This window comes from Anas platyrhynchos, chromosome 1 (genome assembly GCF_047663525.1).
Source record: "Anas platyrhynchos isolate ZD024472 breed Pekin duck chromosome 1, IASCAAS_PekinDuck_T2T, whole genome shotgun sequence".
Lineage (NCBI taxonomy): Eukaryota > Metazoa > Chordata > Aves > Anseriformes > Anatidae > Anas > Anas platyrhynchos.
In genome coordinates this window covers 157,954,970-158,099,148 of record NC_092587.1, presented here as the reverse complement: position 1 = coordinate 158,099,148, position 144,179 = coordinate 157,954,970, and positions in this window count along the sequence as shown.

Genomic DNA, 144,179 nt, shown 5'->3' with positions numbered 1-144,179 from the left:
TTTTATCTTCCTACAGTTACTGGTACAGTTATTTGTTCAAAAGAATGTATCTCTATGGGTGGCATCATTCGATCAAGGTAGATCTTCCATTGGCTGCACCCAGAATCCCAGGAGCAAGCTAATACCAAGTAGTCAAATTCTAAAATATTTGCTAGATTTTTCTAGGTTATTACCTTCCCTCACAGAAATATATTGATATTTACACATGTGTCTTTATTTATCAGGTCATTCTATAATTTCAACCACACAACAAAAGAATCCCAAAAATAACAGGAGAGGGGATATGAAGGCAGAGAAGAAACTGGATGTAGACAGAAGCAAAACATTCTAATTGTGATGTCCACATCAGACTTCATCCTTATCCAGACTTAATTTTTGATGCAGACATAGTGTCTGTGAGTCAAGACCAAGAAAATCCAGTATTTTTCAAGTTTTTATTTTAAAATTTTAAACATTTTTTTTTTCCTGTAAAATTTTCTGCAGTCAAATAATATAGGTTTTAAACCCATGTTAAAACCTGAAAACACAGCTCAGTCCAAAATATTTTTTTCTAAGTCTGCAGAGAAAAATATTTTCAAACTAACCTTCATTTTAATTTGTTTGCTCCTTCTTTTCTCTGCCCCAGTGTTCCTTGTTGTAGAAACAATCCATAATAATACGTATAACTTTACATACCAGTTTATTAGTGATTTGTATATACTGACAAGGCCATTGATAAAGTAAGTTTATTAAATTAATCTGATTTTCTTACTGAGAGACAAGTTCTACAGATCATTTCAATAATACTGAAACCTAAACTATGAAAAAAAAACATCTCTTTATAAGGGTAATAGGTAATTAAGGAATAGGACCAGAATATGAATTGAGTAAATCTTAATTTTTTTTTATTAAAGTTTGTTCAAACATGCATATAACCTTTATTCATTAGTAAAACTGCCATTAGTAAAAGTTACTAGTCCTACAACAAATACATATAAAGCTTCAAAGGAAAACAGATGCTTGTATGGCTTTTTATTGTTTCTCACTTCTGTCACGGAGTGATTTGCAAACTGTGTTCTTCAAAGCATGATACTTACAGGAGTTCATGCATTGTTTCATTGCTTTGAGAACCCTCAGAAGAGTAAGGGGTATCCTTCCTTCACTGAAGATAGACTATGTAACAACAGATTCCTAGAGTATGCGTTGTTTATGCTTAATTGTAACTGCTTATGAATGAAATTTTCAGGTGCTTGTTCAACTCCTTCTGTGGTGAAATAAAGAATAATTTATGTTTTTTGATTTTATTTTCAGGTAAAAGATACTTCAGAAATTTTAATAAGTAGCATGAGATACTAGTTATCATTAATGGCAGGGAATATAGCCAAAAAAAAAAAAACAAAAAAACACACACTAACATATTATATAAAATACTGTCTTTATTCATTTATAAAGTATAATTGTCAGCAAAAAGGAATTAATTACATATTCTAATATAAAATGATAAAATCAACTTGAAAGTGCAAGTGGTAAGTAATAAGTTTCATCAAGGCTGAAACTTGATGCAAATAAACTGACAGACAAATACAAAGGAGGCAGATTTCCTCTGAATGAATAAAAAAAAATGAACTCTTACTGCTGGTACCATAGTGTAGCAGCAATCAGAAGCACACATTAATGTCTCTACTACACATTAGGTCCCTAAAACACAGTAACTGGTTATAGTAAAATGAGGTTAGCTTGAGATAAATCAAATCCTTAGCCATAAAATTCTGAGAATAGTCTTGCTTGTTTTCAGCTGTGGTTATTTCCTTTTAGCTCAAAACTGGTCTTGTTAAGGTCTATTTCTTACTGTCCTGTAAAGAAAGTTGATTCCTAAGCATGTTTTCTGGAACAGTGAGAAGTTTTCACCTTGTAAAGTTTCACTATTAAACTTTCACTGCACGTGTAAAGCTTCATAGCGTTTCTGCAATTCAGAGAACTTTACAAAAATTGAAGGACCTATAATTGTTTTATTTTTCAATAAATTTATTATTATTAATAATCCTATATTGTTTTTATTGTTATTAGTATTATTATTTGCTAAATCAGAATATATGGACAAATAGGATATATCCTACCTCTCTTTTACCTGACATAAGTAGTGTGTCTGTACTTTTTTTTTTTTTTTTTTCTGATAGAATTTCCAATTTAATTAATATTGGGAAAAAATGGATTAATGACAGATTTTTGAAAGGTTTGTGTTAAATACATGAAGGAATTTGGGGAAGACAAAAAACGTGAGAAGTCTTTGGAAAATGGTGCTTCATTTTGGTGCTGAAGAGCAAGAATTTATAGCAAAAATATATTGCCAAATCCCTGAAATATTCAGTAGGCCTTGAACCTCAATATCATACAGTGCATAAATTATTATTCTGTGCATTATTATTTTATGTTTCACGTTTGCCTTTACAGGGAAAAAAATGGAATTATTAGATTTTAAAGGAAAAAATCTAAAATTGGTCAGAATTCTAGTACTATGAATTATGAATGTTATGAAAATACTGAGCTTGTATGGGAATCTTGGATTTTTTTTTTCTTTTTTTTTTTTTTTTTTGAGAATTCAGATTTTAAATAACTTCACTTAACTTAATTTAACTTAAATTAAATTACATTTAAATTTAACTTAACTTTAATCTCCTTTTCTCCCCATACAGAGATACACATACAGATTTTTCCATGGAGTGTATGCAAGTGTACTAGAATTAATATTTTACAGATTAATGTTTGTTCTCCAGCTTATGTGTACAAATATTTCAGGCAGAAATTAAATATTTGGGAACTCTTTCCAAGTGGAAAAATCTAGTTATGTTCTTCCCCCCCCTCCCCCCATTGTCTTAACAGTTGCCAAATGTGAAACATTTTAATTCTAACATCAGTAGAGTATGAATATAATAATAATAATAATAATAATAATAATAATAATAATAATAATAATAATAATAATAATAATAATAATAATAATAAAATAAATGAAAAAAAAAAAACGGAACAAAACAAAACACACGAACAAACAAAGTTCCTACAGCTACAGCTAGTCTTTATTTTTAATGGTATCTACAGGATGGTGAACGTGACCCCTGTGAAAACCACAATGTTATGAGCAGAAGCAAAGTTAACTGGCAGTTATTTACTGGCAGCTTCTCTTCCCATTACCCCCAAACTAATATATCTTAGTTGGAGATATTTACAAGCATCTTGCCACAGATATTTAGAAAAAAATATCCTAAAACAATTAAGACAGGTTTGCATATAAAGCTGCTGCCTTTGACTTTAAGTGTTGCTTGCATAAAATGGCTAAGTCAAAAATCTGTTAGGGTCTATTCCTAATTAATTCAATAAGAGAAATTAGGCTTCAGAAACTTACCAAAGTGTATTGTCTTTTTATGTACAATATAACGAGTATATCATGTGTTTGATTACATTTTCATAAATATTTTTCCCCATATTTAAGTTACCCCAATGAAAATGCTTTGCTCCCTTTACACATATATAAAAGAAGCCAATCTTTTATATTTAGGAAGTGGATTTATTTTTATCATAAATGATACAGCTAGAAAATATTATATAATGGAAAAAATGCTATTTGACATATAACAGACATATATATATATATTTTGACTATTGTTTACCTTTTTCAGATACTGATATTGACTGAAATTTTTAATATTAGATTTAATTTAATCTTTTTTTTCCCCCTATTTGATGATAATTATATTAAAGATTTAATAATAATAATAATATAATAAGATGCAATAACAATAAGAAAACAATAATAATAATAATAATAATAATAATAATAATAATAATAATAATAATAATAATAATAATAAAATGTGGTTTCATAGTTTTTGCAATACACAAGAGTTTTTTGCCTTGCCCTAGAGTGGAATGATAAACATCCTCACAAAAGCAGTGATAAGAGAGTTATTCTGAAAGTTTAAGCTAGATAGAGAGAAGTAAAAGGGGAAAGGACATTTTTAAGTGTGTCATTGTGTAGTGCCAAAATCGTTATAATTTTTCCTACACTGTACAGACAAATAATTTAACTGTTTGGGATTTTCAAAACTAATGATATAAAAACATCTCTTCTCCACATTTTCAATAGTGAACATTTCTGCCCCATTATCCTCCATTAACTATATGCCATTAGCTGCATTATACAATGTTTCTACCATTCAGTCAGGTTGATATGAGAATAAACCAGTGTATTTTGCTGGCAATAGGAGACTTAATAAGGGGAATAATGGATCATTTTACCTTTAACTTTATGGGGATCTTTGCCTGAGGTGAAGGTAAAATCTTGAGACTTTTTCCCGGGTTATATCTCCTCTATGTATCGTACAAAATTGTCAGCCTTTGGTGTGGAAATGAGATTTGAAAACTAAAATATTTCTCTCTTCAAGTGTTTTCCTTTCAGTATCTTTCAAAAGAAAAGTCAGGAAAATTTCAGAAAAAGTGCACTATATATATATAAAAAATATAGTGTACTATATATATATATATATATAAAATATATATATATATTTTTTTTTTTTCTCAGAGATTATAATGTACTTTCAAATTATTACACTTCATTGAACACTATTTGACTGCTTGGGAAGAATACTAAGGCATTAAAATGCCAATCAAAATATAGATAACATCAGCTGAAAATTGTATGGCGCATTCAGACGGTTTCCAGTTCCATTTTTTCTTCATAGTTGTGTTCAAAAAGCACCCAGCAAACAATTTATGTCACATAATAATAAAAAAAAAATAGTGGACGGAAAATAATTTTCGATATACTGAGACCACCTACTCAACACTACTAACTAATCTTTAATTACAACATAGTATAAAACTAGTACTTGGGAACAAGTTTGGGATTTGGGGTAGAAAAATGTAAAAGTAAAAAAAAAGTAATAATAAAAAGAATCAAAAGTAAAGAAATTAGAACTAGAAATTATTGTGGTTTAACCTTAACCGAGCACGACTACACATCCGTTTGCTTACCACCACCACCACCCCTACCCAGTGGGATGGGCAGAGAGAATCAGGAGGAAAACAAAGAAAAAGCTCATGGGTTGTAGTAGAGACAATTTAATAGGACAGAAATGGAAGGGAAGATATTAAGAACAATAATGTTAATAATGTTAATAATGTTAATAATGTTAATAATGATAATGATAATGATAATGATAATGATAACAATAACGATAACGATAATAATAATAATAATAATAATAATAATAATAATAATAATAATGCACAATGTAATTGCTTACTGTCAGCTGACTGATGCTCAGCCCCAGAGCAGCACCCCACTCCAACCAGCCACTCCACATTGAGTTGCTCAGCATGATGTCATATGGCATGCTGTCATAATATATGGCAGTTGGCCACTTTGGCCAGTTTAGGTCAGCTTTCCTGGTTCTGTCCCCTCCCAGCTTCTCGTGCACCCCTAGCCTCCTCACTGGCAGGGTGATAGGACAAGCTGAAAAGTTCTTATTTTAGGGTAAAAACTGCTCTGCAACAACTAAAACACCAGCATGTTATCAACATTATTTTCATCCTAAATATAAAATACAGCACCATACCAGGAGGAAAATTAACTTTATCCAAGACAAAAACAGTACAGGAATATACAATACTGTTCTTTCCAAAGCACCCCAATGACAGGCAAATTCAGTTTGATTTAAGAGAACTGATAGAGAGTTCTGAGGTAATTTCACGTGGCAACATGGGAACATGAATATTAAGAATTAGGAAATCAGGAAATTACCATGGAGGTGGGAAACTTTACAAAAGGAACAGAAATATTCTGAGGAATTCTCAAAAAGTAGTTATCAAATGATTTGTTGTTAGTTTGGAAACGTAAAAATAGTTCAGCAAGAGTATAACAAAACTTTCTGTTACACTGAGAGAGCCTTATTAAGTCAATAGCTTTATTGAATTTAATAGTTTTTTTAAATTATCTGCTTAATAAAATATAGTTGTCATATATGTAGATTTTTCCAGATAAAGTGACTTGGAAAAAACTTTTGGGAAAAGTATAGTCAAGCAGGTTTCGATTCCCTGTCTGTAATATTTTTAATTTGTGTTACATAATGAATACCACTGGGGGACAGACTCATACTTAGAATAGTATAAATATGGGGAAAAATATATTAAATCAATAAGTTTTAGTAAAGAAAAAGATACGCAGAGGGGACAAACTTAATGCCAATATATAAAATAACAGCTGGACAAATATCATTGTGTAGGAGGTTATAGGAGATCAAGTTAGATATTAATTGTTGATGGATCCATGTCATAAAAGAGGAAGGATATGACATTGTAGACACCTACATCTGCAATTCATGGTTTTCATTATAATGTGACCAACTCAAAATTAGTTAAAGATGGATAAAATTAGGAGAGAGAAACCCTGTCACAAGTATTATGACTGTAGTTTATAAACCATGATAGATACATTTTAGAGATATTAGAGAGGGATTGACTGATGTGTATCTCACCTTATCAGCAGTGTTTGATTTTAAAATCAGACGTAGAACTGCCAGGCTTTCTCTGTGCACATTTGCATTCTCCTGAGTGCCAGCTGAGCACTACCATATTAATTTCCGGCTATAATACAACGTAAATAAAAAACATGGATTTTTACAAAGTTTTCAGACACAATACTTTGTTACCCATATGGTACACATCAACTTTTCGGCAAATTAAAACTTCATTTATACACAACTCTGCTCTTGAGTGTTAGGCTTCTTTTTTTTTTTTCTTTTTTTTTTTTTCTTTTATTTATTTTTATTTTTATTTTTTCTTCCCCCAGGTAAGGTTTTCTATGTTAACGTTGGTTCAGTTTCTCTGTGGAGTGACTAACTATGAGGAGCAAAACAGTGGTCTAATGGATATCTGGAAGGTTTCATATTGCAGGAACCAAAACTGGTTTCTTCTGCAAGACTTCTTAGGGCATACATATTTAGATAACTAACTTTCAGCTTGGAAAATAACTAGGACTGATGACTTCTCTGTTAGTACCTCAGGAGGGGCTGAGAGATACCAAAAAATCTTTGAACACATGAGTTTACAGATCGTTTTGACAGAGAACAGAAAACTCCTTTTTAACATTTTCATTTTTCATATTGAAAAAATCCTAGTTTTGACTTAGTTTTATGTCTCCATAATTTATAAAAAAATAAATGATCTTCTTGTTGTCAAAGTATCTGCCTTTGTACTACATATACTTGCAGTGGCTAGTGCTGATGAATGTAGTTTCAAAAATGTCATTTGACCAAGCTACCATTATTTTCTTCCATTCATGGGTGAACATTTCTTTATGAGTTCCATGATTCATAAGTTTCAATCACTGGATAAAATATGTGAAGATATTCAAGGAAAAACATTCGTGTGTGTGTGTGTGTGTGTGTGTGTGTGTGTGGCATCTAGGCCACAGACATCCTGTGAGAAAGTGGTTCATAACTTAGTTTTATAAGCAGTGACATTACTCGTTATTTACTGTGATGTGCCTAACGGTAGAGGGAAGGACTGTCACACTAATATACTCCAGTGATTCTTCTCCATTAGTCTTGCTAGGACAGAGCTGTTATCAGGCAGCATGAAAGATACACAGCTGAACATTATGTAGATTATATTGTTTTCAATGTCAGTTATGAACTGTGATTAGACAATAAAAATAATAAAAATAATAAAAAAAAAAACAACTTACAATGACAAGAATGATGAAAGCTGTGGTTACTGCTTAGAGAAGTTACAGATTATCCATACTGGAAAAATTTGAAAGCAGAACGCATAAATATCTGCTAGTAATTGCTCAAGTGAGATTATTTTCAGGAAGAAGCAGTATCTGTCACTCATCTGCAAAATTATGCAAGCCTTCAAATTGACAATACTTCTCTAGGACTGAAATAGAACAAACTTCAAACTCAATAAAATTAGAACTATTTATGAATACTTTACTTGCTACTGCATTGGAGTCAGGGAATATTCTAAATTGTCTCTTCTATTTTGCATGAAATATTATTCTTTCCTGTGCTAATCATCCTCATACTAGCTTGCAGAGGATCTTCTGCACTATTCTGCCTATTGGACTCATGGCTGGATTTGTCTATGTAGCTTCAGAAGATTTTGGATGTCTTACTCACTTGGCTGATGGAAGAATAACCAGATTCAGTCAGGAGTCCAGATCACCAGAGAAGTATGAAATGGTAAGGCAGGTCAAAAGTCAAGCTGGGAATACAAATTACCAGATCAGGTAACAAGGTACCTTGGTAAGCACAGAAATACTGATCACATAGATCAGTCAGGGACCAAAGATCCCTCAGTTTAGATTTATTTATTGAGAGCAGGGCAAGTGACTTCACAAAGAAGATCTCACAAAGTGACCTCACCTTTGCCACAATTTTTAACACCACTCCTCCTAAAGTTCTAAAGATCTAAAGTTCTAAAGACCTAAAACTGCACTGTATTAGCACTGGCTTTGGGTACTGGCAGTTAAATACCTTTCTGGGGGATCCAGAGGGAAGGTTGCATTTATAGACTCTCACAGCCAAACAACTGGAGAGAGTCCCTTAATGCATCTGTGAGTACACTATGTATGCAATATAATAAAGTACCCTAAATTTGAAGTATTCTCACTATTTGAGGTATACTCACTATTCATTCTTTTGCCATGTACATTTAAAATTATTATTATTATTTTAAATAATAATAATTATTGGAGAAATCTCCTTTCAGATGCATTTTATTCTCTGTTCTAGTAAAACTATGTTCGAAATGTTGCAGTATCTATAAAAAATTTGTATAAACTTTCTGAATATGTTTATTAGTACAGTCCTTGGTTGTTCAGAAAAAAAAAAAAAAAAAAAAAAAAAAAGTAATAATAACCTTGGGCCAGACATGTCAATGGAATTTTCCACAAGCTCTTTTTTTTTTTTGGCTATGGTAACTTTGATGCTTGTTCTGCTCAGTGGTATATCTGCTATATTGTTTAGAATACTTTAAAGTACCTACCTATACATGAGTTAATATTTGTCTAGTAACATTCTTGTGTGAAGTGGAATCTCTGGAAAAAAACTTTTAGCGGGTAGAATGAACAAACTGCTTCTGATTCCTTATTTTAATGACTTTTTACGTCTGGTTTGTAGTTAGTCAACAGAACTATACCACTTTATTTTGTTTTTAAATTTAAAAGTGATAAATTGTCAAAGTGTTTTGTAAATAATTTTATCTAGTGTTCTTGAAATTTATATGATTTAGGACTGCTGTTCTTAACACACAAGATGTTTAGTTCTTTCTCTGTTATGTCCCCTCAAAGTGTAATGGAGAGCACCCATTCCAGAACTTCCTTGACTGCAGAGGGCAACCAGATATAAGTTTAGGTGGAACAGCCCTCCTCAAAAAAACTGTTTTCCAGTTCTAGTCTGACATGATTAGGAAAAGAGCTGCTCAACACGTATCCTGAACAGCCTCAATAAATATCTTTTATTTCCTTTTTCTCCTTACATGTTATTTCCTTTTCCCACTCCCATTAACTTGAGACTATTTCAGTGTCTTTTTTACTGGGAAGTTAAAAATTAAGTACATCTCAAGTACAGAGATTGATGAGATTGGACAGACTGGATCCTATCCACAGAGCTTAAGAAAGAATAATGAAATACAGTAATAAAGTTCTAGAGCTAATGATTAAATGGTTAAATGTATTTTATTTCTATTTTCCCTGGGGGATGAGTGGCTGGAAAGCATCCCTGTGGAGGGGGATCTAGGGGTGCTGGTTGACAGTATGCTCAATATAAGTCATCAGTGCCTCAGTGCCCAGGCAGCCATAAGAACAAATAGCATTTTGAGGTGCATTAAATACAGCACAGCCAGCTGGTCAAAGATGCAGCCTCACTTTGAATACCACTTGCAGCTCTGGGCTCCATGATATAAAAGGGGTGTTAAGGTATTTGAATGCATCCAGAGGGCAGCAAAGCTAGTAAAAGGACTGGAAAGCATGTCTTACAAGGAAAGGCTGAAGATATTTGCATTGTGTAGTCCGGAGAAAATAAGGTTATCAGGAGCCTTCATGCCTTCATTGCTCTTTACAGTTTCCTGAGGAAATGAAATGATCAGGGAGACTTCAGTCTCTTCTCCCTGGTAACCAACAATAGAACATGGAGGAATGGCACAAAGCTGTACTAGGGGAGGTTCAGAATGGGTATTTTGAAAAAAAAAATCTTTACTGAAAAGGTGGTCAAAAATTCTAGCAAGGTGGTTGTTGCCTTACAAATGTCATTGTTCAAGAGGCACTTGGATAATGTCATCACCAAATGCTTTAACTTTAGGTTAGCATTGTAGTGGTCATGACTTGATATCTTTGAAAGTCCTTTTCAACTATTCTAATTCCAATTCCAATTCCAATTCCAATTCCAATTCCAATTCCAATTCTAATTCTAATTCTAATTCTAATTCTAATTCTAATTCTAATTCTATTTATCTGTTGATGTGAAGAGATCCAATTCTTTGCATTTTAGCAATGGTAATTTTGTGCTGATGCGTAACAGCCAGTTAGGCATGAAAAACTGAATACGGTTCTTTCAATAGAAAAAGAGTTGTACAATTAATTATTTAACTAAATTGACATTTATTTTGTAAAATAAGCACAATAACTCATACAGAAGTTGTAGCTAGCAAAAAGATGTGGATCATATATAGGGTAAAACTTTAATAAACACCACTAATAATAAAAGTCCAGTTAACAGACCACTAAAAACTTAAAGATGTCTCACTTATTTCTTAACATTTTGGCATTTGTGTAGTGAGCTTAAAAAAAGAGTGTCCTTTCTAGGAACTAATTCAATTCTTGAGATGTAGCATATAACAGAAATTAAATTATCAATCATGTTTGAAATATTTCTACTACTCTCCCATTGGTAATAAATCCTATATTACAAGCTCAGGCAGCAAAGTTCTGATGATTGAGCAATCCTTAAACAGTTTGTGCTCATCCATATTGTCTACAAGGAAAAGTCTTTCATAGCAGCCAAAAGATCACTGACAACCAATATTTCATTGAAAGAGAAATTAAAGAAATTATATGGTTGTTCTAATTAGATAACTTCAGGGAAGTCATATATTGTTTTCATATTTTTATGGAAAAAAGGATAAAATCTTTCTTCAGTTTCCACAGTGTACGGAATAAATCTCAAGCTGATATAGAGGTTGATTCTTTCTTAACTTGGATTTTAAAGATGATTTCTCAACTAACTCCTGTCCCATCATTGTTTTACAGTTTTTATCAATTTTTTCCTCAGGAACCACCTCCTCCCTCAATGAAATAAAATAATAAAATAAAATAAAATAAAATAAAATAAAATAAAATAAAATAAAATAAAATAAAATAAAATAAAATAAAATAAAATAAAATAAAATATATAACATTAAACACAAAAAAAACAAAACCACCTCTTTTGGCTTCACTTATCTTCACTGACATTTAGTGAATGGTAAATAACAATTCTGGGCATTGAGTTATCATTTTCCAGAATTCCTTACAACTGAAATGTGTTGGAGTACAGAAGTGGTCCAGCTGATTAAATCATAATGGTGGCCTACAACTGTAATCAAAAGTATAATGGTAGGTTAATCATCAAAAATGATCTTTCGTATTTAAGCTTGTATAGCAAAATGAGAGATACCAGGATTGAGATGAATCACAGAATGTACAAACAGTTTAATGGTTAATCCATTCCTTGTCTTTATCTGAAACTGTCTCAGTTTGTTCTATTGCGTGTCCTTAGCTAAGAAAGCAAAAATGATATTGCCTTACTGTTATAAAAATGTGTACACAGATTTGAATGTGTATAAAGAAACTTGGGGCTGAATCACTAGTCTTACTAAAACACTCTTGTTCAGTGCTTGAGAACATTAACAGTGAACCAGTTTATATCTTCCTCAATATGAATATCCTACATAAACCTTGAAACTAAACTTTACATTATTGCAGTTATTTTTCTTTAGTTTTTGTTCTACTGTCTTGGTAAATTTCAGCAGCACTAGAACTGATTAGTGATAACTAAAAACACTGCTTTCCTTATGTGTTCCATTATATATTTTGTCTCCAAAGTTTTTATGTTTATGTCAAAAATATAAAGAACTTTGTTGATTTTGTTCCCATTGTGTTTTCAGCTTTATTATTTATTTTATATATATATATATATATATATATAGTGATTATATTCCTTATCTTCCTCTATTAAGTAGAGAGTTTTTAGAACCTGGTTTTTGTCTGATGGCTGTTTACACTTATTTTTCAAACATTATCTTCATTTTCAGGTAGCCTAAGTTGCTATATTTCAGTTTCAAATATTCATAGAAGTAAAAATCTGACAAGCCAGATATTCCAGCACCTAGACCGGTGGTTGGTGCAAATTGCAGCTGGTGACTGGCAACCAGAGTCGTCTCCTAGGGATCAGTACCATGATAGGCACTATTTAATGTCTTCATTAGGAGACAGGATGAAGTATCCTCTCAGCAAGACTGTAGAACTGTAGACAACACTAAACTGGGAGTACCATTCAGTACACTGGTGGGCTGGGCTGCAAGTCAGAGGCACATCAGCAGTCCCGAAGAAAAGCAATGACAGGAACCACATGAATCTCAGCAAAAGAAAATGTGAAGAATTGCATGGTACAGGAATAAGCCTACACCACTGCAGAGACTGAAGGTGATTTCCAGCTTTACTGGAAAGAACCCAAAGGTAATGGTAGACAGCAAAAGGAACATGAGCCAGCAGTGGGTATATAGCACATTTAGCCTTTATTTTTAAGCATGTCCAGCAATGCAATCTTACCCATTTATCTGGCACTTGTGAGACCAAAACTCAAACCAAGCCCCCAGTCTGGGGCTCCTCCACACAACGCAGTGAATCCAGGGAAGGTCTAGAATGTGGTTTAAGGCTGCCACACCATACAAAGAAGGAAAGTCTGAGAGAGCATAGTTTGTTCAGACTGGAGAGGACACAACTTAAGGAAGACTTGACGCATACAAATATCTCCTTGGATGATGAAGAAAAAATGGAAGAGCCTTCTTAGAGATGCATGGTGAGAGGCAATAAACACAAGGTGGAACACTGACAATTCCCACTAAACTTTAGGAAAAAAAATTACCACAAGGCTGGTCAAACACTGGAAGAAATGGTCTTGTGGAGCTGAAGAATCTCCATCTTTGCAAGGTGTTCAAGACTGTCAAAGTATGGCATCTCCCTTCCCCCTCAGAACATTAGAGCGTGGACAGCAGCAGTTACATCTGTAGCATCCAGATGTTTCACAGGCTTTTTTTTTTTTTAACCCTGGCTGCTGTCAATTAGCAGATTTTCTACATCAACATCAGGTGCCAGGGTGCCAGGAAAGGCATCTTGTACAGATGCCTTAACTCACATTGATACAAAGCCAATACAATTGCCATAGTTATTGATTCCTTCAGGCATCAGAATATCAGTCAATACTGGTGGCAGTTCTGCTAAACTCCTCCTTACTTTTCCAAACATATTTCAGCTTTTAGTAAGACATAGAATTCCTTGCTTTGTTAAACATTTTTTGTTGTTGTTTTTGGTGGGGTAGGGGGGTAGGGGAACAATGAAGTTCTGAGTAACACTCTTATGTTGATGTATCTACTACTAGCACAGTAGCAGTGAATCAGAATCATAGAATCATTAAGGTTGGAAAAAATCTTCGGGATCATCTGGTCCAACCATCACCCCCTACTACCAGTATCACTCACTAAAACGTGTCGCTAATAACCACGTTCAACCTTTCCTTGAACACCCCCAGGGATGGTGACACCAACACTTCCCTGGGAAACCCATTCCAATGTCTGACTACCCTTTCTGAGAAAACGTCTCTTAATTTTTATCCTAAACCCTCCCTGGTGCAACCTGAGGCCATTACTTCTAGTCCTATCACTAGTTATCTGCAAGAAGAGGCTGATCCCCAGCTCCTCACAACTTCCTTTCAGGTAGTTGCAGAGAGCAAGAAGGTCTCCCCTGAGTCTCCCCTTCTCCAGATTAAACAACCCCAGTTCCTTCAGACACTCCTCATAGGACTTGTGTTTCAGGGCCTCCACCATTTTCCTAGCCCTTCTCTGGACTCACTCCAGGGACTCAATGTCCTTCTTGTTCTGAGCAGCCCAAAACTGAACACAGTACTCGAGGTACAGCCTCACCAGAGGACAATACAAGGGAATGATCACCTCCCTGGTCCTGCTGGCTACTCTATTCCTGATACGAGCCCAAGTCTGTAGTGTTGCATGGGGTTGTTGTGGCCGAAGTGCAGGATCCTGAACTTAGCCATGTTGAACCTAATCCCTGTGGGACTGTGACCACAGGGTCGACAAGCCCCATGGTTGGTGGTAACATTGGACTCTTAGTAAAGAGGCCATCAGGAATGTAAAGAGGTTAGAGGGAACAAAGAAGAGTGATTCAGGAGATGCCTTACTGTCATGGGTTGCTTGTTCTCCAGCACTTAAGGCATGGAAGTTAATGGGTGTTTGCAGTTGCCGGGCAAAGTTGTTGACCAATGAATAGTCAACGGAAAAAGACTGCTGTGGGGCAAATGGTATAAGAGGGGAGCCTCTCCTCAGTATGGGGATGCAACAAGGAGAATTAAGTTATGCCCTCAATATGAGAGGTGAAGTTAGGCCCTCAGTAAGAGAGGGATGAAATTATGTCATGAATAAAGCAGTAGCAGTTATTGATCCTAAAACAACCCTGCTGTTCTTGTGGTCATTACGCCACACTTCCCATTGTTCAATGTCCTTACTAACAATCTGGATGATGGAATAGTGGATCCTCAGCAAGGTTTCAGATAATATAAAATTGTGAGGAGCATTTCATACACCAGAAAGTTGAGATACCATTCAGAAGGACTGAAACAGAAAATTCTAATTAAACATAATAAACAAGATTTACTGTGAGAGTGGTAAAATACTGGAACAAGTTTCCCAGAGAAGTTGCACTGTCTGTCCTTGGAAACAATCAAAATCCAACTGAACATGTTCCTGAGCAGCCAATTCTAGCTCACTCTGCTGAGAGCAGGGGTTTGGACTTGACAATCTTCAGAGGGCCATTCTTCTGACCTTTTAGTCTACTGCTAAGTACGCAATGAAGAAGCTGCAGGGTTGATAAAAGAGGGGACACATGCAGATAAAAATTCACATTCTGTCCTTACAACAAGTATCAACACAAACAGTAACTCTTGACTCAAGCTGACATGCATAGTCCTTTAGAAAGAATCTAAGCCTTCCTACAATTGCACCTTAGCCATGCCTTAATTTCTTACTTAATTACCAGTCTATTTCATGTTATTCATGCTTGAGTGTACCTCCATAAGCTATATAAAACAGATTACTAAATCTGCTTCTAGTACAATTCAGGATGGGGTTATGACTGGTGCAATCTGAGATCAAATACATGAAAAATAAAACATATTTAAGGTACTTCCCTTAAAATGTAATCAATTTGCATTAAGATTTAAACAGAAATGTTTCTTATTCTCCAGCTGAATTGCTATAGATTTTTCCTGTGAGCCAGGATTTCTATCAATATTTAACACACTTGAAGCTGTATTTAGTAAAACTGACCCCTTATATGTCTATTATGTATACTGTGATCATTAACTGAGTTCTGAAGTTGTTCAGGAGATGTACAAAAATTTGATGTCTGAAAACCTGTAAGGTTGCATCCAGCAGAGGTTTATGAGGGGAAAATACTGTTTAATTAATTTAGTTTCCTTTTATGAAAACATTACCCATCTAGTTGGTCTAGGGAGGCCAGATGATGTAATCTTTTTGGATTTCAGCAAAGCTTTCTATACTGTTTCTCACAGTAACTGTCTGGACAAAATGTCCAACATACAGGTAGACAAATACATAATGTGATAGGTGAACAACTGCATGATGGGTTGGGATCCTGAGGTTCACCAGTGGGTTTCTGCAGGACTCCATTTTAGGGCCAGTTCTCTTTAATGTTTTTATAAATGATCTGGATGCAGGACTTGAATGCATCCTACGTAAGTCTGCAGAATTAGGAGGTGGCTTATTTGAGGGTAAAGAGGCCTTGCAGGTAGATTTTGACAAATTGAAGGGCTTTGCTTTGACGTAAAGATGAGATGCAAATATCTATCATTTTGTTAAACCAATAACCTGTTTTAAAAACTATCAGCTCTTGGCATCTGCCTGTAACAGTTACATCTTGCTGTTTTTACCATTCTGTGTAGGCAGGTCAGTTATAGCAGATATTTCAGAATGGCAGTATATCCCTCAGAATGCAAGTAATGTGAAACATCACTGAAGACACAGTTGCTCTTTTGAACTATAATACATACCATTTGTGGCATAGTAGCAACATTCTCTGGAATATTTCCTCCTGTCTCTCCAGCTCATTAGAATACTGCCTAACCAGACTCCAAAAATTCCCACCCATAGTTTATGCAATACATTTTCGGTATATTTTCATCCACAGATACTAATTTACAATATAGGATGCAGAGTGTGCGATTGGCAACTCATTGCTTGGAACCGAATTAAGAGAAAGAAATTCAGTAGCTTGCCATTCCACAATACGTGACAGGCACCAGGCAGCGGGTAGTGTCATTAGAGTTCTTTTGCTTTATTATTGTATTGTCACTTGGACAACCAAAACATGAATCTTACTAGATAACCACTCTAAGGATTGGTCACTGTCTGTACGACATAAATATTTATTCCACATAGTATTCAGTTTGTACCTCAGCACCCTGCCTTTTCTTACAGTGTCCTAAACAACTATTTAGTCCTCTGTTTTGTGCTCTGTGCTAAATGTTATCCATGGTCTATCTACTAGGAAGTAACTAGTTCAGAATTCACCAATCAAATACAAAATTGAAAAGTTTGATACTAGTGCACAAAGTTTCAGTAGACAGAATCTGACTAGCTTGGCATTGTTGAGCATGTTTCCAGAACTTGTAGAAATATGGTGGAGGAACATTTTTTCTTTCATTTTTACTTTTCCAGTACATGTGGAAATTTAATTTTCACTATATGTGAAGAGGACTCCTTGATTTGGTTAATTCTCAAATTGTCTCAGATGAATAGATCAAGAAATATATTATTTTTGGTGAAAAGGAAAAAGTAGCAGAGAATATCCTTACTGAGCTAGACATTGGAGAAGAATGGCTTTAGGAAAGTGAGAGCACAGACAGAATAGGAACTATCTGAGAACAAAAGATGGCACCTATTAATTGTGTTCAGAAGAGGGAGAACTGGTTGAATAACTGTATGCCAACCTGAAAATGTCTTTCAGATTCTTCAATTAAAGCACAGGAAGGTATGACCATGCCTATGTGTGGCACCTATTGGCTAGCTGTAGGTGGCTTCTCACTCACTTGTTGTTCTAGATTGAATTCAGAAGTGTATAACATCACAAATTGTAAAAAAGACTTCTGCACCCCACACAGTCTTTCATGTTACACTCTAAGGGGTTGGTTACACTCAAATGTAAAAGACTAAAAATGTGAACATTTTCAGGGACATAACTCATTCACTATATCTTATCATTATATTGTTATCATACAGCTTAGGGAACTGAAAGCTTGTTCATTTGTCCAATTCATTATTGTTTCATAGAACCATATCATAGAATGGCTCGGGTTCGAAGGGACCTTGAAGATCATCTAGTTCAAACCCTCCTTCCATGGTTCGGTGGGGGGTTGGAACAAGATCAGGTTGGCCAAGGCCTAATGTTTGCACCTCTCATCTGTGGTGGTTTTACCCTGCTGGGCAGCTGAACTCCATTCGCCAATAAAGACAATCATTTTATTGTGATGTGGAACATATGCAAAAACTGGAGCATATGTTCTGAATTACATTTTTATTCTATACTTAGCACCAGAAGCATGACAAAATGAAAAAGAAGAGGTGAAAAGGAATGCTGAATGAGGATTTAAAAGAAACTCATGTAAAAACAACTCGTATCTTGTGGACTCTATTTGGTTGAGACAAAAAGTTTTGTGGTTATAGTTTCACAAGAATGTAACATCAAAGGCTATACAGGTTATTTTTAGGTTGTCCATCTTTAAAAGAAAAAAAATGGATATGCAACCAAGGATGCAGAATGATGAATTATGCTTGGGGATGTGAAACAGCTGTTAGCATGGATCACAGCTAATAAGGTGAGGGATTTTGATCTGCAAAACGAAGCAAGTTACCACTGACAAGAAGTGACGACTTTGAAAGAGACCTGTAGATTATAAAGGAATGAGATTATGGTGCTGATTTGTTGTATGCTCTATAAAAAAGAAAGTTATGAAAATGTGCAAGTCAGTCTCTAGGTCCCTTTTAATACTGTACTCTGGGGTCTTATTACATGAACATGCATTGTCCTATATTCTATAAATGTTATGCTGTGGCACTCCAGGTAGTTATCACTGAGGATAAAGAGATGTTTGATTTCCTCTGCTCAATATCTGAGTTGTGTATAAGTGGCAAGGTGTCAGTATGAGTGGGGCTGTGGGGGTGGCATCTGTGAGAAGAGGCCAGGGTTTTCCTCAGCCAGACAGCCAGATCCAGTTGGTTCCAACAGCCCCACTGCAGGACACAGCTGAGCCAAACAGACAAGATGGTGGCACCTTGGGGAATATGTGTTTAAGAAAGGGGAAAAAAAATAATGCACACAGGCAGAGAAAGAGGGGAAAAAATGTGAGGAGCATTAGTGCAATCACCAAGGTCAGGTAAAAAGGAAGCAGAGGAGGTGCTGAAGCAGCAGACAAAATGTCTGTGAACTGACTGAACCTCCCATTCACCATCCCTCTGCACTGCTCGGGGGGAAGATGCAGATAGACACCAACAGCTTTAAAATTTGAATTATTTATTTATTGTCAAAGGTGCACCAAATGCTACCCTGCACCACATCAGCCTTTAAAAGGCCATAAAAAGAGAAGCCTTTGATACTACATCTATGCAGGAGCATGAATACACCACTAAAACAAAATCAGATGAGGATCTTGCAGAGTTCTTCCACTATCTTGTAGAAGGACACCAAAAGACACATGGTTGTGGAATGCAACACTAACATTTTTTAATAGCATTTTTTACCACTACTCCTGCATACCTTAGAGCTTTATGATCTGGTAGATGACCAACAAGACTGTTGCCTTTATCATGATGCGATACTCCCAAGTTGTCAGGATGACTGGAACCTTCTGTACATTTAGTCAAGCTGATGAATGAATTGCCACTGGATGAGCATATTTCTGAGTTTGTTTCATCAAGTCCCAAATCCTATGGCTACCTGCAGTCCAGGGGGAAAGCTTTGTGTGAAAGTTAAATGCATCTCTGTTTACAAAAATAAAAGAGAGAAAAACACATTTGAAGCACTGAGAGCACTGAGGTACCTAATGCTGAAAGTAAGTGATAACAGCCCCCCATCCCGCCCCTCCAGTATTTGATAATGGACAGACAACGCCCACAGTTGGAGTCATGATTAGAGAACACCAATGTCTTACTTTTTTGTTTTGCCTGACAAGGATATGTTGTGTTAAAGTGTAGCTGACTATTGCTGCATCACCTCTATCAAAAATCCTTTTTCCAAATTAGTGGACATTTTCCCTGAGAGTTTTAGTGATAACCTACTTATTTCCCTTTAATAAAATAAACATGGTTGTGATCAATGATTTGAAGAATTTTGTGTATAAGAGTAGTGAAACTGAAAAAGCTTTCACTAAATACGTGCATCAGAAGAATCTTTGTATCCTGTGCACTTTTTCAAGGTTGAAAATAACCACACCTTCCATCAAAAGCAAAATGCATGCAGTTATTTAAGAAGCAGGTTGTGTCCCTAACTGGACAGCTGAAATTTTGGTAAGACTGGGTTCTTTTATGAAGTACTAGAAGATATTACAAAGACTCCACATGAGTACCTTTTTGTTCATGTAAATGCTTCTAGGAATGTAAACATCTTAGAAAAAAAAATCTGATTGAAGAGTCAATTATTTACATACTGGGAAAGAAAGTTATCCACAAATATGAAGAGAGGAGCTGGCCATACATGATTGTGTAAACAGTAATGACAGAATTGTTGCTCTGGTTTGTAAGTCAGTTCACCAGTAGCATCCAGCTGAATGAAAATATTTGCCAATGACACTTGACCAGACTTATGACCATCTATCTCTGTCACACAGATAGGACCCATCAGCTTTACCAGTCTTGCAGCAACAGTACAGCAGAATGTTGTTTCTGTATAATACTCCCAAGTAAGAACACGCCCAAGACTACAGCTTGTGACCTCTATTTATATTGTATTTACATTTATATATATTCATATAATTATCAATATTTATATCTTATTCATATATATTACATATCACATATAATATATATATTATAGATATATATGTGAGTATAATATATTATATAATCTATATATAATATTTAAAATATTATATATATAATAATATTATATTATATTATATTATATATATATGTAATATAATATATATATATAATATATATATATATATAATATATATAATTATATGTAATATATATGTAATATATATATAATATATGTATAGATATATATTATATCTATATATATAGATATAATATATATAAAGTCTATATAGTATAATACATATTATATATTTATTATATTATATGTATTTATATTATATATATTTATATATTTATACTTATATTTACATATATATGTGTATTTATATATTTGTATGTATGTTGTCCCTATATACATATTCCTGTGACATTACCATTTTGTTCTGGTTTTCCATTACAGTAAAAAATGATTTTCATTACTTAATTTTAAATTATTTTATACATATACTTAATAAATATATCTATATAGGTATAGTTTATCAATATATGTATAAATAAAATTATACATAATTGCATATGCATGTATGTAGGCATATTTATACATATATGCACATATATGTAGGCATATTTACATGTCTATATATAACTTACAGATGTACATATGTGTAAGGGTTTCCTGTGACTATAGGAAACAGGTAACATCACATGTAGTATCTCCATCATCACATGTATACTCCATAACATGGAGTATACATGTGCCAAAATAGTAGCTGTGACAAAATGCCCTTTTGGCTTGCAGGTAACCTAGAAGGTGTGGAGGTGTGGCTTCCGGTGCTGTCCATAAATCACTAGGCATTCTGGTATCACATGGTATACGGTATATAGTAATGCTAAAAATTGCAGCCTGTGGGAAGTAAGGGACAAGTCTGATGTGACCAGAAAAGGGATTGGTCTTCTGGGACCAGGCCAAGTGATCTGAAAAAGGGGTGTCATAGAATGTTTAATTTCCTATTCTGCACGGAGGCTGTCCTCTTACTACTGGCATGATACATTCTCTAATTCACATCTCTAGCATGCAGAAATGCCACACTCAATCTTGTCTGTGTTGCTTCTGATTGACAGATAAAACGCTTTTCATTCTGAAGAAAATTAAAAGACAGAATATAATGGTAAATGAAACAGAAACAACAGCAAAACTCTTCAATATCTTCAATAACCATATCACTAAGCTCTACATCTAAACATCTTTTAAAGACCTCCAGGGATGGTGACTCCACCACTTCCCTGGGCAGCCCATTCCAATGCCTAACAACCCTTTTGGTAAAGAAGTTTTTCCTAACATCCAACCTAAAACACCCCTGGGCAACTTTAGCCCATTCCCTCTCGTCCTGTCACCAGGCACATGGGACAATAGACCAAACCCCACCTCACTACAGCCTCCTTTAAGGTATTTATAAAGAACGACAAGGTCGCCCTGAGCCTCCTCTTCTCCAGGCTGAACAAGACCAGCTCCCTCAGCCGCTCCTCATAAGACTTGTTCTCCAGACCTCTCATCAGCTTCGTTGCCCTTCTCTGCACCTCCATGTCCTTTTTGTAGTGAGCGGCTCAAAACTGAACACAGTACTTCAGGTGCGGCCTCACCAGAGCCGAGTACAGGGGGGCAATCACCTCCCTAGCCCTGCTGGCCACACTGCTTCTTATGCAAGCCAGGATGCTGTTGGCCTTTTTGGCCACCTGAGCACACTGCTGGCACATACTCAGCCGACTATCAACATATACTTCCAGGTCCTTCTCTGCCAGGCAGCTTTCCACTCATCTCCCAGCCTGTAGCTCTGCTTGGGGTTGTTGCACCCCAGGTGCAGGACCCGGCACTTGGCCTTGTTGAACTTGATACAGTTGGCCTCAGCCCGTTGGTCCAGCCTTTCCAGATCCTCCAGCAGAGCCTTCCTACCCTCAAGCAGATCGACGCACACACCTAACTTATTGTCATCTGCAAACTTACTGAGGGTGCACTTGATCCCCTCATCCAGATCATTGATGAAAATATTAAAGAGCGCTGGCCCCAGTACCGAGCCCTGGGGGACGCCACTAGTGGCTGGCCTCCAACTGGACTTAACTCCATTCACCACAACTCTTTGGGCCCGGCTATCCAGCTAGTTTTTAACCCAATGAAGCGTACACCTATCCAAGCTATGAGCAGCCAGTCTCTTGAGGAGAATGTTGTGGGGAACGGTGTCAAAAGCCTTACTGATGTCAAGGTAGACCACATCCACTAAGTGCATCACTTTGTCATAGAAGCAGATCAGGTTCGTCAAGCAGAACCTGACTTTCATAAATCTTCATAAAATTTACCCCCACCAGCTGTTGCAGCTTCCATGGGGAGGTAACAGTAAGGTTAACTGGGGGTTGGGGAAACCAGCTCCAACTAGCCAACACCACACTGAGAGAGACCTACCTGTCATGGGTGGAAAAAAAATGTATGCACTTCAGCTGGAAGAGAGAAGCAGCAGAAAAGCAGCAATGTGAATTATTGATTAAAAAGCTTATATAATTTTACAAAGATTCATTGATGGCAAGGTACACCTGATTATAATTGGAAGATACACTTAATGCACACTATGCAAAAGACGCTCTATACTACTCAAAGACATTATATACTACATATAGACTATATAAAACTACATTAGGTGACATTACATCAAGGAAACCCTCTAATTGAGTCACATGGTTCAGAGTGGACCTCCTTGCTTTCTAAGCTTGTACTGAAGAGGTAAAGAGAGTAGGTGTGGTTGAATCCACTCCCAGTACTAGACTTGGTCAACAGTTTATGCCTAAAGGATTATATACATTATATGAATATATGCCGCTTAGCTAAGATTATAAAATGTGATCACAAAACACCATTATGGTGCATTAGCAATCCGTTTAGGCTTATCCTGTGGGGAGGGTTGGTGCCATGCTGGGGAGGCGTGGGTCAGAGATTTATTTCTTCTCAACATGGTCTTTTTGGGGGAATTCTCACTCAGTCTTTAAACTAATTTTTGGACAATGAATAAAAAGAAAAAATGTAATCTGCATTTTGTGTTTCATGTTTTTTTGGGAGAGCTAACATTCAATACCTATCTATGTGTGTGGTATTATATAATTGTATGGACACTTGAATCTGAAGCAAATTGAACAGTATAAAAACCTCTACTGTTCAATTTGCTTCAGATTCAAGCATCCATACAGTTATACAATTTGTTTGTTTGTTTGTTTTGGCATAGGAAATGGATCTGGTATTAATTATTTCATCACCTTCAGCGTTGTCTTGTAATGTAACAAGATTGCTCCAGATTTGTAAAGCACATGTCAAATAATAAATTGTTTCTGCATCTATTAAAATGACGAAATTTTTAATCTATTGGTAATGAGGTCTTGATCTTATTATTCCTTCCCAGCTAGAGCTCCCTTTTCATTCAATAGGAAATTTACCAAAATAAATAAAGGATCAGGCCTTAATTTATAATAATAATGATAATGACAATGATAATGATGATGATAATAATAATCAACTTATTATTAATAACTTATAATAATAAGTTATTATTATTAATGTACACTATGCAAAAATATTATTATTACAAGTTATTAATAATAAGTTGTTATTGTTATTATTATTATTATTATTATTATTATTATTATTATTATTATTATTATTATTATTATTATTATTATTTTACCTGTCAATTAAGTAACTACCAAGAAAAAAAAAAGTCAAGGTTGTGGAGGAAAAAATTTGGAAAAAGCCAAATTTGGAAAAGATTCTTTTTTATTTATTTATTTTATTTTCATTATTTTGCATATTAATTATTCTGCTACTATATATATGTATTTAATCTATTACTACAATATTTATTCACTTTAAGTAATCTTGTCCTTACATGGCAGAATTATAGTAACAAATATGACTTTTCATTATGTTTCCTAGCTGTAAAATAGAATACATTATTCATCTCTGGTCATTGACCTGTGTTGCATGTCATAACAATAATAATAAAATAATAATAATAATAATAATAATAATAATAATAATAATAATAATAATAATAATAATAATAATAATAATAATAATAATAATAATAATAATAATGTTACAGTAATCTTTGAGAAAAATGTAACAGTGGATGATGTTCCCCATTTTTAATAAAACAGCTCTTTGTATTGGTTGGCCTAATGTCCTAACAACTTCACTTTTATTACTGCAAAGTCCTGGGTTTCATCCATCAAAATATATGTGCATTTTTTTTTCCCTTTCCCTAAAATGATTCACTTCAATATCATTATACAGCAAGTGTGAATTTTCCATAGCTGGATGATGCTATAATATGGCAGGTAACAACCCCATGATTTGAATACAAAGCTTTTAAGAAATATTCCAGACACTGAAAAAAATCCTTAATCTGAATATTTCATAGTGGGCTACAGAAGAATAAAAGATTATGGAATGGGTATTATCTAACATTCCTTTTCTCTGCCTGACAGTCCTTTGTGCAATAATGAGAAGGTGAAGGTGTCCAGACAAAGGACAATTAAAGTCGTTTATGCTCTGTGTTTTTCTTAGTTCCACTTCGGAAGGTTACCATTATTTATTTTTTTTCATTCATTCATTCTTTTTTTTTTTCTTCCCACCAAAATAAATAAATAAATAAATATCTGAATGTAGTATAGTTTGTTGCTTTGAAACAATGAGCACTTAATAGTCACCTTGACACTAATACTTAATAGTGTATTTGACAGTGCAAGCCCCGTGTCTTGTAGGTTGGAAGACTAAAGACTAGCTTCCATAGACCACAGACCAGGGAAAAGTCATTCACAGAGCATTTTGTTTATTTCAGCAACCCAGTGTCAGCAGTGCTGAGACTTGCTAATATGGGGAAAGGTAGGCTGTAAATATGATGTTAATGACAAATCAAAGTATGTGTGCATGAGGAACTGCAATTAGTACAGAAATGCAAATAATGAACCTCTGGGGTACTAAGAGAGAGACAAATGCAAAATGAAAGCTGAAGCTGAAATGTTGGTACTGTGAGAAATAAAGTTGTGTCTTTGCAGTGAAAAATTCCATTAATTTTGCATATTCAATACTGATTATGAAAGCACAATAGTGGGGAGTATGACAGTGGAATGTCCCACTGTCCTGAAATAAGAAGGATATCTAAGAAAAACTAGACAAGCAGTGCAAAATCAGTAAAAGCAAAAATGAATCCAAAAAAAACATAGGCTCTCTAGTCATGACAGAAGGAAAAAAAAAAAAAAAAAGGAGAGAAAAAGAGATGGAAAAGGAGAAGTTCACAGTAGGTCAAATATAATTGTACATATATGATATAGTAATAACTGTCAAGTAATTTGTGAACCTGTAGTACTCAGTCAATGAGGAAACGGGAGGAATAAAGTGTTGGGTAATAAGGAATATAAGTGTATGATATACTTTTGCTGTGTATTCCTGCTTGCAGGACACCTGCCATGGCAACGTGAAAATAAATGCTACTTCACTGAGATCCTCTCCTGAGCCTGTGTTATTGACTACAGATTGTTTCTCACAGTACAAAGTATTTGTAACTATAAGAGAACTGTAGTTGCAAGGTTGGATGAAACAGGAGTATTATACTGAAAAGTGAGAAACATTATTGCAATGAGATTCACCTACATATGTCCCAAGCATGTTGCTTACTTTAAGGTAAAAATCATTATACTCATAGTACAAATTTGCAGTTATAACTATGGTGGGAAATAATGAGGTTCAATCCAATTATGACTGCCTAGTCCTTTTTAATATGATGTGGCACAAAAGATTTGTTGGTGTGTTTAGTAAGGCATCCTGTTCGTTAATTGATCTTGTGGTGTTTGTTGGAGGTGAAACAGATGAACATTTTTCCAGAATTGAACATGAGCTTCAAAAAGAATGATAGCTTTTTATCATGTATATGGAAATGAAGTAGAAACACAGTTGTTTTATTATTATTATTATTATTATTATTATTATTATTATTATTATTATTATTATTATTATTATTATTATTATTATTATTATTATTTCTTTTTAACTTTCACATTTCATAGAAATCATTCACCTAAATTTAGAAATCTGTGAGAAAATGTCAATATGAGCTGGCTAGGATTTTATAGACAGTAAATCTTTGTTATAAGGAACTTTGTTACACAGTTCCTGATGTTTTCAGTTTAGTTGAATCATGTCTATAGACTGCTTGTCTCTGTCCATTTCTCTTAAATGAAGAAAGTATGCTTAGCTTACAGAAAGGTGTCTGCTCTATAGGTACTTACTTTCATATGACTTCCCTTTCTCTGTGACATCATAAATGTATGCAAACTCAGAACTTATTCAATAGCAAAAGAAGAGAGAGAAAAAATATGGTGTGTTCTGATTACAATACTGTTTTATCAACAGTAAAGGTCTCATACTATTGATGGAAGTCTTAGAGAAGAAAAATCTTTGTTGAAGCTGTAAAAGACAGTAGAATAATTGATACAATTCTAAGGAGGCCTCACCTTAGCCATTTAAAATACTAAAATAAAATTATGTTGGTAGAAAGAGAGAGCTTCAGAAAGAGCATTAGTTTCCTTAAGTAGCTATATTTGAATAAGTGCATCTGTACATATTGTACAATTGTATGATATCCATGTGTTTATTGGTATATAATTCAGTACAGGTTTAGTTTATTAAAACTGAAATGTCATTTATTGCAGATAAACGTTCGTTTTTATTTATGTCTTCCTGTTAACCTTGAGAAACAAATGTAGGCATCTTTGAAATTCAGCTAGTTTAAAATGAATGCTGATAGAATAGAATGGTTTTGTTTGATGTGAGTATAAAGCCTGAACAAGAGGGTATTACTTTACACTTTCAGCAGTTTGGTTCCTTTGTTTCCTTCTACAATCTCACATAACTTTGTTTTGTTTTTACCCAACCATTGAAGTTTATATGTGAACATTAAAATGCATGCTAAGGAAGCATGCATGAAGAGAAAATCCTGCTTTCACCTATCAGAACTCTTTTATCAGAGTATTCTGAAGGTTTTATATTTTAGAGGTCATTGCTTCTATTTGCTCTTGCATCAAAATAATTTGAGTGTAACAACAGACTGCTAATTGACTTGAATCTGAAAACTATGATTCACTCCAGAGCACAGACCTTTGCCATTCCTTAACTGGGAATATGTTTCTTTCACAGGAAGTCATTGTTGGTGAAGCTAATCAAATAGGCACAACTCCACTAGGGCATCTGATGATACAACAACCAACAATGCCTAAAATTTAACCAGAGAACTCTAAGAATTTAATTCACAACTCTGATGTAAAAAAAACAGGATTCATAACAGTTAATGCACTGTGCTGTTTAACCCATACAATAGGAAATGCCACAATCAGTTTTCTTTCACTGCTCTCTAGATTTGTATCTCCTGTTGCAAATAAATGATACTTTAGGCTCCTAAGTGCTTTATTAGACATGGTATACAACATTAAAAAAATATGCCTCAGGTAAATATGAGTAAGTCATTTATTTCAATTTAGAACCATGTAATAAGAAGGTGAACTTATTAAACAAAGAAAGTTCATTACCTGTAACTCAAAGACAAAGTTTGTACATAAATATCAAACAAAAAACTCTTTCTTAATTGTTATACTTCACCTTTCACTATTTTCCAATACTTGTGTTTATACACAGATTTATAGAATGGTTAAATCAGTAAGTGACCAAGAACTAAATTATATTTTATATATTGTTATCACTCAGATTAAATTGCTAGAAAACTATGTTTCTAGAGAGAAAAAATACAGATTATGTTAGAAATAATTTTATCTAGTTAAGTTATTTTTAAAGACAATATAAATGAGGTCTCATTGAAAGAAAAGTTGGGCTCAGGAAAGAGGAGAACGAGACCAGTAAACAGGCAATTTCAACTGTACAGAATACCAAATTATCATATGGTAAATCTGTATTTATGCATTCATTCAAAAATATATAGATTTAGGACCTTGCAAAATGGCCTGAAAAGCAAAGGAGAAATATTTATTTATTTATTTATGGCTGGAGGAAATTCTGATGTGGCACTAGCTACACAAAGTTGATCTTCTTGCAATGAAAAAGAAAAAAAAAGGTTCTTTGCATTACTTGAACTTCCCTCTTCTGTCTTCTAATGTATATTTCAGAACCCAATGAGTTAAGCTCCTTCACTTTTCAGTAAGGTGACACAGAGTTGCCAAGGAAAGACACAAATGTGAGGAAAAAAAGGAAGTGAATATGAGTAGAAAATTATGTCTTATCTTCTGTGAAAGATTTATGTTTAAGGTATTCAATAAATGAAAGTGGAAATATAATTTGGCTGTAATCTCATCCATGAATTTTTTTTTTTAAATTTTATTTTTAATTTTATTTTTAATGGTATTTTAGTTATTTTTAATTAGAATATAAACTCATTTCATTCAAATTCTATTATTAGTAATTACACCTGCACACTATGCAATTATGTCCATTTTTGCCTATAACCTATATGCTATATAATATATGTTTCTAGGACTTAGTACGTGAAGTGAAAATAATATTTTGTAGGCAATTTTTTTTTTGCAGACAAAAGACTGTTCCTAATCTTAAACTTCTTTTCAGTATGTTGCCCTTACTTCCTCTTCATTAACTACAGAGCCAAGTATTTATGTCAGGCTGTTATGAAGTCATCTGAATCTGTATTTCATGTGCAAATTTTAAAGCACAGCAGATGTTGAAGAGGTAATACTACAGATGTGATAAAGGTATTACCGCAGCATAAATTATAAATTGAAATTTCGCAGGAACTCCTGGTAAAAGATTGCTCCCCTGAAGCTTTTACTGGGTTTCCATGCATCCTTGACTGATGACCTTAATACCAGTTAACTAGTCCATTATCACATGTAATTAAGGTCTCAGCCCTCCTCAGTGCTAAGTTACACAAAGACAAAACTTACTTCTGTTATATATGAAGTCTCAACTCAATCTGAATTTAGTAATATTTATAAAAGGTATAAAAGGCAAGTAAACAGCGCTGGGTCTGTGGGGAGTCTACGTTCCACCAACACGCATACACGAACATCAAACATTCTAAATATACAGAACATTGCTTTACATACTAAACCCATTGTATGCCTATAAAATTAGAAAAGGTAACAAACAATCCTTTAAGCTCCATGACTTAACAGTCTCCATTTTCCATTCCTTTCCTTGATTACAAACAATTCTCCATTTTCCATTTCTTTTGAACAATATGTCTTGCTTTAAGTTGTCAAGCAACTTGGCCTGTGGGTCTTATGTATCCCATTCTTCCCGGATCAAAGAAAGGCATATCCATCTCGTTTTCAACGCCAATAAGGCCTGGGTCAAAAGGCACGTCCAGGTCACCAGGGGGCGCAACAGCAAAGGCCTTCGATGGCAGTAGAGGCGGAGGGTCCGGTGGTATAGCAGAAGGATGGGTGGACGAGCCTGCAGTTCCCTCACTGTCTGGCAAACCACACGTTTCTGACTGTGGTCCCACATGGCTCTTTAAGGCCTCAGAGACTGAGGCCTTAAGGAAAGAAACAAGGACCAGGACAGTCCTTGTTTCTAAGGATGTATGATTCCCCATAATGCACAGTCCTGGTAACCTTACAGCTTATTCTCCTTATTAACAATCGGACAGTTTATGATCCTGAAATATGGGACCAAACTGAGGTCAAGGTGTGGGACTCTGCAACTAAAAATGACAAGGTTGCAGTGGGATTGCTTGCACTTGGTGAGCAATCCCTGAGGCCTTAAAGAGCCATGTGGAGCCACAGTCAGAAATGTGTGGCTTGCCAGATAGCGAGGGAGTTGCGGGCTTGTCCACCCATCCTTATGATATACCACCGCCCCCCCCCCACCCCCACCCCCACTGCCATCGAAAGCCTTTGCTGTCGCGCCCCCTGGTGACCTGGACGTGCCTTTTGACCCAGGCCTTATTGGCCTTGAAAACGAGATGAATATGCCTTTCTTTGATCTGGGAAGAATGGGATACATAAGGCCCACAGGCCAAGTTGCTTGACAACTTAAAGCAAGACATATTGTTCAAAAGAAATGGAAAATGGAGAATTGTTTGTAATCAAGAAAAGGAATGGAAAATGGAGACTGTTAAGTCATGGAGCTTACAGGATTGTTTATAACCTTTTCTGATTGTACATGTGTATAGGCGTACTTGAGTTTGGTAAGTCATGGAACTTAAAGGATTGTTTGTTAGCTTTTCTGATTGTACGTATGTATAGGCATATTCGGGTTTAGTATGTAAAGCAATGTTCTGTATATTTAGAATGTTTGATGTTCATGTGCGCATGTTGGTGGAACGTAGACTCCCCGTACACCCAGCACTGTTTACTTGCCTTTTATACCTTTTATAAATATTTCTTTTATAAAAATTACTAAATTCAGATTGAGTTGACACTTCATTTATAACAGTTTTAAACTTATATTATTTCATATACATATTAGACTCTTTGTGGCACAGTACTTGCTTTGTTTAGCACTGGACTGGAAAAGACATGTAAGTTATAAGGTGAAAATGCAGTTACCCGTAGGAATAGAATAGATTGATTCATATGCTACGCTCGTGATGGAGAAAATAAAAGAAAACCTCTCTAGACTCTAATAAATTGAAGACTGACAGGCAGTTTCCAGACACTGGAATGCTACTGTTTTTTCTGGTTATATTGCTGGAAAAGATACCTTGGACACATTTATCTTATGCCAACCAGCATTCTCCCAGACATCCTTCCAGAACAGTTTAGGATTTATCACAGGAGGGGGACTACTGATAAATGCATTGCTGACATGTGGCTGTCTTGTTTTGGAGAATAAGATAGTTTAATAACGGTCTGTTTGGGTAATTTAATCTCAGAGCTAGGAAGTGACATGAATTTATTATTATAGATGAAAACAAAGTTATTTCTTTGAACAAAATCCGACTAAAGGTTACTATTTTCCTCAGGTTTCCTCTGTTAGGTAGCAGCAGTTCATGTGAGCAATTGCTGTTAGGAAGCAGTTAGCTCATGCTAACTACTGTCTTATGACCTCATTCAGCTCTGCTTTGTCCCCCCTCCTATTTGCCTCAGATGCAGCAAACAGTCCTAAACCCAGAAACTCCTCTCTCTGAAGTGGATTGTGACGAATTCATTGTTGATAGTTGAAGGGAAAACAAGTGGGAACAGATAAGTGACTCAGTGGCACATTAGTGTGCTCCATGCAAGCTCAGAGCCCTATAGAGAGAATGTGGTGCAGTAAAATGCCACTGTTTATGACAATCTGAATCCCTTTATAGCATTTAAAATAGCTGTATAGTTCCCTTCATCCAGTTTCAGTGGAAAGGCGATAGTACAGGAAATCAAAAAGCCAATGTAATTAACAGCAAAAAATCACATTAAATACATACACTTAAAATGCCAGAGTGGGCCTGGCAGAGTGTATTATCTGGATTTCAGTACATGACTGTTCTCCCACTTACAATACTAAATCTCCAAGGTGACAGTGTATGTGCATATGCTTGTGGGTGTATTACATTTTCCTTGCATCCAGTGTGATGAAAAGCAAACAATCTGTAAAGACAAACGCTTCCTTATTTTTCCATACGTGGGATGAGAGCAAACTAGAACATCGTGTTCTCTTGCTCAGATCTATGTAAATGGAAGTTAAATAAATGCTTTTGGAACAACTAAGAAAATAAATGAAGAAACAAAAAAAAAAAGAGAGAGAGAGAGAGAAGAAACAAGAAGCTGAAACCACTTCTTTGGCTCTGTTCTGAATCAGGCTTGGCATTCAGAGATGCTGGAGCAGCTGCTACAGGAAACCAGGCAGGACCAGTTTAACTACTGTATAAAAAGAAAAGAAAGAGAAAGAAGGAAGAAGAAGAGGAAAGGAAAAGGAAAAGGAAAAGGAAAAGGAAAAGGAAAAGGAAAAGGAAAAGGAAAAGGAAAAGGAAAAGGAAAAGGAAAAGGAAAAGGAAAAGGAAAAGGAAAAGGAAAAGGAAAAGGAAAAGGAAAACCACACACACAAAAAAAAAGCCTGCTAGTGAAAACAATGTAACTCCATTGCTATTGGTAATATGCATGGAAATGTGCTTGGCTGTAATTGCAGTATGGGGGACAGAATGCAGATGGCTAAATGGCAGTGACAGAGGCATTTTTTCCCACTGTGCTTTATAGGGCACAACACATTTTTGAGATTCATGCCTTGTACCCATTTTGTCCAGAAGTCTGATGTTCTGAGACTGCCACAGTGGCTTGAATTAGACAGTAATGTTACCATTTGTGATGCATTTATATTAAAAATGCAACAATCACACAATAATACTTAAGGATTAAATTATGTATTATTGCAGGAGGGTAGCCCTATTTCTTAGGGGTTTTTCAGTCATCTAGAGCTTAATAATGATGGTGACAGGGTTGAGTGTTTATGGGTAGGAATAAAGGGGAAGGCCAATGAGGCAGATGTCATTGTAGGAGTCTGCTGTAGACTGCCCAACCAGGATGAAGAGGTAAATGAAATATTCTATAAGCAGCTGGCCTTTGTTCTCATGGGGGACTTCAACTTAGAAGATGTCTGCTGGAAATAACAATACAGCAGAGAGGGAACTGCCTAGAGGGTTCATGGAGTTTGTGGAAGATAACTTCCTGATAAACCAGGGAACTGGACCTTTGCTTGTAAACAGAGAAGGTCTTATGGGTGATGTGAAGGTTGGATGCTGTTCTGGGCATAGTGATCACAAAATAATAGTTTTCAATTATTAGAAAGTAAGAGCAGGTTAACAGAATATGAAATACAATGATTTAATATTTGGGGGCTGGGACACTGCCAGACATGACTGTAACCCCAGTACAGATGAGGAGAAGAATTCATTGAGAGCATCCTTACAGAGAAGGAATTGGGAGTTCTGGTGGATGGAAAGCCTGACAAAAGCCAGAAGTGTGTTCTTGCAGCCTAGAAGGCCAACTGCATACTGAGCTACATCAAAAGAAAAGTGGTCAGCAGGTCAAGGGAGGTGATTGTCCCGCTCTACTCTGCCCTTGTGTGTCCCCACTTGGAGTACTGTGTCCAGGCCTGGGTTCCCCACCACAGGATGGATGTGGACCTGTTAGAGGAGGGCTGTGATCATGGGGCTGGAGCAGCTCTCCTATGAAGAAAGGCTGAGAGAGTTGTGGATGTTCATCCTGAACAAAAGGCTCCAAGGTGACCTTATGGCAGCTTTTCAATACTTAGGGTGGGCTTATAAAAAGATGGAGAGCATCTTTTTGCTAAGGCAGATAATGATAGGAAAAATGAGAATGGTTTGAAGCTAAAAGGGGAGATTTCAATTAGAAATTATGAGAAAATTCTTCACTGTAAGGGTGGTGAAACACTGGAACAGGTTGCCAAGACAAGTTGTAAATATCCTATCCCTGGAGGTGTTCAAGACCAGGTTGGATGGGGCCCTGGGCAACCTGATCAAGTGGATGGTATCCCTGCCTATGACAGGGGAGTTGTAACTAGGTGATCTTTGAGGTCCCTTCTAACCCAAGATGTTCTTTGCCAATCTATGAATACTTATATCCCAATTCTGTTACATCATTGATATAAGCATTCTGCTCAGATGCATAACAGCCTTCATGGGGTGATGGCAGAAAACAATTCTTAAAATTGGATTATTAAATAACAGGAGCAGTTTTGGGGAGAAAATAAACCAATCCAACCAAGCAAACAAACAAACAATAAATTTTATTCATTTTTGTAAGCTTGGTTTGGAATTACAAAATGTGGTTGAGTGTAGTTAATCAGATGCAACCTACTGTTTTTAATTATAATACAGCTGTGCTCAGGTGGCCAAGAAGACCACCCTGGCTTTTGTCAGAAATAGTGTGGCCAGCAGTCTCTGCTCCCAAGCACTAAGTGATATGACAAGAGGAAGTGGTTTTAAATTGTTCCAGGGGAGGTTTAGTCTGGATATTAGGAAAGAAATCTTTACTGAAAGGGTTGTGAAGCATTGGAATAGGCAGCCCAAGGAAGTAGTTGAGTCACCATCCCTGGAGGTCTTCAAAAAACATATAGATTTAGTGGTTGATGACAAGGTTTAATGATTGCTTTGGAAGTACTAGGTTAATAGTTGGACACAGTCTTAGAGGTCTTTTCCAACCTAAATGATTTGATGATTACCTGTACAGGAAATACTGAATGTGACAAATCCAGATGTAGACATTTATAAATCATGGGGATGACGCTCAACCAACTTGTCATGAAGTTAATTGGTAAATAAAACTTACTACATCTCCCTTTTAAGTATATCCGGACTATCAGGATATGTTGCATATACAGTAAAGGTCCATTTTTTAAAACTGTAAAGGACCATTTTTTTAGACTATTCTGCCAAAAATATTGAAATCACACAAATTAGTGATTTAATACAAATTTTAGGAATACTGTGAGGATAAGTCCTAAATAACTTCATGAAATATGTAAAATTATTTCAAAGAAAAAAAAAAAAAAAAGATTAGGTTGTCAAACACTTTTCAATTGAAATAAATTAATGAATTACTTACAACTAATTTATTAAGTGAGATAGGAAGGAAACATCTTCACCACATTCTTACAGTAAACAAAACCAGGCACTATGCAAACTGTAAAACCATGTAGTGTAACTGAACTGCATAATATTCATCAAAATTTAAAAGACTGTAAGAATCTACATTCCTAACACAACAAAAAAGAGTAATACAAGATCCAAAAAATAGTATTTCACATTGTGAAACTTAAACAGAAATCAGGCCTCTAAAATTCCTTGACATCTTCATTCAACTTCTATCTCTCTTCAGAAGATATCTTAGGAGGCCCTTCTGAAGACATTTCAGTATTGTACATTAAAAATCCCTTGGGTTCTTAGGGTAGGATTCACACCACTTGACTTCAGCTGTATGAAAATTAAGCATCTATATCAAGTAAAAGAGTTTCCTTACATAACTGATAAAGGCATACAAGTACTTTCAGAGCATGATTTGTTCCATCCTAAAATGCGTCAGTGTTGGACAGCAAGTACTATATGTGGCTTTCATGTGTCTATGGTAAGCAAAAACACCATTGCACAGCTGGTTATGTAAGGGCTACCTGTGTGTCATCTACTTCATGTGGTTATGTTATTTTTTGCAAAAATGAAAATGTCATGATGTCTTGTAGTGAGACATAATCCAGCAGCACAATTTTCAGAAGAGACTTTCTGTTCAGTTTGCCAATGTTCATATACACAGGCAAAACACATACAAACACTCACATAAAAGTAATTCATTCATAATTACGGAGTTGCAGCAATAAGTGGAAAGATGATCCCAATTGTATAGATAGCAGTGTAAGCTGTCAGTTGTTCCTAAGTAACGGAAAATCTTCCTCATAAGATTTCAACCTTGTTCACCTTTCATGTGGTTCTAAAGTCTTTGTTCACTTAAACTAGTAACTTCCCCCCTTGCCTCCCTCATATTTAAATGTGATCCAAGTTACAGGATCCTTGATATATTACACTTTTTTGCTTCTCATTTCATCCTATTTTCTGTATTCAGCAGCCTATCTGCGTATCAGTTTTTGATATCTTTGAGAAATACCAGCCCTTTGTCTCTTCACCTTATTAGTCAGCCAGTCCTTGGAAAGCCTTCACATAAAACATTAAGCGTTGTTGCATAATGCATTTAGTACTTTTTCTGTTCTTCAGCATTTTATTCTGCCAACGATTTCTCATACCAAGGGAACTTGGAACTCGGGGGAATTAATTCCCATAAGTCTTTTTATTATTATTTATTTTTCTCCTTTATTTATTATTATTATTATTTTATAAAGACACGTCACATTATATGGTAAAGGGAAAGGATCATATACACAAGTGTTATCTGATTATTCTATTACATATCCCATATCCAAATATGTCATAATGAAAAGGCATAGTTGTGGCAATTTGGTGTTTGGATTTTCATAAAGATATAATGTATTGAGCATGGGTTTTCCACTTCTGTTGAAGAAAGGAACAAATGGGAGAATATACAGGTAATCTTTTGATTAAGGTACAGTCCTTAATAAGAAGAAATTCTGTTGTTTTCGTTTCTGTTTTCAGAGGGCAGAGCAGAATGGTGAGACCACACCTGGAGTACTATGTCTAGTTATGCCCCCTCCCTCTTCCCAGTACAGAAGAAACATGGGCATGCTAGACTTGTCCATTTACAGCCACTGTAAAGTGGCTGAAAAGATGACCAAGGGACTGGAGCATCTCTCATCTCTCTGATGAGAAGGGACTGAGAGAGCTGGAATTCTTCAGCTTAGAGAAGAGAGGGCTTAGGGGATATCTTATGAACACAGATAAATGCCTGATAGAAGAGTGCAAAGAAGAGTGAGACTCTTTTCAGTGGTACCCAATGCCAACACAGGAAGCAATGGGCAAAGAATAAAAGAGACTCATTCTGAATATTAAGAAAAACTTCTTTACTGTGTAGGTGATGGAACACTGTCACAGGTTGCCCCACAGGCAACCTGTAGGGTCTCCCCCCTTAGAGATTTTCTAATGCCACTTGGACATAATCCTGGGCAACCTGCTCTAGGTGTCTCTTGAGCATGACCAGATGACCTCCAGATGTCTCTTCCAACATCAACTATTCTGTGATTTTATGTATGGACATATACATACACACACAATGAGTATAAATGTACACAAGTGTACAGTGAGTTCTAGAAGATACATAAATATCCAGTCATGTCTACACACATATGAATAAGGAGAAACACAGATGTCTGCTTATATCACTAAGCAGTTCTTGTTTGCATTTTATGTAGGCATTTGGCCGAGCCAGTGCTTATCTTAGGCATATGAAAAATGTTGAATACCTTTAAAAAACTACATCTAAATTCCACAAAAGTGTTTGAATTTCCAACACATATTGAAATACTCAGGTTTTTAATAAAAATCACAACTGTGTTAGGAATCTAAACATAACTTAAAATCTAAATATCTTTTTGGATTTTGATAGGTGTGATGTAAATCATGTATTTGTTTAAATACACTGCTGAATCTGAACCTTAGTTATATTACATAGTTGATATGATAACTATTTTTTAAAAAAATCTGTGTATGTCATTTTTAATATGGATTAGTCGTTTGTGAACTATGTTGTTTTTACAAATTTATCTTTTTGCTTTTATTACTGTTGTTTACTTTGTTTTTATTGGTGTGCTATGGAGAAATATTTTGAAATTCCTTCAGGATTATATTATTTTATATTTTCATTTTTTATTTTTATATTACATTTTAATATTTTTATATTATGCTTTTATTTTATATTATTTTTATTTTTTATTATTGTGTTTTTATATTATATTCCTTCAGGAAATATTGTGAATTCCTTCAGGATTTTAAGTAAGTGATATGAAAAAGGCTTACTAATATGGATTTAAGAGATCTGGAATTTTAATTCAGAACTACTGTATGGATATTTTCTCTACCTGTTAGAGACATTAAGTTTCACAAATAAAATAGAATTCACAATGCATACATGAATATTCTTTATTCCTGGGTCCATATTATGTTGAAATATCATGCATGAAAACTCTCGCATAAATATTGATTAAATTGTATCTTGTAAACACTCAGTATGACTCAAAAGTTTAGGTTGTGCCCTAAACTTTTACATCATTGTTTTTTATTTTGTTTGTAAAATGAGTTTCAAACCCATATCATATGTATAAGAAATGTGAAGAAAAGAAGGTGAGTTTAGAAGAGTATGATTGTATAGTCACCAGCACCTTCAAAAGAGCAATACTGAAGAAATCTGCAGAATGGATAAATCAGACAACAATCTCACACCTCAGTAATTCTTGTTATGTGCATCTTTAGACAAACTGCACATACTGAGAATGGTTAATATGTCACAAAATATGTGGAGGTTATTATGAGTAAAATTAGACTGGATGTAAGGAATAATGTAGTTGATAATAATTCTTTACCAAATAAATACCAAATAATTATTTTCCTCAGTGGGCTGAATAATACCTTTTGACCATTTCTGATTTGAGCAAAGTATCCATTTTCTTTAAAAATGCAAGACTAAATGGCATATAAGATACTAAGTGTCTGAAGCAGAAGAGTTGTGAGACAACCCAAGAAAGAAGGTTGATGTTCACAAGCATTTAGTGTTCTTTGAGATACCCTAAATTATTTGAGAAATTAAATCTGGGCTGGTGGACATTAAATTCTTTAGGACAAGCCAGTGACTGGATATAGGACATGGCAAATGGCACTAGAAAATGTTTAATTAATTGAATTAAGCCATGGCAATTACCTAGAATACATTTAGGTTGCATATTAGGAAGAACTTCTTTACTGAGAGGGTTGTGAGGCATTGGAATGGGCTGCCCATGGAAGTGGTGGAGTCACCATCCCTGGAGGTCTTTAAAACACGTTTAGATGTAGAGCTTAGTGATATGGTGGTTTAGTGGAGGACTGGTTAGTGTTAGGTCAGAGGTTGGACTATGTGATATTGGAGGTCTCTTCAAACCTAGACAATTCTGTGATTCTGTGATTTCATGACATTTGATGCATATCATGTTAGGCATTTGGCGTTAGGCATTTGGCTCATGCAGATACCTCCATGTGTGCATGTTTGCCTCTGGAAGAATTTGTCACACTGTGAGTCAACAATCAGAAGTCTAAGCAGGTTCTTCACTATCTATATTGCGAATCACCCATTAAAGCACCTGTCATATATGGCAAGGCATTCATGGTATGGATGATTCTGTACCAGATGTGTGCAATGATTGCCACGTGCAACTTCACCCCAAGTAATATGGTTTATCTCAGGCTTTTTGGAAATTTTGTTGTAAATTCAGGATGTTGGTTACTTTTTCTTTAACAGATGGTACTGACCTGTTGTATATGGGATGAGCAAAACCTACAATCCTACAATGTATTTTTTTTTTCCCCCATGGAACTCTTGCCTTGTCAGGCCTCTGTAATTTCTTTCTAGAGATTGACATGTGATAAGATGCAGTCTCTGTGACATGCAGTGCTTTCTGATGTTATAAATTATAAGACCCAGTATCATCTTGTGTTGAAGACTACAAATGAGGGTGCCAAGCTTTGCTAGAATTTAAAGTATATGACAAAATTTCTACTTATTTCCACTCTATAAATGAGTCATATATGTAAAGAAACAAAAGAAGGAATTAAAGGTATTAAGAAATATCAGAAGCAGGTAAAATAACAAAATAAACTTGCCAAGGACAGCAAGATATGATTTTTTGATCTGAGCCATCTAGATGAAGAATGATGTTTTCAATCTGTAGCTCCAACAGATACAGAGAAGAATCAACTTGCAACTCTTCTGGCTTACTTCTGGATTTTCTAAGTCAGTTCTCAGACCTGTCATTATCAACCTTGTAAGAAAATTGCCTTGGAAATAATATCTCTATTAAGAAGTTTTTTATGGTCATTGCTTTTCACAGAGCTTTCTTTGTAAATAATGTTAAACTTGTACTGATTGTTTTTAAGGTTTTCATGTTCTCACTTAGCTTTTTTTTAATTATTATTATTTTTATTTTTTACAATAATTGTATCACTTTAACAAAAGCTAAGTGTACAGCTCTGATCTGAAGGATGCTTTTACTCATTTTCAGCAAACCAACCATATTAAGATAAACACTTCCTTTAAAAGTTTAAATGTTTTGAAAATCCATATACTAACATCATGTGAGATGGTGTCTATGACAAAGTCCAGCTGTCAGTCATGAGCCCATATATATATTGCATTTCTTCCTTAGGTGTCATGGGCCGACTGAGATGTAGATAACTCACCCTTACATTACCAGTCCAGATCCAGCTGAGCCACTCCAATTTTATCATCCTGATCCAATCCACCTGCTGCTTGTTTTGATGTTCTTCAGTGGCACAGAAAAGGTACATGATGCACTTTTACAGCCATATTCTCTACCTGGGCTCAATCTTGCCTCAATGCAGCAGCCCAGATGGGTTTGTCTCTGCGCTGGCAGTTGCTCTGCTTCCATTGTTGTAACCATCCCCACAGAATACTTGCTGCCATTCATGATTCACTATAGAGAGAGAGTACTAACCACTTTTAACTATCTCTTTTTGTTGGTGTTGGTAGTGGTGTTTTTAAAAACAACAGCAACAATTAAGAAGAAGAAGAAGAAAGAAGAAGAAGAAGAAAGAGGAGAAGGAGAAAGAGAAAGAGAAGGATGAGAAGGACAAGGACAAGGACAAGAAGGATAAAGATGAGCAAGAGCAAGAACAAGATCAAGAACAAGATCAAGAACAAGAACAAGAACAAGAACAAGAACAAGAACAAGAACAAGAACAAGAACAAGAACAAGAACAAGAACAAGAACAATTCCCTTCTTTCTGCCACAGGACAATGGTCAGTTCATAGAATCATAGAATATCCTGAGTTGGAAGGGACCCTTAAGGATCATCAAGTCCAACTCTTGACACTGCACAGGTCTACCCAAAAGTTCAGACCATGTGACTAAGTTCTTTGACTTAAGGTTGTAGCTGAAATCTCCATCAAAATATTGTCCACATAAAAGATCTAAGACTCTATCTTGGATCAGATAACTTCTCTAAATAATAATAATAATAATTAAAAGATATACTAGAAAGGAAGTTTGTTGTTGTTGTTGTTGTTGTTTGTTTGTAGAAATAGAGAACATCAGGCTCTTAAATCAAAACTAGAGAAAATGAACTTTTGTATATATGTTTAGTAACTTTAGTAAGACGTAAAACATGTATGTATCTTTAAAGAATAAATAAGCAGGAAACTAATACAAATTTGCAATGTGTTTCAGTGACTTTCATGAGAAAAATGAAACTGGTGTTATATTTGAACTGGTGTTCAAATTTACTTCAAAATTTTCTTAAAAGTGTTAGATTTTCATTTAAAACTAATAGAAAGCCATAATACATTCAAGGAATCACAGTAGGATCTATGGACATAGTTTGGGTTATTGTTGTATGGTGACAAATTGAAGACATCAGCAAAAAAAAAAAAAAACAAACAAACAACATAAAAAAAAAACAATGGGTTAATTCAGTTAAAATAATAGCATAGCATTGATTTAAATTTTCAAGCTGAAATCTACTCACCTGTTTTTAAGGCATGCAGTAATTATTGGTGGCAATAAAATTGGTGTTTTAAGCTGTGTTCTTCTCTGTTCTGTTTCCGATTGACTTATGTTTGAAATGATGATTTTAGTGTGTTGTTTCGTGAGATGATGGAATTTCATTAGTACTTTGCATTTCTTCCTTATATTAAGCAACAAAATATGAGGTGCATTGTAGTTGGCATATTCTTGTATTATCAAGTTAACTTGCTGCTATAGTAGGGTCAAAAATGGTAGACTGCAACAGTTGTAGATCTCCATAAATTGTTTACAGCAGCTGCTCCTGAAAAAATAAAATTGCTTTGCATGCTTTCATATTACTTTTTGTAACATGAAACAAAAAACACTACTTTTCAAATATTTAAAATAAGAGCACTTCTGAAAAAATGAATCATTCTCAGGTAATAAACAAATAAATAAGATCTATTTTCAGATTTTGAGGCTTTATTACTACTATGAGGACAATATCAATATCTGAAGAGAAGGTGCAAAGAAGATGGAACCAGGCTCTTTTCAGTGGTGCTCAGAGCCAGGACAAGAGGCAAAGTGCATAAAGTGGAACACTAGGGGTTATGTGTCAACATCAGGAAAAACTACTGTGTGGGTGACTGAGAACTGGCACAGGCAACAGAGATGTTGTGGAGTCTCCCATTTTGTAGATCTTCAAAAGCTACCTGGATATGGTCCTGGGCAACCTGCTTGAGGTGTTCCTGCTTGAGCAAGGAGAATGGACCAAATGACCTACTGAGGTCCCTTCCAACCTCAAATATTCTGTAGGATTCTGTGATTATCAATGTTTTCATTACAATACCAGTGACTAATAATAATTTGCTCCTAACAGAGCATTTGTCAAGCCTACGAGGTCTTAAAAGATCACAGATTCCAGTGTCTGGCTATGCTACAGAGAAATATGCAACAGGCTTATCTCATTGCGTTAAGCACTTTGGATAAAATTCTAACTGGCATATGGTCCCAGCAGTTCCCAGCTGGTGCATGGTCCATTGCACAGTCTACAGCAGCTCCTGGTGGGCTAGCACTGGGCAGTGAATCAAAAAGCTGTTTCTGGCTTTCTAACAGGCACACAATTCTGTTGAAATTCAGCTCATCAAAAACTGTATGAGTAAGACTGGAGAAGTTCAGCGGCAATAAGGAAGAAAAAATAGTTGTGGGAAAAAAATCCCTTTTGCTGAAGCCTGTGATGAACACTGGAGTATGAAAAAGGTACGAATGTTCCTCTTACTGCACAGAGGAAAACTGACATATGTCACATTCAGTAGTATAATTAATTTGGAGAATGAATTCAGGATTTGATTCTCTTTTTCCAAAATCTCCTGTTTAGATGGATGGTCCAAAGGCAATTGAACTCATAGTTGATTGATTGCTCATAAGAACAAGCCTGGACAGATATATGGTTTTCTCCTGTCCACACCCATTCATATTGATTTCTGTATTCATAATGCACTTAATGAATAGCAATACAGAAGGACTTTCTACTGTTACAGATTTCTACTGTTACATGACATGGAAGACTTAAATACCTCCTTCAAAATTTTGAGAACACATTTTTGTAGACAAAACAGAAGTAAAATTCCAAACTGTGCATTGCAAATTGGCACATTAATGTAGTTCATGTCTCCTTTATTTTGAAAGAAAATCTAACCCTGAATACAGACTTCCACTAGGATTTTTAATTAATCGCTATATGGTTTTGTGTGATGATAATATGCCTTTTACTGTTCTGTTTCATCAGAAAAAATAAAATTAAGGCTTTTTGCCTGAGAGAGAGAGAATTCCCTCTTAACAGATTTTAAAAAAAAATGTAATAGTCAAATGGTTCTTTTTATGTGCCTCAATTTAAAAAAAAAAAAAAAAAAAGTGTCATTGAAATATAAGCATATATTCCTGGCCTACTGAAATTAGTGCTTCTTAATTAGTGCTTGTTTTTCTTATCATAGTTACTACTCTTGGAATAGAAGATGTCTATTTATCAAGATCTATTTATTTATTTATTTTGTATGAAAAACACTAATGCTGAAGCCTAGGAAGAGAGTATTTCCAGGAAACCAAACACAGAAGATAACTTTCTGGCAATCTTTATAGTTTGCAAAATTTATAATGAGACAAACTAATTGTTCATTAATACGACTACTGTGTTCAGCTCTGGGGCCCTTAGTATAAGAAGGACATAGACCTATTAGAGTGAGACTAGAGGACTGCCATGAGGATGATCAAAGGAACACCTCTCCAAAGAGATGTCAGGCTGAAGGAGTTGGAATTATTCAGCCTGGAGGAGAGATAGGTCTGAGGAAACCTTATAGCAGGAAGGAAGGACATGGCTTTCCGGTACCTAAAGGGGGCCTACAAGAAAGCTGATAACTCTTTATCAGGGAGTGTAGTGATAGGACAAGGAGTAATGGCTTTAAAGTAAAAGAGAGTATATTTATAAGGAAGAAATTCTTTACTCAGAGTGTATTGGGACACTGGAACAGATTGTCCAGAAAAGTTGTGACTTTCCTGTCCCTGGAAGTATTCAAGGGCAGGTTGGATGGGGCTTTGAGCAATCTGGTCTAATAGGAGGTGTCCCTGCCCATGGCAGGGGGGTTGGAAGGGCAAGGGGGTCTTTAACATCCTTTCCAAACTAAACCATTCTATGATTCTATGTATCTATTATGTATGTTAACATTACATAAATTATTACTATCTGATAGTATTAACTTAAGAAATTGTCCAGATACATGATAAAATTAAATTTTACTTTACAAAAAGTAATTTTCTGTCAAAAATTGCAATCTGAATATATATGATATTCTACACTAAACATTTTTCAAATTAAGTCAAAATAGCAATTACAAGAAAAATTATCATCAAAATATTGACATAGTTTAAGAGATCTAGCTTCTGATTTGGTAATGTATGTCATTAGTAGGCACTTCAAATTTCATCATAGAAAAAGGTATAAATTTTTTTCTTGATTTTGAAATGTCTGGAGTATCAAAGGTAGTAACTAAAGATACTGTATTTGAAACATGCTCTAACAAAAAATGGGTTTACTGTTGATTTTTTAGTCAATTTTAAGCCACATGGGCAATATCCCTCTAAATATTTTGTATAGATTAGGCACTGAATTTTCTGTTCAGTTGCATACATCTCTAAAGTGTTATAAAGACATGAGGAAATAATTAATTTGGTTTCAGTTACTGCTAAAGAGTCATAATAATACCCAGTTCAAATGCAGCATCTATAGCACAGTCTTAGATCTCTATGAAGTACACAATTGCCTTCCCCTCAACTTGCCAAGCTGTATCCCCATTTTTATTCTTCCATCTACAAGCAAACAAAATTTTTAATCTATTCTGAAATGCAAAACAAATGCTTTAGCAAATGAAAATGTAAAAAGAACAGCTTTGCAAGTGTTCTCCAAAGCATATCCCTTTTAAACCCAGCATGTGTCTGATGAGCCCATCACATGAGCCCATCACATTTTAACCTAAGGAAAAAAATAGAAAAGTTAAAGATTATTTCTGTTTTGGCTTCAGAAACAGCTGAGTAAGACAGAACTGCAACAGGAACACAGACTTACTCATGTCTCTGTGAGTGGGTGTTAATGACAAATATTTCAAGAACTTTGGCTTTCTCACTTTCTCCATGCAAATGTATGCATGATCTGACATTTAAAAAGGCTTCCAAGAGTTGTGGTTTTCTTTGTTTGTTTTTTTTTTGTCTGTTTTTTACTTTGTTTATTTATTTTTATTTTTAATTTGAATTTGAATTTCGTGTTGTTGCTGTTTTTTGTTGTTGTTGTTTGAGGTAAAACAGGATTTAACTTACATACATGTACATCATACTTTACAAACAGTTGTTGTAATGTGTAAATTTGAATTTGAAGACATAGGATGGCTGTACAATCTGGAACTTGCTCTCTACCTCTGCAAGAAAAATACAGTATTCCTCTCTTGTTCTCATTATTTGTTTCAAACTCCTTCTCCTCTAAGAACACACATAATTTTATTCTAAACAGTGTTCACCTTTTGGCTCCTGGTGTAAGAGTGAACCCAGATGCAATATACAGGAGGTCACAGGCTGGGTGTGATGAGTTAGCTGAGCATAAGCAGTGTGTCTGATGTCCACATGGTGGGACAGGAGGGTGCTTGCAACATGGGCTGGAGGGTGCTTGAGGCTGCAAGAAAGTGCAGCATGTGCCACTTGAACCAGGGCTGCACTGTACAATTGCCCTGTACCTTGGCTTGGGAAGTTAGGTTACTATCATGTGATCCCAGGATTATTCACAGTTTTCACACCTGAAAAAACAGAGGTTTATATCATTTATTAAATAAAACATAGAATGCTCTGAAATCATTACAGTTATATTCTTGATTTCAGTGTAGCTATGATTAGGAGGTGAAAGTCCAATATTAGGAGACGAAAGCCCAATGTATCTACCATTGCCTTAACATATGTAGTGCTTTCTTGTTTAAGTGCTCAAAAACTACTGAGCTGGTGCATCTCTCTGCTCAGATACACCATGATAAAGAAAGAAATTAGACCTGTGATAAAAGAAATCCAATTTGCTATCCCAAGTAGTTAGATAAGACAAGATAGGAATGTCTTTCTCCTTAGAGACAAATGAAGCAGCCTTTTATTGCTTCAAAACATTGCTTTAGGTACCTTAAAGGAGGCTGTAGCGACGTGGGGGTTGGCCTGTTCTCCCACGTGCCTGATGACAGGACGAGGGGGAATGGGCTTAAGTTGCGCCAGGGGAGGTTTAGGTTGGATGTTAGGAAGAACTTCTTTACTGAAAGGGTTGTTAGACATTGGAACAGGCTGCCCAGGGAAGTGGTGGAGTCACCATCCCTGGAAGTCTTTAAAAGATGTTTAGATGTAGAGCTTAGGGATATGGTTTAGTGGGGACTGTTAGTGTTAGGTCAGAGGTTGGACTTGATGATCTTGAGGTCTCTTCCAACCTAGAAATTCTGTGATTCTGTGAAAACAATGAAAATAACATGAAAATTTGTGTAATGTAGTAACTAAAACTACTCTTTATATTTAGCTGGTATTCATTCCACATATCAAGAGCATGGGCAGTTAAATGCTTACTCTGACCTAATTTCTGATAAAAATAAAGACGATATATATAACTTTTACCCCTTTTCACTTAAGAAACTTCATAAAATTGTAACAATACTAAACCCTTTTCCTGATTAGTTCAATTGTATTCAATAATAATAAAAATATTAGTCAGCAGGGGTAACTGGAGTAGTATTAAAGTCAACGATTTTTATAACATTGACATTTTACTCCATATTGAAATATTCCAGGTTGCCATACTGCCTATAACATTAATACTGAATAAGGAAGAAACAATGATTACTTGGATAGGAAATTACTGCCACATATCTATTTAGCAAATTAGAAGCTTTTGTAAGCAAGGAATTCAATTTCTTAGTGCATTTCAACAAGCAATTTTAAGAATCTGTTAACACGTCTTGAAAAGCAATTGCTTTGTCTTTTTTATTATTATCATTATTTTATATATATATCATATTTTTTATTATTATCATTATTTTATATATATATATATTTGGCATCATATTCAGAGCCTGCACATAGTGCACAAGTAGCTTCACTGTGGCTGTATGTGACATTGCATTTCTAACAAATCTTTTCTCCCTGGATAAAATGATACTTGTCTATATCTGAAGAGTAGTTTTATAGTTTAGTGTATAATTTTTTACAGCATACTAAAACTTTTGATCATGTATTTTATTTTCTGATAATTTATTTTTGTTTGTCTCTCTTTTCCAAAAGGTCACATAAATCCTTTTCTCTGTGTCTAGTGCTTTCATACAGAGTGAATAGATTTTCAAATCCAGCTGCTGGTTTTGGACAGTTTCAAATTGCTTGTCCAGAGGAACCACCTTACTCTTAGATTATGCCGGTGTCAAGCTGCATTTGCCCTATGACTGTCCATGACCATTTTCAAAATACTTAGATAATTTAATGAAAAAGTGCTCTCTTCTGTACTGTAATGATTTGTTTGCAATTAAAGTCTTGGTTGGTGAAACCCATATGTAGGGTAATGAAGAAATCCACTCACTTAAAACTAGATACAAATACCAGAAATATTACTTATTAATATCACTTATTATTACTACTATTTATTATTATATACATTTAGGATGGTAGCAGATTGTAACTAGTATTTCTGTATCCACACTTTTTAAAAACACAAAACACAGCTACTTGTTTACTGGTGTAATTTTGAAATATGTGTCATTTACAGGGAAAGAGAATTAGTGTAAATTTTCATGCATCTAAGTAAATAAATCCAGGCAGGTATTTTTCAGTTTACATATTGTAATTATGGATTATAAGAAATTTATTGGAATATAGACAGTTGATCTAAGTGCTTTCTAAGAGATGAAAGGAACATTCATTAATCATAACAAATACAAATATATACATTAATCTATTTTTACATTTAGAAAACAAATTTCAAGAGTTATGTTAATTTTGTCAAATTGAGAACAACAACAACAAAAACACTATAATACAAAATGCTGCCTTCTTATATAAATAGTAGTTTATTAGTCTTCAATAGTTAGTCTTCGATTAGTCTTATTTATTAGTCTTCAATAATTCTTCTTCAAATAAAGGCAAAGGTAAGGATATTAGCTCTCTACAAATTGTACGAATTAATATTTACTGAAGGGTAAATATTTTCCTTTTTAAAGATAATATTTTTTTTTTATTCTATTCAATGGCAGAATTATTCTATTCAATACAGAAAAGGGGAAAATGATCAGCTTCCCTCAAAAGGACAACCAATCTAAACCAAATAGTTATAACTAAATCAATCTATTAATTTCAGATCAGTTATCTTATTGTTTTAGTTTTCATTTCTGTTCGTGAATCAGCTACCTTTCAGACATGCGTTGCCTGAATTCTATTTGTAGCATATGGTTGATCATGTGATATGTCCTGTTGCTTGTTTGGGAATCATGCACTTGCTAAGTAAGGACTTAATATGTGAAAATCACTGAATCAATGGATTCTTGCCCTCAAATATCCCCTTTGCATACAAAATAGTGCATACAAAACGCTGTTCTAATGCTTACTATTTATTTTATTTTATGTTTTGTTATTAGATAAAATAACAATCGGTATAAGACATCAATTGTTAGATTAAAAGTTTCTGATGAAGGCACCTTCAGTGTGTTCTACATATTTTCCAGAGTTCTTGATTACAGCTAAACAGATTTTATGTTCTACCAAAAGCAATGTTCTGGTTCTAACCTCCTAGTCTAGGATACAATAAAACAGTTTTAAGGCTATGCTAAATCACCTGCCATACCAGTGTCCCCTCCTTCCTTGAGTTGTGGTATCTTTGTCTGGTTCCTCTACCTCCCTGAACAATACTTGATGAAAGTGTAATAAATAGGATTGCTGACTGTAAATAATCTCAAATTACCTTTAGCAGCCAATGAATTTCCAGGAAGTAAGAAGCACTGGCTATGAATTCTTCCCACTTTCATCAATCATAGTTTTGGGAACTGATGTAGCTGATGATAAATAACATAAGAATGCTGTCATCCTCCTGTGTTTCAGCTTTGGGCTGCTTTTACTTTAATATTGTGATAAAAAATGAACAGAGTTTAAGAAAAGGAAAAGCCCACTGAAAAATAATTCCTCAGTCTATACCTGCAGTATCATCATGGCTCATGGTTTGAGCTCATATTTGAGCTTGAACTTCGTAATGATTCATCTTCTACCTAGAAGTCGAACTTAATCTGAAAAAGCCCAACATAAACTGAGCTGTATGATAGAGATTGACCAAACAAATTCTAGTTAATACTTGTAATATTAAGGAATCAGATCTTTTAGTGCTGTAAACATGAGGTGAAGGTGAAGTGCAGTAACCAAAGAAAGGAAAGATATTTTCATTATGCAAGAATTTATTCTGAAATTCTGCAATTCTGATCTGTAGAATCAAATGTTGAAATTATGTTTCTGCAAATCAGATACTAAACACTCTTTATTCTCAGGTAAGGCTGCGTACAGTGGTTCCTATACTATTACAAAATGTAAAGTATTGCTGAGAATCATCTACATAAATACACATAAATATAATATTTATAACAAATTAGTGTTTTTTTTTTTTTCTAGAACTCCTATAAAATTTCCACCTAACTTGTAATAAGCTAAATAAGAGAAACTATGCAGCTGCAACTATAAAACTATACAGATTATAAAACTATGCAGATAAATTAAAACAAAACAAAACAAACAACAAAACAACAACAACAAAAAAAGAAAAAACAACAACAACAGCAACAACAACAAGAAACACCACTGCTTCCTAGATGTGGTGGCTGGGAAGTGGTATGTACTGATTTTGTTTTGCACAGAAGAGCATAAGAACTGTCCCTGGGGGAGTGCGTCAGAATAATTTTTCATATACCTCAGTATGCTGTCCCCTACAGAGTCAAAAGTAAATGTTAGTTAAGGAACATGCTTTCTACTCTCCATTTCTCTTCTTCCTCACTGTGAATCCACAATTGTTTTAGCAATGATGTTAAAGGCAGAATTCTTTGTTATCACATTATTGACATGTTCATGAATGTGGCTAATATTTTTGAAATTGTTAGTAGGGTCTGATTCTGCAAACTACTGTGTTAGCAAGTTCTCGAAGTTCACTAGCAGATACTCAATAAAGTATTTCAGAAAAGCTGTATTATACCAGTCTCTTACTAGTTTCACTGGGTACTTCCTAGTCCTAGTACCGTGGGATTTCTTTGTATCACATTAGTGTCTTTCAGTCATCCAGACCGTGGATGTGTCAAAAGGACACCCAGGTCTTTTTCCTTTTCATTATTTCTGACTAATAAATTTATATGTAAAGGTAGAAATTCTTTTAACTTTTCCCTAAGGACACAAGTCTATATTTTGGATATTCTTTCCCTTTTGTAGTACTCTCATTCTCACAGTCATCCAGTTCTCCTGGTAATATATCCAGCTTCCTTTTGGTATGTGTAATGATGTGTATCTTCCTTGTATAAACAACTGTCAATTGTAGACATTGTTTATTATTATTATTATTATTATTATTATTATTATTATTATTATTATTATTATTATTATTATTATTATTGGAGTTGGAATTAGATGGTCTTCAAAAGTCTTCAACCAAAATCTTTCTATGATGCTGTGGTTCCTGAAGAGGGGAAATGGAGAGGGAGACACCAGTCTCCTCTCTTATAACCAGTGGTATCTTGGGATACCATCCGTAGCTTGGGAAATGTACTAAGCTACACCATAGGTGGTTCAGACTTGATATTAGGAAATATTTCTTTACTGTAGTGGTAAAACACTGGAACAGGCTTGCTAATGAGGTGGTTGATGTCACATGCCTGTCAAGAAGCATTTGGATAATGTCCTGAACAACACATCATTTACCATGACAAATAATGAACTGTCATGCAGTGAAAAAATGAAAATTTTCCTGATATTTATATTCAAGATAATTCAATATATGTATATAGCTACTTAGTTCAACTAGTTTGTATACCCCTCAAAGTCTAAATATACCATTAAAAGACTTAACATATCCATATAAATGTTTTGAATTGCAACATCTCATTAATTTTTACTTATTTTTTTGCTTTGCTTTTAATAATAAGTCATGATTTCCTGGTTCCCCTCGCTTACTTTCTTGTCCCTGAGCATATTTTTATGTTACATCCTTTTTTTTGTTTTTTTTTTTTTTTTGTTTGTTTGTTTTTTTGTTTTTTGTTTTGTTTTGTTTTGTCTAGTATTATCAGGTTCGTTAAGAATTTCACCTTTATATGATGATTTCTTTTTAAAAATGTGATCTCAAAAATCATTTTTTGTAGAGACTCTTCCCTTTACCAAAATTACCTGTCTCTTGGGAGAGTCAGAAATTAATCAATCAAGTAACTGATCCAAGTAGACATCTCTTTCCTCATTTCATTGAGGATTATTTTTTTCTTATACAATATAGTACTATATGGGGGAAATGACCTGAATTTGTGTCATAATGCATAAGAATAAGAGGAACAAATAAGAGGTTATTCAAGCAATTTTACTGTTAATTTTCTAACACATTTTTTTTTTGGGGGGGGAGGGAGTAGCGGAGGGGGAGAGGTTAAACATTAAATTGCCTCAAAGTGGTGATTCTAAGTAGTCATGTTTTTCCCATATATATTTTGATACCTTTCATTGTAATAACTATGAGATACCTTCACCATGTGTCTGCCATGACTTCAGAAGATGGTTGGTTTGATCAGGTGACAGATTTACTGAGAGCACGATAAACCGAAATCAAAACTCTATGGTAGATTAATGCTGTGGGAAACCTATAAATCTGTATCAAATTATTATGAAAGGACTACAGTAATTTAAATCATATTAACAATTATTAATATCTACCATAAAAAAATGTAATGATATTGCTTTTGGGCTGTTACACAGCTGAACAACTGTTGATATACTATTAAAGTCAGAGTTAATTATAAAATGTGTAAATATATTCCACTGTTTTTTCTTGTTGACACTTTGTTGTTGTTGTTTTTTGTTTGTTTGTTTGTTTTTAATGTGAAGATGAAAGATACATGATAGAAGTCCACAGCTTAGGTGTGCGGAGGAGACTGCAACTGTAACAATGTGTTTCTTTTTCTTTTTCTTTTTTTTTTTTTTTGTAAATAATGCTTTTATTCCTGAATGTTGTGGAACAGAAGACAAAAAATAAAAATAAAAAATGTTTCAGATAAGCCTTTCTTTCTGAGAATATCTGAATGAACTAAGTGCAGTTCAAATATTTATTTGAACTACATTTCCACATTTATCTACATATCCCAGCAATCATTGAGCAAGAAAACCATTAAAAGCATACACTGCTAGCTATTGTTGCTTACAGGCACTTCCAAAGGATTAAGGGGAGACATTTTTTATTTTATTTTTTTTTTCTGTAAATATCATTACTTGAATATTGACCAGTTTAAGACTGGTAACTAAATTAATGGTATACTCGCTACATTTTATTAAATTTAAATTTTTATTATTAATTTATAAATTGCTATTATTTTTAAAATTAAAAAAAAAAAATCCTACATTTAAAACTTGTAAAGAATTAATACCTTCTACAACTTTTCACTATTTTGAAAATAACTGTAATGATGAAAATCGTTATATGTTTGGTAAATACATGTAAGAATATAAATCATAGATTTTTTGTTTCTGTGTCAGAATAAATGCATAGTTTATAACATGGAAAATCCATCATAATTAAATTTTATTAGTATTATAAGGAACATGTTAGCAATTAGTATTTCAGAGACTAGTTTAGTACTTTTGAAAGAAAATTAATAGAATAGCTATGTTTTGTTTTGTTTTGTTTTGTTTTGCTTCTTCTATGTTTTTTTGTTTGTTTGTTTGTTTTTTCTATTTTATACTGCTGTTTAGAAAGAACAGTGGTCTGAAACATTTAAGCTATCTTAGTATTATTTTTAAGAAATTTCATTCTTTGACCTTTTTCTCAGAAGTTTTTGACTTATGATAAGAAATGCTCTAGAGGCTTGTAAAACATTTTTCCCTGAGGAAAATAAACAAAGAACTATCCGTAAGGTTGACTTTAAATCTTAACCTCTTGATACTTTGTTGGATGTTTTTCAAAATTATAAATATATATATATTTATGACAAAGCAGAATTATATTTAATCTATTTGTATATTTTTCTGAATAGCAGGGAAATCAAGAATAGGATTTTCATATAGTGGCTCAGAAATAAAATTCTAATGCTATTTTAGGCACTGTGGGAAATCCCTCCTGGGCCATCTTTCCTGACAGTCTTCTACAGATTATTGAAAGAAACTAAAAGGGTATCAAATTATTCTTGTTCTTCTCAGTGGACTCTCTCAATTGGAGAACTGTAGAATGTTTGTTGTTGGAACATGTCCAATCCAAAGCTGTGCACAAAGCATAGACAGATAGAACAAGGTGCCCAGGACTGTGTTCAAGGAGATTTTGAGTATCTCCAACAATGGAAAGTCCACAACCTGACTCACAATAAAAGTTGTCTTTATGGTCAGATGAAATTTATTGAGTTTCAGTTTGTACCTATTGCCTCTTATTCTGTACACTATGGAGAAGAGTCTGGCCTCACTTTCTTCATTCCTTTCTGTCTTCCCGGATGATCAGTCCCAGATCTCTCAGCTTCTCCTTGTATGTCTGATGTTTCATGACTTTAATTATCTTCACAACCCTTTCTGGGACACTTTTTAATACGTCTTTGTTTTTCTTATACAGGAGAGTCCAGACCTGGAAAACATATTCTAGCTATGACCTCACCAGTGTTGAGTAGGATAATCCTCAACCTGCTGGCAGTACTCCTTTAAATGTAGCTCAGAATGTTTTTGCCCTTCTTTGACACAACAAAGCATTGCTCTCTCATGCTCAATCTAGCAGGAGCCCCAGGTCATTCTCTGCAAAGTTGCCTTCCAACTAATTGCCTAGTTGAACTCTGCAGTTCCCTTTTTTGAGATTAATGAGATTCTTGTCTGTGCATAACTTCTTCTGGTTTATGAGCCACTCTTCCTGCTTTTGTATTATCTGTAAACCTGCTAAGGATGCTCTTTATCATATCATCCAGGTCATTAATGAAGATGTTACACAGCCCTAGTATTATCCCCTGGAGTATCCCAGCAGTGACTAGCTTATGGCTTTGAGATGCTGATTACAATGCTTTGAGCCCAGCCATTCAGCTGGTTTTCAGTCCAATTCACTGTCCATTTATCAAACTCATATTTTGTCAGCTTGTCTATAAGGATGTTGTAAAAGATAGTATCAAAGCCTTACTAAAGTTGAGACAGACAAAATTCTCCTCTTGTCTACCAAGCCAGAAATTTCATTATAATAGGGTATCATTTTGGTCAGGCATTTCTCCTTTATAAATCCATACCGACTTTTCTGCATTACCCTCTTGGCCTGCAGTTTCCTACGTTGACATGCTTGACACTCTTGAAGAGAAAAAAGTATTTTATTTCAGTTCTCAAGAACACCCCTCATTCACAATAAACTTTCAGAGATAATCAAGAGAGAATTAACAGACACATCAGCCAGTTCCCTCAGCACCCACGGATACATCCCAGCAGGTTCTATAGACCTATGTATGTCTGGTTTGTTTAAGTGATCTCAGACCTGATCCTCCTCCACTGGCAATCAGTCTTTGTTGCTCTGTACTTTCACTCTGCTCCCAGAGGCCTGGGATTCCTGAAGGCTAGTCTTACCATTAAAGAGTGAGGTGAAGAAGGAAATGAGCAATTTAGCCTTCCCCATGTCCTTCATGATAGAAGGGAAGAAGAATAGCAAAGTGAAGAGTTTGCATTAAGTTGGCTTCAAATGCAATAGTAGGCATGCTTTTTTTTTATTATTTTTATTTTTTTTGAGTTTTCAAAAACTAAAACGTCTGTATCAGGTGAACTGAGTGTATATTAAAAAGATGTTTTCTTCCAAGAGAATAAAACCATACTTAACTCATAAAGGAGGGTGACGGATATCAGAGACAACTTAAATCCAAAGTGAAGTTTTCAAGGTATGGTCATAACCACAGTATAGAACAGGCTGCTGCACACAAAAATGTGCCACATGAATATAATGGACTTGAAATATTGGGTTTTATGTTATTCACAATAATTAGGAAAATCTAGTGCTGCATGTTTTTACACACTTATACACACTTGCACACATACATGTGCTGAAATGGACATACAGCCCAGATGCTGTTCAAAGCAGATCCAAAAAGTTCATGTTTCTTAGGGCTTTGTCCAGTCAGATTTTGGAAAACTCAAAGGAAAGAGGTTCCATAATATTTCTGGGCAGTCTGTTCTAGTATTAAACATCTTCATAAATAAAAAACAAACATACAAACAAACAATAACAACAAAACTAACTAACTAACAGACAAAACCACTAGTTTTTCTAATCCGAATTTCTCATGTTCCATGTTGTATCAATTGTTTCCTGTTCTCTTACTGTTCACCTCTGAGGAGAGTCTGACTCCTGCTTTCCTTTACCTTTCCATTAGATACTTGAAAATCATTTGGTGCAACGTCAGTTTTATTTATTTATTTATTCAGATGAAAAGTCAAAGCTGATGCCAACAATAACTTTCAGATTGTCTAGACTGGAACAGGAGGAATCCAGTAAGATGTGTAACAATGGATTACCATTGGTACTTTGGGATAAAGAACACACAAAAAAAAAAATTCAAGATGAAGTCTCACAATGTTACCAAGAATAAGCAGCAGTGTAATGGTAGATATTTAAAAAAATATTTAAAAACTGGAAGAATGGTATACAATTTGCATTTAAAGACCTTGTTTCTACATTGAAATTTGAAAACAAGAGTAAGACTCCATGATTTAAAATACAATCATGACCTTTAGCAAAGATGAATTATCTAGGTTGAAAGCCAAACCAGAAGTAAGGAAGTCTATATTCTTTTATTTGCAGTAGTTCTGTGGGAACTTAGCCTCCAGCACTATTGATCTGCCAAGCCTTGCCTATACAGTGGTGTCTAGTCATGACAAAGTTATACCAGCTGTTCTCAGTGTCCATTACTGGAAAACATATAATATAACATAATAATAACATAATAATATAATAATATACATAACATAACATAACATAACATAACATACACAATAATATGTTCTTCAACGCTTTATACAGAGAATTATAATCTTTGTCATGGAATAGACTACTTGAAAACTTTGTTAAGATAAATAAAATCCTGACACCTACTCAGCTATGATTTGATAATTCTGATAAATGTTATGGAAAAACATAACAAACAAAAACAACAGACAATTATTATGCAGAAGGCATAACCAAAAATTCTAGCCTAGATCTACCCTGCTATAATGGCTTAGGTATGTTCAGGAAAGTAACAAAGAAACTTGGATGAATTATTAACAGCTTTAAACCCTTGCCACACATTTGTAGCAGGAGAGTGGAAGATGATAGGAATACATGTAGCAACTTCTCATTGGCTTTAAGAATAGAAAAAGTCAAAGAGATAGGTGTGGGATGACAACAAGGCCATTGACCATCTAATTTATAAAGCAATAGTCCCCTACTGAAAACAAATTGCAAAGACTTCTAACACTGTGGAGAAGGCTGAGTAGAAGATGGAAGCCAGATGGAAGCCAGGTCACCAGACAGAACTCAGATGTTGACTGTTGAAATGAATTTCCTGTTTTCTCTAAGTCTCTGGTACTGGCCATAGCTAGAACAAAGGGTTAAGCACCTTATTTGATGTGAATTCACATTCTTTACAGAAGGTAAAGAATGGCATCTCTATGCCATAAAATAGAAATCTTAGAATTTAAATTGTTCTCCACCCACTGTGCCTGTCACTCTTAGTAAACAAAACCTAAAGTTGACATCCCTGATTCTTGAGGTTCTGTTCTTGATGCTACCTCACCCTTGTCCTCCTCTTCCCCTCATCTTCTTCCCCTCATCTTCTTCCAGCACTGCCATGGCTCTCCTGCAGGCATTTGTGTACCAGATTTTGAAAGACAATAGTTTCCTACAGTTGTTGTCCTGACACTGACAATGAATTACTACAGCATAAATAACACTTATTTATTTAACTGGTTCTGTTTAGATGGCTCTAAAATTAAGATCTGTTCAAGACTGGAGAGAGAGGTTACCCTAGGGTCTCATTTGAAAACACAAAAGAAGTAAAACTGTATTGTATTTGGATTACTTCACATTACAGAGTTTTGGAAATTTTGTAACAGGCATTACTCCCCTCAGCATCCATCACCTTCTGATGCCAAAGATGCATATTAGCATATGACACTCATCATAGACTTTATGACCTATTAGATCTATTTAGACCTACTTTTTTTTAGACCTATTTGTGACCATAGACTATGTGACCTGAAGCCAACAACAAAAACAACATCCACTACCACAACAGATTATTTCAGAACTTTTAAACCAAGAAGAATAAATAAATAAAAAAGAAGGAAAAAAACAATAATCCTTGATTATCAAATGGGTGCATTCTAATAAATGATACTGTGGCCATGAACAATTATGTGGAAGTACTGAAAAAAAAAATAAAAAAATTGTTTTTTAATAGCTAGGGAGATGTAGAGGTAGGAATTATGTTCATGGAATCCAGAAATTACCCAGGCCAAGAATTACATAGTATGGATTCCAACAAAGAGGATGGGAAAGAGGGTTATCTCTGATGAGTGTAAGATAAATGGGGATTGCAGACATAAGCTAGTTCATGTCAACTGCTCTCAGAGTCAAATATAATCTTTGCTCCCCCTTCATTTTACAAAATAAACACTTTCATCATCCTTCTTTCAAGAGACTTATACCATTGTATTGTATCAACACCATTTAACATGGGGAAGAGATGTTTGGCATTCAACGGAAGCTAGTGTTTCTGTACTTGGAGTGAATAACACAGACTGGTAGGGTCCGGTATAAGAATCAATGGTTCTATCTCTATCATGTAGTACTTTTTCTTGCCTTCTGCACCTGCAGAGAGAGTTCACATTTTGCAGTTAAGAAATTAGAGAATGAAAGAAGCATTGGAAACAGAGAAGACGATATTTGTTCTGTAGATGTTTTTTTTTTTTTTTTTTTTTTTTTCTTCTTTCTTTCTTTTTTTCTTTTTTTAATATGCTGTGGAAAACTTAGTCATACCAGCACTTCTTTGGGGAATTTTTCTTCCAGGAATATCCTTCTGGAAAAAAAAAAATTAAAAATGGCATGAAGTGATCAGGCTTTGAAGCAGTTGTAAGACCATATGAATCATCACAGAAGAAAGATATAATTTCTTATGAATGATTCAGACATTAATGAATCACAAGACAAAACTTATGGACATGACATCAAGAAAAATCTATGATAGTTGAATTTTTAAGTACATTGATGTCTTCCAGAATTTGCAGGTAGAAGATTTTCAATCATAACATAAGCACAGAAATTCTTAAATGCTTCTGAGGAATCTTACTCACCTTTCTACTGCATGATCAGTCAGCTTCTTTGGTGATGATTCTTAAAGTGATGCTACAAATGTCCTTCTGTTAGTGCTTCTCTCTTTTGCCACACGTGCAATACGCCCAGAGTCCACAGGTACACATCACTTTTATTCTGCTTGAATTTAGCAGCCTTACAGAAATAGCTGCCCCCTGAAGCATTTCTTACTTCTGAGTGTTGCTGGCATTGTGACAGGTGCATCTCATACAGCCATTCCACTTGAGGGTGATGATATAAAAAATACACTATAGACTAACTTAGAGACTTAAAGATTTACAGAAAGGAAAGAAGTGCTAATGCTTCTCTGAAGTTATGTTTCCAGTCTAAAAACATTGGATGGAAAGCATCACAGGCACCTCCTTTCTACCAATAGGAGATTTTTGAATTAGCTAATATTTTCTTACAACTTCATAACAGCAGCACCTCCAAAGAAACACTTTGATGGTATGGTGGATATAAAAATTCAAACCAAATCCCAAGGCATTACTGCATTTACTAATGTTTCTTTGTTATAGTAGAATGAAAGTAAACACTTTAAACGGTCTGTGATTTTCCTGAGATACTGGTGGCTCTACACATCAATAGCATCTGTACTAGTACTTGAAGAGTGACAGATTGTTTACCAAAAAAAAAAAAAAAAAAAGTTAAGACATTCCTGAAACATCGAGAATTTCCAAAAGCAGGTGTTTGGGGAGATCTTGAAAATAGGGAACAAGAATTCCATATGTGTGAACAGCATGTTGCATATTATTTTCAACACTTTGTCACAGTACTGGAGACTGTTTTGCATGACAGGATGGAAGTTCCAGATAAACCCATATACCTTTGTTAGTGCAAATATCCTTGTTTAGTCATTACCAAATAGAGGCATCTAACAAGTTATATTGTGGCTATGAACAATTATGTGAATGTACTAAATAAGCCACAACTTTTCCAAAATGAGTTAAACTTAGCATAATAGCATAATGAGTTGTATAAGGATTTACAGCAGAACAGCACTAAATATGCATAATATTTTCTTACAGCTTTTCATATTCAATCTGTTGTTAATTCAGACTTTACTTATTCCATGGTATTCAACAGAATTAATTATTGCTTTGTGGAAAAAATATTCACTAAATTACTTATAAGTGAATCATGATTTATTCTGAAAGTTTTACGTGTGTTGATCAAATAGATATTGGTAGCAGCAATGGCAAATATATTGTGAAATGTCTTTTTTTTCTTTTGAAATTGAAAGCCTGCCATTCCAATGCTTAATATTCTATTATTCAGTAACTATTTTACATCTTAAAACTAATAAATACCCCAAATTAATAAAATTATTTACATGCCATATATTTTTAAATCTATTATAAATGCTGTATTGATGTAGTTATGACTGTACAGAGTACAAAAATTATTCATTAAAAAAAAAAACAACAACAGTTAATGAAGAATTGAGACTGTATAATCTGACTAGTATCATTGATATATATATATATCAATTTGTTTTATGCAATTTTGTTTCTCAGGAAACATCTTACATAAAGAGTATCCTCTAGCTAATACATGACAAAGAATTTAGACTGTAAAGAGACTGACACTCCACAAAGCCTTTTGGAAAACAAACAAGTATTTATTGTGAGGAAGAAAGCAGTATACAGAACAATACTGCCAAATTTATTCCACAGTATTTCTAATCACAACACAAATAACAGGTTTTTAAAGTAAATATTAAATTATCTGAACAGAAATACTAAAATGCTTCATGTTCTTATTCACTAGATGAACCAAACAGCTGAAATTCATATGTGTCCAGTGGACTGTATATCCATTTTCTAAGATTGTAATCAGTTCCTTATCTGAAAAGAGCTAAAGGTCACTTTTTCTGTTTCATTTATCATAATATTTTGAATACATAAATGGTTCTATCATCTCTACTGTCATTCCCTGCACCCTGTTTTTCACATCTTGGTGACAAATCAACTCTAGAAACATATGTCATCAGGACAATTTCAGTTAAACAGCACAGGTAGAGTGAGGCATTTAATTTTTTCTTCAAAGAACAACTGTTTAGAGAGAGAAAATGCTATCTGAAGCAACAAGGAAGTATATAGAATACAGTCCTACTTCCTGCTGTCGTTCTGATAACACTTATGTTTGTGGAAATTAGAAGGGTTTACAACAATAAGAATTATGTACAAAACTTTCTTGAAAAGGAGGTTAAACAAACTATTTAGGGTTAAAATTGAGTTTGATAAGATGGTTCATTACTTGTTAGCCTGTAGCAAAGGGACTACACTCTTACTCAAGATGTCATGAAAAATATCCTCTTGCCTCTAAAATGCAAGGCGAAAAAATTGAGAAAAAAAAATATTAAAAGATTATTAATTCACTTTTGCACAACCAGCTGCTTAGTATTGTAAAATCATGTTATCTATCCGCTTATTTCATAAGGGTATGTGGAAACTGCTGAGGGAGAAAACAGGAAATGAAGAAAATATGGTGAAATTGAGTCAATTAAATTCTAACAGGTCCAATAAATGTTTCCTATCTAATAGGGATCTACGGTCATTTGAGATGTTTTATTAGTCCACTTTAGAGATCTATGGCTGGGCAAATTAATCACTGACATGTAGGAACAGGATTCAGTAATGTATGAGTAGAAATTCAGCATCATTTTAAACAGTTTTGAGCACCCTGATTAGCCTTCAGATGTGATCCCTACTGCACAGTGCCTTAGCTATCTTTTCTGCTGTGTCCCATATCTGCCAAACCTGTGTGTGCCTTGGATGTTCTAAGACATCTTACATGACACTAGAATATTAGAATATTTACTCATACATAAACATTTAAGTTTTGGTCAGTCTAGCTTTGAACAGAATTCTACCTCTAAAATTTGGGGGCTACAGTGTATATGGGCAAAAAAAGAAAGAAACATAAACACACCATATCATAAGGGTTTATAACAATTTCTGAATATAAGGGGCAAAGGAAGGATCCTTAAAAACAACAGCTCCACCCCTCCTCTAGAGCTACTCCTAACAAGACAATTTCCAAGGCAGATCTTTATTTGTTCACACTTGTGTGTCAGGGAAAGGGCCAAGATGAATTGTAAAAGGATTTAACCATTAAAACAAAAACAACAACAACAGCAAAACACAATAAAAACCACACTTTCACAACATAATAAACAAACAAACAAAAAATAGCACTGTCCAGTTTTTCAAAGAGAAATCAGTTCAGTTTTTCTAGCTTTGGAAGGTATGCTGTTTCTGGCTGGGATATCATTTTCTACAAAGTAGCCCGTGTTGTGTTTTGGATTTGTGATTAAAACATTATTGATAATACACTGATGTTTTAGATATTGCTGATTAATGCTTACACAGTACCAAGGATTCCTCTGTTTCTCACTCTGCCCCTCCCAGCTAGTAGTCTGGGGGTGGATAAGAGACTGGGAAGGAACACATTTGGGACAACTGACCCAAATTGACCAAAGAGATATTCCATACAGTATAATGGCTCAGCAATAAAACTGAGGGGGAGAGTTTGCCAGGATGGCTGTTGCTTGGGGACTGGATCTACATTGGTCTCTTGATAATAAGCGATTGCTTTTTGTATCGTTTGTTTTTCTGTTTCGTTTTATTGTGTTTTACTCTTCTTTTATTTATTAAACTGTCACGATGATCTTTTGAGGTCCCTTCCAGACTCTTCAATTCTGTGATTCTGTGATTTATCTTAGCCCATGAGTTTTCTCCTTTTTGCCCCATTTTATTGTGTCTATGTGGTGTTTAGCTGCTTACTGGGATTAAAACATAATAGAAGATATTTTTCCTGTATACCTACATACACCAGAAATTCTGGAAGCACTGGGATTTAAAAAAACACTTAATAAAACTGGTGACCATGAAATAATACAGACAAAAAAAAAATGCAGTCAAATTCAAATCTGATTAGCATGTACAGAAAATCTGGAAATGTTATGATACTGGATTGCAGGACATTTTAGATGCAAATACAAATGTTTCAAAATCTGTTTTATTTCCCATAATCACAGAATCATCTAGGTGGGAAGAGACCTCCAAGATCAATGAATGCTACTGATCATTTCTACACACAAGATCATCTTCATTTAAATGACATATATATATATATATATATATATATATATACAGATGCTGTAATATTACAAAGAATAAACAAAATGACACATAAATGGGTTGTTATAAGGCTTATCAATATGATTTTGACAGACAGAAGGATAGCAAGATAGGAAATTTCTCATACTTGTCTAATGAGGATGTTAACAACTCTACAGTACATATTTTTATTATTTAAAATGTAATATTAATATGTGTTTTTTTAAATATAATAAATGAGCTAATAATCCAAATGACCCCTCACTGTGACATATAAACATATAAACATAAAAACATATAAACATATAAACATATAAAGACACTGTAACACATAAACACACATATAAAAACAGTTTTCCGAGTCTGACCTGATCAATGTAATTGAAAGAAATTCTCAAATTAAGTCTAGGTCATAAAATTACCTAGCAATTATTTTTTTTATGACCAAGTAACAGTAATGATGATATCTCACACTATTCTAAGGTCCTTCAATCAGTCTGTTGCTAAGAATACTAAAAATATTTCTCTGCATATATGTTTCCAATAAATTCCTAAATGAATGCTGATTTCTGGTGAATTTGGGGTGTTCTTTTCTTCACTATAATCATATATTCTATCATACATCTTGTATATTCTGCTTTTGTTTTCTTTCCATAATATTCTGCTTTCATTTTCTATCCATAACAAATTAATATGGAATAAATTAAATACGTCAATCAAATAGTCACTGAAACATGCATGGAAGACACCTGCTCTATTTCACATTGCTTTATGAAAATAACATTCCCTAAAGTTAAGAATTCTATATAATAATTCATAAAATTCACACATTCATTCCTGAAATATAAAGCAAGCAAATAACATTCTTATTTGCAATAATTTGTAAAAATAAATAAGTAAATAACGTGTGATAACTGTTAAATAAAGATTAGAACTCCTATCACTGTAGACTCACTTTAATGGAAAGGTGAAAAATGCATCTAAAGAGACTGAGTTTTCCAGAAGTATTTGCAGTGTGAAAGTGCAAACATAGAGAGGATATTTGTCAGTGTGCTTCACTCAGAACAATTTAAATGTTACCAAAAGAAACGTACAATACATTTATATATTTTTGTACAGGCTTCAGAAAGAGTTATAATTTGAAACCAAATGAATGATTTAAACTGGGGAACTACTGTAGTTTCCCAGCTTTCCTCCTTTAGAGAAAAGTAAAGATGCTAGAGGAGTTCAAGACAAAATAAGAAAGCAAGAGACAATTGAGATATGAATCAAGACACATATTCTTTCTTGGAAGTATAAGGAATTAAAAACTTCTCGGTAAAACTGAAACTTAGCGTTCTTTATTCCCATTTTTTTGCTTGAACTGATGAATCACAGAATCACAGAATTGAAGGGGTTGGAAGGGACCTTGAAAGATCATCGGGTCCAACCCTCCTGCCAAAGCAGGTTCATTAGAGCAGGCTGCGCAGGTAGGCATTCAGATGGGCCTTAAATATCTCCAGAGAAGGAGACTCCACAACCTCCTTGGGCAGCCTGTTCCAGCGCTCCATCACCCTCACCATGAAGAAGTTCTTTCGCATGTCAGTGCAGAACTTCCTGTGCTCTATCTTGTGACCATTGCTCCTTGTCCTGTCCCCACAAACCACTGAAAAGAGGTTGGCCAAATCCCTCTGTCTCCCGCACCTCAGGTATTTATACACATTAATGAATCAGTCTTCTTTTCTCCAGGCTGAACAGACACAGGTCTCTCAGCCTTTCTTCATAGGAAAGATGCTCCAGGCCCCGTATCATCTTTGTGGCCCTCCGCTGGACTCTTTCCAGGAGATCCCTGTCTTTCTTGTACCTGGGAGCCCAGAACTGGACACAGTACTCCAGGTGTGGCCTGACCAGGACAGAGTAGAAGGAGAGGGTCACCTCCCTTGACTTGCTGTCCACAATCCTTTTAATGCATGCCAGGATCCCATTAGCCTTCTTGACCACAAGAGTACACTGCTGGCTCATGGTCTACCTGTTGTTCACCAGGATCCTCAGGTCCTTCTCCACAGAGCTCCTCTCCAGCACGTCATCCCCCAGCCTGTACAGATACTTTGGGTTGTTCCTTCCCAGGTGCAGGACTCTACACTTGCTCTTATCAAATCTCATTTGGTTTCTTCCTGCCCATCTCTCTAACCTGTCCAGGTCTCGTTGAATAGCAGCACAGCCTTCTGGCGTGTCAGCCACTCCTCCCAGCCTTGTATCATCGGCGTACTTGCTGAGGGCAGACACTATTCCCTCATCAAGGTCGTCAATGAAGATGTTGAACAAGACTGGACCCAGCACCAACCCCTGGTGAACACCAATAGTCACAGGTCTCCAGCCGGACTCTGAGCCACCGATCACCACCCTCTGAGCTCAGCTAGTCAGCCAGTTCTCAACCCACCTTGCCGTCCATTCCTCTATCCCACACTTTCTCAGCTTTGCTATCAGAATGTCATGGGAGACAGTATCAAAAGCCCTGCTAAAGTCAAGGTAGATGACATCCACTGCTCTCCCCTCATCTACCCAGTTGGTGATGCCATCATAGAAGGCAACAAGGTTGGTCAAGCATGACTTCCTTTTGGTGAATCCATACTGACCACTCCTCATAACATTCTTCTCTTCCAATTGCTTGGAGATGGCATCCAGAACAAGCTGTTCCAACACCTTTCCAGGGACAGAGGTGAGACTGACTGGCCTGTAGTTTCCCGGATCCTCCTTCTTGCCCTTCTTGAAGACTGGAGTGACATTGGCCTGATTAAGAAAATGAAGCCTAATTAAAAAATAAAAATAAAATAAAAATCCTGTGTATGTATACACATACTATGACATTTGTATATACTTTAACGTATAGCATGCATGTGTACGTACACATACCTAAATTATACATATGCAAACTAGGTTTTGTGTATGTGGATACAGACAGTTCATATTTCATATAGTTTTCTGAGCATTTAAGCTTTTACTTAGAAACAATATTTCAAGTGTATTTCATGTGTAAATTCTGTCCAAATAGGTCAGCAGGAAATTATTTAAATATCTACTTGAAATTGTCCTGTGCATAAGTGTGTAATAAAGTATTGTTGGATAGAAACCTGTTTTCAAAATGTGACTTCAGTTCTTACATTGTTAAAACGCATAAGTTGTTTGTACTTGCTCATTTATGTTCATTATTTATGGTACGAGTAATAATGTAGTTAATTGTATAATACAAATAACTCATTTTAATGAAAAGAAATTGGAATTTTCATATTAGTTTTAATGAGTTACTGTAGAATTCTTGCCTACATAATTCCCCAACTGGCTGTATTATTTACATTTTCAGTGAATATTCATGCAGATAGATATAAGAGAAATGTAATGCTTATTTTACACAACTATTTTGAATTCCTTCTCAGTATTAAAATGTGATATACTTCTGCTGTTAGAATAATATTATAAAACCTTTAGGATAGCATTAGGCTAATATAATTTTCAAATTTTACAGTGAAATGAAACGTGTAAGTGACTATTTTCTTCTTTTGACCATAATGAATATAAATGTGGTACTCACATGCCTAAAGATAGACACCTGATTTCATATTAGGTGTTGTACTCAAAGTATCTTCTACATGACCTCTGGCAAATACAAACATTTATATGCAAGTGACAATAAATCATGACAGTATCATAAAGAAGGTTGTCAAACTAAATTCTGCAGCTGTGAAAATTATAACAACATATAGGAAACACTTTTTTTTTTTTTCTTCACATAATTTAGAGTGAAATGTAGCATATCATCCTGTCTTCCTGTTCCTCATTCTCTGTCTTAAGTAACTTTTCCTTCACAAAGTCTTGCCATCTCTATGCAAAAGAATCCATGTCTCAGTATTCCATTGTGCTTATATCTAAAAGCTTGAAATTGTTGACTGACACTCAACAGGTTTATCTTAGCAGTGACACATATACATTAGAATGTAATTTTCATCATATTCCATAATGTCCTGGTTTCAGTTAGGATAGAGTTAATTTTCTTCATAGTAGCTGGTAGAATGCCATGTTTTGGCTTAGGATGAGAAGAGTGCTGATAACATGTTGATGTTTTAATTACACAGATTTCACAGAATTTCTAGGTTGGAATAGACCTCAAGATCATCAAGTCCAACCTCTGACCTAACACTAACAGTCCCCACTAAACCATATCCCTAAGCTCTACATCTAAACGTCTTTTAAAGACTTCCAGGGATGGTGACTCCACCACTTCCCTGGGCAGCCTGTTCCAATGTCTAACAACCCTTTCAGTAAAGAAGTTCTTCCTAACATCCAACCTAAAACTCCCCTGCTGCAACTTAAGCCCATTCCCCCTCGTCCTGTCATCAGGCACGTGGGAGAACAGGCCAACCCCCACCTCACTACAGCCTCCCTTAAGGTACCTGTAGAGAGCAATAAGGTTGCCCCTGAGCCTTCTTTTCTCCAAGCTGAACAAGCCCAGCTCCCTCAGCCGCTCCTCGTAGGACTTGTTCTCCAGGCCCCTCACCAGCTTCGTCGCCCTTCTCTGGACCCGCTCAAGCACCTCGATGTCCTTTTTGTAGTGAGGGCTTACATCAAGCCAAGCATGTTTCAGCTTCTCACTTTGTTGTGCCAATGGGCAGGCTGGAGGTACAGCAAGAGCTGGGAGGGGACAGACCCAGAACAGCTGACCCAAACTAGCCAAAGGGAATTTCCACACCATCTGACGTCATGCTAAATGATATATAGGGGTGGCTAGCCAGAGGGAGGAGGGCTGGACTGCTCAGGGTTAGGCTGGGAATCATTATTGTCATTATTATTATTGTTATTGTTATTACTATTTTCCCGTCTTAATAAACTGTCTTTATCTTGACTCACAGGCCTCACTTTTCCATTTCTCTCCCCCATCCCAGAGAGGGAGGAGGGAGGGTGAGAGAACGGGTGTGTGGTGTTTAGCTGCCAGCCGGGTTAAACCACAACAGATAAGAATACTTCTTATATATTAGCAGTTAAGGTAATTATTTTCAGATTCAGATTTTTAAACTCATAAACCCAAAGCATTTCAGGAATTCAGAAAATTCCTGTTCAGAATATTAGAAAATTCAGAAAATTCCTATTCAGAAATTCCTATACTATATCTGTCTGTCTTCTGTCAATGTTCAAAATTTATAGCTTAAGGTGTTGGTTTTGTTTGTTTGTTTGTATGTTTCTGTGCTGCAAGGAAAGCAGTATAAACAATACCTTAATTTAGTCAAATTTTAAGTAATTTTTATGTATTGTCTTACTACCATCTAATGAAGATTTGAAAAGATGTCAAGAGGATAATTACATGGAATTACACATATTGTTTAGAAAATATTATACCACCATTAAGATAAATCATATTTAAATATTTTCTTGTATGTTTTGCTTCTGTATACTGACTATTTGAATACAGAGATCAGTATGAAGATATTTGATGAAAAAGAGTTCAATTGCATACTTTAGATGAATGTCTCTGGTGATACTTGACATATTTTAGTACATTTTAGATTACTGCAGGGAACAGACATTTATGACATTATGAAGACATATAAACTTCCAGATTGACATCTGGATGTCCAGGAAAATAACAATCTTAAGTAGTTCTAGGTGCCTAGCTTTATGGAATCAAGATCTAAATCTTAAATAGCACAAATCATGGATTATGACTCCAAAATAAAAGATTTAGTTCAAATCTCTTAATTTATGTTTAGCTCCAACATAGATAATATTTGCAAATGTAATCTTCAGTTAGTAGAATTACTAATAGTGGGATGCAGTAGTTTAACTTAGTAAAATAGAAGGCAATGAGAAGCCAGATGTGATAATCTAAGCATATACACTGTCATAAGCCATCTGTGCTTAGAAAATTGAATTGCAAATATTTCTGCATTTTTCAATGCAGATTTCTTATTTAATAGTTTAATCATTCAGAAGCCCACATTTGCCTCTAAATAGGCACCTAAGGTGTTCTAGTGCTATCATTCTGTCTACCCTCCCATCGATGCCCAGTATAAAAACTATATTAGAGATCAAGTTCTCTCTTGTTTCTCAGTCATGAATAACAAAGTGTACCAAATTCTTTGATTAAAAGAAATCATAATTCTATATCTCAATGATTCTTACATTTTATGAAACAAACAAACAAACAAACAAAAAACAGCCTGTCCTAGGTCTTGCATCAGGTCCAACTCCTGAACCTTGCTTCTATAACTTCTTGATTTTTTAATGTAAAAACAAAGCAAAACAAAACAAAAACAAAACAAAACAAAACAAAACAAAACAAACAAACAAAAAAAATTGGAATAAAGACCAGAATTCCCCTCCTCATAGCCAAGTGAATTTTATTGCCTTCCACTTCACGAAATTCATGTTTTTGTCTGATTGATAGCCCAATTTGAATATAGGAGACTATATAAAAACACTCTAATATAAGTAGTTTTATTTTCTTCCCAGAATATTTTTGTACTTATATTAAGCAGTCAATAATGTAGGGACCAGTCTATTGTAGGAACCAGTCTGTTTATGTACAGATGCTAAGCAGTGGATATGTAACAATCTAGAAACTAGTTTGCCATTTCATTAGTGTGGAATCACACTCATACGTGCTTAGTATGCATCTAGTTCTGCAACCATTGCACTCATGGCTGCATGGCAGCTTAGCATAAAGAAAAGGTAAGTTAGAGTTTATCTGCCTAATAGAAAGCTGACAAGAATGATCAATGAAAAAGATTCAAAATTCACTTAGATTCAAATTTCTGCAGGATCAAATTGTGAGTGGTCTTGAGCTTGGATGGGGTTAATTTTTTTCACAGTCAACTGCATGGCATAGCATTTTTTATTTGGGACTAAAACAGTGTTGATAACACACCATTGTTGTGATATTTTTAATTAAAATTAATATTAATTGATATTTGGAACAGTGTTTTCACAGGGTCAAATTTTTCTTCATTTCTCACTGTGCCTCACTGTGTAAATAAGCCAGGGTGTGTGAGAAGCTGGGAGGGCACAATGTTGGGACAGCTCTGACATGGGGCCAAAGGGGTATTTCATAACATATAACACGTTGCTCAGCAAAAACAATCAAACAAACGAAATACAAACATAAATTAAAAAAAAAAAAAAAAAGAAAAAAAAAAGAGAGGGGAGAGGGAGCATTTTTTTTCCAAGGTAGCCACTTCTCAGAGTTGGCTATCTGTAAGTCTACTTGTGGGATGTTGTGGAACGTGGTGAGTTTTGGCTTTACATCATGTTTTTTGTTTGTTTGTTTGTTTGTTTTGTGTTTTTGTTGTTGTTGTTTTTGTTTGTTTGTTTGTTTGTTTGTTTGTTTTCCCTCCTTTTTTCTTCACTTATTGAATTGTCTTTACCTCAACCCATGAGTTGTGTTTTTTTTTTGTTTGTTTGTTTGTTTGTTTGTTTGTTTGTTTTATGTTTGCACTTCCTACTCACTCCCTTGCCCGACTCTGGGTGTGGGAAAGAGTGAGTATCTGTGTGGGTACTTTAGCCACTGACCAAGATCAATTCACAACACAAAACTCCTTTGCTGGTGATTCCACAGACCAAGAGTCTCAGACAAGGCCCAAGAGAATGCACCGAGAAGTGTGCACTGGAGAAATAAAGCAGGGTAATAGGTAACAGCTGGTGACATTTATGTCTGAGTCCACATCCTTATATTTTTATCCGATAGAGTAGTAGACCTAGTGATTCATTACTCAGTCATATGTATCTAGTACAAGAAGTCCAGGACACAAAGCCTAGCCTGAACCATCACATTGTCTCCATCTGTAACCTGTTAAATTATGATTACATGATATTCTAGGAAGAGGAAAGAAAAAAAAAATTTGTTGTATTAAGACACTTCATACAAAAAAAAAAAAGAAAAAAGAAAAAAAAAAGTATCTCATGTATTTATTTTAGTATCCTTAATTATTTTTTTCTGGCTAAAAGGAAAGATAAAAAAACTTGTCATAAATCCCTAGTCACATGCAATGTTCAAATTATCTGATTCCTGTCCCTATTTGTGCTCTTCTTTATCTCTTCCTTGCTAAATAATAATGGACTCAAGAAAGGACTATCTCACAGCCATTTTGCTTTTTGTGTTTTTACTGTATGTACTGTATGTAAATCAGCACTTAATAAATAAACTATAATTCATAAGCTGAAATAAAATATTCTCAGTATTTATTTTATGCATTACTTATTATTATTATTAATAATATAATCATATAATAATAATTATTATTATTACTTTATTGAAAAATAATAGTAAATAAGAGGTTCAGAAGATTTTTCTGCCAAAGCAATTTGTTACAGCTAGTTTATATACAACTGAATTAACACAAGGAATACATTCTGAATACTGTGTTCAGGTCTGAGGCCCCCAGCACAAGAAGGACGTAGAATTATTAGAACACGTTTAGTGGAGGTCCACAAAAATGATCAAGGGACTGGAGCACCTCTCCTACAAAGTCAGGCTGAGGGAATTGGGGATGTTCAGCATGGATAAGGGAAGGCTTTGTGGAGGGGGAAACCTTATAACAACCTTTCAACACCTAAAGGGGGCCTACAGAAAAGATGGGGAAGGACTCTTTATCAGGGAGTGCATTGATAGGACAAGGAGTAATGGCTTGAGGGTAGATTGAGGGTAAAAAATATTTGGAAGAAATTCTTTACTATGAGGGTGGTAAGGCACTGGAACAGGTTGCCCAGGGAAGTTGTGGATGCCCCATCCCTGGATGTGTGTAAGGCCAGGTTGGATGGGGCCCTGGGCAACCTGATCTAGTGGGTGACATCCCTGTCTTTATGAGGGGGGTTGGAATTACATTATCTTTAAAGTCCTTTCCAATGTAAACCATTATATTATTCTATGATTCTACATATAAGAAATGAAATCACCATGATGATTTTACTAATATTAAACTTCAAGTTGTTGTGTGGGTCACTGCATTAACAAAACCATATTATTCTCATAATCTTAAACTCTGAGGTATACGTAATTAGATCTGCAGAGCATTTACAACTGATCAATGCAGTGTTGAGGATGAAAGCTGTCTCAAAAAGAAGATGCATGACTCTTTTCACCTATCTTGTTTGAGTGAAGTGGATTCAGTTCTCTCAAATCCTGGAAAACTACTCCTGACAGCAATTTCTGAGTAATCTGAGCCTTTCTATTGTACTTCTGAAGTGTTCTAAGAACACCTTTTCATCAGCCAACTAAAATGGGTACTTATGCAGTAGGATTAAATTACCTAAACATACCTAATATATGGCAACCACATACCCAATATATGAAATTTCATATAAGGTATCAAAGACATCTGCATAGCATTAGCTGAGAGCCTGAAAGAAACATTCAGCATTCTAAACAGCATATAGAAGGTTACACATGATGAGTTCAGATATTTTAAATGTCACTACAATCTTATATTTATACATCTGAGTCTCAAATTTTATGCCTATTTTAGGATAAGCTGATGTACTGGGTATGGTTGAGATCAACTTATTTTTTTTCATAGTAGCTCATATGGTGTTGTGATTTGAATTTATTTGTCTTATTACCAAGCAATGTCTGAACAGGACCAAGGCATTTCTGTTTTTCCTTCTCTGCCCCTTCCCTTGAGTATCCTGGAAGGGAACATGACCAGAACAGTTGACCCAAACTGACAAACTGGATATTCCAGACCCTATGATGCCATGTTCATCAATAAAATCTCAGTGAAAGGAGGAGGAAGGGAAGATGATTAGGGTTATAGTGTGTTTGTCTTCCCAAGTAGCTGCTACATGTGCCCAGGTCCAGGAAGTGTCTGGACATCTGCCTGTAAATGTGAGGTAATGAATAAATTCCTTATTTTGTTTTGCCGATTAAGGTGTGTTCCTCTAAACCCACAAGTATTCTTGCTTTTACTCTTCCTACTCTTTCTTCTGTCCTGCTGTGGGGACAGTGAGTGAGCAACTGAGTGGGACTTAGCTGTCAGTAAGGGTCAACTTACCACAGCTGAATATCTCCTTAGGTTTCTTCAGCTTTTTTGATAAGACAAGCATCAAGATAAATATTCCCAAGGTTCATGTAGAAACTTTAGTGTTTTAAACTGTGAGCTGAATTCCACCTTTGAGGCCTTAGTTTGTTAAACATAAATATATAACAGTATTTAAGACACCCTCAGATACTCTACCTGACCTCAAACCAGCTACAATGATGTTGCATACATTCTCCTATAGCTCTTTCATCACATCTGTCATGTCCTGGTGGATTTCTCAGGCATTTTAGGACACTCAAAACCAAACAGGTTACCTTTGCTAAGATTGTTGAATTGAACCCATATTTCTAACTGAATCTAAATAGCATCATGACGCAGAACTATTTTCTGTTTTTGTTTTTCTTTTTCTTTTTCTTTTTTTTTCTTGTTTTGTTTGGTTGTTTGTTGTTTTGTTGTTTGTTTTTGTTGTGGTAAAATTTTACTAACAAAAAGTTTTGCAGTTAATGAGTTGAGACATGTTCAAAACTTTGAAGGATGGAGACATTTGTGAATCACAGTTCTGTGTTTTCACAAACTTCCCCCAACACAATTTGTTTTTGTGTCAAAATTGTGGATATTTTCATATTAGCTTTTCTTCATAGCCTCAGAGCAAAATATTTAATCATAACAAGTTATATTTCACTAAAATTAAAATAAAAGCTTAAAATGAAAACTATACTTTCCAAAATGATCTGTCTGATGTTAGAGCTTTGGATGTTCAATAAAATTCTTAAGGTGTTAAAAATAATAATAATGATAATACCAATTTTCTTTATTAGTGTGAATTTATTATTTTACAGTCTAGAGCAATGTAATCTGACATAGAAAAAAAAAAAAAAAAAAAAAAAAGGTTTGTCTTTCCTTAAAGAGAGAGAGTCTGGAGAAAAGTTGTTATTGTTCAATCACATCAGAATAAAACATTTAGAAATTTGATAGCTGTGTTTTAATGATACTTTATGAAATTAAATGATTAAATGAAATAGGCTTTTGTGTCTTATATTACATGCCTCAGAAACTGAGATGACCCTATTAAAATGTTGCATTTTTTTCCTTACTGAATGAAAGACAAAAAGTCTGTGTGACCTTTATAGGGATACTAAAAATAGTGTGTTTAGTGTTCATACCATTTTAGAACACACATAAAAAACATTCAAATGTTATTTAAACCCACTAAAGAAAGAAACAAAAGAAATACTGTAACACAAAGAATGATGTAAAGAACTCAATACAAAGTCAATACAAGGTCTAAAATATAACTAAAGAATTTGGAAATTCTTTGAGATGTGAAAGTTATCCCTTAAATCTCACTGGAGGATGGAAAATAAGGGAACAGTTTGAAGAAAGTTGGTGAAATGATGTCTCATTTTAAATAAAAATGAGAAGGGATGAAGAATATGTGACAGTAAAGTAATACACAGTGTTATATTTTAGCAAAGGAAGGCATTATAATCATACTTGTGAATTGGTTCAAGTAGCAGCTTGTGAAGTGGTTAAAATAAGATATGTGGCAAAGTTGTTTTTCCTCTGTTCTCTGTATCTGAATATGAGACTCACTTATAGGTGGACCTGCCAGAATGGAATACAGGTTCTCAGATTTGATATATGTGGAATGTGACTGTTTCCAAAATGGTGGTTCTGGAAAAACAAACAATAGATAGATAGATAGATAGATAGATAGATAGATAGATAGATAGATAGATAGATAGGTAACACACTTGCTGCATTGTTTTTAGAGCAACTGCTTCCAACTATTTAATTTTTCACCTTCACAATGCTGAATACTGAAAATATTGTTCCTAACTTTTAATTATTAAAACTATGTGATCTATTGGCTTTTCTGAATAATAATTTCCTGAACTGTTTCCTGAAAGGTTTTCCTTTTTCAGACCCTTCAGGCTAAATATTATTAGTTTAACAGCTACAATACTCTGAGTAATTCACTAACTGCAAGCTTTTAAAGAAGAGTTATACACTCACAGAATAACTGAGACTGGAATGTGAGTCCTTCTAGAATCAATATCATGCTAACCAGATTGAATTTCCCCATGTCGTCCTTCTTGCTTTTGTTGAATTTAAGAGTGTCATTTGTTTTTTTTTCCAGGACTAAGGAACCTCCTTCAGTCACCATGGTCTTTCATAGATAATTTTGGGAATGGACTTGCAGTGACATTAGCCAGCTCCCTCAGTTATCATGACTGCATCCTGTTGGGTCCCATGAACTTATTTATGTCCAGTTTATTTAAGTGTTCCCTAACTTGATCCTTACCCACTGAGAATAAGTATTCCTTGCTCCAGACTTTCCCTTTTCTCAGGGGGAGCGGAACTCCTGAAGACTGGTCTTACCAGTAAAGACTGAGATGAAGAAAGCATTTAGTACTTTGCCCTTTTCCATATCCTTTGCCACTAAGGCCCTTGCTCCATTCAGCCATGGGTCCACACTTTTCATAGCCTTCCTTTTACTTCATGTGTACTTGTAGACAACCATCTTGACTTTCATGTCCCTCACCAGATTCAACTTTAGGATAGGTCTTGGCTTTCTTAAACCTTTCATGCACATTCAGATAACGTCTCTATAGGTTTTCTCCTGCATCACCTGCCCTTGGTTTGACCTCCTCTATACTTCTTTTTAATTTTTTTGTTTAATAAAGAGCTCTGTGTTCATCCACTCAGGCCTCTTTTCACCTTTGCTTGACTTCCTGCTCATTGGGATGGACTGCTCTTGAACAAGGAGGTGATCCTTGAAAATCAGTCAACTCTTCTGGATACTCCTCTCTTAGACCATAGTTCCGGGGATTCTTTCAAGAAAGTCTCTAAACACATTCTGTTACTTATCTTGCTCCCCTGTGTAATGAACTTGAAATCCATCACCAAATAGACACTACAGCCAAGGCTGCCTTTAACCTTCAGATTGCAAACAGTTATTCCTCAGTCCTGAGTAACATGCCCAGCAGTGTCTCCCCTTGTCAGCTCCTCAGTCATCTCAATTCCTTGTGTCAGGAAATGTTCATCAGAACTACTAAAGAAACCTCCCAGATTGCTATGTCTTGCATACAGGATTTATTTAGCAATGTTTGGTACTGAGGGGAAGTTCAGGGATAGCCTCTGCTAGAAGATATCAAAGGCTGCTCCGCTAGACACAGCCAGATCCAGAATCAGCCAGCTCTTCAACAGACCAACCACAGACCAAAGTTAAGCCAATTAGCAAAGCTGATGACACCTCTGTGAAAACAAATTTAAGAAAGGGCAGAAATGCCATGTGGTAAGAGGAGGAAAAAAAAAAAAAAAAAAAGAAAAAAAGTGAGAAATAATTCAAGGTCACCAGGTCACCAGAGAAGAAGGAGGAGAGGAAGGTGCTCTATGGTGCTGGAACATATTTTCCCCTGCATCCCATGGAGGACCCCACAGTGGAAGAGTTAAATATTTCCCAAAGGGATTGTGACTAGTGGAGTGGCCAAACTATTGCAGATTTTTCCTGAAGATCTAAAGTCTGTGGAGAGGACTCACACTGTAACAAGGAAAATGTGTGAAGAGGAAGGAGTGGCAAAGACAAACTTAAGATCTGACTGCAAGTACTATTTTCCACACAACCTGTGCCTCAGTGGAGTAAAGGAGTCAGGTGTGGAGGTGGGGGAAGTGGGGTGGGGGAAAGGTGTTGTTTTATTTATTTATTTATTTTTGTCAATTTCTTCATACTCAAATCTATTTTAATTTAAAATAAATAAAATTTATTTTCTCAGTTGAGTCTGCCTTGCTGGCGATGGCAATTGGTGAGCAATCTTTCCCTGTTTTCTTGACCCATGATGTTTCTCATCCCATTTTCTCCCCATTCTGTTGAGGAATGTAAGTGAGAGAGCAGATGAGTGTACATTTGGCTGCTGGCCAATGTTGATAAACCACACCCTGTTTTTTTATCCCTCCAGCAGATTTATGGGTGGTAAAAGTTTCTCGCAAGGATCAGGGATTGTGAATATGAGACTTCTTCCACTTGTTGGAACATGGCATCATTTACCCTCTCCTCCCTGAGCAGTCAATCTTTAGCCAAAACTCATCACAACACTGCATACTTTGGTCTGTGTGATAATCCTAAACCATAAACTTTTACCTGGTTTATCATCACCCCTCCCATGGCAAAACTCCATGTATTTCCACTGCTTTCCCACATTAAGGACCTGTCTCCACACAGCCTTGTTTTGTTCAATACAAGGTTGGTTGTCTTTTTTTTTTTTTTTGTCTATATCACCACAAATCCTTTGTTTTCCATACCTGTCTACCACTTCCTCACTGGAGTATGGGTCATCTCCTACCTGTGTCAATCCTACTTTAAAACTGTCATTCCCATGTCAGCCACCTTGCTGGCAAAAACACATTGTCCCTACCTGGTCATGTTCATCTTGCTTCCTAGCAGTCCTAAAAATCAGTCCTGTGGTTGTAAAAGCTTCTGTCAACACCAACTGTATAACCTGTTATTGACCCTATATCTGCCCTATCCTAATAAGATCTGCCTTAGCAATACTATTGATGCTCACACAGAAAAACTACAAGGGGTAACACTGTGAGAAATGGATCATGACCAGAACATCTTTTAAAGGAGAAGAAGCTCATTATTGAAAGAGTACATTGTCAATCAAAGTCTCGGTGTAAAGTCACTAGACTTTATTTGATAGGTGCAACAACATTTGACATAGACCACTACTTTTTAACTTAAAGTTAGGATCTATACAACTGAAAATCAGCAAATACTGATAATTCCTTGATGAACATTCTGGCTATTGTGGTTGCATTCTCTAGCACCGTCCACTCTCTCTGTTTCCATGGAGTTCACCTACTTGGTGCCAGGCTACATGTGCTGTTACAGAATGCAAGAATCCCTGAGTACAGTACTGTATGACTGCTGCTATATGAAATCTTCTTGTAGATCTAATTTTTAGATCCTAATAAGAAAGTAAAACAAAATGGCTTTAGGATGTCTTACTTACCTCTGTATTTTCATTAGAACTCATAATCCAGGTTTTCATGCAACCATATAAAGCAGTTCTCCATATTGTTTATGATTTTATTAAAATGGATCTGATAGCAAAACATACCAAAGGAAACATTTAGCTATTGTAGTTTAACACAACTTTATTAACTTAATTAAAGATGTAACTGTACAAAGGGCAAATTAAATCCATGTTTAATACTGAATCAACAAGTCAATAGGTTCAAATTACTAAGCTATCCAATGAATGCAGAAAGTAATCAAATTGAGAGTGACACTAATATGAACTATTTTATGTTAACCTTGCTCAAATAGATTAAAATAAAGAACAAGTATTTTTTTACAATCTTTCTTGTCTCCCCCCTTTCCCCTTCCCCTCCCCCCCTTCCTTCTTCCTTCTTCTTTCTTGTTCTTAGCAGTAGACTAACTGTTACTTTCTCAACGTTGCTGGAACTGGTTATACATCCTCCCTTCATAAGTAAATGTCAGTTCTGCTCTTTAACATTTTCCAAAATAATGGCGGTCCACTAGACAAAATAACTATTAAAATAGAAATTACTGACCCTGGAATGTCAGCTACAGGGGCCCTTATGAGTGGACTGGGCGCCTGCTACTACAGTGAAACTGGGAGTGTAGAATACACAGACTGTAGTACCAGTTACTGTAGCAAGTGAGGGGTCCAAAGCCAGATAGTGGAGTGAGTAGGGGTCTCATACTCCTAGCCACTGGAGTGGAAGTAACATGTGTTCTCAAACCAGCTACTTCAGGGTGGGACTAGGGTGACCATGGGCTTCTTTGAGAATGTGTATGTGACTTGAAAGGATAGGTACCAGCTACTGGTGGGGCTGGTTTGAGTAGATTTAGTGCCCATTACTGTAGTCAGACTGCGGGTGTAGGTGACCTCAGCTTAGTGCAGTGAGTTGGGTGTCTTCTACTCCCAGACACAGGGGTGGCATGGTGTGTGTTCCCAAACCATTTCCTGGGAGGAGACTGGCATGAATGAGGTGAATTTGGGGTCCACACTGCTGTCTGGGGCCATTCCAGGGGTCACAGCGTATGTGCCTAGTGCCAACTGTGGTGCGTGGGGAACAAGTGCCTTACCTTCCTCAGCCTGGTGTATGTGGGGTGAGAGTGTTTTCAGTAGAAATCTTTAAGCTGGACCTGCTGATTATTAGCAGAGGCCCCAGGTCTGGGCTGGGTTATGAGGCAGGCAGGGAGTCCATGCTGGTACACCCATGGGGTTTACAAATGTTTTGTGTATGAGGGACAAGTGCATGAGTGTGTGCACGTACACAGTGAACTTCAAGCTGGACTTGTTTGAGAGTAGGCAAACCTTGAATCAGGTAAGGGGACCCAGGGTCTGAGCAGGTGTTCTGTATGGACAGAAGGGACTCAAGGGATCCAGGAATATGTGTATGATGGTGAACACAGAGTGTTGTCTGTGTACCTGCACTGGTGAACTTCTATCTCTACCAGCTGGAAAGGAGGAAGGGGACTTGGATGCCTGTTTAAGTTTTATGTGAGCCTTGTTTATGTAAGAACTGTTGAAGGCAGCCTTTGGCTAAGGCAGCCCATGTGGCCAGTTGAGTCAGTGTCCTGTCTCTGTGTGCATCTCTCCAACACATGTTCAGCCTTGATACTGGTTAAAACTGTGAAATGGAAAGCAGCAGCTGGGTCCCTGAGCTTGGGCAGAGACCCCAGGCTCTAAGGCACTGGGCTGGGTTCCAGTGGGCAGCTCTTCACATAATACTTAGTTCATAAGACTTCAAAAAAAATCTATTTCAATGTATTTGACTTACACACTCTATATTCCTTTTAGGGAAAAATGACCTCGTAACTAATAAAAAGAAAATAAAATAAAAAGAATGCAGCATGTGATTTTATTTTTTTCCCACAAACGCTCTGTTGACTTTTAAATTAAGCTTAGATTAGAACATTTCTTTACAGAAGTTAGTGGTCATGAAATTTGACTTCATTTGAAGTCTCTGACCCCAGACTGTTTGGTCCTGGGAGAGCTTCAAATAACTTTTCTGTTATATATCAATGAATAGATGTCTGTCTAAAACAAAGGTTATAAGATGATATAGTAGAAACCCTTTCCAGCCAGCCCTTCTATTATTTCAAAATTATTCTGAGACATGCCCAAAGAACACAGATCCTCCTTCCACTGGAATGACTGGATAGTAAAGAAAGGCCATCACTGAACATATAAACTTATCTATGCAGTTTGCATCTCTTTCATCTTCTACAAGCAAATTTTATGGTTTGCAAAAAAAAAACAACAACGTGGTTTTTAGGATAGGTCATGTGAATCATACATAATGCTTTCTGCTGCCCTATAAACATAGCTATACTGAGCTTTGTGGACTTAGTCTTCTTCCACTTCTATTAAAAAATATTTTCTTAGCAGCAGCCATACAAAATAGTTACAATGGACTGAGCCTGAATGTCTAAACATAAACAAAATAAGCAATACTTGCTAACTTAACATATATGAATAATCCAAATAACAGGAAATACCCCACGTTACTAAGTACTGCAATTAAAACAAGATCGTTATACGCAGATACTTCCTTGTTGATGGCAAGGAATTTTTGCTCTTTACCTAAACAATGAAAATGAGTCTGTGATTGACATTAAGAAGTGTGTTACATAAGTCTTTATTTTGATAATATATCTTTAATTCAAGAAACAAAACAAAACAACAACAACAACGACACAACTCTGTTTCAGCTATTTGCCTCAATTTCATTTAACTTTGAGAGCACTCCAGGGGCCTTCATAATTTCAGTCTTTCTTGTCTCTCTGGTCTTTTCATTATAACTACCTTGATTTTAAAATGTTGTCTTGTCTATAAGATTATTTCTTTGCTTATTTGTTTAGATCTTCCTTTAGATTTAAGGCACATGTTCCGTCACTTTGATTTTCAATATGAGCCAGCAGTGTGCCCTGGCAGCCAGGAGGGCCAACCGTATCCTGGGGTGCATCAAGCACGGCATCGCTAGCAGGTCGAGGGAGGTGATTGTCCCGCTCTACTCTGCGCTGGTGCGGCCTCACCTTGAGTACTGTGTGCAGTTCTGGGCACCACAGTATAAAAAGGACATGAAACTGTTGGAGAGTGTCCAGAGGAGGGCTACGAAGATGGTGAAAGGCCTGGAGGGGAAGACGTACGAGGAACGGCTGAGGGCACTGGGCCTGTTCAGCCTGGAGAAGAGGAGGCTGAGGGGAGACCTCATCACAGTCTACAACTTCCTCGTAAGGGGGTGTCGAGAGGCAGGAGACCTTTTCTCCATTAACACTAGCGACAGGACCCGCGGGAACGGGGTTAAGCTGAAGCAGGGGAAGTTTAGGCTTGACATCAGGAGGAAGTTCTTCACAGAGAGAGTGGTTGCACACTGGAACAGGCTCCCCAGGGAAGTGGTCACTGCACCGAGCCTGACTGAATTTAAGAAGAGATTGGACTGTGCGCTTAGTCACATGGTCTGAACTTTTGGGTAGACCTGTGCGGTGTCAAGAGTTGGACTTGATGATCCTTAAGGGTCCCTTCCAACTCAGGATATTCTATGATTCTATGATTCTATGATAAATATTTTTTTCTTGGTCTCTTTCCATTAAGAAAAAGTTAAAAAAAATAAAGAAAATAGAAACAAGCAGAAAATTCTCACAGTACTGAGTGCTGGATTAACAGAAACTTGTTTAAAAAACAGCCTCAGAGGAGAAGTAGGATCCTGTTCTCTGCTATTCTTTGTTTCTGTTGATAGCACAGGTTTCCTGGAGTGCTTAGTGTGTATTCACTTAAGATATTTAATATAACCCATTTTCTTTCATATTCTTATTATGTTATGTCTCAGTCATGGTATATGGAGAGATTTTTATTTTGAAATAGGTTCAGATGTGAAGTTCTCTACTTTTTGCATAATCATTTAATGACAGTGACATTGATTAAAATTGTGCAACATCTGTATCGGGTTTATGTGGCAAAGTTTTGGTAGTTAAGGGTTGTAGGGATGACCTCTGTTAGGAGAGTCCAGCAGCTGCCCTGTGTCAGAGAAGAGCCAGACCCAGTCAGCTCCAAGTCAGCTCTGTTGCTGGCCAGAACCAACTCAGTATGCAACACTGGGCAGATTGTGAGAGCAGATTTTAAAAAGGGAAGAAAAATAATAATAATAAATAAAATAAAAAATAAAATAAAAACAAAATACACCCTACTACGCAACAGCAGCTGGGAGAGCAAGGAGTGAGAAACAGCTCAGCAGACACCAGAGTCAGTGAAGGAGGGCAGGAGGTGTTCCAGGTACTCGACAGAAGTTCCCCTGTGGCCTGTGGACAGGCCCCTGGTGAAGCAGGCTGTCCCCCTGCAGCCCATGGGTCCCACATGGAGCAGATCTCCATGCTGCAGACCGTGGAGGAGCACCTGGTGGAGCAAGTGGATGTGGCTTGGAGGAGGCTGCAGCCCATGAAGAGCCCCTACGGGGGCAGGCCATGGAGAGGAGTCCACACTGGAGCAGGTGGCCTGGAAGGAGCTGCTGCCTGTGGGGATCCACATTGGAGGATTTTACTTCTGAAAGATGTACCCCATGGTATGGACCCATATTGGAGCAATTCTTGAAGAGCTGCTGCCTGTGGGAAGCACACGTAGGATCAGTTTGGGAAGGACAGCATCCCATAGGAGGGATGTGATTTCATAGAATCACAGAATGGTCTGTGTGGAAAAGGACCTTAAAGATCATCTAGTTTCAACCCTCCTGCTCTGGGCAGTGTTGCCAGCCACTAGAGCAGGCTGCCCAGAGCCAAACCCAGCCTGGCCTTGAATGCCTCTGGGGATGGGGCATCCACAACCCCTCTGGGCAACCTGTTCCAGTGCCTCACCACGCTCTGAGTGAAAAACTTCTTCCTAATATCTAACCTAAATCTCCCCGTCTTAGTTTAAAACCATTCCCCCTTGTCCTATCACTATCAACATATGCAAACAGGCGTTCCCTCTGCTGTTTATACACTCCCTTCAAGTACTGCAAGGCCACAATGAGGGCTCCCCAGAGCCTTCTCTTCTCCAAGCTAAACAAGCCCAGTTCCCTCAACCTTTCTGCATAGGAGAGGTGCTCCAGCCCTCTGATCCTCTTACTGGCTCTCCTCTGGAACCGTTCCAAGAGCTCCACATCCTTCTCATGCTGGGGACCCTGGCCTGCACACAGTATTCCAAGTGGGGTCTCACAAGAGCAGAATCACACAGAATCACGGAATTTCTAGGTTGGAAGAGACCTCAAGATCATCGAGTCCAACCTCTGACCTAACGCTAACAGTCCCCACTAAACCATATCCCTAAGCTCTACATCTAAATGTCTTTTAAAGACTTCCAGGGATGGTGACTCCACCACTTCCCTGGGCAGCCTGTTCCAATGCCTAACAACCCTTTCAGTAAAGAAGTTCTTCCTAACATCCAACCTAAAACAACCCCACCACAACTTAAGCCCATTCCCCCTCGTCCTGTCATCAGGCACGTGAGAGAACAGGCCAACCCCCACCTCACTACAGCCTCCTTTAAGGTATCTGTAGAGAGCAATAAGGTCGCCCCTGAGCCTTCTTTTCTCCAGGCTGAACAAGCCCAGCTCCCTCAGCCGCTCCTCGTAGGACTTGTTCTCCAGGCCCCTCACCAGCTTCGTTGCCCTTCTCTGGACCCGCTCAAGCACCTCGATGTCCTTCTTGCAGCGAGGGGCCCAACACTGAACACAGTACTCAAGGTGCGGCCTCACCAGAGCCGAGTACAGAGGGACAATCACCTCCCTAGCCCTGCTGGCCACACTGTTTCTTACGCAAGCCAGGATGCTATTGGCCTTCTTGGCCACGTGAGCACACTGCTGGCTCATATTCAGCCGACTATCAACCATCACTCCCAGGTACTTCTCTGACAGGCAGCTCTCCAACCACTCATCTCCCAGCCTGTAGCTCTGCTTGGGATTATTGCACCCCAGCTGGAGGACCCGGCACTTGGCCTTGTTAAAATTCATGCAGTTGACCTCAGCCCATCGGTGCAGCCTATCCAGATCCTCCTGCAGAGCCTTCCTGCCCTCAAGCAGATCAACACACGCGCATAGCTTGGTGTCATCTGCAAACTTACTGAGGGTGCACTCAATGCCCTCGTCCAGATCATCGATGAAGATGAGGGAGAAAATCACCTCCCTCTCCCTGCTGGCCAGCCCTTTTTTAATGCAGCCCAAGACATAGTTGGCCTTCCGGGCTGCAAGTGTGCACTGCTGGCTCATGTTCAGCTTCTCCTCCAGCAGAACAACTCCTTCTCCGCAGGGCTGTTCTCAAGTTCTTCTTCTCCCAGTCTATATAAATACCTGGGATTGCCCCAGCCCAAGTGTAAGGTGTTGCACTTGGCCTTGTTGCACCTCATTAGCTTCTCATGGGCCCACTTCTCCAGCCTGTCCAGGTCCTTCTGGATGGCATCCTTTCCCTCTTTTGTGTCGACTGCACTGCTCAGCTTGGTGTCATCTGCAAACTTGCTGAGGGTGCACTCGATTCCATTGTCTATGTCATTGATGAAGATGTTGAAGAGCACCGGTCCCAAGACTGACCCCTGAGGGACATCATTTTTCATCCTGATTTCAAAAATAGATAAAATTAATCCATGAATAAACACCTTGAAATTTCCACTATGGATGGTGGTACAAAAAAGTGTTGAGAGATATACATACCACACATTTTTAAATTCTTCAGTGTTCTGTGCAGCTAAAGTATGTACAACTGTAATTACTGTCCATTCAGACCTCTTTACTGCAGGTTTTTGTGGATATGCAGACATGCATATTTCTATTAAGATTTGTACCTTCATTTGTCTTTTACTTATACCATTACAGTTAGAAAGAATGCTACATTTGCAAAAGTCAAGGTCAAATGGAAATACTGTATTCTGTGCTGTTTTCAGTACTGTGTAATACTTTGGATGAAATTATAGCATTTTATATGATGTACGTAGTTTAAGTATAGTAGCATTTGTAGTAGTTTGCAAGTATGAAATTAAATGTTGAAAACAGTTAACACAACTTGGAAAATGAAAATCAGAGTTTCAGCAAATGTATGTCTACAAAGCATAATTTACATCCCAAAGGAAAGAGTTGCCCCAGCAGCTAAAGTATGTTGGGGTAAATGGTTGGACCCAAGACCAACTCTTGAGGGATACCACTTTTGACCGGCTTCCGCCCAGACACAGAACCATGGTCCACAACCCATTGTCTGTGATCAGTCAACCAATTCTTTATCCACCTAACAGTCCATCCTTCAAATCCATAGCTCTTCAATTTAGAGAGAAGAATTCAGTGAGGAACCATATCCAAGCCTCTGCTCAAGTCCATGTAGGGTATATCCCATCACCCTTCCTTTGTCCATTGACGCAGTCATTCCATCATAGAAGCCACCAGATTGGTTAGGCAAGATCTTCCTTTGGTGAAGCCATGCTGACTGTCTCGAATCGCCTCTTTATCTCGTGCATGCCTTAATGACATGATCCAGGATGATCTGCTCTATGATCTTCCCAGGCACAGGGTGAGGCTCACAGGCCTGTAGTTCCCAGGGTCTTCCTTTCTTGCTTTCTAAAAATGGGAGTAGTGTTTCCCTTTTTCCAGTCACCAGGGACTTCACCCTACAATGATAATATGAAAGAATAGTCAATGACAGAGATAAAACCATGTTAGAAGGTAAGGAATTACCCACATTTTCATTACATTTCAGGAATTTGCTTATATTTATCTTAGAAAAAAAATATTTGAATAAAATATTCTTAGAGAAAAATATTCTTCAGAGGAAAAAGATATGTTTTAGATTTCAACATTTCTGAAGGTAGTCAGATATTCTCTGTGCTTGTGTTTCCTACTGTCTGTCTACATAACTGTATGATTGATTAATAATTGAGAATCCCTCAATCTTCCCATATATGTACCATGGGAGAAGAATCTCTTTGTTAAGTTAAACCACTCTTTCCATTAGCTGTATAATCCTAGGTGTCTAGTATGTAAATACTTTATTACAAGAAATATTATAATATATAAACATTATAATAAATAAGTTACACATATTAGGATTTAGCTGTCTAGTCTTATCTATTTATTCACTGCCATCTGAGATGCAATAAATCTGAGGCACAAGCACAAGCGTGATAGAGTTGATGAAGGGCCTACAAGAGATTTATTTTTTTCTGGACACAAGAAGAACCAGAGTGTTTCTGGACACCAGAGACACCAACTGGAAGAAAAAGATACCAAATAGCAATGGGTGTTTATATATTATACTCAGTTCAGAGGATGTGATTCATCTCCACCCACACACTTCCTCCTTCCATCCCCTCCCTCCCCCCTCAAGTGTTGTCTACATGTGAGTACCTTTATAGGTTTAGTCAACTAGTTCGGAAGTAGACACCTCTACTTGATCAGCTGTTTTACTCTCTAAAATGCATTCCTCATATTGGGAAGATCAGTAAGGATAATAGTGGGAGTTCTGAGACCAAGTTCATAAGCAGAAACTTAAATGAGGTATTTTAATATGGAATGGTGTTCAAACTGAACGATAAAAAAAATGCATCTACCTTATGGTTCTCTTGGACAGACATGTAGGGATGACAGGTTTTGCATAGGTTCAACAGGAAGCCCTTGTCAAGAGTGATTTTTTTTTCTTTTTGTTTTAGTTTGTATGTTCTTGTATTGTTGGGGAGGATGGAGAAGCAGAAAAACTGTGAGGTTTTTTTTTTTTTTTTTTCCAAAAGGAAATGGTGTTTTATGAAATTTAATGCCACCAATGTGTGAAAGTATATATTTTGTCAAAAAGGTGAAGAGATATCATGTTAAGAAAATTAAAAAGAAGTGTGGGGAAAAAAAAAAAAAAGTTATCTCCAACAGTACTTATCCAGTTAAGCACTTACCTAGCTGAACTTAATCTAGTTCAGTTTATTGGCTATGTAATAATTTTCAGTGTAAAATTATATCTTTTTTTTTTTTTTTTTTTTTTTTTTTAATGCATTTTATTCCAAGATTTTAGGGATATTCTCACTTTAGAGAAGGACTTTCTGGTCTGAGTGGTGACCTACCTTACATTTACATCAGTTCAAAGTATATCAGTTTATAGTATATATATTATATATCAATAGTAATATATTTTAATTACAGATATTATATATTATTACATAATAATAATATGTAATATATATGCCAGTTCCTGGTTCTCTTCCTCCTTCTTTTCCTCTTCCTCCTCCTCCTCCTTTTTCATCTTCTTCGTCTTCTTCTTTGTCTTCTTCTTCGTCTTCTTCTTTCTTCATGCTTCTCCCAGCATGTGTCCTTCATTGTGGGTGTGCAGACAAAGCTCTTGAGGGGCGACAGTAACCCATACAGTTCAAGAAAGGGGAGGAGCAAGCTGTCTACATGTGTGCACATACATATGTGCATGTACATATCTCTGTCTTTGTAGAACTTCTTTCAGTTAGTTACAGAAGGGCTTTTAGAAATATGTAGGTATATATTTACATTTGGAACTATTTAGTATTTTGGTTTATCTATTTTATTGTTGATAATGATCCAGAATGGATAGTGCAATGGCTGCTGGTTAATTATGTGTTGTTAAAACAAATGAACAAACAAACAAAAACCCTGCGGTAGACTACTTTGATCCTGATTTTTCATTAAATATATGAAGAGAGCAGATTTTTCCCATTTACAGTAATATCACATATTTTTTTTCTCCAAAGTTTTTGTTGTTTTTAAAAGCATACTATCTGTGCATATCTCTCTTAAAGACTTGTTCAGAAATGAGCACAATTCCACAAGAAATATTCTGAGATATTGTGAAAATAAAATGAAAAGCAAATAAAACAATACAGATTGTTTATATTTAACTATTATCAGTAGAACCAGGAAAACTGTATATAGTAATACACACACACATATGTATGTATACATATATATACATATTTATGCTTGTCAATATATGTATATATACACATTCATCTTCATAAAACACTGAAAAAGTCAAGGCATTAAGAGGCTATCTAGTCCATCTGTTCATGATAGACTCAGACTCAAGCATCCATAATCCATTTGTATCATTTTTATCTAACCTGTTTTCCTAAGTCTCCACTAAATGGAGACCTCAATGTTTCCTTGGGCAATCTATTCCTGTGCTTTCTGTTGAGAACTGTTTCCTACTCACAAAGCAAAATCTCTGTTAAGGCAGTTCAAGCTCCATTATTTTTTATGTTTTGTTTACTCCAGGTAAAGGATACAATTATGTATAATAGTCCAGGTAAAGGATACAATTATGTATAATAGAAACATTTCAACCAAAATATTCTGAATAGAGAGATTTTGAGAAAGCAATTGTGGTACAGTTTAGCTGCCCAGCAAAGTAAAACCACCACATCTTTAAATGAAAAGATAGGTATTATAAATCTCTTTTAAAGCAGCAGACACTCTTAAGAAGTTTATTTTAACCCTGGTGTGAGACAGACATTGAAATATATATATATATATATATATATATATATATATATACATACAGAAATCACAAGGGGTTTTGCATGTATTCTATATTGCTATGCACATTTACACTAATGCTAAGTATACGTAAGTGGTCTGATTTACAAGTGAATAAATAACTATCCAAGATGAAAGTCAACAGAGAATTAGGCTCAGAATATAGCTTTAAGGCTTGCAACTGTCTTTGAGCTCTTCTAATAAATTTCAACTTTATATATCATGAGTCATTAAGTTAGTCACAAAAATAGAGCTACTAAACTTAATGGAATTAATGCAAAACTGTAGAAATGCACTACATCTGTGGTTTGAAATCTCATTTCACACATAACAAGGCAGTCAAACATTCCAGTCACTTCACTTCATTGGAAAGCTCCTAAAAGTGTACTCGTATTTTGAACAAGTTTAGTGACACATTGCATCAGGTTGGTGAGCTCAATGAACATGCTCTACACAAGCAGTTTTACAACCCAAACTTTTTAGTGACTATTGGATGTTTGGGCAGTTTTGACTTTGCTCTAAAATTTTCTTTACTATAAAAATATTGAGGTTCATAAATACCATCTCAGAAGAACAATATGGTTCAGTATTTTCTTTATGTCAAGCTGCTTCAAGTATTAACTTAAAATGTTCTAAACGCTACAACAGTTACAAAGTTTGCAAGACTTCATCACCATATATATATATATGTATAACCATTATTCAATCTGGCTCTATGGAAACTGGCTTCATGTTTAAATAATGTGACTTTCTGATTATTTCAGACCCACCATCTCCTCTATGCAGGCATCTGAGGTCTACAGCATGGACATAATATACTTCCTTTCATCAGTTGTGAAGCCAGGCATAGTGCTTGCATGTGTATGCCGCTGTCCTCCATTGTCTATCCTAGATTAGGTCAAGAAGATTTAACTCTGGTGAATCTGTGTAAGGTTTTGATAGCAACAAATTGCACTGACAACATTAGAATTGTTTTTGTATTTATCAATGGCATAGGTCCCAGGTCACAGAGATTTCACTAGTAGTTAGATATCTAATAATATTTGAAAATCTGGGCCTCTCTCATTGTTGAAATAAGTCTTACTCTTTGTAGCATGCATTTGAAAGACTAAACTCTCAGTCTTCCAGAATTTTTCAATATGTGTTCATACTTAGCTAGGAGTAATAAGTCCTTGGAGGAAATCCTTGCCTTGTTGAAATCAAAATTCTGCCATTGACTTCAAAAGGTTTTGGAATTTTCTCATATGTTTAGAAAGTATTTAATTGGGTTTCACATAAAATAAATAAATAAATAAATAAAAAGGAAATTAATGTATAATTTTCTTTCTTAAAAACTCCTAATCTACTTCAAGATTTATAACTCTTATAGAGCACCATCATAAAAAAAAAAAAAAAAAAAGAATGTTTAGGTTGTAAAACTCAACAATGATAAATGAGAGTGGCCCACTATAATATAGTCTTGAATGCTTTAATACTGCAGTACTACTTCTGCAACTTTGCTACCTTCAGTACCTTCTGTGGACTTAGCAGATTCTGGTGGTTCTTTCCATGGAAATAAGGTCCCAAAACCAGAATCATAGAACTGTAGAATGGCTCGGGTTTGAAGGGACCTTAAAAATCATCTAGTTCCAACCCCCTTTTCCATAGGCAAGGATGCCACCCATTAGATCAGATTGGCCAAGTCCCCATCCAGCCTGGTCTGGAACACCTCCAATGCCTTTCCTTACAGTGAAGAATTTCCTCCTAACATCTAATCTAAATTATTTAGTGTTGCTATACTAACTATTAGTATTAGTATACTCTTTTAGTATTAAACCATTCCTCCTTGTCCTATCATTATCTACCCAAGTACAGAGTCCCTCTCAATCCTTTTTATAAGAAATCTTTAAGTATTGAAAGGTTGTAATGCATTTACACAAACTCTGATATGTTGTACACCCTATAAGATTACATGAGCTATAGAACACTCTCTCATCTATGAATAACGATTATCTTCCTCATCAAAGTTGTAAGACCTGATACTTGCAAAATTAGCAGACTAAAAGAATGGGAAAATTTGCATCTTCGTGTTTCCGAGGAGAGTATTCCTGACAAGCATTTGCAGGCATCATTTATAGCATTTCTAGTTCTTCTCTTTTTTTCTTTTTTCTTGCTTACTTGTTTTCTATAATTCTTTCCCCAGATACCTAGATACCTTTTTTTTTTTTTTTTTTTTTTTTTTTTTCCCCATCTAGCAGGGAGAATCTTTAATTGCGATAGCCATTGTTCAACCATATCACGATATCATGCTGATCTGGTGTCCAATCTGATTTGTATTTCCAGATGAAGTGTTTAATGCACATTATTTTTTTATCTGTAGATAAAAAGACATAAGTTAATATAAAGGAAATACCTGAATTAAAAAAAAAAATAATAAAGTAACTTAATTGACCCAATTAACTATTTTGTCAACTAAGGTATATTTTTAGGACACACATTTTAGGAAAGAGAATATTTACTATTTAAATATTGCTAAAAGGAAATCTTATGCACTTCACTGAAAATTGTGAATCTTTTCATGGAGAAGTATGAAGTCTGCATCACATTTTTAAATTTTGACAGGATATGTAATTTTTAATTTTCAACATTATATGTTTGTCTTGGGAACTGGTATAATAACTGGTATAATAATAAAAAAAAATAACTTATTTTTTTTAAATATATATAGTATGTTAAAAATACTTTAAATAAATTTGCTTACTTATTGGTAAATTTTTAAATTCATGATTGCTTTACCACATGGTCTGGTTAAATTGATTGACAAATGCTTAAGACAAATCAAGAGATCAATTCCATCTTTAATTGAATAAATTTTATTATTATTTTTTTTTATTTATTTTTTCAGCATTTTTCATAACTAGGGGTAAAATATCAGTGAAACATTCTTCTTCTTGAATTTTTAATTTAGCCACTGATACGTAGCGTATATAGGAGAAAATCTTCATAGAAGTGCAATTATCAAAAATGTTTTGTCACTTCAACAATATTCCAAGTAATGTAAATGTACACTTGAAGACCTTAAGTGGGTTTGAGGATTTCAGTTTTGAAAATCTGCACTTAATGAAGACAACCAATACTATTAGGGAGCTACGGTTCATGCAGTACTGAATTACTACATTTTTAGACTGATTATTTCTAACCATTGTGTGTAAAAAAGGAGCATAATTACTTGGCAAATGTTGCTTAGCCTTAGCTGTTACATGGTGTGTACAATATACTAAGTTTTAGTGGCCTGAATATTGAAAAGTTCTCTTTTAGATTGAGTCTCGCTTGTATTAAAATAGTCTTTTAAAGTTTTGTCTTCATAATTAGTTCTGCATTATATTCTGTTTTTCCCTAATCAGATCCTAACTTATAATACAGTACACCATTGTCTTTAGAAAGCAATCTTAATAATGGATATGTTCCTTTGGAAAAAGCACAGCTTGCAAAACATACAAAAACAGCAAGACTACAGGGAAATTTCAGGCTTTATTATACTTGCAACCATGACATTACAAAACTATGATATGTTCTTGTCCTGGTTTCAGTTAGCACAGAATTAATTTTCTTCCTAGTAGCTGGTGGAATGCTGTGTTTTGGCTTAGGATGAGAAGAGTGCTGATAACACCCCGATGCTTTAATTGTTGCAGAGCAGTGCTTATACTAAGCCAAGGACATCTCAGCCTTTTGCTCTGTCCTGCCAACGGGCAGGCTGGGGGTGCAGTAAGAGCTGGAAGGGGACAGACCCAGGACAGGTGACCCAAACTAGCCAAAGGGGTATTCCATACCATCTGACGTCATGCTAAACAATATATAGGGGTGGCTAGGCGGGGGGAGGGGGCCGGACTGCTCGGGGTTAGGCTGGGCATCGGTCAGCGGGTGGTGAGCAATTGCATTGTGCATCACTTGTTTGTACATACTATTACTTTCGTATTATCACCATTGTATCATTATTATTATTATTGTTATTATTATTTTTGTTATTATTGTTTTCCTGTCTTATTAAACTGTCTTTATCTCAACTCACGGGCTTCACTTTCCATTTCTCTCCCCCGTCCCAGAGAGGGAGGGGGGGAGGGTGAGCGAACGGCTGCGTGGTGTTTAGCTGCCGGCCGGGTTAAACCACGACAGTTCTGTGCTGATTTCTTGTTTGTGGTTTCCTTCTTGCTTCCAAGGTTCAATTGATATAGAAAATAAGGGGATTGTATCTATCCCACCTTAGATGTGCTTCAACTCTAGTTGTCTAGCTGTCTTTTGTTCCCTTTGTGCATTTGTCTGATACTGATATTGGATATACAAAAAAGTTTAGAAAAAAAGCACTACTAAAGTTGGAGAGTAAAGCCTTACAAGCTTGTGAAGGTTTTATTTTATTTTATTGATTGAGACAATTCACTTCTTCTTCACTTCTTCCTTTTTCTGAGGAAAAAAAAAAAAAAAAAAAAAAAAAAAAACCAACACATCCTGTCACAGAAACAAATACAAGAGATTGCTGCATATTTTTATTAACTAATTATTTCTGTATAAGCTGTTAGATAGAAGAAATAGATGAGAGAAGTAGAAGATGAGACTGGAAAAAAGAGAGGTGATAATTTTAGTAAAAGCAGCTCCAAACTACCCAGAACTCATTTGCTCATTTGCATTTTCTTCTTATTTCTTCTCTCCCGTGGCAGTCACTTTTCTTTATTTTCTAAGTAGAAATATAGGAGATCAGAAAGAATCCCTTACATCCTTAATTCCAGTTATATGCTCATGATGGAAAGAAGTTACTGCTGGTGAAAAGGAAATCTTCTTTTTAATACCAGCCATTTTTACCTCCGCTGTTTAGAAAATTTAATTTCACTCCCAGTATAAACGTATTTTAAACCATTACATACTGATTTGTCTTTGTACCAAATGGTTTATTACCCTAAATAGGAATTTTGTGCCATTGGAACTTACTCAGCATGTATTTAAACTAGGAAAGATGTGGAAAGTGGAGAGCTAAAGAAACAGGATCATCAGCAAAATATGTCTCAAGTCAGGATGCCTCTTAATGGGTACATGCAGCCAGGGAAGTGTGCATATGACATAGCTGTCCTCTTGCAAACCTCCTGGGAAACATCCTTGCCCAATAATGGTCTCCCATAGTGTTCTCCTGGAGAAGCTGGAAGCTCATGGCTTGAACAGCTACACTCTTTGCTGGGTTAAAAATTGGGTGGAAGTCTGCTCCCAGAGACTGATGGTGAACGGATTTAAATCCAGATTGTGACTGGTCATAAGTGGTGTTCCCCAGGGGTAAGTGTTGGGGCCCATTCTCTTTAATATCTTTATCAGTGATTTGGATGACAAAATTGAGTGCAGCCTCAATAAGTTTGCAGATGACAAAATGCTGGGGGGGAAGGGGAAAGTGTTGAGCTGCTGGAGGGTAGGGTGACCCTGCAGAGGAACCTAGACAGGATGAGTCGATGATCAGAGGCCAATGGGATGAGGCTCAACATGGCTAAGTGCTGTGTCCTGCACTTTGGCCACAACAACTGTGTGCAACTCTATAGGTTTCGGGGGAGACTGGCTCAAAAGCTGTGCAGAAGGGAAGAATTTGGGGGTGTTGACCGATACTGACGTGCGCATGAACCATCAGTGTGCCCAGGTGGCCAAGAAGGTCAACAGCATCCTGGTTTGTATCAGGTATAGTGTAGACAGCAGAACCAGGCTGGTGATCATCCCCCTGTACTCAGCTCTGGTGAGACCACACCTTGAGTACTGTGTTCAGTTTTGGGGCCCTCTCTACAAGAAGGACATTGAGGCTCTTGAGCATGTCCAGAGAAGGGCTATGAAGCTGGTGAAGGGTCTGGAACACAGTTTCTATAAGAAGAGGCTGAGGGAACTGGGGTTATTTAGTCTGGAGAAGAGGAAGCTCAGGGGAGACCTTGCTCTCTACAGATACCTGAGAGGGATAGGAGGGGAGGTGCCTGAACCTCCTGGAAAGAAAGCCAATGTCACTCCAGTCCAAAAGGGGCAAGAAAGAGGACCCAGGAAGTTAGAGGCCAGTCAGTCTCATCTCCCTCCCAGGAAAGGTGATGGTATAGCTTATGCCGGAGGTCATTTCTAAGCATGTGGAGGAAAAGAAGGTGATTAGGTGTAGTTAGCATGGACTCACTGAGAGGAAATCATACTTAATCAATCTGATTGCCTTCTATGATGAAATGACTGGCTGGGTAGATGAGGAGAGAGCAGAGTATTTACCTTTACTTCAGCAAGGTTTTTGATACTGTCTCCCACATCTCCTCATAGGTAAGCTCAGGAAGTGTAGGTTAGATAAGTGGGCAGTGAGCCGGATAAAGAACTGGATGGACAGCAGTGCTCAGAAGGTTATAATCAGTGGCAGAATCTAGTTGGATGTCTGTATCTAGCGGTATCTCTCAGGGGTTAGTACTGGGTTCAGTCTTGTTCAATTTACTCCTTAATGACCTGGATGAAGGTACAGACTACACCCTCAACAAGTTAGGCAATGATACAAAACTGGGAGGAGTGGCTGGTACACCATAAGGCTGTGCTGCTGTTTAAGGAGACCTGGACAGGAAGAAGAATTAATTGGGTGAAAAGAAACAAGGTCGAGTGCAGGGTCCTTCACAAAGGGAAGAATAACCCCAGGGTCTGATACAGGTTGGGTGCTGACCTGCTGGAAAGGGAGGGTTCTGAAGATGATTAGGGGACTGAAGCATGTCTCTTCAGAGAAAAGGCTGAGAGATCCTGTTTAACCCAGAGTAGAGACAACTGAGATGGAACCTTATCAATATACACAAATCTCTTGAGGGAGGATGTCAAAACAATGGGGTTAGACTCTTTTCAATGGTGCCCAGTGATAGGACAAGAAGCAACAGGCAGAAACTGAAACACAGGAAGTTCCATCTGAATATGAGGAAAAAATTCCTTACTGTGAGAGTGAGAAAACATTGGAACAGGTTGCCCAGAAAGATTGTGGAATCTCCTACTCTGGAGATGTTCAAAACCCACTGAACACGATCCTGTGCAATATGCTCTAGGTGCCCCTGCTTGAGCAGGATGGTTGAACTAGATGATCTCCACACGAGCCTTCCAACTTCAACCACTCTGTGACTCTTTATGTAAAAACACCTTTCAAAGTTTAAGTTGCTAAGTTAAACACACTAAGATAATTTGATCTCCACTAAGAATATTTTCAGTTTTTCAATCATATGAGTATTCCTTTTCTAGACTTCTCTCAGCCACTCATCTTGCAAACCTTCTGAGTTGTTTATTATTATTATTATTATTATTATTATTATTATTATTATTATTATTATTATTATTATTATTATTATTATTTGTTTGTTTTTACTTCCTATAAAAACATTTGGTTGCAACGTGAATCAAGTTATCTCTCAGATCTGCAGAGGTAGGGTTCTCAGTTCTACTTTTTGGTTGTTAAAACAGAAAGTTTAATAAGATTTTTTCAATCTGTGGACTTGAATCAATGTTTTTAGTAAGTATCTCAAAACTTTAAAACTTTCCCTTGTTTCTCCATCAAGTCACGGAGTAAGATTTCACTACAGAATGCCTTTTGATTTTTATGGGTTTATTCACTGAATTCATTCTGGCTTAAATTCAGGCCTTTTAATTCTATTTTAAACCGGTTTATGTTCCTAAATCTCAGAGATGAAGACCATCTACCTGGGTTCTTTTAGTCATACAGTCACTATGTGAGATTTTGGAGAAATGGGAAAACAGGAATATTCAGCATAGAGAAATTCAGAGTCCTGGTACCTGGTGAGGAATAATCCCATATACCAGAACTGCTTGGGGGAAAACAGGTGGTAGAGAAGATCCCAAGGGTCTTTGTGAACAAGTTGACAATAAACCAGCAGCATGCTCTTGTGGTAAAGAAGGCTGACAGTCTTCTGGTATGCATTAGGAAGGGTACCACCTGCAGGTTGAGGTAGGCAATCTTTCTGCTCTACTCAGGCCTGGTGAGATCAGTTTGGAATTTTAGGTCCAATTCTGTGCTTCCCAGTACAAGAAAGACACAGATATTCTGTGGAAAAAAAAAATAATAAGAAGAAAAAAAATTCTACATGAGTTTTGAAGATTATCAGGACACTAGAACAGAGGAAATTTGAGGAAAGTCTAAGAGAACATTTCAATTTTTGAGCCTTAAGAAGAGATAGTAAAGGGAGCTGTTATTACTGTTTATTTACTGTTTGTTAAGTTAGAAAAGACCTTCAAGATCATCAGATCCAACCGTCAACAGATCCAGCCATCAACCTTACCTACTGAGTGCCATGTCCCTTTGTGTCATGTTCACACATCTCTTAAGTACCTCCAGGGATGGAGACTCGCTATGGGGGATTGGTTGATCTAACCTTGAGGAAGTACTTGCACAGATACATCTTCTTCCACCTTTTCACATCTCTCCTTTACCATACCCAGGGCCTCACAATTCATCATTAATGGAGGCTGAATGGACAGACAGAGGCTCCTCTTAGAGTTCCATTCTGTAACTTTCTGCCACTCTTCTGTGTCCTTCAAGTTGCTGCCTTTAGCATGGTGCAGATCAGATACTGGACCTACCTCAGTAGTGGCCATACTAGGTTGGACTGTGCATATCAGAGAGGGTAGAGCACAACTCCATTCATCTGTCACCCTCTCAGACTGCCTGATGCTCCTCAGTCTCTCTACCTCTTCCTGAAGCTTGGCCAACAGGCAGAGTGGCTCATTTACATGGGCACATGCCCACTGGGGAGAGATCAAAAGGGCAGAGAAGGAGATGATACCTGACTGTTCCCTTACTATAATTGTAGTTAATAAAGTTTCTGTCTGATCTGTCTTAAATTGTACTTTTGTTCATTTGGAATTATTAGCTGTTACTGCACACTTGGAGTCCTGATATTCTCTGTCATTACTAATATCTGCTTCAGTTGTCTGAAATAAAAAGAAAGAGCCTTTGGTGATGTTGAGAATGCCATATGACAGTAGTTCTCCCAGTGGGTTCTTTATTCAAAGACAAAGTAATGTGCATAAAATACATAATCTTAAAAGGGAAAAATGAGAGAGGATTTAACTGTAAGCAAATCATAACAGCTTATTTAATATATTTTAATCCCCATTTATACTGGCTATGCTTTCATCAGATAGACTCAGTTAGCCAGTTTTTACCTTGTTAATTTTTAATTTCTGTATTCTGAACACTAAATGCTTAGAACAATTTGGTGGGGAAAATGTAAGGGTCCTTTATACCATTCAAAAGAATACCTGCATAATAGTCAATTAGCAACCTAATGGCTGATTAATTAGTACCATATCTGAAATACAAATATTTTAAAAGGCAATGTTGGATACAGTGTATTTACTAGTTCTGAAATGGCATTACCTAAATCTAGTTAATAGATGTTTGACATTACCGGATTCCATTTCTCAAATGCACTTTAAGAATCATGTTTAAGGAAACATTCAATCTAAAGAAGATATTCATATAAATGCTTGGAATCACATTTTAAGTGGAGAAGCCTTATTGAAACAGAAATCAAATAATTGAACTATTTAAATAGCATTCGAAAAAAAAATAATGAAATTAATTTTTGTTTATTCATTCTTTGTAAATGCAGTCAATTTTAATATATTTCCTAACATTTCTGGTACTTGAGTAGAATTCTTGAATCACATTTACATATTTAGATTTAGTATAACCATGATATTTTTATAACGCTGATTAGTGATTACTCAATTTACTTTCAAAATGCACTCACATATTTGCTTGAAGAACATAGATTTCCTCAGCTGTGAATGCCCTTTTTTTTTTTTTGTTTTCTTCTTTAGCAAAACAAAAAACATAAGATGATGTAGAGGTTCCGCTCGAGTCGGCAGCCGAGCTCCACCACAGCCGCTCTCTCACTCCTCCTCCTCAAAGAGGAATGGGGAGAAAATATGTGAAAAGGGCTCAAGGGTTGAGATAAGGACGAGAAAATCACTCAATAATTATTGTAACGGGCAAAACAGACTCTGCATAAGGAGATAGTAAGATTTATTGCCTATTACTAACAAGCACCTTCCCCCCCCATCCACCCTCTTCCACCTCCTCCCCCCGAGCGGCAAATGGAACAGGGCAATGGGGGTTATGGTCAGTCTACAGCACTTCTTCTCTGCCGCTCCTTCTCGGTCACTCTCGTCCCCTGTGCTGTGGGGTCCCACCCACGGGATACAGTCCTTGATGAACTGCTCTGGCTTGGGCTTCCCACAGACAGCAGCTCTTCCAGAGCTGCTCCAGATATGGGTCCATACCACAGAGTCCATCCCTCAGGAGAAAATTGCTCCAACCTGGCTCCCCTATGGGCAGCAGCTCCTGCCAGATCACCTGCTCCTGCGTGGTCTCCTCTCCACGGGCTACAGGTCCGGCCCAGAATCTACTCCGGCAGGGGTCTTCCACAGGCGGCAGCCTCCGTTGGTGCAGTGCCACCTGCTCCACCGTGGTCTCCTCCACGGGCTGCAGCGTAAAACCCTGCTCCACCGTGGTACTCCATGGGCTGCAGGGGGACATCCTGCTTCACCATGGTCCTCACCACAGGCCGCAGGGGACTTCTGCTCTGGCGCCTGGAGCACCTCTCCCCCTCCTTCTTCACTGACCTTGGCACCTGCAAGGCCGTTTCTCACTCTCCTGGCTGCTGTGTGGCGCAGCGTTTTTTTCCCTGTCTTAAATATGCTCTCACAGAGGCGCAAAACAACATCGCTTATTGGCTCAGATCTGGAAAACAATGAGGCCCTTCCCAAACATGGGGCAGCTTCTAGATCTTTCTCACAGAAACCACCCCTATGGCCCGCTGCTACCAAAACCTTGTCACGTAAACCCACTACAGATGGAAGACATACTGATGGGCAAAAATTTATCCCAGTTGCTTAATCTAAGTGTTCAAATTCCACAAAAGATAATTAGTCACTGGAATGTTTGCTGGGATTCAGATGGGGCCCTGAGAGCATCCTCTCTTGAACAGTTTATGCGTCTGAGCTCAGTGTGAGCTCTTTCACAGAGGAGCTGTAATGAAGCAGGAGCAAGGGTCGAGAACGTCAGGACAGGAACCTCATGCAGTTTAATAAAGGGAAGAAGGAACTCATGCCCCTTGAAAGAGTAATTCCATGCACCAGTATGTGCTGGGGATTGACTGGTTGGAAAGCAGCTTTGTAGAAAAGGATCTGGGGGTCCTGGTGGTTTTCAAGTTCATCAGATCATGGAATAACAGAATATCTCAGTCTGGAAAGAACCTACAAAGATCATCAGGTCCAAACTTTTGTGGGAAAAGGGAGCCTAGATGAGATCATTTAGCAACCCATCTAATCACATCTTGAGAAACTCCAGTGACAGGAATTCTATGACATCCCAGAGGAGATTGTTCCAGTGTTTGGATGTTTTCACTGCAATACACATATATATACATATATATCTCACAGAATCACAGAATTTCTAGGTTGGAAGAGACCTCAAGATCATTGAGTCCAACCTCTGACCTAACGCTAACAGTCCCCACTAAACCATATCCCTAAGCTCTACATCTAAACATCTTTTAAAGACCTCCAGGGATGGTGACTCTACTACTTCCCTGGGCAGCCCATTCCAATGCCTAACAACCCTCTCGGTAAAGAAGTTCTTCCTAACATCCAACCTAAACCTCCCCTGGCACAACTTAAGCCCATTCCCCCTCGTCCTGTCACCAGGCACGTGGGAGAACAGACCAACCCCCACCTCACTACAGCCTCCTTTAATTTATATCAAGATGAAATTTCTCCCAGTGCAGTTTATTGCCTCTTGATTTCACCTTTTGGCTCCTTGTGAAGTGTTCATCCTCTTTGTAGCCACCTTTTAAGTATTGGAAAGCTGTGATGAGGTCCCCCCTGAACAAGAGTTTAGAGCCCTAACTCCTTCAGTCTTTCCTTATGGTGTAGGTACTTCAGTCCTTTGACCATTTGGTTGTTCACAAAGACCCCCAGGATCCTTTCAGCAAGGCTCTTCCCCAGACACCCAGATACTAGCCTGTACTGAGATCTTTTGTTATGTTATTCCAGGTGTAGGACCTTGCACTTGTCTTTGTTAAACTTCATATAGTTCTTGCTTGCCCATCCTTTCAGCCTGTCTAGTTCTCTTTGTAAGACATCTCTCCCTCCTTTCATGTCCACCTCACCACACAGTTTAGTGTCATCAACAAACTTGGTGAAGGTGTTTTCAGTCTCATCATTCAGATCATTTTGCCAACTAAACAATACAATTATCCTCATGATGACAGAAAAAAAAAAACAAAGTTATTAAAATGCTGTTTTGTTGTAGAAAATTCAGATCATTCAGATTAATTTTTTGAAGGTTACATAATTTTCTGGTGATTAAAATGTTTGCAGTTAAAGGATGCACTGTATCTGTAAAAACCTTAGCCAATAAAATATTTTTGGAAATATAAAATATTGTCGATTTAGTGACATATATAATTTGAAATTACAGTATATGGCAGAATGAAAAAATCATGTTTCCAGTTTTTGCAATTATGCTATTAACCATAGGGGAAAAAAAAAATCTACCTTTTTAATTATTATATTACAAATATCTATTTTTCTGTATATTCTTTTTAAGAAGAACATAGCAGTATTGTAGTGTATTTTATTGTAAAACTTTTTTTTTTTTTTCAATTATGTAACAGCTAAAGGATATGTAATTTTTAGAAAACTCCTTTGCATTTTGCTTTATGAGTGCCAACTGATTCAATCCCAAACTGCTTTCTTAACAGTCAATGTCATTTAGGACTAGCTGTTCTCTGAGTTGCAGGAAACACTCTATTTCTTCACTTTTGACAGGGAAAAACATGAAGCAGCTTCTTTGCCTCATTTACCAAGAGAAAGTTGTATCATTACTAGCACAGAAGTGGAAGTTGAATATTTAACAGAACGAAATGTTAATATTATGGCCTATATTGTGGCTTAAATGATATTGTTCCAACTCTTTCCTTTGGGATGTAAATTATGCTTTGTAGACATACATTTGCTGAAACTCTGATTTTCATTTTCCAAGTTGTGTTAACTGTTTTCATCCTCAACATTTAATTTCATACTTGCAAACTACTACAAATGCTACTATACTTAAACTACGTACATCATATAAAATGCTATAATTTCATCCAAAGTATTACACAGTACTGAAAACAGCACAGAATACAGTATTTCCATTTGACCTTGACTTTTGCAAATGTAGCATTCTTTCTAACTGTAATGGTATAAGTAAAAGACAAATGAAGGTACAAATCTTAATAGAAATATGCATATCTGCATATCCACAAAAACCTGCAGTAAAGAGGTCTGAATGGACAGTAATTACAGTTGTACATACTTTAGCTGCACAGAACACTGAAGAATTTAAAAATGTGTGGTATGTATATCTCTCAACACTTTTTTGTACCACCATCCATAGTGGAAATTTCAAGGTGTTTATTCATGGATTAATTTTATCTATTTTTGAAATCAGGATGAAAAATGATGTCCCTCAGGGGTCAGTCTTGGGACCGGTGCTCTTCAACATCTTCATCAATGACATAGACAATGGAATCGAGTGCACCCTCAGCAAGTTTGCAGATGACACCAAGCTGAGCAGTGCAGTCGACACAAAAGAGGGAAAGGATGCCATCCAGAAGGACCTGGACAGGCTGGAGAAGTGGGCCCATGAGAAGCTAATGAGGTGCAACAAGGCCAAGTGCAACACCTTACACTTGGGCTGGGGCAATCCCAGGTATTTATATAGACTGGGAGAAGAAGAACTTGAGAACAGCCCTGCGGAGAAGGAGTTGTTCTGCTGGAGGAGAAGCTGAACATGAGCCAGCAGTGCACACTTGCAGCCCGGAAGGCCAACTATGTCTTGGGCTGCATTAAAAAAGGGCTGGCCAGCAGGGAGAGGGAGGTGATTTTCTCCCTCATCTTCATCGATGATCTGGACGAGGGCATTGAGTGCACCCTCAGTAAGTTTGCAGATGACACCAAGCTATGCGCGTGTGTTGATCTGCTTGAGGGCAGGAAGGCTCTGCAGGAGGATCTGGATAGGCTGCACCGATGGGCTGAGGTCAACTGCATGAATTTTAACAAGGCCAAGTGCCGGGTCCTCCAGCTGGGGTGCAATAATCCCAAGCAGAGCTACAGGCTGGGAGATGAGTGGTTGGAGAGCTGCCTGTCAGAGAAGTACCTGGGAGTGATGGTTGATAGTCGGCTGAATATGAGCCAGCAGTGTGCTCACGTGGCCAAGAAGGCCAACAGCATCCTGGCTTGCGTAAGAAACAGTGTGGCCAGCAGGGCTAGGGAGGTGATTGTCCCCCTGTGTCGCGTTAAAGGGGTGTAGTTGATTAACCGTTACGGGCCCGGTTGGATTCAGAGTACTGAAGCAGTCGGACATTCACCAAAAACACATTAACTGCCTGGGGGTCTAGTCAGACATTCACCAAAAACACGTTAACAGTCTGGGGGTCCGTTCGGATATTCACCAAAAACGTATTAACCACCTGGGGGTCTGTTCAGACATTCACCAAAAATGCATTAACCGTCTGGGGGTCTGGTTAGATTCAGAACACTGAACTATCACGGATAACCACCCTCACCCTAGTTGCATTAATGAGAGCTATCACAATGCAATCAAGTATAGTTTATTACAGCAACAGATAATTAGGTTCTTTTGGATTGCCGGCGATAGTGACTGTCTGCAAAAGCAAGCTACTATGCATGAAATACACAGGTATTATAGGTGTTACAGATGTTATACAGGTGTTATAGGTGTTGTAGGTGTTACAGATATTACAGGTGTTATAGGTGTTATAGATGTTGTAGGTGTTATAGGTGTTATGGGTGCACAGCCTAGAAATAAACACGTTAAAAGATTATAAGCAAGTATTCAGATATCACCCAAAGGCGTCCCAATGGGGGGGGAAGAGAGGCTCAGCCCGTCGACTGATCCCAGGAGTCAGGAGGTCCTAAGGATGTTGTATGTCCTCGGGATGGTATCTCCCCTGACAATGGTATCTTCCCTAACATCCCCTCTCTCTTGGGCCAATTTATATTATTTTCTATCTTTTAGGTGGAGCTTGAGTGGCTCTAGTCAAGCATACCTTAGTTATGATTGGTGTAAAGTTTTCCTGTCTCCATTTAAAGTAATAGGCTCCGAGAAATTCAGGGCGCATGCTCAGTGAGGGGTGGTCGCACCTTGGAGGCGGGTAGCTTTTGGGATGGAGGTGTGTTTTGGTATTATAATGATATTATAATGAGCAAAAAGTACACTAGGGTACAGCATTTGTCAAAACATGACAGGTCTTTGTCTTAGGGTGGCAAAAAGTGCAGCTTTGTGCACAAGAACAATCGAGGCCCCACCTGATTACAGAGCCTAGCCGTGGTGTCTCCACTCCACTCTATGCTCCGTGGTGTTCCTTAGGGCTAGCACACCAAGTTTCCCCAGCGCGATAGCATCTAAGGTTGGGAGCCTAGGGAACACTCAGATAATGCAGTTATGCCCTACCCTGAAAGCCTCTTCAATGCTGTACCTTTTCCTTAAAAACGTGAATGTTAGTTTTATTTTCCTAGTTACTTCAGGCATTTACACCACACCCTGTACTCGGCTCTGGTGAGGCCGCACCTTGAGTACTGTGTTCAGTGTTGTGCCCCTCGCTGCAAGAAGGACATCGAGGTGCTTGAGCGGGTCCAGAGAAGGGCAACGAAGCTGGTGAGGGGCCTGGAGAACAAGTCCTACGAGGAGCATCTGAGGGAGCTGGGCTTGTTCAGCCTGGAGAAAAGAAGGCTCAGGGGCGACCTTATTGCTCTCTACAGATACCTTAAAGGAGGCTGTAGTGAGGTGGGGGTTGGCCTGTTCTCTCACGTGCCTGATGACAGGACGAGGGGGAATGGGCTTAAGTTGTGGTGGGGTTGTTTTAGATTGGATGTTAGGAAGAACTTCTTTACTGAAAGGGTTGTTAGGCATTGGAACAGGCTGCCCAGGGAAGTGGTGGAGTCACCATCCCTGGAAGTCTTTAAAAGACGTTTAGATGTAGAGCTTAGGGATATGGTTTAGTGGGGACTGTTAGCGTTAGGTCAGAGGTTGGACTCGATGATCTTGAGGTCTCTTCCAACCTAGAAATTCTGTGATTCTGTGTGACTCTGCTCTTGTGAGACCCCACTTGGAATACTGTGTGCAGGCCAGGGTCCCCAGCATGAGAAGGATGTGGAGCTCTTGGAACGGTTCCAGAGGAGAGCCAGTAAGAGGATCAGAGGGCTGGAGCACCTCTCCTATGCAGAAAGGTTGAGGGAACTGGGCTTGTTTAGCTTGGAGAAGAGAAGGCTCTGGGGAGCCCTCATTGTGGCCTTGCAGTACTTGAAGGGAGTGTATAAACAGCAGAGGGAACGCCTGTTTGCATATGTTGATAGTGATAGGACAAGGGGGAATGGTTTTAAACTAAGACGGGGAGATTTAGGTTAGATATTAGGAAGAAGTTTTTCACTCAGAGCGTGGTGAGGCACTGGAACAGGTTGCCCAGAGGGGTTGTGGATGCCCCATCCCCAGAGGCATTCAAGGCCAGGCTGGGTTTGGCTCTGGGCAGCCTGCTCTAGTGGCTGGCAACGCTGCCCAGAGCAGGAGGGTTGAAACTAGATGATCTTTAAGGTCCTTTTCCACACAGACCATTCTGTGATTCTGTGAGAACCCTGGCTTAAATACAGAAATGCATATGAAGACTATTGATTTTTGTTTGTTCATGCTTTCAATATTATGGTTTTATTAGACATTTATACGTGAAAATATAAAGGCAAACATTGAATGCGATCCTCATCCAATATTATTACATCCACAAAAAAAAACTTCTCATGGTGGATTTAAATTACATGACAACGTTCCTTGCTGCAAGATAGTTATTTTTGTATCCTGGACCCTATTTGCTCAGCTCTAACTGATTACTCTCCTGTGCACTGAAGAAATAAAGAAACACAAATGATCTTTCATTTGTAATTGTTTTCAAATTTACTCTCATGTAACGCTTTCAGGAAAGGAGGCCAGAGGGTGATGACAAGATCCAGAATAACTTCTAATTGGCATTAGATAAGGCAAAAATCACAGAAATTACCCTGGAGCTATGTGACTAAGCAGGCCAATGGTGGCTTAGGTTGACAAGCTATTTCTAAAACACTAAATAGTCAAGACAAGTGTTTGTCATTGGAGAGTAAAGTTGGAGTCCCTTACATGTGGAACCAAGACTTGGACATGTCAAACAGATAGAGTAAGTGGTCTGTTCCCCTGGGTCTGTAGTGGGAGCATAAACACGTCTGAAGGAGAATAGACATTGATCCACCTTAGTAAAAAGGATGTGATATATCAGGTGTTGTGATTCTGTTCTTGCATCCATCCTACCTCAAATTCATCTGTGACAATTTTCAGGAAAGGTTCAGATGGAGTTCTGTCAAATCAAATTACTTCGGTGGTATTATTCTGCATTTCACCAGCCAATGAAAAACTGCTGAATTGTAATCTTCCAACCTAGCTCACAAATCCATCTAAAAATAACAGGACACTGAAATGTGCTTTTAGGCTGATTTTCAGTATTTTATAATTAGGATATTTTGGGGGGTGGAGTGGGGGAGAGGGAGAAGGAGGAGGATATAAATCTGGGAAAATTAAATGGAGCTATTTAAATGATTAAAAGTTGCAAGGCCAACAGTTTCAGTAAAAATAGTATGCTTCAATGTTAAAATGGCTAAAATATTTGAATAACTTTCATTCTTATTATGTTGAACTGTGATTTTTTGTATTTATTATATTGAAAATAATTTTGATTTGCTAGACAAATATGTGTCTTTTATGACTACGATAAATAATCATATTTTGGGGGGCAGCAAATTCCATTTTTTGGGGGTAGTGAAGTTTTGTTTTTGTGTGTGTGCGCTTTTTTGTTTGTTTGTTTGTTTTGGTTTGTGTTTGTTTTGTAGAAGGAACAAATACATGAAAATCTATTACAAGGTTGGTTTTCTATATTCTTTTGAATAACACCTATCAGTGTACCTGTTGTTAGTAATCTGATACCACAGTTACAATAGTTCATTGCCCTCAATTTATGACTTACAAAGCAATTCATAATCTCTATTTCCTGAGGTTGTTTTTTTGTTTGTTTGTTTGTTTGTTTGTCCTTGCTTCCTTCCTTTGCTTGACTGCTTGATTGCTTCTACTGAGGAGCCCAGACTTGAGCCTAGCATTCCAGCTACAGGATCACCGGTGTTGAGGGGACAGTTCATGTGCCCTTAAACTTCAAGTAATGTTTTTCTTAATGAAGGTGAGTGTGCTCTTGGTCTATTTTAACCAATAGTTATTAAGTGAAACTCAATAATGTATTTACGTTGTTAGCTTGTTGATGATATTTTTTATTCAGCACATTAAACTTACCATCAGATCCTTACCTGAAATAATATTCTGTTTCTTGCACCCTATTTATCTGAACACTGTGAGTTTCCTTCTTACACCTCAGTTTGACCAGCAGGTCCCTGCTCAAAGATCCATTTCCTGCCTTCCCTGCTTGATGTCTTATATTTGGGAATGGAGAGTTCTTATATTGTAAGTTCTTGTGCTCTTGTTCTCTATTCTTCTAAATCATACTACTTAGACGTCACAGATAACCCTGCCTATGCTAAATGTGTGTAGAATGAATGAAATATAAGGAAAGTTCAATGAGACTCTCACCCCCGTATGCCTTGGAAACCCACTCTACCAGATGGAAACCCATCTCTAGCCAAGGAGAGTGTGATGTTGAATCTGACACACATCCCTCACTCCTTACTACTTTCTGTTGACTTTCTCTTTTGACTTTGGTTCTGTTATGAGACAAATAACTGAACTGTTGTTGGGGACTCCTTCTTTCTATGGATACTTTAAGTTAGTTGTCCATAGGGTGAAATCTAAATAAGGAAAAATAAGTAAATAAATAAATGAATAAATAAATGAATGAATAAATAAATAGATAAGTAAAGGTCCCTCCTTGTGCAAAAAAAAGGTAATGGTTTGTGGAAGAATAATCTAATTGGGAAAAAGGATATGGTCTTTGTTTCTTGCCCTCACAGATGGACCCTTGGGTTTCTGTTGCTGCTGTTGCCATTTGAAAAAACACCTTTAAGGCCTCAAGGACTGACTATTTAAAATTTTCTTAGTGAGAGACTAGAAACTCTGAATTTTAGACTTCTCAGAATACACATCTTCAAGGTTCAGTGTAAACATTCTTCATAACTCTAAGTGCAATTTTCTACAGGTGGCTAAGCAGAAGGTATATTTATATAGCTTTAATAAGAACAAAACACTTATGCTTGCATTAAAGTAGACAATATTCAACAAATGTTCTATAAGCTTGCTTGCTCTTAAATGTAGCATGATATATGATTCTCAAGGTGAGAAAACGGTTAAAAATGCATACCCAAACATACTATTATAGCAGGCAGGTAAAAAACCTTTTACTGATTTAGTCTTTAGAGGTGTCTCTACTGAAAATAGATGTGTCTTGTTTCTAGTTGATTCACCGGGAGGTTAGATTTTAAAGTTTTGAATCTGAACACCATACCATATTCATAGATGGCTTGCCACATGCCATATTGAATCTTCGTAGTAGTTTATAAGAAGTAATGAGGAGAACGAGGATACAACTTTCAACTAATGTGGAGTAAATGTAAATATTTCTGATTATGTTAGAACAAATATACATCATTTTTGCATTACTCCTTCAAGACAATTTTTTCTTATTAACTTTAAGTATGTAGCTTGTATGCAGCATCCTTACATTTATTACTAAAACAATTAGTGCAATTAGACCTCTTTAAAACATTTACAGCTTTAAAAACATCATATAATACTGCACTTACTACTTCTATAAATATCCTAATCCTTTTTAGTCTAGTACAGAATGATTAAACAAAGATTACAACATCCAATAAAACTGATATGCATAATGCAATTTTCTACAAAAAAAAAAAAAAAATATAAATAAATTGTATGTTAAAATATTTGATGGCAATAGATGTGTTAAAAAAAAAAAAAAAGAAAAGAAAAGAGCACTCGAGCACCTCGAGCACTCATTATTTTACCCTTATCACCTATACAGCATATGTGAAAGGTTCTTTTGTTAAAAAGGCATGTTGACATAACTCACACTTTTTGTTTCAAGAGCTGTATAGAGTTATGAATAACTGAAGGAAGGAAATCCTAATGAAAATGCCACTACTGCTGTAGAAGGAGCCAGTAGCAATTACATGTTTCTAGCAATTTTAACATTATTAAAGGTTATAAATTGCTGACACAATACTCACTTCTGTGTTATATATATTAAAGAATCTTAATTAAAGAATATATTAAGGAACCTCTCACTCCCCCTTCTCAGAGAAAAAGGGGGAGAAAATACGATGAAAATACCTGAACAGAGTAGGTCTGTGTAAATAGACAAGATTAAAAATCAAGACACTAACAGCTGGATTATTTCACCTCTCTTTTCAGCCATTTTGCTTCACAGTGGGGAAGAAACAACATTTTTAGTAAGAATGCTTGTAGCTTCTTAGTTTCCTTGAAGAATATCATAGATGAACCCGATTCACTTGACAGCTCTTGAAGCTGATGATGAAAAACTGTGAAGTTGTCCTGATAAAAAGTCATTTCCCTGCAGGCACAAGCAGTGTTTTGACTGGGCTAGAGAAGTTCGGAGTTAGCTCCCTGTTGCTATGCAACAGGTAAGTAACAAGCAGATCTCTTTTCTTACAGAAATTAAGTGATACTTTACCAAGTGTTTGCAAACAAAAAACCAAAGTTTAGAAAAAAAAAAAAAAAAAGTCTTTTTTCTCCACAGACAAAATGACTGAACATTTTAGAAAGGGAAAGGTTCTGTGCTATACAAACTGCCTCCTGAGATCAATAGGATGATCGATTCTTTTTCCTCCCTCCTCTCAAGCAGGAATAAACAAAAAAAAAAAAAGTACATTGCTAAGCTGTTCTGAAATTCCACAATTTGATCTTATATTTTTATCGCAGAATTTATGACTTTCCATGCTAATCTAATTTACCACATGTGGCTGTATTCAAAGAGGAAAGCAGAGGGTTTATCTAAAAGAACAGTTGGTATTTTATGTCGAATTTTTACTGAGATATGTAAGTATATTACCAGAAGTCATATACAACTGTAGAATAAACTGGAATAAGTGGAGAATTGTCCTATTTGAGGAAACACTGATGTTTTTGTTCATCTCCTGATTTTACAGAAATGATTTATACCTAGACAAATGTGCCATTATACCCAAAAATGAAACTGTTAAGCTTCTCATATCTTTACTTACCTTCCTGATAAGCTGTTGGAGGAGACAAGATAACGTTCTCCCTCTTACAGCCAAACTGCTTGAACAGTAACATTAGGAGTGAAATAATTACTATGGAAATGAAGGTGTAGTTTTAAAGTTTAGAAGTTAACTAACATAAAATGCTTTCCATCTGCTGGTATCAATACATTGTACGCTGAGGAACATATTTTCCATCACATTTGATGCAGATAAAAGCATCATGTAAAAATAAATGATATATGTTAGTCCCAGTACATAAGTTCTCAAGAATAAATACATCCTCTTTAATGAAGACTGAAACTTCTCTGAAAGGAAAAAAAAAATCTATTGTAGTGTTTGTACAAATTTCCGTTGTGAACAGGAAATATTTTCCATTTATTTGAAAAATCAAATTTTATTGGACTGACTGCAGTATAACATCGTGGCTAGCTGTCAAAATTAAGGCCCATGTGAACATATAAACAAATATGTTTACATAATTGTCACTGTCATCTTTGTGATTTTTTTTTCAAATATTTGAAAATACTTGAATAATACTTGAATACTTTGAATATAGTTTCAAATATTTGAAAAACATTTTTTCAAGAAATATTTTGAAATATTTTAATTAAGTTTAGGATAAGACAAATGTGTTATCTGAGCCTGCACCCTCTTCATTTCCATCTTGGTATGTTCTGTATGATGTGCATAGTTGCTCAGCTACAATGGAGGAATGGAAATCCCAACCCACAATGGCTGTGGCATGTGACTAACATAACCAGTCCATCCAACCCCAACCATCTATCCCTACTGAGCTATCCAGCCACTAGTGTATTAGGAAGTAGTAGGTATTTCACCACCAATATGCAGTGAGTTAAATGCTGTGTTACCCACTTACACTACAAATGTCTGGAGAGAGACAAGACTACCATATGATTTAGCTGGGAGGGTGCTTCCTCTGAGGATTTCAGGTGGGCTTGAGTATTTAGATGATAATTTCATCCATGGCATAGTGTGTCTAAGAATAAGCTTCTGAAGAAGTTTTTAGAGGGAAAAGTGCAGCATGACTGACCTTACATAACTAAGACAGTTAATCCTTTCCACTGTGTTTTCTTATTTGTTGTCTTGTCAGTGCTGAAATTCTGCCTGAGTGGTACTATAGCTCCTCAGCTTTGTTTCTGATCTCACCCATTCTCATTTGTTACCTCTCCTGTTACAAACCAACCAGATTTGTATTTTTTTTAAGCAAAGAATACAGTTTTCCTGATTGTTCATACTCTAAAATTTATCTCTGTGTTTCTATGAATAGCACTTGTTAATGACAGCATATTGAAGGAATGATGACTGAAAAACTATTCGACCTCCCACCTCACCCCCAAAGCAAAGAAATGAACAAAAACAACAACACAAACATATGCATTAAAAAGTTCATAACTTCAGTCTGAAAACACTATTATTTATCATGTGTTGTGATGTAGACTTAAAGTTTATTTTCTGGTAGTTTCTTAGTATTTTGTTAACTAATTCCATATTTGATTTGGCACACACTGCTTTTTACAAAGGATGTATGAGTTAAGTCGAGATTTCAGATACTTTTTGTTTTGTTCACACTGCATAAAGGTTTGCGATTTCAGAGAGTCATACCTCAAAATGACTAATTAGAAGCATATGTGTTATCACAAGGTTTCACAGATGTTACATTTCATATTTCAAGTGCTAATTTTCATGGAACTATTCTCTTGCAAAAATCAAAACTAAAGTCTTTGTATTGAATTACCATTTGTGAACTCTTTATTGTCAAGGTTTACATTGGTGTTTTTGCACAGGGAAGCTAAGGATGCATTAAGTGTGCATGACTGTATGCATGGAAAAAAAGGCAAAATTTACCATGTTTTATAGAATGCTTAATAGTCAAGTTCTCCCTTAGTCACTTAACTATTTAACTAGGTATTTAGCAGTTCCTTCCTCCCTCCCCCTCCGCCCCCCACCCCAAATAATAATCTGGGAAAATTTATATACACATATATATATCTTTTGGAAAATTGGTAATTTATAAGGTCCCCATGTACTCTTTTCAGAAGACATATCAGTTTTTATGTCAATGTGCTAAATAGAATCTTTTTTTTTAAACAGTCAGTGAAATATTTTTAAAGGTTCACAGCCAACAGAGACATTCAGTAATCACAGAATCACAGAATCACAGAATCACAGAATTTCTAGGTTGGAAGAGACCTCAAGATCATCGAGTCCAACCTCTAACCTAACACTAACAGTCCCCACTAAACCATATCCCTGAGCTCTACATCTAAACGTCTTTTGAAGACTTCCAGGGATGGTGACTCCACCACCTCCCTGGGCAGCCCGTTCCAGTGCCTCACAACCCTTTCAGTAAAGAAATTCTTCCTAACATCTAACCTAAAACTCCCCTGGCGTAACTTTAGCCCATTCCCCCTCGTCCTGTCACCAGGCACATGGGAGAACAGGCCAACCCTCACCTCGCTACAGCCTCCTTTAATGTACTTATACAGAGCAATAAGGTCACCCCTGAGCCTCCTCTTCTCTAGGCTGAACAAGCCCAGCTCCCTCAGCCGCTCCTCATAGGACTTGCTCTCCAGGCCCCTCACCAGCTTTGTCGCCCTTCTCTGGACCCGCTCAAGCACCTCGATGTCCTTCTTGTAGCGAGGGGCCCAAAACTGAACACAGTACTCGAGGTGCGGCCTCACCAGAGCCGAGTACAGGGGGACGATCACCTCCCTAGCCCTGCTGGTCACAGTGTTTCTGATACAAGCCAGGATGCCGTTGGCCTTCTTGGCCACCTGAGCACACTGCTGGCTCATATTCAGCCGACTGTCCACCATCACTCCCAGGTCCTTCTCTGCCTGGCAGCTCTCCAACCATTCCTCTCCCAGCCTGTAGTTCTGCTTGGGGTTATTGCGCCCCAGGTGCAGGACCCGGCACTTGGCCTTGTTGAACTTCATACAGTTGACCTCAGCCCATCGGTGCAGCCTATCCAGATCCTCCTGCAGAGCCTTCCTACCCTCGAGCAGATCGACACACGCACCTAGCTTGGTGTCATCTGCAAACTTACTGAGGGTGCACTCAGTGCCGTCATCCAGATCATTGATGAAGATGTTAAAGAGGACCGGCCCCAGCACCGAGCCCTGGGGGACGCCACTAGTGACTGGCCTCCAACTGGACTTGGCTCCATTCACCACAACTCTTTGGGCCCGGCTATCCAGCCAGTTTCTAACCCAACGAAGCGTGCGCCAGTCCAAGCCAAGAGCAGCCAGTTTCTTGAGGAGAATGCTGTGGGAGACGGTGTCAAAAGCCTTGCTGAAGTCAAGGTAGACCACATCCACAGCCTTTCCCTCGTCCACCCAGCGCGTCACTTTGTCGTAGAAGGAGATCAGGTTCGTCAAGCAGGACCTGCCTTCCATAAACCCATGCTGGCTGGGCCTGATCGCCTGCTTGCCCTTCAAGTGCCGCATGATGACTCCCAAGAGGATCTGCTCCATGAGCTTCCCTGGTACTGAGGTCAAACTGACCGGCCTGTAGTTTCCCGGGTCAGTCCTCCGGCCCTTCTTGTAGATCGGCATCATGTTTGCTAGTCGCCAGTCAGCTGGGACCTCCCCCGATAGCCAGGACTGCTGATAAATGATGGATAGGGGCTTGGCCAGCTCCTCTGCCAGTTCTCTCAGTACCCTTGGGTGGATCCCATCCGGCCCCATCGATTTGTGCACATCCAAGTGCCGTAGCAGGTCACCAACCAGCTCTTCGTGGATGGTGAGGGCCACATCCTGCTCCCTGTCCCCTTCCACCAGTTCTGGGTACTGGGTATCCAGAGAGCAACCGGTTTTGCCGCTAAAGACTGAGGCAAAGAAGGCATTAAGCACCTCCGCCTTTTCCTCATCTCTTGTAACTAAGTTTCCCCCCGCATCCAGTAAAGGATGGAGATTCTCCCTAGTCCTCCTTTTTGTGTTGATGTATTTATAAAAGCGTTTTTTGTTATCTTTAACAGCAGTAGCCAGATTGAGCTCCAGATGAGCTTTGGCCTTCCTAATCTTGTCCCTGCACAGCCTCGCTACATCCTTATAGTCCTCCTTAGTGGCCTGCCCAATTTTCCAAAGATTATAAACCCTCTTTTTCCTCCTAAGCTCAAGCCACAATTCTCTGTTGAGCCAGGCTGGTCTTCTTCCCCGCTGGCTCATCTTTGGGCACATGGGGACAGACCGCTCCTGCGCCATTAGGATTTGCCTCTTAAAGAGCGCCCAGCCTTTCTGGACCCCTCTGCCCTTCAGAACCGCCTCCCATGGGACTCCACCAACTAGTGTCCTGAGCAGCCCAAAGTCAGCCCTCCGGAAGTCCAATACAGTGGTTTTACTGGTTCCCTTCCTGGCCCCGCCAAGAATAGTGAACTCCACCATTTCGTGGTCACTCTGCCCAAGACAGCTCCCGACAATCACATCCTCCACCAGTCCTTCTCTGTTTGTGAAGAGAAGGTCTAGCAGGGCACCACCCCTGGTAGGTTCACTAATCAGCTGCGTCAGGAAGCTATCTTCCACTTTCTCCAGAAACCTCCTAGACTGCTTCCTCTGGGCTGTGTTGTGCTTCCAGGATATGTCAGGGAAGTTGAAGTCCCCCACGAGTACAAGCGCCGACGAATTCGCAACTTCTGTCAGCTGCCTGTAGAACTCCTCATCCGTCTCCTCATCCTGGTTCGGCGGTCTATAGCAGACCCCGACCAGGACACTAGCCTTGTTGTCCCTGCCGATCCTAACCCAAAGGGACTCGATCTTGTCATTCCTAGCCTCGAGTTCTACAATATCGAAAGACTCTCTAATATAGAGAGCCACACCGCCACCCCTTCTGTGCTGCCTGTCCCTTCTGAAGAGCCTATAGCCAGGCATCGCAGCACTCCAGTCATGAGACTGGTCCCACCACGTTTCCGTGATGGCAACCAAGTCGTAGCCAGCCCGCTGCACGATGGCTTCCAGCTCCTCCTGTTTGTTACCCATGCTGCGTGCATTGGTGTAGATGCACTTCAGCTGGGCCTTCACCTTATCCTCCGGCCTTGCCATTGCTCCCCCTGGCACAGCCCCAACAGTCCTTGCTTCAGCCCCATCCCCCTTCTTACCTAGTTTAAAGCCCTATCAATGAGCCCCGCCAGCTCCTGGCCCAGGATCCTTTTTCCCCTAAAGGATAGTGACCCGTCTACGGCCATCAGACCAGGTGCTGAGTAAACTGCCCCATGGTCGAAAAACCCAAGATTTCTGCGTAGGCACCAGCCCCGGAGCCACGTGTTTAACAGGTGGGCTTTCCTTGTCCTCTCCGTACCCCTCCCTGTCAACATAGGGATGGACGAAAATACTACCTGCACTCCTGCTCCGTCCACTAACTGTCCCAGCCCCCTAAAGTCTCTTTTGATAGCCTTCAGGCTTCTGTCATCAATGTCATCACTACCTGCCTGGACTATCACAAGAGGATAATAGTCTGAGGGGCGTACCAGGTTGGGAAGCTTCCTGGCAACGTCCCTGACCCTGGCCCCAGGGAGGCAGCAGACTTCCCTACGGGTAGGGTCAGGCCGACAAATAGGGCCCTCTGTCCCCCTAAGGATAGAGTCTCCCACGACAATCACCCTTCTTTCTTTCTTGGTGGAGGCAGTCCTGAATGCTAATGTATTCTTCTTTTCTACTCATCTGTAGACAGCTTTACTTTAAACCTGTTGATTTATTCATTTTTAAAATAGTGCTAGGAAAAAAGAAATGCACTTTAACATTCTTTTAGTTTTCATTAATTAGCTATCTTTCTGCTAAGATTTCCAGAGCTGGTGGAGAGAGGTGTGATTTCTCCACAAACCTTTCTCGCTTTTCTACTCTTCTTTCTTGTACTCCCCCACAACTCCCAGAAGAGGACATAATGACTGTGTATACATTTAGTTTAAAAAAGTATTCCAAATTGAATTTTGCAGACGTACATTATGAAAACACTTTAAATATAGAGTAAGCACTGAAGCTATAGGTATTCCATGTACTACTTCCTGAGCAGAATAATAATAAAAGAATAAAAAGTATAATAATAAAAATCTGTAATTCTCATTAGTGGGATGTGTGATACTTTCATAAATAGCCTAAACCGTATTTTGAGGAATACCATAGGAACTTAAATCAATGTAAATTTAAATAAGATGAGATTCCCTGAGGAGAAGAAGAAAAAAAAAAAAAAAAGCAGTAATTATTAAATAACTTTAGGCAAAGTATACATATTTAAACATATTAATATAATTCTGTATTTTTTTTTTCAAAAAAAAAAAAACATTTTTTATTGGATGTTAATGATATGCCAAGCATTGAAACCAGAATGCTAGCACTTATCTATGTTTGCAGGCATCATAACAAAAACCTAAGTGAAACCCTCATGTGAAGTCTCAGAAGTAAAAAGGAACAATAAATTGCCATTCTCAAAATTAACTTGTTTTAACAATACATTAACAGGTAGCACAGCCCAAGTGTCTGTTATCTGTCCTTTTTCACCTGCTAGATAATTATTATCTTGACAGTCAGTTTTGTTCAGATGACATTACCCCATTTTGTATTTGCCTCCCTGTAAAATGATAAGCTGCAGCAGTTTACAGTGCTTTGAGAACAGAAACAGATTAGATACTCAAAGACATATAACTTGTAAAATTATGAAAAGCATAGAATCATAGAATATTGAGGTTGGAAAAGACCTTCAAGATCATCTGGCCATCACCCCACTACCAATGTCACCCACTAAACCATGCCCCTAAGAGCCAGGTCCAACCTTCCCTTGAACACAGCAAGAGACAGAGATGCCACCACTTCCCTGGGCAACTCATTCCAATGCCTGACTACTCTTTCTGAGAAAAAATGTCTCCTAATTTCCAACCTGAACCTCCCCTGGTGCAATGTGAGACCATTCCGTCCTGTCCTATCATTAGCTATCTGCAAGAGGAGGACTACCCCGTGCTCCCCACACCTTTCTTTCAGGTAGTTGTAGAGAGCAAGAAGTTCTCCCCTGAGCCTCCTCTACTCCATACTAAACAACCCCAGTTCACTCAGCTGCTCTTCATAGGAATTATGTGCCAGACCTTTCACCAGCTTCCTAGCCCTTCTCTGGACACGCTCCAGGGCCTCAATGTCCTTCTTGTTCTGAGGGGCCCAAAACTGAACACAGTACTCGAGGTGCAGCTTCACCAGTGCTGAGGATAGGGGGACGATCCCCTCCCTGGCCCTGCTGGCTGCTCTGTTCCTGATACAAGCCAGGATGCCATTGGCTTTCTTGGCCACCTGGGCACACTGCCGGCTCATCTTCAGGCAAGCATCAATCAGCACGCCCACATCCTTTTCCTCTGGACAGCTTTCCAGCTGCTCTCCCCCAAGCCTGAAGCGCTGCATGGGGTTGTTGTGGCCAAAGTTCAGGAACCGGCACTTAGCCATGTTGAACCTCATCCCATTGGCCTCTGACCATCAACCCATCCTGTCCAGGTCCCTCTGAAGGGCCACTCTACCCTCTAGCAAATTGAAACTTCCCCCCAGCTTGGTGTCATCTGCAAACTTACTGAAGATGCACTCAATTTCCTCATCCAAATCATTAATAAAGATGTTAAAGAAATGGGCCCCAACGTTAATCTCTGGGGAGCACCACTGGTGACCGGTCACCAGCTGGATTTCACTATGTTCACCACCACCCTCTGGGCCCTGCCGTACAACCATTTATTTATTTATTTATTTATTTATCTATTTATTTATTTATTTATTTATTTATTTATTTATTTATGGTCCAGCAAAGAGGTTTTGCTGAAGTCCACGTAGACTGCATCAACAGACTTTCCCTCATCCACCAAGTGGGTCACCCAATCATAGAAGGAGAAAGAGTTTAGTCAGACAGGACTTGCCTTTCAGGAACACATTCTGAATGAGCCTGATTGCCCACAAACATCACGTGATTACATTCAAGATGACCTGTTCCATCACCTTTCCTGGCACCAAGGTCAGGCTAATAGTCCTGTAGTTCCCTAGGTACTTCTTACGATTTTATGACATCAAAATTAAACCAAAAAATGCACACAAATAATTTGATCCATACTACTTGTAAAACCCATTTAAAAATTGCTAAACATTACAATTTTTCATTATAATCAAATTAATATTTCACCAAAGAAATGATTGTTTCAAACCTGTAAGAGAACAGATGTGCATAATAATTTCTGTTGACATTTTCATTACAGCCAAACTACATTTATTTATAAAAACATAGAACAGCAGTCCAGTAATTTGAAACTTATTGTCAGACAGTGGCAAGAAAATCATGTCAGCTCTATGAGGATGCTATTTTTCCTATGAGATTATTATTACACTGCTTACACATTTGGAATTGAAACCCTAATCAAAAAAAGATTAGTGAAGTTTCAAGTGTTGAGGGCATTAATAATTGCAAAATTTAACATTTCGAAGGAAAGCAATTTTAATTCTTTTCATAACTCAATGCTGCATTTAAATTGCTAACAAAAGTAATAATAGTAATAACAAAAAAACTTTCATCTCTTCAGAGACATTGGGAAATTCTCCTGATGGAAATAAATAACTTACTCTGGGGAGTAAGGGATATACATATATATTTTATATGTATATTTCTTTTTTTGTTATTTTACTCTTCATCACATTGTTTTATTATCACTAGCTTACATTAATCCTACTGCCTGTAGGTGATCTCCATGTAGAAATGTAGGGCAGTCTGTATGCCTGAAACTGAGTAAATCATATATGAAGGCACTCATGTTGTGGGGATTATTAACGGAGTCACCAAGGATCTCAGATAAAGGAAATCTGCAATAAATTATTAGTAGTAATTTGAACAAGGACTTTTACTTCATCTTTTTTGTTGTTGTTCCAGCACATTCAGAAAGTATATATACCTGTAATGCTTGTGCTCATAATATATTCATAAATAATGAAACATTATTGTGTTCTCAAACAACAAATTAAATCCTAAAAAAAAAAAAAAAAAGTATCTAAATATCTCTCAGGAGAGATCCTGGATTTGTATTTGAAATTTATGAATTGCAGATATTCAGAAACTGATCCTTGGATGCTATATCTTTATCATATTACTCTTAGAATTTGTGATTAAAATGAGAAATAATTATTAATTTCATGGCTTTGATATTTATCCTTCATACCCTTTAGAAGGACTAAAATAATAAGATAAATTGTTCTCCACTATTATTTTCAAATTGTGCATAGAATACAGCCTGAATCACCATTCAGCTTTCAGAGCTACTGAGATATTAATAAAAGACTTGGGATTATCTCTTAGTTATATGAACAAGAGCAATATATTCATACTAAAATATTTTTTCTACAACTGGTCTAGATAGAATAAATTCAATGGAATTGGTACAAGAATGATATAAGATAAAAATTCTTTCTGTTCTTACTCTGAAAGTAGCAGAATGTAGTTGGATAAATAAATGTGCCTCTTTAGAACTTAAGTTTACTTTAAGTTAAGAAGTTATGCTTACTCAGTGAATCATCCCCTTTCTAAATTCTTTTAAACTTCTATATGAATTTTAAAGATATTTGCCATAAATAATTCCATGAAGAGTCTGTGTTGACTATGAACTTATACTTCATTATGAACTTGAACTTGAACTTCATTAATCATGAAGTACATTTAGCTTTCTGATATAATATAAATGAAACAGACAAAGCCCATCCTCCCAAAAGTATTCAAAATGGACAAAATATTAAAATGGATTTTTTTTTTTTTCAGATAACATAGGAAATTCTTCATTAAAGACATCATGTAGACATTTTTAGAGAAAAGACTATTTTAAGAAAAAACAAGCAGCAAATGACAACAGCATTGAAGAAGAAATTTTTCTCTCGGAAACATAAACAGGAAAAGGGTGAGGTTTTTTTTTTGTTTGTTTGTTTGTTTTTTTCCTGAACTGCAATTTCAGACAATTGTATCAAAAGCAGAAAATGTGCAAAGAAGTACTACATAAAGGTCTCAAAAGTTGTAGTCGTATTGCAGTGTAACACCTTTTTTCTTCTTTTTTTTTTTTTTTCCTCCTTTTCCTTTTCCCATTCCCTGATTCCCTTTTCCTCTTCCTCTTCTCTCTTCTTTTTAGGGACCTACTGAATAGTCATTCAGAGCTTCATTTGGCCATGCACAAGACTGTATTGTAATTTGAGTTTCTCTAGGGCATCTTGCCAGGCATTCATTTGCCTGTGCAAAATGGCACACACTTCTTGTATGGCCAGATTTAAAGCTGTTGACTGTGTATGAATGTCTTGAGTAAGCCAGTCAACTTGGAAGGTACCAGACACTTATGCAGTGTATAACTGAACGCAGTCCAAAGTGTCTTCTTCAGGGTGAGCTGATTCACTCACAGGGGTCTGCTGACTTTCTTGAGTCCATTACTATTGACTCCAGTATATGTTTAGACTGCTGGGTGACTTCTGCACCACTTGAGGTACTTTTACATAACTCAGGTACAGGTACATAACTCTTTAACTAAAACAAGTAATTCAGCCTGGGATTCAGCTTTGCTGATTTTGGGAACCTGATTTGATTGCTTAAACCATGCCATTCAAGTTCTTCAGAAGGGGCAGGTAACTAAAGAGGGGTGGTGGCATGGTTTTCTGTATTAGAGAGTGTTTTGATGTTGTTGAGCTAAGGGTTGGGAATGATAATGTAGAGTCTCTGTGGTTAAGGATCAGGGGACTGGCCAACAAGGCAGACATCCTGGTGAGGGTCTGTTATAGACAGACAAACCAGGATGAAGAGGCAGATGAGGCATTCTATTCTATTCTATTCTATTCTATTCTATTCTATTCTATTCTATTCTATTCTATTCTATTCTATTCTATTCTATTCTATTCTATTCTAATTCTAGAAATACAAGACAGCTCTGAGGAAGCAGTCTAGAAGATTCCTGGAGTTCATGGAAGATAGCTTCCTGATTCAGCTGGTTAGAGTGCCTACCTGAGGGGATGTCCCACTAGACCTGCTGTTCATGAACAGAGAAGGACTGGTCGGAGAAGTGGTGGTAAGGACTGGCATTGGGCAGAGTGACCACAAAATGGTATAGTCCTCTATTCTTGGTGAAGTTAGGAGGGGGACAGTAAAGCCGCTACCTTGAACTTCAGGAGGGCAGACTTTGAAGGATCCACCCAAGGGTGCTGAGGGAGTTGGTGGATGCAATTTATGGGCCTCTTTCCATCATTTATCAGTGGTCATGTTCATACAGGGAGGTCCCAGATGTCTGGAGGCTTGATAATGAGGCCTGTCTATGAGAAGAGTCATAAGGACGACTTAGGGAACTACAGGCCTGTAGTTCCAAATGTTTGTGGAGTTGAAGTATTGAGCTGTAGCAACGTGCAGCATGTTGCTGTGGGCAACCTCCCCACAAAGTAATTTCTTTAGATAGTGATCTAGGAGCAGCTTCCTAAATCCCTGTCCAAGCACTGTCCTGCTGCGGCTTCGCCTCGTCCCATTCAGTTGAATTGACCATTACCTATCACAGGTTAGTCTGCTTTGACTTGTCCATCTGCATGTAGGCTGGTGAAACTGAAGATCCAAAGCAGGTTTTTCTGTGTGAGTTTGTAGGTAAACAGCAGTGTCGATAGCAGACATCGTGCTTTTTGAGTGGGTTTCTTGGTTTGGCCTGTCTTCTTGTGCAAGACTGGTTGGGGCAAGGCTTCATGCTAAAATTATCCTGGAATTCCACCTGCTTGTAGCATGAAGACCAAAGATTTGCAGTGTTTTCTTCCTCTTCTGAAAATTTTAGAAGTTCACCTCTAGTAATTTGTGAATATATATGATTTAAAAAAGCATAAAAAACACTAAACAACCTCTAACCGAGAATCCATTAACTGAGGTGAAACCACTAAATATAACAGAAGCTTGTGTCAGGAACAGAGCAGCCAGCAGGGCCAGGGAGGGGATCGTCCCCCTATCCTCAGCGCTGGTGAAGCTGCACCTCGAGTACTGTGTTCAGTTTTGGGCCCCTCAGAACAAGAAGGACATTGAGGCCCTGGAGCATGTCCAGAGAAGGGCTAGGAAGCTGGTGAAAGGTCTGGCACATAATTCCTATGAAGAGCAGCTGAGTGAACTGGGGTTGTTTAGTATGGAGTAGAGGAGGCTCAGGGGAGAACTTCTTGCTCTCTACAACTACCTGAAAGAAAGGTGTGGGGAGCACGGGGTAGTCCTCCTCTTGCAGATAGCTAATGATAGGACAGGACGGAATGGTCTCACATTGCACCAGGGGAGGTTCAGGTTGGAAATTAGGAGACATTTTTTCTCAGAAAGAGTAGTCAGGCATTGGAATGGGTTGCCCAGGGAAGTGGTGGCATCTCTGTCTCTTGCTGTGTTCAAGGGAAGGTTGGACCTGGCTCTTAGGGGCATGGTTTAGTGGGTGACATTGGTAGTGGGGTGATGGCCAGATGATCTTGAAGGTCTTTTTCAACCGCAGTATTCTATGATTTTATGATTCATTGCCATTTAAGATGTACTCGACAATCTCTCTTCAACTCTATCTACTAACCTAGAAGACACAGTCTCTCACAAGTCCTTTGCCATATTTGCCAGCTTCCTGCAGATGTCTTTAATATCCTACAATATTTTAAATGGCATTATATGTCTAAGTTAGAAACAGGATAAACCCTTAGATGTCAACATAGAAATGTCTACATTTGACATTGTGTCTATGTTTGTCACTTTGTGCTGTTTTTATAGGTAATGAAGAGAAATGGGCACAATTTATTTTACCTATTTAAATAATCTACAGTAGGATGAGATGACTAGCTGCATGTGCATCTTTGTTTACATTTTCTATTAAGAGAATCTAAGAGGATTAACTCAGATGTAGTGTTCAATACTATAATATATTTGTTTTGTTGATTTATATCTTCTAATTTTTGTTAGATGAGTTCTGTTCAATATGATGGCTACAGTCAAATGTATGGAACTTTTTTTTTTTTGTTGTTGGTAAATTTACTATGACTGCAAAAAATAAGAAATTCTATAAAATTTATTCATTATTGCCAAGATATGTTTTAATTTTAATTTTTACATATTTGAATTTGTTTCAAAGTGTCCTGGTTTCAGTTAGAACAGAATTAATTTTCTTCCTAGTAGCTGGTGGAATGCTGTGTTTTGGCTTAGGATGAGAAGAGTGCTGATAACACCCCGATGCTTTAATTGTTGCAGAGCAGTGCTTATACTAAGCCAAGGACATCTCAGCCTTTTGCTCTGTCCTGCCAAAGGGCAGGCTGGGGGTGCAGTAAGAGCTGGGAGGGGACAAACCCAGGACAGGTGACCCAAACTAGCCAAAGGGGTATTCCATACCATCTGACGTCATGCTAAACAATATATAGGGGTGGCTAGCCGAGGGGAGGGGGCCAGACTGCTCGGGGTTAGGCTGGGCATTGGTCAGTGAGTGGTGAGCAATTGCATTGTGCATCACTTGTTTGTACATATTATTATTATTTCCCTATTATCACCATTATATTATTATTATTGTTATTATTATTTTGTTATTATTATTTTCCTGTCTTATTAAACTGTCTTTATCTCAACTCACGGGCTTCACTTTCCATTTCTCTCCCCCGTCCCAGAGAGGGAGGGGGGAGGGTGAGCGAACGGCTGCGTGGTGTTTAACTGCTGGCCGGGTTAAACCACGACACAAAGTAGTTCCTTTAAAGCACCTCTATAAGACCTGTGAACTATGTCAACTGTTTAAATATGTTTGCATGAAAAACTATAGTTTATTACTCATAAACAAATTTTAGAGATTTTGACTGGGAACACAGGTGTAATTTTGGAATATGCCTGCAAGGTAGAAAGGATTCCACATTAAAGGGGAAAAGAATGTAATCCATGAAATTTCTGCCAATGCACATGCAAGATTTAAGTGCCAAATTGTCCTAATTTCCCCCAAAGTATTCCAAACTACTTATATATAAAATGCTGCCTAGCATGCAGAGATCTAGACTATTTAAGTTCTTCTCTGTTGACTTTGTATATCCCCTCAGAATGTAACAACAAGCGTGCATTCATGTTCAGAGGTATCTGGTTTGGCTATAGGACTGCCTATTCCCTAGCTTTTCTACTGTTCAAGAATAACTCCTAAAAAGTGATTAGTATATAAAAAAAGGCTGAAAACACAGTTTGCTGCCAATACTTTTCATAAAAGTTAACTGTTGTGAGTGATTATCTAGGGGAAATACAAGCTCTTTTTATGTCAAGGGACAGCATAGTATTCTTCATTTTAAAGGGTGTTTCTCAACTACATTGCAATAGACAGTTCACCATCTTCTTTACGTAAGGACTTATGCAGGGTCACAGTTAACAGCAAGAATAATGATGGCTTCTGTTGTGATAAAAACACTATTTTGGAGGTGGGGGATAAGGAAAAAAAGACTTAGTATCTTGATATCATTTGCCAGTTTCTCTTTTACAGACTGCAAAAGAATATGCTATTGGTTTTCTGTATGCTAAAAGGTCATATCTAGTGGCCTTCTATGACGGAGTGACTACGTCAGTGGATAAGAGAAAAGCAAACAATGTCATCTACCTGGACTTCTAGAAGGCCTTTGGCATAGTCCCCCACAACATCCTTATATCTAAATTGGAGACATAGATTTAATGGATGGACTGACTGTTCAGTGGATAAGGAATTGGCTGGATGGCTGACTCCAGAAAATTGCAGTCAATTGCTCAATATCCAGGTGGAGATCAGTGACAAGTGCTGTCCCTCAAGAGTCTGTCCTGTGACTGGTACTGTTTAAAATCTTTATCAATGATATAGCAGGATTGAGTGCACTCTCCGCAAGTATGCAGGTGACAAGCTGCGTGGTGTAGTTGATACAATAGAAAGAAGGGTCCTGAGGGACCTTGACAGGCTTTAGAAATGGGCCTGCATGAACTTCAGCAAGACCAAGTACCAAATTTTGCACATGGACTGAGGCAATCTCAAACATCAGTACAGATTAGGGGATGAATTGATAGAGATCAGCTCTATGGAGAAAGACTTTTGGAGACTGACAGATGAAAAATTGGACATGATTTGGCTGTACATACTATAGGAGCAGGTGACCTGGCAGGAGCTGCTGCCCGTGGGGGACCCAGGTTGGAGTAGTTTGTTCCTGATGGATGGCCCCCATGGTATGGACCCATATCTGGAGCAGTTCTGGAAGAGCTGCTGCCTGTGGGAAGCCTCCATGGGATCAGTTTGGGAAGGACTGCACCCTGTGGGAGGGACCCCATGCTGAAACAGGGGAAGAGAGTGACTGAGAAGGAGCGGCGGAGATTAAGTTCTATAGACTAACCACAACCCCCATTCCCCTGCACCATTCAGGGGGAGGAGATGGAAGAGGGTGGATGGGGGGAAGGTGTCTTTGTTTTCTTTCCTTTGTTTCTCACTTCTTTAGCTTGCTAGTAATAGGCAATAAATCTTACTGTCTCCCAACTCTTAGTCTGTTTTGCCCATCACAGTAATTGTTGGGTGATCTCCCTATCCTTATCTCAATCCTTAAGCCCTTTTCATTGTACTTTCTCCCCCTTCCTCTTTGAGGAGGGGGAGTGAGAGAGTGGCTGAGGTGGAGATTGGCTGCCCACCCAAGTAAAACCACCACAATATCTACCAAACCTATAATCTGTTAGTTTAAAAACATTTCTTGTCCTATCACCATACACCCTGATAAAAGGTCCCTCCCCAGCTTTTCTCTAGCCCCGCCTTAGGTGTTGGGAAGTCACTGTAAGGTCTCCCCGGAGCCTTCTATTCTGCAGGCTGAACCCCAACTCTCTCAGCCTTCCTTCGGAGGGCTCCAGCCCTCTGATCATCTTCATGGTCATCCGTTGGACCTGCTCAAAGCTTGAAAGACAAGTCCATGTCTTTCTAACAGGTCCAGTTCTTTCTAAAAGTTATATGTCTGAATCAGGGGGCTCCAGAGGTGAATGCAGTACTCCAGGTGTGGTCTCACACAGGCAAGGTAGAGGGGATGAATCACCTCTCTCAGCCTGCTTGCCATGCTTGGGTGATCTCCCTATCCTTATCTCAATCCTTAAGCCCTTTTCATTGTACTTTCTCCCCCTTCCTCTTTGAGGAGGGGGAGTGAGAGAGTGGCTGAGGTGGAGTTTGGCTGCCCACCCAAGTAAAACCACTACATAGATTCATTGGAGGATACAACTGAACCTATCAGCCACTCTGGTGGCACCTGTGGGAAAACATACTCAAGAAAGGGGAAAACACTGCACAGCAGTATGAAAGGAGCAAGGGAACAAGAAGTGTGAGAAACAATCCTATAGACACAAAGAAGGAAGGAGAGGAGGAGGTGCCAGAGTAGATATTCTGTTGCAGCCTGTGGAAGAGATGGTGCTGGAGCAAGTATTTCCCTTCAGCTCATGGATGCAACCACACCACACCAGTTATCTACTCTGTGGTCCACAGATTACCCATACTAAATCAAGTGTGTACTGAAGGACTGTGGGTCCTTAGGAAGAACCCACACTGGAAAGCGTGAGGATGAAGAAGAGGAACTGTTACAGATTGACCACAATATCACATTCCCCATGCCTCTGCACCCCTAGGAGGTGAGGGGAGAATGCAGAGGAGTTGGGACTGAAGAACTCAAGTTGAGCCTTGGAAAAACGGGATGTGAGGGGAGTATGTATTGGTTTTTATCTTTCTCACCATTTTATCTTCACTTTAATTGGCAATAAGTTAAATTAATTTTCCCCAAGTTGAGCCTGTTTTGCCCATGATCATAATTTTTAAGTGATCTCACAGTCTTTATCTCAATCCATGAGCTTTTCCAATTGCATTTTCTCCCCTTGTCCTATTTAGGATGTGGAGTGAGACAGTGGCTGGGTTGGGACTCTGGAAGCTTGCCAAGGTCAATCCACCACAAGCACTCTGTCTATACAGAACAAGGACTTTTACAGATCTATGGGGTGTTTTCTTGTGTCATTTTACTTTCCGTTTTATAGTTGAGAGTTTTTTTTATTATTACTATTATTTTAATTATACATATATATCTAGGATTAAGGCTTCTTTCAGTTCATTTACCTCCTTATATCTTGCTTCTGGCAGCAGGCAGAGATTCTTGATTATTTCATGTTTGTCTCTTCCATAGGATTATACAGCTATATCTGATTTCTATCACTGTTAATTTAAAAATATCAACTTTGGCTAAACCTTTTTTTCCTATACACGTGTTCTATTTTGTGCCTGTTAATCATAAAATATGCATTTTCTTTCTTTTACATACACATGAAAATACCACACTTCACATGCTGAGTTTTGAAATTGTAAATACATATATTATAGAAATTTTTGAATAAGTGAAAACACTGAATTTTAAAACACATCAAACAAACGTGAAAGGAGAGAAAAATATAGTTGAATGGAACATACTCTCAATAGTAAAACATATTGTATTTTCTTTGACATTTGGCATATATTGTGCAGTGAGAAATTCCTTGTGTGTAGGGATGTCTGAATACATTTAAAAATTTCAAATATTCAAATAAAAAAAAAGTTCTTTGCAAGTAAAGGTTGTCCTTGCTGAGAAGTGTTACAATGTTCATAATAACCTAGACACCTTCTTGCAGCTTTTATCATTAAAAAAATCTAATACTTTAGAAATACTTGTTTTTGTTGGAGTTTACTAGCCTAAGTTACCTGTTTGTTCTTTGCTTCTCTCTAAAGTGAAGGGAAAAACCTCTGCTCTCCTTTTGCATAAAACAATTTTTCACTGCTTTCTTCTTTACCTTCAGGTTTGCAGCAGTAACTTCAAGTAACAAAAGCCCTTTTCAAGTTTTGACTCAAAACTGGTATCCAAACTCTGTGATCAGTGGCTCATAACTTAAATCCATTGGATAAAATCTTAACATCTTCAGAACAATTGTTGATATTGCAGGCAGACAATCAAATCCTAAGAATTATATCTGTCAAAAGCTGAAAGCAAATTATGACAGTGTCTAATGAGACAAACTGAATGACTGTCTTACTCTCACCAATCACACTTGTTACTTACCAAGTAACCAAGATGTTCTTGGTAAGCAGATATGGCTGGATTTCCAACTGAACAGTTTTTAGAACCTTAAAAAAATAAAAATAAAAAAATCGGGCCAGTTCATCTACTTCCACATATTGTTGTTGCTGCTCAAAAAGCAGATTCTTATAAATAACCTCAAAGAAAATAAATAAATAAATAAATAAATAAATAAATATATAAATAAATAAATAACAAAAAAAAAGCAATATTTTCAATATGAACAGTTTATTAGGCTTATTGATGGAGCATGAAAACCTTCCCTTTGCATTTACTGAAAAAAATAGTTATTTTCATGACTGTGAAAGTAATACTTATTTGCACAATATACGAAACTTCCCTCGAAAGCTGGAAATCATCATTATGTATGCACCACATATCATATCAGTTTCAGTAAAACATTTTTGTTCCTTTTGTGTTAGCATTATGCTAATTTTCACACAGAAAGATGACTTAGAGATAGATGGATCTTCTGTATGCACTAAGTTTCACTTTAAATGAGATTTTTTTATATATATATACAAACTGCAACAATCAGTTCAGGAAATAGTCTGCAAACCATGAATTATAAGCAAATCATTCAGAAAAATATACAATTTAAAAGAAAACTGTCCCTTCTTCCACTGTGACACGCAAGTATCAAGAACATTTTTCCTGGGATGTTATTCTCCATCATGAACATTTTGGCAATAATGTCTGTAATATACTATGATATATATTTATACCAGACCATACATTTCCATGGCAGAGACCATTAACAGAAGCACAAAATTATTCCTAATTGTCACTGCACTGGGGATGCACAAGAGACCAGAATATTTCCTCAAGATTCTGCAGTGATCATAGAATCATAGAATGGCCTGGGTTGGAAGGGATCTCAAGGATCATCTAGTTCCACCCCCCCCAAACTCCTCATCATAGGCAGGATCATCACCTCGATCAAGTTGCTCAGGACCTTGTTCAACCTGGTCTTGAACACCTGGATGACTTGGGGCATCCACAACCTCTCTGGGTAACCTGTTCCAGTGCCTCACTACCCTCTGACTGAAAAATTTCCTCCTAACCTCTAATCTAAAGCTCTGCTCATTTAGTTTAAAATCATACCCCTTTGTCCTGTCATTATCTACCTGAGTACCTTCTCCTTCTTTTTTATAAGCCTCCTTTAAATACAGAAAGGTTGTGATGAGGTCGGCCCAGAGCCTTCTTTTCTCCAGGCTGACTAGCCCCATCTCTCTCTCAGCTTTTCTTCACAGAAGTGCTTCAGCCCTCTGATCAGCTTTGTGCCCTCCTCTGTACCTGTTCTAACAGATCAAGATCTTTCTTGGGCTGGGGACCCCAGACCTGGATGCAGCACTATAGGTGGTATCTCACAAGGGCAGAGTAGAGGGGCACAATCACCTCCCTCTACCTGCTGGTCACTCCTCTTTTGATACAGCCTGGAAGGCGGTTGGCCTTCTGGGCTGTAAGCACACACTGCTGGTTCATGTTAAGCTTTTGAATCCCCAAGTCCTTCTCTGAAGGGCTGCTCTGAATTAGTTCTTCTCTTAGTCTGTACTCATGTCCGGAATTGCCCCAGCCCAGGTGCAGCACCTTGCATTTAGACTTGTAGAACCTCATTAGGTTCGTGTGGGTCCACTTCTCCAGCCTGCCCAGGTCCCTTTGGATGGCATCCCTTCCTTCTATCGTATCACCTGCACCACTCAGCTGGGTGTCATCTGCAAACTTGCTGAGGGTGCACTCCATCCCCCTGTCTATGTCATTGATGAAGATATTAAACAGTACTGGTCTGAGGACAGGCCCCTGTGGTACACCACTTGTCACCTGCCTCCACTTGGACATGGATCGTAGTGACTGCTGGCCTGTGTGGAGGAACACACCCTAACACAGGGCTGAGAGGCAACAGGGGAACACAAGTCACCTGACTGGTGAAAAGGGGGCGTCTTCCTGACCTGGCTGCTCACAGGGCTATTGAGGAGAACACAGATGGTTGTAACTGACATGAGATAGCCTGGAAGGAGTTCACCAAACAAGCCCTCCCTGACTGCTTTGCAATCTGAAGAAGTTATTTCCTGCAGGTCTATAGAATTCATTACATGATGCAGGAGAGGGAACATTTTTGAACTGTGCTTGAGATGTTTTGGAATGTTTTTAAGCAGACTGAAGGAATGTGAGTAAGGGATGGACAAAAGACACTGAAAGGGAATGGTCAAGGTGAATTAGGAAGGAATAAATGTCAGAAAATAGAGGACAAGAGACTAAATTAGCCTGTAGAGTTCTAACGGTTTGCTGGTCATTATGCTTGTTTTATTGTTCACTGCAGTCTTTCATGTATTCTTATTAGATCCTACTGTTACCTATTTTTTGTGTGGATGCATATTCTATTCTGAATATGTGTGAATACAGGTTAATTTCAAGTTACAACAGCTAGAAAATAGTGTAAGAGGTCTAAGAGAGTGGGGTGGGAGTGTAGACTTCCAGGCTTATATCACTGGCACCTGGGTAGACCAGAAGGTGCTGAGGCAAGCAGCTATATAGGTGGATTGTTTAAGATCAGCTATTAGGGATGGGTGGGGAGGAGGTGTATACGCATATACACTAGCAGACCACAATTTAAGTCACCTAATTAGCTGAAGAGAAAAATAAAATGCAAGAAATTCATTCTGTTCACAGAATGGGTAAGGTTGGAAGGAATCTCTAGAAATCATCTGGTCCTACATACCCCTGCTCAAGCAGGGACACCTTGAGCAGGTTGCCCAGGACCACACAACGTGTGCCAATGCTCAGTCACCTGTATAGTAAAGAAGTATTTCCTAATGTTTAGATAGAATCTCTTCTATTCCAGTCTGTGCCCGGTGTGTCTTGTACAACTCAAATAAAAATTCATGATTGCAGATATTTACTCAAAAGGTAACAGGGCATGGTACAAGCAGCATAAGAGATACCCAAAATGTTTTGTAGAAAATTTCTTGATGCACATGACTGATGAATCAGACAAACAGTGCTGGAGCATTTAGTCATAAATGAAGAAGAACTGCTGAAGATGTGAAGGTCAAGAGCAATCTTGACTGCAGTGACCATGAGCCTGTGGAACTGAAAATCCTGACAAAAACAAGAAAATAGATTTAAATAAATAAATAAATAAATAATTTTTAAAAAGGGATCCAAAACAGAGGCCTGTGATACCTATAAATTATAAGTGTAGTGATCTGGATTACATGAATTTGGTTTAAAACCAAATTTAACCATAGTAAAATATTGTAACCAATGATAGTATGTAAGTATTTTGTAACATTGTTGCATAGCCATGCATTACACATAAACATTTTATGCAAGTATGTGAGCAATATAAATACCAAAGGGGTAAAGATTTTTGTATCTGCCTGCAGAAGAAAGGGCAAAACAAGCCAACAGTGACCCAAATAATATTTGCAAGATAGAGAACAAATAATAAGATAATTGAAAGGGGCTGAAAATACACAGAACATTTTCTTGAATACACAGGAAAGATTATTGCCAAAAGCAGCAAGAAGATAAACAGCTTTGGAAGTACAGGAATATGCTGGACAGCATATCCCTAGCTCATAGGAACTTATAGATATCTTTGCTGTTATACCCCATGTATCTGGGGTAAAATTTCTGTGAACATATTGTTGCATTAAAGGGGAAGAAAGTTTGGCGGAACCTAAACCCCCTTGCATTCCAGCTTCCCCACAAATATCAGAGGGGCTTGGAGTGGCTGGGCTTAGATTCTGAGTGATGCCCAATTTGGCAGTATAATTCTGGTCACATTCAATATATTAAATTATCATGATCATGGGTGCACAAATAGCACAATATTGCAGTGCTATAAATCTGGTTGCATTAATCACAATCACAGATTCACAAATAGTGCAATACACTTTCAGTCTAGTAAATGACTGGTGTAGTTTATTGAAGCAACAGGAGTTTTTGGATTGCCAGTGATAAATACACTGCTTGCAAAGCATGTGCAAATACCGAGAATATGACAAATACAACCAACTATGTGTGCTAACTTATGAAACAACTCTATAGAGAATGCTAGGTTTCCCAGGAAAGAACTCGGTATAAGCAAGAGTTTGGATCTCACCGAGTAGGCTTCCCCTGGGAGAGGCAGTATGAGGGAGTAAGAGAGGATCAGCCAGTCAACCTATCCCACAGAATCATCTGGGTTGGAAGAGACTTCCAAGATCACTGAGTCCAACCTCTGACATAACACTAACAAGTCCTCCGCTAAAACATATCGCTAGCTCTACATCTAAATGTCTTTTAAAGACCTCCAAGGATGGTGACTCAACCATTTCCCTGGGCAGCCCGTTCCAACGCCTAACAACCCTTTCGGTAAAGAAGTTCTTCCTAATATCCAACCTAAACCTCCCCTGGTGTAACTTTAGCCCATTCCCCCTCATCCTGTCAGCAGGCACATGGCAGAATAGACCAACCCTCACCTTGCTACACCTCCTTTAAGGTACCTGTAGAGTGTAATAAGGTCACCCCTGAGCCTTCTCTTTTCCAGGCTGAACAATCCCAGTTTTCTCAGCTGCTCCTCGTAAGACTTGTTCTCCAGACCCCTCACCAGCATCATTGCCCCTCTCTGGACTCTTTCGAGCACCTTGGTGTCCTTCTTGTAGCAAGGTGCCCGAAACTGAACACAGTACTTGAGGTGTGGCTGCGGAAGTCAGTGATTGTAGTGGGTTTACATGGCAAGGTTTTGGTAGCAGCGGGCCATAGGGGTGGCTTCTGTGAGAAGGATCTAGAAGCTGCCCCATGTTTGGGAAGGGCCCCACTGCTGACCAGAGCTGAGCCAATAAGCGATGCTGTTTTGTGCCTCTGTGAGAGCATATTTAAAAAGGGAAAAAAAACACTGTGCCACACAGCAGCTGGGAGAGTGAAAAGAGTGAGGAACAGCCTTGCAGGCACCAAGGTCAGTGAAGAAGGAGGGGGAGAGGTGCTCCAGGTGCTGGAGCAGAAGTCCCCTGTAGCCTCTGGTGAGGACCATGGTGAAGCAGTCTGTCCCCCTGCAACCCATGGAGTACCACGGTGGAGCAGGGTTTTACGCTGCAGCCCGTGGAGAAGACCATGGTGGAGCAGGTGGCACTGCACCAACAGAGGCTGCCGCCTGTGGAAGACCCCTGCTGGAGCAGATTCCGGGCCGGACCTGTAGCCTGTGGAGAGGAGCCCACACAGGAGCAGGTGACCTGGCAGGATCTGCTGCCCGTGGGGGAGCCAGGTTGGAGCAGTTTGCTCCTGATGGATGGCCCCCATGGTATGGACCCATATCTGGAACAGTTCTGGAAGAGCTGCTGCCTGTGGGAAGTTCACGCCAGATCAGTTCATCAAGGTCTGCATCCCGTGGGCAGGACCCCACAGCACAGGGGATGAGAGTGACCAAGAAGGAGCGGCAGAGAAGAAGCGCTGTAGACTTACCATAACTTTCGTTCCCCCATTCCTCTGCACTGCTCAGGGGGAGGAGGTGGAAGAGGGTGGATGGGGGGGTTAGGTGCTTTTGGTTTCTTTCCTTTTTTTCTCACTTCTCTAGCTTGTTACTAATAAGCAACAAATCTTACTGTTTCCCTATGCTGAGTCTGTTTTGCTTGTTACAAAAATTACTATGTGATCTCCTTGTACTTATCTCATCCTTTGAGCCCTTTTATTTCATTTTCTCCCTGTTCCTCTTTGAGGAGGGGGAGTGAGAGAGCGGTTGTGGTGGAGTTCAGCTGCCCATTCGAGTGGAACCACCACAGTGATGTCCTTCTGAGTTGCCTGTGAAGGCGTTATCCTCTGTAGATTGGTGGCTACGGATAACTGCATTATCAGTAGCTTCATTCTTCTCATTCATTCAGCAAACATTTCTGGACTTGTCCTCAAGCATACCACCATTTCTCTTAAGACTGAAAAAAAAACACAGAAGTAGTTCTATTGGAATAATTGTTTCTTTATAGTTCCACCAACAGAAACAAAGATTGTGTCTCCCAAAACCAGGTTCATCTTCAGGTATATTTGCAGATACTATGAAATCAGAAATAAAATGTAAAAAAATAAAACAAAATAAAAACAAAGCAAAATAAAACAAAAACAATATATATAAATATATATAAAATAAAATGCCTAACATATCAACTATTATGGAGACTTTTACAGAAGATTTGCACTAGGACTAAGAATAAAACAGGGAAAAAAGTTACAATGTAGTATTACTTTTTGTTTGTTTTCTTGTTTGGAGGTAATTTAATAAAAATAGTAAGCAATATTTAGGAAACATCTTTTCCTGATTCACCACGTCTTGTATAAATAGTAAATTGGCATATGATATCCTGCAAGTATCTGTGACCACTATACCTGGTATATCCCTGAATCTTTGGGAACAGAAAACAAAACAAACAAACAAACAAACAAACAAACAAAAAAAAAACACAAGGGAAAGTGGAAAGAAACAAAGAAAAAATAAAAATAAAAATAAAATAAAAATAAAAATAGATACCTGGAATGAGACCAAAATGTATGAGATGTTTCTGTTCTCCTCTGTCCAAATACTTCTCTTTTATTTTGTGAATATTGTATATGCAGTGGCTTTATTTCCTCTTTCATTTGCATTTCACTTTTTTTTTTCTTCTTAATGCAATAATAAAAATAAAAATAAAGTTTTGCAATGTTTAATTCAAATGTACCGTGCTAATGAAAAGACATGCAGTGTCTTTTCCCTGGAAGAGGGGAGAGCACACTCCCATAGGAAGTGAATTCCTATGATTTGTTTCTTTTTCTTTTGTTTTTCTTTCACAAAAAAAAAAAAAAAAAAAAAAAAAAAAAAAAGAATGAAAGTTTCTCGCTTTTCTTTGTGTTCAAAAACAATACACCATTCAGAGTGGATTATTAATGCAATTTTCTTGTTGTTTATGTATTCCTGTTGTAGACTAGGCTGGTGAACAAGTCTGTGACCGTAAAGAATCCATTTTCATGGTCTTGAGTAATTCACATGCTTGTATTATAGGACATCGAGTGAATGCTATAATCTTCAATGCAATAATTCTCAGAATTATGATTATCCTAATCCCTAATTACACATTCGCTATAGATAAAATAGAATTGGAATCTTCATGATTATATAATATCACTACAGCATAGTTTAGATTGGAAGTGACCTAGAGGTCACCTAGTTCAGAGCCTTGCTGAGAATCAGTGAGAGTAGGTTGTTCAGGACTATGTTCAGTCATGTTCTGAATATCTCCAGGGATGGAGACTACAACTTCACTGGGAACTTGCTAAATATTAGAATAAATGATAATAGAATAATAATAAAATTATAATAAAATTATAATAATAATTAAATACAACAACAACAAAAAAATGTTTGTTTTTCTTAAATTGAGGTGGGATTTCCTGTATTTCAGCATTTTCTTGCTGAAATACAGGAATCTGTATTTCCTAACTTTTACATCTCCATCCAGTTCTCCCTTTTTTGTAAGTATCGGGTTTAGGATAGCATCTCCCGTCATTAGCGCCTTGATCACCTGCATCTGGAAATTGTCATCAATTCAATCCATCATCCTAGCACTAGGCACTTATAACTGGGAGAGACTGTCTCTCTCTTCTTTATACACCCTCATCAGACATTTATTCATACTGATAAAATCCCTCTCGGCTTTCCTGTTGGCCCATTTCTCCAGATTGTCTCACTTTCTCAGACAGTCTCACTGAATGACAGCACAACCATCTGGTGCATAAACCACTCCGTGGAGTCTTACACCAGCTGTAAATTTTTTGACAATGCACTTTGTCCCAACATCCAGGTAGTCAGCGAAGAAATTACTAAAAATTATTACAATAATTACTGCGTGATCTTCTTGTCCTTATCTCAACCTTTGAGCCCTCTTCATCGTATTTTCTCCCCGTTCCTCTTTGAGGAGGGGGAGTGAGAGAGCAGCTGTGGTGGAGCTTGGCTGCCCACTCGAGTGGAACCATGACAGAATGATAGAGTGAACCTTTTCCTTACAACAGGTTAAAAACTGCCCAGCTAATGTAATTTTCCATTAAAAAGACTGGGTGACACAATGAAAGCTTTTTTTTTTTTTTTTTTTCCCTAGGAATTTAACAATCTTTATAATTTCTGTATATTACTTTTCACCTCTAGAACTGTATCTGAGAAAAACAATAATACATAAAACCTAAAACAACAATGTACAAGGACTGTGAAATGTAAATACAGCTACTCAATCAGACAGGAGGACTGAAACTTTCTGCTTGAATGTCTACCCAGACATATCACTACTTACAGAAAAACAGATTTTTTTTAATGAAGAAAAGTACAAGTAAACTAATGAAAAAAAGAATAAATAGCAAAATAAGGTCACATGGAGGACAACCAGTAGGGGTGTATAATTTTACCTTGACATTTCTGAGGGCCGAGAACATGGTAGTTCACTCTTGAGTACATCACAAATTATTCACGTATAAAAAATCAAAGTGAAAATGGTATTTTAGACATTCTTTTAGTGCGTAGAAGAAGCACATAGAATGAGACATCCTATTATAACCTAAAATCTTGTATAAGTAATTAGAAATCTAATGAGACACTTAAAAGAAGTGGAAAAAGAAACAGAATAGCAATAACATTCATTCATATATATATATACATACATATATATATATATATATATATATATATATATATATATATATATATAACAGAAGACAACATGCAGTACATTTGTTGTGGTTTAGCCCCAGGAGGCAACTTTATGCTACACAGCTGTTCACTCACTCTCACCAGGTGAGATGGAGGAGAGAATCAGAAAAGTAAATGTGAGAGAACTCATGGGTTGAGATAAAGACAGTTTACTAAGTAAAGCAAAAGCTGTGTGTTCAAGCAAAGCCAAGTAAGAAATTCATTTGCTACTTCCCGCCAGGAGGCAGGTGTTTAGCCACTTCCAGGAAAGCAGGGCTCATCATGCATAATAGTTCCTTGGGAAGGCAAATGCCAGTACTCCCAACATTCCCCTCCTCTTGCTTCCCCACCTCCTCTTTCTTTACCCATCTTTTATTCCTGAACATGACACCATATGGTATAGGATGTCACTTAGGCCAGTCTGGGTTAGTTGTCCTGGCTGTGCCTCCTCCCAGCTCCTTGTGTTCCCCCAGTTTGCTTGCTGTCAGGGTAGCATAAGAAGCAAAAAAAGTCCTTGGCTCTGTGTAAGCACTGCTTTGCAACAACTAAAACATTGGTGTGTTATCACCACTGTTTTCATCAAAAATCCAAAACACAGCACTGTGTGAGCCTCTACAAATAAAATTAACTTTGACCCAGCAAAAACTATTACAGTAATTAAAAACTTAATAAAAGGAACATTCGCCTGTTTTTTGCACATAAGATTTAACATACATGAAAACTGTGGTATAGCATAAAGATAGAATGACATGCAAAAGTGTACAATCTTGTGACACTACATGGTGGAGGAGATAAGAGACATTTATAATTTATTACTCATCAAAAGAAAAAAAAAAAGTAATATGGTTCCTGAAGAAAGCTATTATAGTTTGAATTGCTGCATTTCTTATAGTATATGAGGATAGTTAGCAATCTTTGTTAGACAACTACAAGCAGTACCAAGTGGGACAGTGGTCCTATTTTATGTTTCATATATTTGTTCAGAAACACAGTGGTCACTATCATGCACACGAAAATATTCAGATATAGTTTTAGTTTAAGCCTAAGAACTAAGTCAGAGGAAATCTTGATTGAGGTGTCTTTAGGGAGGAGTAAAACAAGACACTCTCTCTATATATTTATTTATTTATTTATTTGAATAAAAGGTTCAGAGACCTCCTGAATCATATGGTGTGGCTGACCTATTTATCATTTTTTTTTTCTTATTTTTCTCAAAGATTCATACTGTTCATATCTAGACAAATCTGGAAAAATGTACCAGAAACAGATTATGCAGGTACTATATATGAAAAATTACTCAGATTTGTTTTAAGCTCCAATTATATAATATCCTCAAGGTATAGCACTGTGTGACATAGCACACAGTTCTGAAAGTAGTAGGACTGGCTTTTTCCTGGGTGAACGGGCGGACGAGAGGCGGCTGCGCACGCAGGATTGGTGGAGGGGGATATTGGGAACGCTGGGAAAAATCGGCAGTTGGCTGATGGCCATTGAAGAGAACAAGTTGCTTGTACTGTGAACACCTGTCAAAACACCTCGTCACAGAGAATCATGGAGCGTTTACTGGAGCAGCGATATGCGATCAAATTTTGTGTAAAGCTTGGTAAAACAGGCAAAGGGACTCACGACATGATTAAGAAGGCCTACGGTGATGCTGCCATGGGTAGATCGGGTGTTTTTGAGTGGCACAAGCTGTTCCGAGAAGGTAGGGAAAGAGTGGAAGACGACGACTGCTCCGGATGCCCTTCAACCAGCAAGACCAACGAAAATGTGTCGCAAATGAAAAATTTACTGAACCGTGATTGCAGGATGAGTATCAGAATGACTGCTGATGACTTGAGCATTCCTCAAACCCAAGTTTTTGAGATGGTGAAAGAAAACTTAGCCATGAGGAAAGTGTGCGTGAAGTTTGTGCCGTGAGTGTTGTCAGAGGAGCAAAAGGCCAACTGGAAAGAGATCTGCCAGGATCTTCTTCATCATGTGAATGAGGAGCCCGAGTTTTTGGACAATGTAGTGACTGGTGACAAGATGTGGGTGTTTGAATACGACCCGGAAAGTAAGCGGCAGAGCACAGAATGGCACACCCCTGCTTCCCCACGCCCCAAGAAAGCACGAATGAGCAACTCCAAGCAAAAGTCCATGCTCATTTGCTTTTTTGATCGACATGGAGTCATCCACAAAGAGTTTGTACCACCCGGACAAACAGTTAATGCAGTTTTTTACGTGGAAGTCCTCACAAGACTGCAAAAACGCATTGCTCTTGTCCTCCCAGCCATCATCAACAATTGGCAGCTGCACCATGACAACACGTCGAGCCACACAGCGTTCCGCGTAGTGGAATATCTTGCCCAGCACAAGGTGGCAACACTGCCTCAGCCCCCCTACAGCCCCGACTTGTCCCTGCCAGACTTTTTTCTGTTCCCGAGAATAAAATAGACTCTCAAGGGAAAGCATCATGCATCGGTAGAGGCGCTTCAAGAGGCCGTGACGAGGGAGCTAAACAGCATTCCGGTCCAGGCATTCCTGGAGGCGTACGAAAACTGGAAAACTTGTTGGCAGCAGTGTGTAGATGCAGAAGGGTGCTACTTTGAAAAATTCTAATAGTTTGTTCTATTCTCATGAATATATATATATATATTTTTTTAAATGAGTCCTACTACTTTCAGAACAGACCATGTATATCACTATCTGGTTCATCTTCTGTATACAGTTCCTGAATTTATAAGCATGTATTGTATATGTCTCAGATATCTCATCTGAATTGAAGAATCAATCACCTGCAGTTGAACACCAACCAAAATGTTAATTTTTTCTTATTAACCACACTTTTCTTTTTTTCTTTTTCTTTCTTTCTTTTTTTTTTTCTTTCTTTCTTTCATTTCCTTCTTGTCTTCTTGCCTTCTTTCTCTTTCTTTCTCTTTCTTTTACTCTCTTTTACTTTCTTCCTTTATTCTTTTCTTTTTTACCTGATTTTTTCTTCTTTTATTATTCAACTCAACAAAATCGTATGTAGTCAAGATAAATCTGATCAATGAATTTACTCAGTTGCACAGTAATGTTCTTTTTAGTTTGTTCACCGTCCTTTTGATAATAATTTCTAATATTCTGTTTGCTTCTTCTGTTGCCTTTTTATAGTTTACTGATGTTGCAAAAGAATTATGAACTCAACATCTTTTCTATGATCCCAACATTAAAAAATGTCAATCATAAGTGTACATCAGAAACAAGGAGATGAAGAGTTATATTATTTCCTGTAAATTAATCTATTGCTTTCACAGCATTGCTGTTTTTAGCAATCTTAGTCTGATCCAGAGCTCACAAATAATAAGAATATGCTGTAGAGTTGTTTTTGTTTAGTTTTGTTTCTAATAACTGCTAAACTGCATATGGAAGTTAGGGCTTCAAGTTTTAATATGCAGTGCAACTGAGATTTCCAGTTAAATGAGTGAATATATACAGTCCACAGCTGTGATAATATTAGTTAACCCAGATTTACATGGTCCACAGCTGTGATAATATTAGTTAACCCAGACTCTGACTAGATAGTGAGGAAATATTTTAATATGTTGCCATGTGCTTTTCCATCAACTTTTCCAGAAAACAAGTGAGGGTTGGTTGCAGTTTATTTGACTATGTCCTGGGTTATAGCCATGCAACCAAAATCTATATGAATTACAGTTATATTTTACTAATTTCTTTTTAACACCAGAACTAAACCAGAACTAAATATGGAGTAAGATTATCTTCAAAACAAGTCTTCTACCTTTCACTAAGCTCATGATATTCTTGGGGGAGGGGGGGGGGGGGGGAGGGTTGTTTCACAGAGATAAGCAAATTATGTCACTGGTATATACATCAATTTCTGGTCCTCTGTGCTTGAATAGTATAACACCCTTTACTGTATTTTGCAATATTTACAGTCAATACAGTATCCTGATTAGACTTCTATTAAAAAGGGTATTTCCATTTAAATACAAATACAAAATTCCTGGCATATACATATGAACCATTCAAAAAAGGTGTTATTTTTTGTTTATAGACAAACTTGCTAAATAATTCCCAATTTACTACCACAACAATCAGCTTTCCTTTCAGATGACTTAGATGACTTTTTAGATGAGGAGTGAGTATTTGCAGTTTTCCTAGGACTAGTCCAGCTTACAACAGATGACCTTCATGGAAATACAAAGTATTAATGAGAAGAGGAGGCATTCCATAAGTCCTACTAAGATTTCAGGAAAGCATATGATTAGTAGCACACCAATCTGGGGAAATAAGAAATGCAACAACATCCCACCTTAAAAAAAAAAAAAAAAAAGTCCTAAACTTTATGATGTCCTGAATGTAAAAGAAAAGGTGAATTATTCAGCTAAATTTTGCATGGACCAGCGTGAATACAATAGCAGTTAAGAAGCCAAAAAAAAAAAAAAAAGTCTGAAGAAAATTATAATTACAACTTGGCAACTTGAATGAACTTCAGGCAATAGAGTTATAAAGAGAAAATTAGGTTTTAGAGAAAAGCATGCATTTAACAACATTTTTATTAGGCAGAAATAAGAAGTTAGACTGAATTTTGTGAGTGAAAAGAGGCAACTGATGGAATATACATGGAAAAATAATTGGTTAAAGCCGAAAGGAACCAAAAGTCCAACTGAAAAATGAGTAAATCTTCGCGTTCACGATGTCAAAAGCCTGACTATCCTTCACTGCAAGCTACACTGTGAGAGAAAACTCTGAGAAAGTTAAATTCAGCCTTTGATGTCTTTTACCTCTCATTGCCAACAGCTACAATGGAACTAGTAATTGCCCTCAATATATCTTTAAATAGACACACATTGATATTATTCATTTAAATTATAACCAGGTGAAATAAGACAGAGAATAATAGCAAAGCCTAGAACAAAACAATATGCATCACTGGTATAATACAAACTATCCTGAAATGTTTTTGAAGTCAATAGAAGTCATATCATTGACCTTGACAATTTTGTAAACTGCAACCAGATTATTATTTTTTATTCTTATTTAGTGGGTTATTCAAATTACATACAAAATCTGTCAGTGGTTTATCCACATATATTAGAATGATATTATACAGGTAATTACATTTAATTAAATAAAGCTGTGTTATTATTGTCAAGGATTTGTCTTCTCTGCAACAGCAAAATAATCCAATGGAATCTATCATAAATAGGCAACTGATTTTGGAACTTTTTCTAGCAATTGTCAGCAAACTAAAAATAAAAACTGTAAATGTTGCTGTTCGTTAGATCCATTATATCTTGTATATGTTAATATAAGCGTCATGACATCCCAAGATTTTCTTCCCCATACTTTCAGCACTTACCATAATAAAGACAGAGTGAGACAGTCAGTTCACTGGTTAGTATGCTTACTCACCCTAAAAAGGTATTATGATGCACCAAACCCAGGAAACATAGATTCTTGACAATATCGCTATTTATTGATTTCAAATAATAAATAGCTAAACACTTAACAAATTTACATAACAAAACAAATTCCTGCAAGTCTGATTCATTGGTTAAACAGTAATTTCAGAGCATACTGGCACAAAAGTAACTGGAAGAAATACCCACTCTGAAGTCAGAAGGGAGGAGTTAGTTTCCTTAAGGGTCCCCATACAAGGTTGTGTGTTCTCTACCAGTCCTCTACCTCTGCTTGCTACTACTGCTGCGATGGCAGCAACACTTACATGGCTTCACAGCTGTTTTTCAGGCCAGCAGCTTTCACTTCAGTCTTTGAAAAGGACACCAGGGAAAAAAGGAGATTGGTTGAGAAACTTGCTACTACAGCAGTGTATTTGTGTGCTCCAAGTTTGGTGTCACAATCCCAGCCTTGCTGTTTCTAGCTGAGATGAGTCTTTTTTGATCCAGCAGTCAAATCACAGGTCAGTAGATTTTCTGCCCCCATCTTTTATTTATTTATTTATTTATTTATTTATTTATTTATATTTTGGTATACTTCAATATACAAAATCCAAGTTTGTTTTTTTTTTTTTTTCTTTCCCAAGAGATTAAATATATCCTAATGTTAGCAGTAGTCTCCCCATATAGAGCACTAAGAAAATGTTATTGAATTTTTTTATTCATACTTATAAGATTGCATTTTTTGTAACTTATACTTTATGGAAAAATAGAAAAATAAATAATCATGTAAACAAGCCCCATTATTATTACTTTTTTTGTTTTGTTTTGTTTTCCATGAACATATCATTTCACCTTTGCTGTTTCAATCAAATATTACAAAATACAAAAGAAAACAAGAAAAAAAAAGAGTATTTATTTAATTGTTCTTTAGATAAGTGCACTAATAAATAAAACCTCAAAACTTATAGTAGGCTTGAATCTGTATTTTTTTTAATCTCTTCCCTGTTTGCATGTCATTTGCATGTTTGAGGATTTTTGATATATTTGGGTTGATTGTTGTTTTTTTTTTTCTTCTCCATTATTTGTCATCTTCCTTCTCCTTTTCCTTTTTTTTTTTTTCTTTTTCTTCTTCAATAACATGTATAACTTACTTTCAGTGATTCAAAATATTCTGTACACTTAAGATTCAAATGAGAATAAGGGAAGCAGGAAAGGAATATTCCTATTTCTTTACTTCTCTGATTTACTTATGCTTTAGGAAATTGGTCTAACTTTATTATATAATTATATTTTATTATATTTGCTTTGTAGAGATAAAACCACCCAGTGTTTTCACTAAAATACTGTGTTCAAGTAATTTTGTTCCTGTGAGGAACTAATTAGAAATGAACTGGAATCTTCATTGATCCTAATGAGTTCTTACATAATTTGCTTCTTTGCAAAGTCTGCAAAAGGAAAGATATCCAAATAAAGATTTAAAGAAACACAATTTTTCTAAAACTACCAAAACTAAAAATGGTAAAAAAAGTACATCTCCATCAGGCCAAGACTTTAAAAATGAGATACCATTAGCTTGTGGCATGCTTTTTCTATCTTTTATTTATCTGTTTAATTATTTTTTATTTTAGAAGATTATTTTGTGTACCCATACAACACCAAACTGTGTATCAGACATAACATTATTTCACCCAGCTATAATGAAGATCACATTAAAAATTATCATTAATTAATTTTTAATGTTTCCACAAACTTTGCTCATTGATGTACTTTTATCCATATGAATTCCTCCTTTTTCTGCTATATTTGAGTACATTCTCCAGAATGCCGAAGGCTGCTAAGAATTGCAAAGACTTAAATTGCCTGTTACATGTCTTAGTCTTGGTGTATCTTTCCTCACAAACACAAGTTCACACTCCCGGCTTTCAAACTTTTGGAAAAGGTAAGGCTGTACAGAGTTAACTAAGAGTGGTATAAAATTGTCAGTTTCAGACATGAACTATTTTACCAATACGCCTTTACCAGTACTTCAAACAAATTTCACTCTACCAGCAGTAGAAATGAGACACAATAGGATGGACAGAATGGATTCCAAAACGTACGCCTCAGCTTTTTTGCTGTTGTATTGTTTTTTGTATTTGTTTGTTTGCTTTTCCTTTTCTTTTAATATTCATACATGTATGTACTCTTATGAATGCTCATTTGAGGCGGGGTTTAAATGACTGTGCTGATTATGGTGAAACTCTAGAAGTGCAAGCGTGCCATTCAGTCTCTTTAGGAACTAAATAGATTATTAAACCCATGCTATTTTCCAGGTTTCTCAGGTTCCTATCACTAATAGACCAACACTATTCCAATGTTCCTCATAGGTCCCAGTAGTCCCAGCTCCACAGTTACCTTCAC